Below are 121,896 nucleotides of genomic sequence, written 5' to 3' on the forward strand. Positions count from 1 at the left end.
CAGGAGGAGCAGTGTTGCCCCTCTTACAGTATTTGTGGGAGCTTTTATGCCTTTTTCTGTGCTTCTTCAGTGTTCTCATCCAGTGTGCAAACTTGAATTCAAATGTCGCCGTTGTGCCCACCTTTGTGTGGTTCTGTGTGCGAGTGCTCAGAAGTGGACTAGTGTCCCGTCCCCACTTGTACTTGTTGATGCTCGGACAGGCTATGGATCCCTAGATTTTTAAATTAGAAAAGTGGAATATAAAATGTTTGAATGGTAATTTGGTTATTTCTGGCTGGTTCTGTGCTATTTTTTTTTACCACCGTTGGCTTTTATTAATATTAATGTTAGCTTGTCCTTGTATATTGTATAAGTCATATTCTAAATATATAAATTGTACTTTATAAGTGGCTGAACAAAAAGGCACTTTGGGTATTAATTTGAGGCAGATATTGGCATATACCATATAACCTCAAGTTCAAGCTCACTTAAATTATTTTTTATATGAAATTAACAAGATTAAAAAAAACTCAGTATCTTCAGATTTGTTTGTGTTTTATAATACTAAAAAAGGACAATTAATTAGAAAAGCTACTGCTCACCTATTAATAATATTCACCTCCAATTAGCATTGCAACAGGAAGCCTTATGTAATTTTACAGCTGAAAGACTGTTAACATCAATAAGGTTAACAAGAAGGAAATGCAGGCGCTTAGGAGCATTGCCAGGTTTTGCCATCTCTGCATAAAAATATCAGGATGGCATAAAATATATGACAGTCCCTGTGAGCCACTGTACCATTCAAGTTGGTAAAGAATTAAGGTAGCGACAGGAGGGTGAATAAGCTTCTATCCATCACTTAACCTGCTTAAACCAGTTCAGAGCGGAAGAAGGTTGAAGTTTATCGCCGCAACGTTGGACACAAGGCCAGACAGGGTGCCAGTAATCTATAATGTAACATCACGCTAGTTCAGACAAATCAGTTCATCTTTTTATACAGTACACGTTGTACACTTTGAGCTCTCATGTCTGTACACGGTACAACAATGAGACAAAACCACAAAGTAAGGTAGGAGAATAACATTAAACACCACTACACATGTAATACACAAGACATCACCATGAAATCTTTAGATTGGTAGTGTAGTGTCATTCATCAAACATCAAAAACAAAATGAACGCAATCAAATATATAAGAAGGGAAGAGTATTAACCCTTCAAAACAGATGACTGGCTGGAAAATTAGAGCACTCTCACTACCAAGTCATTTTATGACGCATTAAATAGCTTACATTGAATTAACATGGCTAATTGGATGTTAGGTGATGTGCCATTTTATGGTAAGACATATGCCTTAATGCAAAAGGAATTTGTCACCTGATTGTTAAATTGAATGAGAAGGGTCGCAACGTATGGAAGAGAGATTTGCAAGGCTCGGGGCACTTATTTCTGCTATGGAACGTAAACCCAGGCTTCACAAAGATTGCAGGCGTACTTTTCCTTCTAAACAATTGCTATTTATTTCTTTCATCTTTAACTAAGCACTGTTTTGGAATGGAAAGGCCTAGAAACCCCAAGCCTCATTTGCACTGCAGTCAAAAACACTGCTTTTGGTGACAATATCTTTCAAATGAGGCTCCAAAAAACACAGGAAAATGAAATAAACATAACAAAATCAGGCAATTCAGTCCAACAAAGTCTATTTATCTAATTAGTCCAATTCTGAAGGTCCCTAAAATAAATCTTACTCTTCACCCCACTAAATTCCAAGTGTCTATGGTTCTCTGTGTGATGAAAAACTTTTTAACATTTGTGTGAAATCTACCATTAACAAGTGTCCAATTGTGTGCCAACTGTGTTAGTAACAGCTCGGATCCATTGTTGTAATTCCCTTCATAATTTTAAACATTTCAGTCACATCAATTCTTATTCTCTGTTCACTTAAATTGGCATGGCTTAACCTCCCTTGAGTTGTACTCTGCACACTGTGCCATATAACCTAACCTCTGCTAGCTTTCCTACAGGGTCACTCTGCTCACTGTCTGGATGTTGTGTAGATAGTGACAAACCCAGTATGACTCCTAGGGAGCGTAACCAGATGTCACGTTTTCATACATCATATCCCAGAATTGAATAAAATGTGCCATTTTTCACTGGCTTGTCATGTAATAACTGCACACGAAACTCAAAGGGGATACTTCATCCACAGCTCTTTGATTTTAATAAAAATTTTTGTAATGTGTGGGAAACATCCATCCCCCACGGAAATAATCTATGTCTACTATACTCATTGGATTAATGAGTTCCGGCTGGATTTGGGACTATGAAAATCTACTCAGCCTACTCCTGGGTCATTCTCATTAGAGATACTTTCAAGTTTGAAACCTGCCATTGTGTGTTCAAAAGTAATATTTCTTCTTCCTAGCTGTAATACCTTACATTTATTTGTAATAAATTTAGTCTGCCCAAGCCTGTCTCCATGTCACCTTATAATAATTCAGTTGATCCTTCATTATCTGCAATTCCACCATGTTTAGTATCATCTGCAAACATAGGCAATATGCGATGTATATCCTTACCAGGATTATTTAAACATATTAACAAGAGCAACGATCCTGACGTAGGTAAAATAAGCCTATCAAACTGATTACCAAGTGCAACTACTCTAACCAGAACCACAAAACAAAGACAACACTCCACGGGCAATGCAAGCAGAGGGCATGTTTAGTGAGGGATGGGGTTCCACTGTAACTCAACATTTGAATGCAATCATAAAATGCAAATGGAGCGAGGGAACCAATCAATGGTGAAGTCTTAAAAAGGTTGTGGCTGCTTTGTGATACATTGAGTTTGGCTGTTCCTTAGCGTTTCATAGGAAAATGGCAATTATAATGTGTGTCCCTTTGAGTCTGGGAAAAGTTTAATCTTTGTATCCTTGTCTTGGCTTGACTGTCAAGAAGGAAGCCTTAAAAGCCTTTATCTTCCTACCATATCCTTGGTGCAGTGTTTGGGCACTTGTAGGTGACGGGATCCCCTACTCCCTCATAATCTCCTTGTTAAAAGTCCGGAATTTCTTTCATTGTATGAGAGGTGCTGTACAGCATGTAACAAAACATTCTGAAACCAAATTCTGGGTCATGGGGGTCCAGAGAATATCCACGCTGTCAGGGGTGGGCTTCGTCTGAGCCTTCAACTCTCCCTTTTGTCCACACTTGTCCCTGGGGCCTCCTCTTTGTATCTTTTGCTATGTAATGTCAATCATGCTTCAATCACGTGATGGGAGGGTGCTATAAATAAAAGTGGGGGGGTACCTGGAGGACTTTGTATTGGTGTTGTACTCGTAGTGACTTTGCGAAACTCTTTAGTTTAGCTTCTTTGGATATTTTTGTATGTTTAAGTGATTTGGTTTGGTTTATGTTTTTATTTAATGTTTTTGATACCTTTACCAGTGTACCCATCACACGACTTCAGCATGATTAACATTGTATAGGAACTGGCCCTGACAAGAGGGGCTACTAGAATAATTCAGATAGGAGGTGGACTCCTGACAATGGCAAAAGTGGATGCAGTGCCGAAACCAACCCTGAATAAGGTGTCCACTCACACTCACAATTTAGAATGGTCAATTAACCTAAAACACATCTTGGGGATATGAGGTGAAAACTGTAGCATCCGGTGAAAAACCCATGCAGACATGGGAAGAATATTCAAACTTGAACCGTGGACACTAGATCCATGATTTCAATTATTGGAGGTATTTGGTGAAAACAGAATATTCACAAGCTGTTTGGTCTCGAATGCCTTGCTTAACTCATAGGCATTTCTTACATGATACCTACACTTAACAGCAGTACGTGAAAAAGACATGTGACTATCAGAACTCCAGTGTACTGCGGGGCTGACAAAAGGACATTTTAATGTGGACAGTTGAGAAAAAAATAAGATGTCCGAGAATCACTGTTCTTCAAGGAGTGATGTTTGTGCTTGTTAGTTTTAAACAAAGAAATAGCATATTCGGTGCGTCATCAAGCCAAACTGACCTTCCTCCTGGCTCGTTTGCATGAACTCACCGAATTCAGTAAAAGTTAAAGAACATGCACATTTTAAATGAATCACGGCATAAGTGAGTGGCTGGCACAGTTTCAGACTGCAGATTCAATGGTGTCTACCTAAGCCCATTTGGCCACCTCTGTTGTCCATTTGTGTCTTGTCAGACAATTCCCACTCTAACCTCACATCACCTCAAGAGGCCTGACTTGTGAACACATTTAGAGACAGAAGCATAAAAACACCTCTGTGTCCACCCTCCCCCATTTACACAGAGTTTTAGAGGAGGGAGTGAAAGGTGCCAATAGATTGTGAGTTATAATTAACAAGCTCTTGAACTGAGGTTAGATTAGGATGGAAGTGTTGAGGGGTGACGGCTCATACACACCTCATTTAAACAAGCAAATATGAATGGAAAAAAAAAACAGAGTTACAAACCCAGGGCCTGGGAGACAGGCCAGCCTCAGTGCTAGGATCAATGGTGGAATTGATCGGTTACTGTTGCGTGCGGAGAGCGTATCTGTTTATATGTGATGACTCTATAGCCATCATATGATAGCTGAGGGAGGTTTGGGCTGAAGGAGGGGGATTATGGCCACTTGCTTTCGAGCATCACAGGTCTGGATAAAGCCTGCTCAAATTTCGGAATGATCAATTGACCTGGGAAGCATGTTGGCACAATGGTAGTGCTGTAACTCCAGAGAATTAAATCATATCCCAGACTGTTAGCACGGACTCTGCAAGATTTCCCTATGTTCCTGATGGGTTTCTCCAGGTCCAAAGATGTACTTTATTCCAAACAACAACAACAACATTTATTTATATAGCACATTTTCATACAAAAAGTAGCTCAAAGTGCTTTACATAATGAAGAAAAGAAAAATAAAAGACAAAATACAAAATTAAAATAAGACAACATTAGTTAACATAGAAAGGAGTAAGGTCCGATGGCCAGAGTGGACAGAAAAAACAAAAAAAAACTCCAGACGGCTGGAGAAAAAAATAAAATCTGTAGGGGTTCCAGGCCACGAGACCGCCCAGTCCCCTCTGGGCATTCTACCTAACATAAATGAAATAGTCCTCTTTGTAGTTAGGGTTCTCATGGAGTCACTTGATGGTGAATGGTCATACAGACTTCTGGCAAAGTGATGGAGTATACCATGGGATGAACTTGCATCCTGTCTGGGTTTGATTGCAGTTCTGCTTGGTACAGCTGGAAAGAACCCCTACTCACCACAGCCCTGAATTAAAATAAGCCAATTCAGAAAATGAATCAAAACTGATAAATATCAGTTATATATTGTGGTATAATGCTGAACGTTACAAATTTGCCAGTCGTATCCTTACTCAGAACAAACTAATAAACCGAGGACAGTATTTCTAACAAACTGCCCTCAATAAGAGGCAAGGATATTTGATGGTTCAAAGTGGTAGCTAGCCCATGATTCAGTACAGGCCTAACCTTGCCAGGAGCTCATCAGCAAAGTCCGTGCTGGCACAGACCAAAGACTGCTGTTGTGTCCTGGAGTCAAATGACAGCTGTGCACTAGAGTCATAATCCTTCCACATGGACTAGAACAACGAGGACACTTTTTAATTTCAGAGTCAGCCCTCCCTCCTTCTGCCCGTCCCATTTTCTGCCTGTGTGCAGTCGTTACATAAGCCCTTTCCACCCACCCGCTCTTCTTGCATGTTTTGCTTTTCCTTCCAATTCTATTTCTACTCATTGAATTGTTCCCTTTAACCTGGGCCTACCGATTTCACATGATGGGCTTGGGATATTAAGATGTTATAAGAATGGATTAAGGATTTGTGGAGGTAAATATGATCTCAATGTCATCTGTAATCTCTAGATAAACCGGCCTCCTATCCCTAATGCATCCAAAACATGCGCTGGATTTCCTGTATCTTACTTTAACGCTGCTGCTTGGTGAGCAAGTCACGTTAGCTTAAGAAACATTCTGCTGCCTCCCATCTCTAACTGCTTCATTTTCTACTTTTCTGGCAATGACTGAGCTGAGCCTTGATGCCATCAGAGAGCTGCATTTTCACTCCTTACCCAAGTCTTAACGAATCAGAACTGAATGGCTTTGAAATAGAAACATAAAAAACCAAGAAATCAGCTCCACAACACTTGTGAATTATTGATCACCTAAGAACAAGTTTTTTGTCTCAATAAACATTTAATTAACACTCTAAGGAAACCTTCAAATGAGGGAATGGGGAAACTTTGATTTAATACAATTTGGATGATGGAATGGTGAAGGGCAATTATAAAAGGCTTCTGTTATTTTTCTGTCTGTGTGTTTTTTGCTTTGCGCCCTACACCAACCTAAACTATCATCTATTGTGGAGGAGTGAAAACTACAGATTTGTAAAAAATTTAAATCTCCGGTTCTTCAATGGATCTCAACTTTTTAGGGTCCCCAGATACCAAAAACATTGAAAACTTGTTGATGGATGTGTGTCTGTCTGTGTGTCACAGTTTCTTGAGGACTATCTAGAGGTAAAACGGATGAACTGAAAAAATACCAAACTTGAAACGTAAGCTTGTTATGAGATGACGATGGGCTGATTAATTTTTGAACCAAGTCATGCAAGAGAAAGAGGCACTCTCAAATACCGTAATTCTGCAATTAATTAGGAATTCTTCTTGTCCATTGCTATCGTAATGACCTATTTTATGATCAGGGAGATCAACATCAGAGTGGTAAACAATTGCTGAATTGTTATAGAATAGTTTGGGTAACTTGGTTCCTGGGGTGCAAAAGCCTACTGACGTCCACAAATTTTTCTTTTCATTTTTTAGATTATTATATGACATCCTTCCTTCTTTCTACTCTTGAAGTTTTAGGATGTAGGAAGAGTTAGACCTGGATGGCAGGAGATGCTGCAAACATTAAGTACGTTGCATTAAAAAAAAATCCTTCTTTTCGTTCTTCTCCATGATTAAATTATTTATCGGATTCCATCCTCTCTGAGAAGACTCCATCAATTAGGGTTTTGCTTTTATAAGAAACTTACTAAACATGAACTGCATTTGAGTGCTTTCATTCTTAGAATGATAACAAGTCTCTAAGACTGGCTGATAAAGAGAAGTCCTCTGTTGAAAGAACTCTGATGAGCTGCCTCTACACTGTCATGGTGCAGCTATGTAATGGAGGAAGCTGAGCATGCAGATCTCTATCAATAAGATATTTATTCAGAGAAATACAATGGTCAAAGCAAAATGGAGCACATTTTCAGTATTTCACACTACAGATCCATTTTGAAAGAAAACATTATGAATAATTAAGTTCAGTAGAGTTTAATATCTTTATATATACTGTAATACGCTACCATGGCTGTCCATTTGTCTGTCCAGGATTTTAAATCACCCATAGCTCGCAAACTGTTTGACCTGAAATTTGGTATACGTATACTACGTGACCTCTACTATCCACTTTCGGGGTGATGATTGACCTCCAAGGTTATTCCTCTTTTTATTTTTATTTTATTTTATTGTAGAATCAACTCTTGGCAGTGGGCAGCAGGGCAGCCATGCGGCGCGTATGTATGGGTGCCGTTCTCATCCCCACCACCTTCGCTGTCACTTCCCCTACCAATTCATATCTTAAATCATTCTTGAGGTAGATTGAACACTTAAGTGCCAGCTGAAGTGAAAAATTAAGGAAAATGTACTAAGTAATTGCAACACAAACACTGACTTAATCAGTTTTAACGCGAAAAGATGCCGACGAAAGAAGAGAAGAAGCGGACCGCTAGGGTGGAGAATAGAAGAGCTGTTCAGGAAGCAGCAAGCGCATAAACCTCTGAGCAAATGAGTGCTAAACATACAGAGAAATAGGATGAAAACTAGGAATGCTCAAGTCAAGTGTATTCACTGCAAGTTATCGTTCAGTGCCCCATTACTGGTTTCAGATTATTAGCTTAGCAAGAGCTAGCTTTATCAAAATTAAGACATTGAATGTTTTTGTCAGGTAAACACTAATAGTGCAGGCAGACAGAAAATGCAGCGCTTGTAGCACAGCCTCACATCACTGACCCTCCTGGAGGAAAACTCGAGCTGGGGGGGCTGGACCATGGTGCATCACTTCACACAACACAACCGGCAGCACAAATGCAGATCCCACAAATCCAACTGTGAGGCGGACATGCTTAAAAGTAAAATGTTTTATTTAAACAAGTCAGTAATCCAAAAAGAAAAAATCCAAAATACAGCCCAGAGGTGAAACACAGAAATGTGATGTGTTCCGTGGTTTTTCTTAGCTGAAGATTCCGTTTTGATTCATTTCTGTACAGATATATTTCACATTTACAGTAGCTCTGTACTTTTAATGTTATTCTGGCAATGCCATTTTGTATTCTGTTTGTTTGTATGAACGTCAAGAGATTAGGGACTCTCAAGGCACTCTGAGTTCACTCCAGAATCCGTAAGATCTAAAGTCCTACTTTGGGGTTACAGCTTGGCATTGGCTGGTCATTCATGCACTTTAAAAACCTATAAACTTATCAGAATATTTTTTATGGTGTCCATCTATATACTGTATGTGAGAGCATAAAGAACGCTGTTCTTGCTTGTGAAGTTTGCAGCAGGGCCCAGAATGTTACTGGGAATTCTTCTGGTTTGTTACATCAAATTCCTACACCTTCTAAACTAGAAGAAATAACTGTTTTCATTACTGATGTATAATCTTTGCATGGTTGCACTACAATTTTAGTCATAGTTGACTACTTTTCTAAAGCAACTCACTTTATTTAAAAAAAGGAGTTTCTTCTGCACAAGAATTGGTCAAAATGTTTATGAAGTATTGTTTCAGATGACATGGAATCTCCATATCCGTTATATCTGATTATGATCTACAATTTGTGTCTCAGCTTTGGAGATATTTTTGTAATAAGGTTAGAGAGAGAGAGAGAGAGGAGTTGGGAGCATGAACTGATCCAACGTGTTTCCGCAACCACCACATGACGATTAGGTTAGGGTTCTACCAAATCCTTCTTCACTCTACCACCTCCTAAGTCATGTTTAAACAGAAAGGGCGACCCTAAATTTAGGAAATTATTTAGGGTGTTATAGTATTTGGAAGAATCTTGTGCCCTTGAGCAAAATTCTCAAGATAAATTTTGATGCCTACTGCGTCTGGAGATGTCACCTTTTGAAACTGAACCTGGCATTAAACCTAACCTCCATTTATTAAGATCTGTCCACTCATCTACCTCAGGTGTAACAGAACATGAAAGGTTTTTGAGTATTGGCAACATTTGATTATCTTTTTTAGGCACATTCACGTATAATGCAGTAAACTCCTCTATTATTCTCATATCTATCTGTCCGCACCTTAGCTCATAGTGTAATTTGGTACACTTATTCTTTAAGGAAAGTTGTCAGAAAAGATTTAATGAGTTAACTCAAATACAGAGTGCTATACATATCTTCTTATATAATATGGAACCATGACTGTCTGTTTGTCTGTGCAGGATTTTAAATCGCTGGTAGCTCGCAAACTATTTGACCTGAAATTCGGTACACATATACTAAGTGATGTCTAATATCCACTTTCGGGATGATGATTTTTATTCCTCTTTTTATTATTTTATTTTATTGTAGACTCAACTCTCAGCAGAAAAAGAGAAGAAGCGGGCCGCTAGGGTAGAGAAAAGAAGAGCTGCTCAGGAAGCAGCAAGGGCATCTACCTCTGAGCAAATGAATGCTAAACGTACAGAGAAAGAGAAAACTGTAAGTCAAGCGTATTCACTGCACGTTATCGTGCAGTACGCCGTTACTGGTTTCTGATATTTCAAAATGTCTCATGGAAAAACATTGACGAATATGAGAACTTAACTTTCTTTAAACAGAGGACATTCTGTGCAACTTCAATCAGGAGTAGTTCACTGTTTCAAGTGTACCTTGAGGCAGGTCTCTTCAACTTGTGTATTTTCCTCTTTCACTCCTCTGACAGCCAATCCTGATGGCCAAACAGATCTCCGGTACAAGTTAGTCAAATGTCGGGAGAGGTGTTTGCATACGCATTCGGCTTCTTCCTTAGTCCAAAACAAACAAAAAAACACTTATCTAGAAATTAATATACAAGAAAGGGAATTACGTAAGTGTTGCTCTGTCAGCATTGAATGAAATAATATGTTACACTAACACAAATTCACAGCTGCATTATCTGCAGATTATAATAATTCAATATTTTCTGACGCTTTTCTTTCTCTGTATGTCTCCAGAACTGATCTGAGCAGCCAACAATCTTAGCTTGAACTTCAACAGAGATTTTATCATTCTATTGAGAAAACCTTACAAAAAGTTGTGGCTAAGAGATTTGAAGTACTGTACAACTAGTCTCAGACCTCCCACAACCAGCTATTAACAATAGGACATTAATCAATGGCATTTGAACATCTACTGAGCCACAAGAATCCTATTTGGCTTACATTATTAGCTACATGATATTGTAAACTACCGCTAAAAGGCACATATTTAATGTAGTCTACAAATGCATGATCATTGATGCAAAAGTAATTAATAAATGAAAATTTGATAACTTACTCTTTGATGAAGTAAATACAAGCATCTTGAAAGCTCCAACTTTCACATAAGTTAACATAGTTCATGAGCGCACCTGAATGTTGCACCATACCTACATTTTCTAGTTTACTTGGTTTTGTTTTGGCTTCATATTGCTAATTACTGACCTCAGTCCATTATTTGACAACATTTCAGCCTTCAATTTCATTCTTTCTGAGCTCCTTGCTGTTTTTAGTCTCTTTCCACCTTGTAGATATTTTCTCTTCTTAGACACTTGACTATAGTATCTCACCTTCCTTGCAAAGTGAATCTTAACAAGAAGTGGCAAAAGATGCAGTCAAACAGTTCTGACAATATCACGGCAAAAAGCAGAATCTATATACAGCCATCAAAGTAAAAAAATATATATATTTAAACACCGGCCTAATTGCTAGATAAAACTTAACTCAACTCAAAGTCCAAAATCAGACCATGGGCCAAGAATACCAAATCACTAGACCAAGAGGAAGACTAGGAAGTAGCTGCAGCAAATGGAAAAATACAAATGCTTGAGCTAAGCCACTAAGCCAGACTGCCATTTTACTGCCCAGAACCCCCTGATCATGTGAATGATGCCGAATAAACGTTGGCAGAGAACACACCCAGAAAGTTGGGGTCTGCAGAAAAAAGCAGGTAAATAGAGAGGCCCAAGATGGAGTTTCAGTTGATTAATCACAATGTGGATAGTGGGTTAGAAGAATTCAGTTTATTTGGGTTAGCTGCTTTATTATTGTACTCTGAGTTAGGCCCTGTCCACTGTAGTACATTTTCATTTAGAAGTGTGGATATTTTTTCTATTTTCATCTTTTGTCCACACTACCTGGTGTTTTCAACTAATGAAAACAAAACTTCTGTCCTGAGATGAAGACTTTTGAAATCATCTGCAAGGCATTTCAATGTGGATATGTGGAGAAAACAAAAATTTCTGAAAATACAGACTCCATCACACTCTGGTTAGTTTGTGCTTACTATGTGGCTCTTCCCTGATTGGATCCTGCTCATTACAACATCTCATTCCCTGACTAGTCATATTTTAGGAAAGGAAAGCATATTCCAGCATGGTGGGCACGGAAGAGTTGCTTTCTATGGAGCTTGTGTTGCTTACATGTATGCATCTAAATTGCGCTTGTGCGATATTTAGAAATTGTGATCAAGCGACTACTCACACTGCATGATCGATTTGCCAGTTTTATATGTTCGGTCCGATTGACAGGCCACAATATGGGTGCTCAGACTATACGTGTATGATGAACACTCAATGCAGTCGCTGCACGATTCATTTTGGGAAATTTGATGCCAACATCAGAGAATCGTCTCATGAGACTGCTCACACTACAAGATAGCCAGCTGAAACTTCTGACAGAACAGAAATTCATCTGATCATGTGACAGCCCAATCGTGACAGGCAATCGGGCATTCCAACCCCTCTTATACTGCACATGAAACAACAGCCGATGAAGCTGAAATTAACCGTGACCCAGAGAATCAGTAGATAGATAGATAGATAGATAGATAGATAGATAGATAGATAGATAGATAGATAGATAGATAGATAGATAGATAGATAGATAGATAGATAGATAGATAGATAGATAGATACTTTATTAATCCCAAGGGGAAATTCACAAATTACTTAAAATTGTGGCACAATCACACTGTGTAGGCCTAATCTAAGACAGCTCTGCTACGTCATAATTACGTCATAAATGTTTTAGGTTGTTTCAGTATGGATGAAAATGTATAGTATGGATGGAGATTGCTATTTTTACATGAAAACATAATATTATGGATGTTGCCTTAGTTATGATTTTTTATTTGCCTTATGCTACAAGAAGAAAGTAATTTTTACATGTTTATTTTTTCCTCTTTAAAGCAAGCAAACACATGTCATGTAATAGCTTATATTATATATACTGTACAATGATTGTTTAAAATATTAATCATATAAGATGTAATTGTTCTAAGGCTATACTTGATGAAGAGCACTATATAAAAATAAACTGAACTGAATATCCTGTATAACACTCGCTCCACCACAATAATTAACTACAGGATAAAATGTATGTTCCAGAGCACACTACCTATTTAGAAATATAATATAGTTAAATAACCTACAATGGACTGTCCAGGGTGTCTAGTGCTGCCAGGATAGACTACGACCCTGCATTGCATTAAATGAGTTTGAGAATGTTATGTTATTTTAAAAATAATAGCAAAAATATTAAATACTTATGGACAAATATACATAAACATGCATAATGACCAAAAGACAGATATGTATGTGTATTTCAACCAGCATGGAATAAGTCTATGAATATAATTCAGAATAAGAAAGAATCAGAACCTTAGCGTGTTGTGAAGCACAAAAGATATTATAAAATAAACCTCTCTGTGCCCAGCATGCACTCCATTTTTAATAAGCTCTTTTAGAGGCCCTCGGTCATATTGTTTCATAAAGAGCCCTCATATGGAATTTGTCTCATGGCCTGGTGGTACCAACGAATGACTCTGATAGATTCCAGCCCCAGGTTTGGGTGCACTTTTGATATCATGAAAAAAATTAAATTCCATTCTATTTCTGACTGAGCCAGAACACTTCTGAGAGCTGAAACAAGATTCCTGATGTCTTAAACTTGTAAAGCTCACCTACTGTAACGGCGTCTCCACTTCTGGTCAAAGACTTACATCACTCAGAAGACCCTCGGAACATTCACGCAGCTAACAGTACAGATATACTGCTTTTTACTCTTATCACATTCATTTTCTGGCATCTTTAGCCAGTGAGTCAAAGATACAGTCATTTTATAAGTGACGTCTGCTGAATGAACCCCTTATAATTTTTTAAATACTTTGCTATTATTTAGCTTTTGTTATGCAGTGTTTACAACAGCTGCTTCACAGTTCCAGGGTCCTGGGTTCAAAATCCTGCATGTTTTCTGTGTGGTGTCTGCAGTGTTTTCAGTGACTGCAAGAAGTTTAACCCGATCAAAGATGTACTGGTTAGGTTAACTGGGGATTCCAAAAATTATACTGTGTGGCTGGGTGGATGAGTGGGCCCGATGAGTTTATGGGTGCCTTGTCCAGAGCTGATTCCTGATTTGTGTACGGTGTTGATAAGATAGACGTTTATCCAGCAACACTGAAGCAGATTTGAGAATGTGGTGTTGTATTACAATTTATCCTAGGCTTTGGCCATCATCAACCACAAACTGGAATGACTGGTTTTGAAGATTGATGAATATAATAATACCGTCTGCTTTAAAATCAGAAATGATATTTTCTATATATACAGTACACAATTGTTCTGCAGTGGCCTTGGAACACAGACTAAAGAAGCAATTACAATATCACACCATAACATACCAATGTCAAACCTGCTTCATCCACTTCTTAGAATATTCCCTGTTCTGGGGATGGCTTATTGCTGCAGATAACTACAACAGCTAGAAACCTTTGCCTTGTCATCATTTCAGATTTTCTATCAGGTTCTGAATGTAGTAGTACGGCAATTTGTTGCAGTTATCCCAAAGTGATGTCTTCTCCACAAAGATATCTCTGTCTGTCTTATGGCAACCAGTGTGATGTGGCAAAAAGAAAAAGAGCAGCAGCTACATCTGTTGAGGTGAGGCCAACTGCAGAATCTGATACGTGATAGGAATGATAGCTCCAACCTCCATGAAGTTATCAGGGTCTGCATCTTTCTGATTGCAAACTGATTGAGAAGAAGACATAGCTGCAGAGCATGAAGCAAATTGCAGAAGGTGGTTACATGCTAGGAAGAGGAAGAAAAACAGCTCTGGAATCTTCTGCACGTCAAGCACATGCGGCGGAGTGATCTGCTTTTACTTGGGCACTACTGCTGCTTAAGCTTTCATCTTGGGAAAATGGAGATCCATGTGTTTTCCAGTTTAATATTTAAAAATGTATTACAAATTACTTAAGAAATCTGCTTTGTCTCCATGTATACACCAAATGTCTGAACCTGTGGTTCCTCTCGTACTGAGCAGGATTGCTATTATGACAACTATCGTCACGTTAAGGAGGGATTCTGACTTAGAGGTGTTCAGTCATAATCCCACAGATGGTAGCTTTGCACCATTGGCTCCTCGGCCAAGCACATAGGCTAGGGATCTGCGGCGGCAATCGGAAAGTTGCTGGTTTGAATCCCGTGAACACCAGAAGTGACTCTACTCCATTGGGCCCTTGAGCAAGGCCCTTAAACCGCAATTGCTTTGTCCTGGGTATGACGTTAATCTGCATCCAGCTCTGCAAGCAGGTCCTCTAATTTACAGGAACAACTTGAGGGTTGGTGGCAGGGTTGGCACCCCAGCCACCATAAAAAAAAACCTCACATTGTCCCAGTGTGGTGATGAGGTGTCACTGAGGGGCAGTTCAGGTCACCATTCCAGGAGGTTTGTCGTGTGGTGCTCCCAACCCCTCTCTCCCTCCGTATATAGTACTGAAGTAAAACAAATTAACTTGAGGTTTTGTCTGGAAATAAATGTTTAAAAACATTCAAGGTAAACGGTGCTCAAACATATGAGTGATAAGTCAAGATTCCATGTATAAAGACACCTTATTAGAAAACAGGCATACTCAGCTTACAAAAAGTATGCCCATCAATAATGCTTTTTTGTATATATAGGGGTACTAAATAGAATCTTAAGGCAATCGTTTTGCTTATCATTTGTCAATAAGAAACACATCAAAGTGAAAATAAAATGTGACATATTGACAATGATAAATTCTAGAGGACTGCACATCTAAACAGGCTCTGGTGCAGCAATTGTTTATGTATAATTTAGCACAACATTCTCCAACCTGCTTAATCCAACTGAAGGTGACAAGGACTGCATCCTATGACAGAGCAGCATCATGGCATCTTGGAGAGGGTACCACTTCATCATAAGGTCCACTCAAATCCACACTTACATTAGGAATCGACAGTCAGCCTTACCTGCATGTCACTGGGATGTGAAAGGGAAACTGGTGTATCTTCAGAAAATCACAGGTAGAAGTTGCAAACTCCACACAGAAACTGACAACACATGGGATGTGAACCCCCAATTGTCTTTTAACGTCTTGGGATGATTTAAGTGGAGTTCACCTGTAGAGCCTTCATGTATCTCTCATCTCTTTCTGGAAAATGCCACTAGTAAAGACGTTAACAAAGACTAAATCTAATGGAAAAAGACACTTCATCATTTACTTTCCACTCTTCCTGGTCAGGACCACAGTAGCAATATGAAAGAAAATCTGGAATAAGTTTAATTGAAAGCATTGACTACATGAAAACATGGAGGAAATGGAGAAAATGAAATGGAGAAAAGATGGCAAACCTGTGATGTATTGTAGGTCATTAGTCATGGAAGACAGAGTTCTTTAGGAACTCGGAAGGAATTATTCATCTATGGTTAAAATTCCATTTTTACATTTCCATTATAAGTTAATAAACCCACAGTATCAAAGGCTGAACAAGACAGATATGTCAATTCACACTTTCCATGATCTGCACTCATTTTGATGTTTTTCTGGTTGATTGCACTAATACAGAGATCTGTCCATGCAACACCAAATTTTTATATTCATGTGGACTCCATCCTCCTTGATTGGGCAAGTGCTACAAATGACAAGACACAAAACGAAAGGTGAATTCTCAAACAGAAATACGCACATGAAAACTACACAGCAATGCATTTTGTGTATACATGTGCAAAACTCACGCCCGCTGAAGGACATGGGATCCCTTTCTACCTATGCAAGTATTCCACATTCCCGCCTGATGCAAACCAAAAAAATAAAAATAAAATTGGAAAAATATATCTGACATCAGAAAAATAGTTGGGGTGTGAAAATTAACCATTCCCTTACCCCTCAGACAAACAGAAAAAGTCCAGTATTTTTGTCCTTGCTTTCGTTACTTTTACTTGCTGACTCCGGCTGTCTTTCTTTTTTATTTTCTCCTAGGATGAGGTGGCCGCTGGATTATAAAACTCCCTAAAAGCAGAAAGTGGTGGAGCAGAGCACACTTCAGTGATTTGAAGCTCACAAAAGCAATGTGAAAGTAAAAAAATGTCACCATCTGATAAGAAGGGTGAAGATGGAGCAATAATGTGATACGCTATATGGGAAAAAAGCTCTGCTTTCACTTCAGAATTTGTATCAGTTGAAAATATGAGCGATGCATAAATGATGCATGTTATAAGTAAGAACTAAAAAACACACACATACACAAATACATATATTAGATATAAAGAGACAGAAAGAGAAAGAGAGAACAATCCACATCTATCTGAACAAAAGGAAATCATTCGCCGAAGCAAAAAAACAAAAAAACAAAAACAAAAGGCCTGCCATGTCTAACTTTTGAATGAAATAAAATCATTCATCTGGATAGACTGTATCCTCATGGAAGAATGTCATTTACAGAGAATCAGTAACTTCACTCAATTTTAATTTTCAGAAAGGAGGATGTTCTTCCTCGACTGTTTTTTTTTTATCATTTTTGAACTACAATGCACTTTTACTTCTCGCTGGTTTGTTTTTGAGTTTGAAACAAGATGAGGATTTTATGTATTGAAAAATACCTTGTGAGAATAAACCAAAATATCTTCAGTGCTTTGTTGGTATGGTAAAAAGACATTAGTAATAAAAGGTGTCTCAAAGCTGCCATTGAAACACTTTCTGCGGAAAGAAGACTGAAGCAGAAGCAAAAATACGTAAGCTAAACTTGCACATTGTCATCAATTTGTCGTCTTTCTTTTCTAAACTCTACAGAATCCTCTCTCAGAATTTCATGTGGCGCCTTTCACAGATTCCATGTAATGGAAAAGACAGAGCCAGGCTACTTTGAGCAAAACCATAATCCATGTTTCAGTCAGTGGTCCCACTTTTTGAATTTTTTGTGGTCGCTGGAGGTTGGCAGAATACAAATAAACAAAATGGAAAAGAGTCAGGAAGTGGAGACTGGTAACTGAAAAAAATAAATTTTCATGTGACAAGAATAAAGACACAACAAAGGCAATAAAGAAGCTAAGTATAACAAAAATAAAGGTCGTGTGCATAACAGTAAGTGACCCATCCTGACATAATATCACATTTTCGGAAGTCTCCCAGCCATGGGTGCTGCCAGAGTCAAAAGACGTTTCAGTGCAGTAGTGGACACTCCGCTTGATGAAGAGGAGGTGATGAAGCTGGCACAGAGTGCAGCAGAAGCTGGGGGAGGGACTAGCACACCAAGCAGCCCGCCCCCTCACAATGGGAAAGCCATTTCACAAGAAAATGGGGGGCTACACAGCACAAGCAGTAGCCAAAGCAGTTCGGGCGGGGAACAGAAGCGCCAGCGCCGGAGGAACCGCTTCGTGGGGAAGGATGGGCGCTGCAATGTCACCTTTGTCAACATGAGTGAACGGAGCCAGCGTTACCTGACCGATCTGTTCACAACCTGTGTGGACATTCGTTGGCGGTGGATGTTTGTGGTCTTCTCATTGTCCTTCTTGCTCTCCTGGCTTTTATTTGGATTTACGTTCTGGCTTATAGCATCTACACATGGTGATCTTGCTCCCCCTGCTATTGGAGCACCTGAGCCATGCTTTCTCCAGGTCAACAGCTTTATGGCGGCCTTTCTCTTCTCACTGGAGACTCAGACGTCTATAGGTTATGGATTTCGAAGTGTGACAGAAGCCTGCCCCTTGGCAGTGCTTGCCGTTGTTCTTCAGTGCATTGTTGGTTGCATCATTGATGCCTTCATCATTGGAGCAGTAATGGCAAAAATTGCCAAGCCGAAGAAACGGAATGAGACACTGGTATTCTCAGAGAATGCTGTAGTGGCACTTCGGGATGGAAAACTGTGCATGATGTGGCGTGTTGGCAACCTACGCAAGAGCCACTTGGTGGAGGCCCATGTCCGAGCCCAGCTGCTCAAGGTAACGTGTCTCCCTCTCTTTCTCTTTCTCTTTCTCTCTGTTTCAGTCTGCCTACCTGTCTGTCTGTCCATTATCAGTAGATGTGCCCCACAGGAGACCAGCTCAGCTCAGTTAGAAGCCTCCCTACCAAGAGAGTTTCTATTGCTTAATGACAGCAAAAATAGCAAAAATCAAGATTGACAGTTGTGATTAAACACAGTTTCCCTTTTAAAGTAATGGAAAATTGATCCAAAGTATCCCACCATCTATCTAAGTAATAATAGCTATACTTTTATTCTTTGGCTTGTATCGTGACCTAGAAAGACACAACATTAGGTAAGCTTGTAAGGTAGAATTAATCCACCCAGAGATTGTGGGCGCCAACATGTGTCTGAGCGAAATGGAAGATTTCTTATGGACATCTGCTCAAATCGCACTCAACAAAGATCATCTTTAATCAGTCACTCCTCTGTGCTTTGAAATGCTTTACACTTATTGGGGATTAATTTGTGTTCAGCTTTGTGAGATGCAGATAAAAAACACCAAACTGAAAAATGAAAATAAACAGGGAGGAAAGATTCATCAGAAAAGAATCAGCTCTAAAATCACAGGAGAGTGACAATGATATGTGAAAATGATGGCATTAAATCAATAAACAGCAATGAGATTTCATCCATGTAAAAGAAAAATACAGTAATTCAATTCATGTTCTGCTGAACAGACTGCTAGTACTGTAATAAAACCCTTATAAATAGTTTATATGCTAAGATATTTGGCTCTAGAAAAGAACACTTTAGAGCACAGACTTGAAGGGCAACCTATAGAGCATCTATTAATTACTTACTAATATCAAATACAAATACAGTGTTTGCAGATTTTTTGTTTCACAGCAGTAGGTGACTAAAAGATACATCATGGACAGCCTGTTCTGTATGTTGTTGGTTCTTTGTAAGCCTTATTAGGATCAAACAAAGCCTTTGTCAAAGTCTTATTACAGAGCAGTAACTGGCCAACAGGTGTAGCCAGGTATCCCCTACTCAACAACAAAACATATCCTTATTTGATTACACATTTCAAATATCTTATAAATAGCCTTCCAAAATTTGGGGAATCCTTTAAAAGTTGGGAAATGCTGCTGAGTTATAAATTATAGCTACATAGTACATGTTGTTCCAATGTTGATTTTCACAAAAAATAAAATCAAGATGAATTACCATTTTCTTCAACAGATTCCTTATATAATGCCCAAACCCTGAGGTTGTGGGTTCAAATCCCATTACTGACGTTGTGTGACCCTAAGCAAGTCACTTGACCTGCCTGTGCTCCAATTGGAAAACCAAAAGAAATGTAATCAGCTGTTTCATAAATGTTGAAAGTCACCTTGGATAAAGGCGTCAGCCAAATAAGTAAATGTAATTAAATGTAACTGTAAGCCTGCTGCATGCCTAAGTGTTCAAGACTGGGTTCTAGTTTTCCTTAATGTGTTTAAATAAGAATACAATTCCCATCCCACTGGCATATGCCTGTGGAACCTTGAAGGTGCTGTCGTATTTCTGGGATCAAATTCCAGTCTGCTTAGGAATCATTGAAGAATAAACACTAAAGAGCATCCTGTGTCAAAGATCAAGTGAGCAAATGTAGTACAATCTGTACAAAATGACATCAAAGCACTGTTGGCTCAATAATGAAACAATAGAAACGTTATTCTAACACTGAGACGCCATGCTGACAGTCTTGTAAGAGTCATCCGTCACCATTACAGAGCTTAGTGGCTGAGTGTGAAGTAAAGAGTCATCAGTAAATGTGAATAAGAGGTTTGGCTGGAAGGATAACACAAAAGTGACCATCCATTCATCTTCATGTCCACTAAATCGAGTTCAGTGCCACAGATGCCATAGCCTATCTCAGCAGCATTAGGCACAAGGTAAGAATCAGTCCTGAATGGACTACTAGTATAAAAGGATATGCTACTCATAAAGAATGATCTTAAGTTCATCATAAAATACAAGAGAGGACCAGTTACGACACAAATCCTGGTGGTAAATAAATAAATATCTATATAATAAAAGAAAATCTTGAGACGAGACTATTGCTAAGAGATTTTTTCAAGTCCCTCAAGACGAGACTTTTGCCAAGAGATTTTGTCAAGTCCCGCCCTCCTCTCAACCATTTCCAGGTAACGGTCTATGCCCACGGTCCTCTCACCTCTCATTCGTGTGAATGCTTTTGTCAGACACAGTTCCTGTGCTATCAGTTCTTATAAATTTTTACGTTTTCCTCACTTTAAGTTCCCAATAAAAGAAGACTTATTATGTCCAAATCTTATTGAAGAATTTCATCCTGAAGGGTTATCAACAGAAGAAATGTGTACACAGGCAATCCTATCACAGAGAAACAATGAAGTCAAATGAATTAACGCGAACATAGTTATCGGTTACATGGCAAATTGGTTAAATGCTTATCAATAGACTTTACTGAAACAGTTGGTGGTGATGGTGTGGAAGATGAAAACATCAACTTACAATATCACATAGAATATCTACAATCGTTAACACCATCCGGTCTTCCACTTTACCCTAATTACTGTTGAAAGAAGGATGTATCGTAATGTTATTGTGTAATTTATGTCTGAGTGATGGGCTATACAATAGGACAAGATTAGTTGTATTCAAAATTTGTCAAACATTTCTGACATGCAAAATTTTAACAGGCGACAAGAAAGGTAATGTAGTACATCTTCACACCACAGGAGATCTTGATATGCCATTCGTATTAAAACGTTTACAGTTTCACATTAGAATAGCTTTTGCTATGACAATTAACAAATCACAGGGTCAAACATTCGAAAAAGTCGGTTTATTTATTAGAGAGAAAGAAAGGATACTCACTCATGGGCAGTTATACATTGCGTTGTCACGATGTAAGTCCAAACACTTAATCAAAATTCAAGACTATATTGATGAAAACTTAATTCAAAAAATTGTTTTTACTGAAGTTTTACAGTAAAAGTATAAGTTTAAAAAGTATTTGCGGGTTAATTTCAAAGCCAAACAGAACGAAAACGTATAACGCAACAAATACCTCTAACGCAACATGAAACATAATTTTCTTTGAATTTATTACGTTTTACTATTTTTAACTATGTTTAATTTCTCGCTGTAATGTAAAATAGTTAGTTCTATTATGCATATGTAACAATTCCCATGAAAATAACAAGCTGTTTAAATTGTACATCCGCTTCCCCACACGTGAGTGGCAGATCTGCGAAGTGGCTAGCACGTAGCGCTAACGGTTGGCAAGCGAAGCGAGCAGGGGGCAGAGCCCCCTAGTAAATAAATAAATAAACAAATAAATAAATGTTCTTGAGTAGGCCAGTCAAACTTCTAACTTGAATCACAATAAATCATCCTGTCCAATAAACTCAAATGCGCAGAAGCAGATCTGAAAAGAGAAATGGACAAATGTCACTCCAACCTAGTGAGTGAAGCTGGTAGACACCAACACTACAAGACCTAAAGCCATGAATCAACCAAATATAAATTAACGAGGGGGATTGAAAACTTCTGCATGCAGCATATTTTCTGACTTTAAGATCTCTCTTGACAATTAACTAATTTATTATTTAATATTTATTAGTATGCAAGTTTGAAATAAGAATACAGATTGAAAGCAGATTAGCTTGTACATTGTAGACAAGCAATATTTCAACACGTTTACAGGGTGTGAATAAATCACTGGATAGAAGATATATTTAAAAATTAATTAATTAATTCTAGTTAGAGCCTCACTTAATTTATATTAAATTCCATGTCTTTTAATTACTGTGTTCGACACAGTAAACGAAATACACTGGCAGTTACAACAACAACAGCATTTATTGTATAGCACGTTTTCATACAAATGATGTAGCTCAAAGTGATTTACAAGATGAAGAAAGAAAAAAAAATTAAAAATATATAAAAAGTAGGCAATAATAATTAACAAAGAATAAAATAAGGTCCATTGGCCAGGGAGGACAGAAAAAACAAAAACAAAAAAACTCCGGAGGGCTAGAGAAAAATAAACCAAAATCTGCAGGGGTTCTGAGGCCACGAGACCACCCAGCCACCACTGGGCATTCTACCTAACATCAATGATCTCAATCATTCGACATTCTACAACAATTGAATTACTGCATAATTGAAGTAATTGAAACAATTAACTATATAATTATGTATATTATGTAATAACACTGACAAATTCCACTAATTATACAATAAATATATTTCTATAAACTATTTTATTTAGTGTGGAATAATTGCTTCTTACTGTAAGTCTACCATCTTAAGTAGACATATACTCAAATGTTACAATGTGTTCAGCCTTTAATAACAATAAATGACATCTTTCTCTTCTCAATCTCAGCCACGAGTGACCCCAGAAGGAGAATATTTACCTCTGGACCATGTGGATATCAATGTGGGTTTTGATAATGGTACAGACCGTATATTCCTGGTGTCTCCTGTGACCATTGTCCACGAAATCAATGAGGACAGCCCCTTATACGAGATGAGTCGGCGGGAGTTGGAGCAAGAGTCCGATTTTGAAATCGTAGTCATTCTTGAGGGAATGGTGGAAGCCACAGCTATGACCACGCAGTGCAGGAGCTCGTATCTCAGCCATGAGATCCTCTGGGGACACCGATTTGAGCCTGTTTTGTTTGAAAAGAAAAACTATTATCAGGTGATCACGTTTTTTTAATTTATGTTTTACATATACTTGCTATAGTAGAAAAGGCTGCTTTAAAGGACGTTTTCATGTATTCTAGCATAACAGTCAGTTGAAGTCACTAATCACAGAAGCTGCTCTTTTTCTAGGTGGATTATTCCTACTTCCATCGCACATATGAGATTCCCAGCACACCTACCTGCAGCGCCAAGGACCTGGCTGAACAGAAGTACATCCTGACTGCACGTACCTCGTTTTGCTATGAAAATGATGTTGCCTTGATGAGCCACAGCGACCTTGACCTGCCAAGTGTGGCCCAAAATGCTGTAATGGGGAAACACCACAGCGAAACTTCAACAGCTGAGGCTTCACCAGAACTCGATCCCCGAGCCATCAAGAGCCGTTGAACAGAGGCAACCTGATTCTGAACCTGTACACTGTCAGTCTCTCGCTGGGTTGTCTCTATAGGCAATTCAGAGAAGCTGTTGCTTTCATTGATCACATTTTCTAACCAGCTGTTTGCAGTGGTCTCAGACAGCGATCTCATTCACTTCTAAAGTAAAGCGTACCGTCTCAAAGCACTCCCTGCCCATGTTTTTAAACTAAGCCATGATTTCTGTCGCTCATATTGTGCAGCTGATAGTAATAGCAGTAATCCTGTTTGTTTCTTTTTACTTAAAGTAGAGCTCCTGACTGTCTGTTGCTATTGCATATGCTGTAAAAATGTGTAAACTGGACAATTTCAGAATCTGCAATAACACGTTAGCCACAACACGTCCCATTTTAATAAAACATAGTTCATAAACTTTGCTTATCAAGGAATGCTCTTGCCAAATTTTAAGGCAAACACTTTGAAACTATAGCATAAAAATATTATCATCATCATCAAATTCTGCCAGTTCAAAGATCATAAATAGTATTTAAAAAGTAGAAGCTTCTATGTTTCCATTTAAAAAGTCACTGTATTCTGGTCTTGCATGTGTAAGACACTATAAAATAATTACTCATACTTGTGTGAAGGATGCTCATTGGCTTTAGAATAGCTGAGACCTTAGGCAAGCAATGCACTGAGCACCTCCTTAATTAATTCCAGTGAAATCTCCAGAGCAGCATAAGAAGTCAGCCATTCTACAATCGCTGCAGTGAGACTGCCAGACAGAAATCCTACCAGACGTTCAGACTGCATCGTCATTACATTAAAAGCATGCAGATCATTTATGTTTTTCAGTCTTTTCGGAAATTAGGAATTCTGTGGTCTTCTTTGGAGAGATCAGAGCTAAAAAGGGCCATTAATTAAATGGGGCATTTTATATTTATGCAACGTTTAGTTTTTACATTTTCAAACATGATGGGTTTGTTGACATCATCTAGACAAATACCACATCTCATTAACAACTGTTGCATCTTTTCTAATGGGCAAGCTAATGGGTTGCCAAAAGTCTATCTATGGCAAGAGTACCTTTTGCTAGTGGCTGTTGAAACATGAGCAATATAAATGTAATGCTTTTGGAACTATAGATTAAATGTTCTCCTAGGGTTACAAAAACATGGTATTTTTACAATTTGGGACCATTAACCTCCAGCCCCATAAAGGAACTTGTTTTACTTTGAGGCCTGTTTATTTGAACTTGCAGACAGAACATTGGCACAAGTGTGGGACTGCAGCTACATTGATGGCCTTGTTCATGAAAGAGGATTGTGAGATTGATGGGATTGTTGCAGTTCTGCAGATGTCATGAGAGACTATGGTGGTACAGTGGTAGGTACGTCCATTGACTTAAACACCCCTATCCTCCCCTATTACCCCAAACTCTGAGTGATGATTGAAAGCACCTGAAGCCAAAATGAGGCTCTTACACAAGGTTGCTGGGTCCTCTCTCCATGACAAAGTAATGAGACGAGCAATATGAGAGGACTTAGGAGTAGATACCTCTGGATCAAGTTGAGCTGGTTTGTGCAGATACCCAAGACATGCTAGGCAAAGACCACTGGTAGAAGACCTACAAAAGGACACAGGACACAATGGAGGGATCATATCTCTCAAATGGTCTGAGTCTTACTTGAAATTCCCAAAGAGGACCTGAGAATAGATTGTAGATTGGTCTGTCCTGCCACCATGACTCTCACTAGGAAATATGTGAATGAATGCTGGTGGAGTTCCATCACACATATGAGATTCCCAGCACACCGAGCTGCAGCGCCAAGGACCTGGCTGAACAGAAGTACATCCTCACGGCATGCGCCCCATTTTGCTATGAAAATGAGGTTGTCTGGGAATTTCACCAGCTAAGGTGTACTTTAGGAGGCTGTTAAGCAAACTCTGCCTGGACTATTTTAAAACTATAAACCAGCACTGATTGTCCAATTATTTTAAAATGTCATAATTTCTAGAATTAAATGTTTCTGCTGCATTTGAACTGATGCCAAATGTGCAGGTCATGGGATCCATTACATATATAATGTAAGTAAATAAAATGATTTTGTAGAATTGCTAATGAACATAATCCAAAAATGCATTCACTTCTGTTTAAAATATACACTATAAATCATTTAGCCCCTCAATTAATCTACATACTGTATATATATATATAGTTCATTTTCAGTCGAGGCCACTGATAATAACACATCACTTAAAAGACATCTCAGGAAGTAAGCAATGATGAACGCACCGTTTTTCTTTTTGTCTTATATCTCCACAGATCTAGCGGAATACAAATACAGACTGTTTTTTATCAGAACTCAAAATACCATCAAAAGTTAAGGAAACTGCTACATAGAGAAAGTTACTAATTTACATTTTACTCTGGTTAAGTATGTAAAAGAAAAAAGTTTTGCTGGTGTCATTACATTTTGGAAAATATAAGAAGTGATTACACAATAAAATATAAAGTGTGACATTTAATGGAGAACACTGTAAAGGGTGTCTAAATAAACATAATGATTTATCAGGTAGCTCATTTGGGTGCTATCTTTATTTACAATCAGTGAAACTCAATTGCGTATAGCATTTCAGGAAGGGTAAGAAGAAGAAGAAGAAGAAGAAGAAGAAGAAGAAGAAGAAGAAGAAGAAGAAGAAGAAGAAGAAGAAGATCTTAAATCCAAAAGTACCCACTGAATAATCAGGCCTACCAAACAATAATTTGATTCCCCCATTTGACTTTCGCTGGGGCATGGGCTTAAAGCTTTAAAAATTAACTTGTGGTGGATCTATACTCTGAATTGCTTGTTCTTTCTTATCCCATTCAAGCTCAGTTGGATGGATGATTGAAAGAGATCTGCGTTAATACTGTAACTCACTGTCATGTCCTTGAATCACTCTAGGACTTTCCTAGCGATGTGGTATGGCACATTATCCTGATGAAATAGTCCATTGTAGAAGCGTACCCAGTTATCATTAACAAATGCACTTGATTGCCAGTGATATTCAGATGGCCTGTGGTGCTCATCCTTTGGTCAGCTCATGTCAAGGGACTGGGTGTGTGCTATCAACCATATTTGTCAACACTACACCAACCACTTACCAGCCTACTCTGTCGACACCTATCAGGATGTCTCCATCTCAGCAGGGTGTTTGGATCATACTGAAGTCTTCTCATTCATATGTGAAAAAGTGGGTGATGTTTTTTCAGCCCTCCAGCATCCCTTAGCCAAGTGCGACCACACCTTCTTATTTTTCTCTAACAGGAGAAGACTTCTGCGAGACTTAGGTTGCCATACCCTATTAGTGACAAAACACAAGTTGTGAATTCTGATATGCCTCTTTCAGTGTCATTGTTGTAACTCATCTGTTTCCTCTGTAACTCGTCTCTTAGCCTGCACAAGTCTGGTCAGTTCCTTTAATAAACTATTCTTTAAAAAATCCACATTGCTTGGATGCTTTTTGGATAGTGGACCATTCTCAGTATGTCAATGACACTGCTGCACAGGGCTGCTGTTCCTAAAATATCCATGCTAGCACCTCCATAAAATATTGTAAATAGCTTAGAACTCATTCTCCATCAAAAGTGCATACATTCCCACAGTCCACTTGTTTTACACATTATAGTCTGCATTTATGCTTTCACAAACTGAGGGTCAGGAGGTCAGGGGCACGCACTGATACAGTGCATTGCCACACCCCCCACATGACAAACCACCTCAGGATCCCAGACTAGGACCCGAGTGCGGCCATGCAACGGGCAGTCAATTATATTGGATGTGCAGATGAACCTACTCAAATGGCAGCGCAATTCAAATATTGACTTTTTCAGTTGATACATCAACTACAGGAAATAATTCTGCTCTAATAGTAAAGAAAGTAAAGTAATACAGCAGATCACAAATGGAAATAGAAGAATGTATTTTTTTCAATTTTAGCATTATCTTCCCATGTGTATGAAAAAACAAATTTCCTTCTGTAGAAGCCAGTTCTGTAGAAATTGTTCTTAGTTAATGACTAAGCTTCAACAAGCAAAGTCCCCAAAGCCAAATGTACCTGGCCGCTGTGCCAATTCCTCTGAGAACCAATTAGAGCATTTTGAATAAAGAAAGAGAAGAAGCTGCCAAATCCTGAATGTTTCCCTTGTTAATGATCTTTTGAGCTTGTTGGACTCAGGCTGCCTTTAGAATTGGAGGGGCTGGAAATAGCCTGTGGTTCCAGTTCAAAGCTCATGAGCCTCCTCTGGGCTGATAACACTGCAGCTGCATTGCTCTTCCTAGAAGTGCTTTGCATTGGCCCTCCTGGGAGTCTAGAATGCCTGGCACAGGGTTGGGTTGACCATTAAATTAAGTCATTTGTGATTTAATATAATCGTTCAAAATGAGTATCTGCTATATAAAAGTCTTTACAGTATGTCTTGGTTAAATACTAATTTAAATTTTATGGCATCTTTCTAACTGGTTTAAAAAGTCATGAGTGTTAAATTTTCAAATACTAGTTTAGTAGTAAATATCAGTTAAAAGGACAATGAATACTGAAGGAGTAGATGAAAGTCAACGCCATAGAAGTAGAGGAGGGCCTAGAGAGAGAATCACATGCAATGGCAGTGAATGGAAGCAGAATTTCTCCAGACCTACTGTAAATAGCTGAAGCTTAAATGATTATGAATTATCCTTCTTCTTGAATCATCCTTATGGTAGAGCCTAATAAAGAAAATCAACTTTTGGAAATGTGCTGAAATAAAACAGAGGAAAAAGACCTAAAACCACATGCAACTTAATATTTTATAAACCACGTAAACATATATAAAGATCCACCAATGAATTACAATCCTGAACAATTATTATTATTATTATTCATCCATCCATTTTCCAACCCGCTGAATCCGAACACAGGGTCACGGGGGTCTGCTGGAGCCAATCCCAGCCAACACAGGGCACAAGGCAGGAACCAATTCCAGGCAGGGTGCCAACCCACCGCAGGACACACACAAACACACCCACACACCAAGCACACACTAGGGCCAGTTTAGAATCGCCAATCCACCTAACCTGCATGTCTTTGGACTATGGGAGGAAACCGGAGCGCCCGGGGGAAACCCACGCAGACATGGAGAGAACATGCAAACTCCACGCAGGGAGGACACGGGAAGCGAACCCAGGTCCCCAGGTCTCCCAACTGCGAGGCAGCAGCGCTACCCACTGCGCCACCTATTATTATTATTATTATTATTATTATTATTATTATTATTATACAACATAACACTCTCAAACCTATTTAATCAATTTCAGGATTGTGGGAGTCCAAACACTGTCTCAGCAGTACTGGCAATGAGTCAGGAACAACTCTTGACACAGTGCCAGTCCATCACAACGGATATAAAGTCACCGGCCACCGTATTAGGTACACCTCTTCAACTGAATGTTAACGTAAATATCTAATCACCCAATCACATGGCAGCAATTGAATGCCTTTCGGCAAGTACACATTGTCAGGACGACCTGCTGAATTTCAAACCAGCCATCAGAATGGGGAAGAAAGGTGATTGAAGTGAGTTTGAACGGGGCAGGGTTGTTGGTGCCAGATGGGCTGGTCTGAGTATTTCAGAAAGTGCTGATCTACTGGGACTTTCATGCACAACCATCTCTAGGGTTAATAGAGAATGGTCTGAAAAAGGGAAAATATCCAGTGAGCGTCACTTGTTTGGCGAAAAAGCCTTATTAATGCCAGAGGTCAGAGGAGAATGGCCAGACTGGTTCTTGTTGATAGAAAGGCAACAGTAACTCAAATAACCACTTGTTACAACCGAGGTATGCAGAAGAGCATCTCTAAATGCACAACACATCAAACCATGAAGCAGTTGTGCTACAGCAGCAGGAGACCACACCAGGTGCCAGTCCTGCCAGCTGAAAACAGGCGACTGAGGCTACAATTCACCAAAATTAGACAACAGAAGATTGGAAAAACGTTGCCTGGTCTGATGAGTCTCGATTTCTACTGCAACATTTGGATGGTAGGTCAGAATTTGGCATGAACAACATGAAAGCATGGATCCATCCTGCTTTGTATCAATGGTTCAGGCTGGTGGAGGTTGTGTAATGGTGTGGAGGATATATACTTGACACACTTTGGGCTCCTTAGTACCAACTGAACATCATCTAAATGCCACAGCCTACCTGAGTATTGTTGCTGACCATGTCCATCTCTTTATAGCCACAGTGTACTCATCTTCTGATGGCTACTTCCAGCAGAATAACGTGCCATGTCACAAAGCTCAAATCATCTTATCTGGTTTCTTGAACATGTCAATGAGTTCACTAGACTCAAATGGCCTCCACAGTCACCAGATCTCAATCCAATAGAGCACCTTTGGGATGCTGTAGAATGGGAGATTCGCATCATGGACGTGCAGCTTACAAATCTGCAGCAACTGTCAATACGGACCAAGATCCCTGAGGAATGTTTCCAGCACCTTGTTGAATCTGTGCTATGAAGAATTACAGCAGTTCTGAAGGCAAAAGGGGGTCCAAATCTGTACTATCAAGATTTATCTAATAAAGTGGCCATTGAGTGTAAATTTCAACACTGACACTCACATAGGACTCTTCTGGAGTCATCAATGAACCTAACTTGCACGTCTCTGTGGATATAGGAGGAAAACTGGAATGCAGACACGGGGGAAAATGTGAAAACTCCACACGGACAATGAGCAGGTGTGAAATTCAAACTCAAGATGCTGGATCCGTGAGGATTAAGTGCTATTCATTGCAACACCATATAATTATTAACTGTTATTTTTAAATTAACTGTTAACCATAATGTACTATTAATGAACTATTAACCATTAGAAATCTGGATCCTAAATAGATTTTAGGAAAGAAACAGAAAAAGACTTAAAACCGCATGCATTTTAATGCTTCATAAAAAGAGTGAGCAAGTGTAAAGAACTATCAAGGGTAATGCAGTGCTGCTTTTAAAGTGAAATAATACAAAATGTTTTGCTGCCCTTGAGGTTCAGTAATTTCCAGTTGTACCTGATATCTCCAGGGGACTGGACTTGAATTCCAGTCCAGCTACTGCCTTTCTAGATTTTTCATGTCTTTGCTGTGTCTACAGCTCTGAGTGGTCTTCCTCTATTCCAAAAATGCATACGTTGGATCTTTTGTCAAATTTAAATCGACTCAGTGTGAATGGAGGGGTTTGGTTCCTGCCTTGCATCTGTTGTTGCTAGGATGAGCTCTAGCTCCCTGCAACATGAAACTTGCATTAATCAGATTTAGAAAATCTATGCAGAGATGCTTTGGTGTTATTTTATGGTAGTGTGACAACTGTTTACGTTTTTAAACACCCTTTGTAACGTTTTATTGTTGATGGTTGACACTGTGGCATTGATTTGCAGCTTCTCTTCCTTAAGCACCAAAATTTGGAAAAACATTAAGAGTAACTTTGCAATTTGATGTATATGGCATGCTTATATAATACTTAGTTACTGAGTGAGACTTTTTAAAGTGTTGAATTATCTTTATATATACAGTAATACGCTACGGAGGCTGTTTATTTGCCTGTTCAGGATTTAAAATCACAGATAGCTTGCAAACTGTTTGAATTATTGACCTGAAATTTGGTACATATATACTACATGATGTCTACTATCCATTTTCGGGGTGATGATTGACCTCCAAGGTAATTCCTCTTTTTATTTTTATTGTATTTTATTGTAGAATCAACTCTCAGCAGCAGCCAGCAGGGAGGCCATGTGGCGCATGTGCAGGTGCTTTTCTCATCCCTACCACCTTCGCCATCACTCCCCCTACCTCTTCATATCTTAAATCATTCTTGAGGCAGATTGAAGACTTAAGTGCCAGCTTAAGTGAAAATTTAAAGAAAACGTACTAAGTAACTGCAACACAAACATGGACTTCATCAGTTTTAATGTGAAAAGATGCCGACGAAAGAAGAGAAGAAGCAGGTAGCTAGGATGGAGAACAGAACAGCTGCTCAGGAAGCCGCAAGCGCATCAACCTCTGAGCAAATGAATGGTAAAAGTACAGAGAAAGAGTATGAAAACTAGTAATGCTCAAGTCAACAACAACAACATTTATTTATATAGCATATTTTCATACAAATAATGTAGCTCCAAGTGCTTTACATGATGAAGAAAGAGAAAAAAGACAAAGTAAGAATTAAAATAAGAGAACACTAATTAACATAGAATAAAAGTCAGGTCCAATGGCCAGGGAGGAAAAAAAAAAAAACTCCAGATGGCTGGAGAATAAAATAAAATCTGCAGGGGGTCCAAGGCCACGAGACCACCCAGCCCCCTCTAGGCATTCTACCTAACATAAATGACATCAATCAGTCCTCATTGTATTCAGGGTTTTCATGGAAGGACCTGATGATGAGGTCATCATCATAAGGTCTTGTGGACTTCTGGCCTTTAATCCATCAATGTAGGGACATCATGGTGCTTTGATTAGGTGGTGGGGGCACAGGTTGCCACCACAGAAAACCAGAAAAAGTACAAAAGAGAAAGTTGGGGTTAGTACAGATTTTGGAGCCACCATGAATAGTAATGATAATTAATTGAATATGCAGAGCATCAGGATTAAATTAAAATGAAGTTATGAGAAGGCCATGTTAAAGAAATGTGTTTTTAGCAGTTTTTTAAAGTGCTCCACTGTATCAGCCTGGCGAATTCCTATTGGCAAGCTATTCCAGATTTTAGGAGCATAACAGCAGAAGGCTGCCTCACCACTTCTTTTCAGTTTAGCTCTTGGAATTCTAAGTAGACACCCATTTAAAGATCTAAGGTTACGATTTGGAATATAAGATGTCAGACATTCCGATATATAAGATGGAGTGAGATTATTTAAGGCTTTATAAACCATAAGAAGTATTTTAAAGTCAATTCTGAATGACACAGGTAACCAGTGTAGTGACATCAAAACTGGAAAAATGTGCTCGGATTTTCTTTTCCTAGTTAGGATTCTAGCAACTGCATTCTGTACTTGTTGCAATCGATTGATGTCTTTTTTGGGTAGTCCTGAGAGGAGTGCGTTACAGTAATCTAGTCGACTGAAAACAAATGCGTGAACTAATTTTTCAGCATCTTGCAATGATATAAGAGGTTTAACTTTTGCTATATCTCTTATGTGAAAAAATGCTGTCCTAGTGATCTGATTAATATGCGATTTAAAATTCAGGTCACAGTCAACAGTTACCCTTAAATTCTTTACCTCCATCTTGACTTTTAATCCTAATGCATCAAGTTTATTTCTAATAACCTCATTATATCCATTACTGCCTATCACTAAAATTTCAGTTTTCTCTTTATTTAGCTTGAGAAAATTACTATTCATCCACTCATTGTGTTAGTGAAACAACAGAGTCGGGGTCATCAGGTGCTATTGATAAATACAGCTGCGTGTCATCAGCATAGCTGTAGTATCTCATGTTATGCCTCGAGATAATCTGACCTAACGGAAGCATGTAGATCGAAAAGAGCAGCGGACCCAGGACAGAGCCTTGTGGAACACCATATAGAATATCATGTGTCTTTGAAGTATAATTAACACAACTAACAAAGAATTTTCTACCTGTCAGGTAGGATTCAAACCAACTTAAGACCCTGCCAGAGAGGCCCACCCACTGACTAAGGCAATTTCTAAGAATATTGTGATCAATGGTATCAAATGCGGCACTCAGATCTAAGAGGATGAGAACAGATAAATGGCCTCTGTCTGCATTTACCCATTTACTGCATTTAGTCATTTACTACTTTAATGAGTGCAGTTTCTGTGCTGTGATTTGTTCTAAAACCCGACTGAAACTTATCAAGAATAGCATGTTTATTGAGGTGGTCATTTATCTGCATAATGACTTCCTTCTCTAGAATTTTACTTAAGAAAGGCAGGCTAGAAATGGGTCTAAAATTTTCAAAAGCAGAGGAGTCGAGATTATTTTTCTTGAGTAGGGGTTTAACTACAGCAGTCTTAAGACAATCTGGGGAGACCTCCATATATAATGACAAGTTTACTATGTCAAGAATACTATCAATTATCACACTGGGCACTTCTTTGAAAGAACTTTTTGGTATTGGGTCAAGGACGCAGGTGTTACAGATCAAGGGTGTCAGCGAATATAAAGCGTACAAGGACAATACATTATAAATGAAACATCGACGACTAAGAGAAGAAGAAAGCAGTGTGGATAAAAGAGACTCAAAAGCGTTGGAGAGAAAAAAGAGCAAAAAAGAAAAAGAATAACCTAGGTGCAAATTCAGAAAATAAGGAAAGTAATTATCAGCCCGGAACAAGTGGAACTGAAAAAAGCACAGCCAATTGGGCTCAGAATTAAAAGACAGAGAAAAAGAGAAAGCAGAACTTCATAAAGACTTTAACAAACGTTGGCACTATACACATGCAGAGCAGGTTAGAGATTATGAAAGCAGTGGAATTCGAAAGGCTCAAAAAAAAAAAACATTGGCGCTATACCCATGTGGAGAAAGTTAAAGAATATGAAAGTAGGAAAATTAGAAAGTATAAACAAAAAAAGTAAAGATTGCAGTAGCGCAAACAAACAGCAATTATTACTCGAAAAAAGGAAAATAGTCACCACGGACCAGGTGTCACTGAAAAAAAGCAGGACAAAGCGAGGTCAGAAATAAAAAACAGAGTAGAAAACAAAGCAAAACGTCATAAAGAGGTTAAAAAACAAGAAGGCCAAACACATGCAGAGCAGGTTAGAGATAATGAAAACTGGAATTCAAAAGACTCAAAAAAAAACGTAGGAGCGAAACACATGCAGAGCAAAATACAGAATATGAAAGCAGAAAAAAATGACAGCGTCAAAACAAAGACAGTAAACATCACATTAGCGCAAAAAGAGAAATTATTTCTCGGAGAAATAATGAACAGGCGAATAGGGATTGAATATATGGACATAGGTGATATGTCAGAAGTATATAAATATTGTAAGGCTTTGAAGTTTAAGTCAGAGAATTTCGAAAACAGGGTTTACCTCACATGCATTTATTGGTCACTTTGCAAAAAAAATTATTAACTGCTGATGATTAGATCATTTTGTCTGTGCTAAAATTCCAAACGGAGAAACCTATCCTGAATTATGGTACAAAGTCATTAAACACATGTCTCACTGACCTCTTTAAAAAGATTCAGCTTATTGGGACTCCAAACATTCCTAATATTGTTTTTACAGAAGTTCTGAAATTAAAATGAAACTAATGAAATAGCAACAATTCAAAGAGAAAAAAATCTTAAAAGTGTGTATCCGGAAAACCAAACACGGGGTTTGGCAAGCGAAGCGAACAGGGGGTGAAGCCCCCTAGTAAATATCCATCCATCCATCCATCCATCCATCCATCCATCCATCCATCCATCCATCCATCTATCCATCCATTATCCAACACGCTATATCCTAACTACAGGGTCACGGGGGTCTGCTGGAGCCAATCCCAGCCAACACAGGGCGCAAGGCAGGAAAAAAACCCCGGGCAGGGTGCCAGCCCACCGCAGGGCGCACACACACACCAAGCACACACCAGGGACAATTTAGGATCTCCAATGCACCTAACCTGCATTTCTTTGGACTGTGGGAGGAAACCGGAACACCCGGAGGAAACCCACGCAGACTCGGGGAGAACATGCAAACTCCACGCAGGGAGGACCCGGGCGGCGAACCTGCGTCCCCTAACTGCGAAGCAGCTACTGCTGCACCACCGTGCCGCCCTCCTAGTAAATATAAAATATAGATATAGTTGCTTTATGTGTAATGCTTAAATGGCCAATTCAATTCACCAACTTGATTAACGTAAGGGTGTACTGTGAACCAGTTCACCACCCTGCAACAAACCTGTGTTGGAGCTCCAGTTAGTTTGGAGCACAGAAGGCAGATGTAAGTCATCTTAAGTGGAATGTGGGGTTCTCCTGCAATATGAATGCAGTCGGTATTAGAAATCTCTGTCACATTCTGCTACCCATTGTCACACTCTTCACTATCATGAAGATCATGTCATGCACTAAAGAGTTTTAATCTTTTGTTTTGTCTGAACGCCCACATTCTTGTGAGGCTTGTCAAAGGATGTGCTTCCCTCTCCTGCCAGAGAGTCTCCAGCTACTCAATCAAGCAATTCTGCCGAGCCTATTTAAAATGCACAGACCTGCTTATCCTGTTAGTGCTCTCACAAATTGTCCCTATTTTATCAGGTCATACTACTTGGGAAAGTGTCACATTTACTATAACAAAAGTCTTTTTTGTCAGAATGGGAGGTTTTATATTTGATATATAAAAAATAGAAAAAACGTTTTATTTTCATAAAGTCAAGTTTTGCCATGCATTTGTGTCATTGTGTGTTCTATAGTGTCACATATGTGCAGAAATTGAGAGACTTGACATTGAAAGCAAATTGTTTGGATGAGTAGGATGTAATATTACAACACTTGGCTGCTACAGTAAAGGGGCACAGTGTGATTTATAACGCCTCAAATTGGCTTTAAAATGTGTCTTCCAGTGTGCCCTGTCAAATATGACTTTCAGGCTTCAGGAATTAATTAGGGTGGTCCCAGACTCAGGGACACCTCACATTTCATATCTTGGATGTAGTCTGTCCCAAAATGAGCATATCATTTCTTCACCTGTTATCAAACCCATCTAATCCTGTTTTTGCGTTTTTGGGTCCCACTGTCCTAGTTGTATCTGGCAGAAGGTTCAAATGAGGAAATAAGGATCCAGGCTAGAAAAGAATTAAACCAAAGCACAATAATTACATGCTAAAAGATGACAGCTTTAACTGAATTCTGTATAAATGGTTCAAGATGCTCTAACATACTACAAGTGACACTCATAGCATTGTGTTGTCTATTTAAAGTTACTACTTGGTCTTAAAAGCCAAAGAAAGGTACCAAGCAACTGACCGCCACTGCCACCAACTCCTAAAGTTACACAGATGCTGCACTTGCTTCACCCTAATGGCACAGTCAGTTCTGATGAACATACAGTATATTGTGCTCTTTCCAGTAAATAAGATTAGACTGCAGCACGCATTTGAAATTATTGTATTGGGTTATGAACCTAGAAGTGGAGATGCATTTCGGTGTCATGTCAGATCAGGTCAGGTTGGAGAGCTTGTACTGATACAGAGTGTTGCCGCACCCATCATACAATGAAACAGCTTGGGATCCTGGCTGCAACCCCCCAGGCAGACACACGGTCCAGTCCCACCTCCTGGAAATGACCATCTATCTGTCACAGCCAAATGTTACGTGGGCCTCCCCTTGGCTTGGCCCAGCTACTCCGGTCCTCAGCAATGAAGATCCTGCAAGCCGGATCACCCTCGGGGAATCGCGCCAAATGGCCGTGGTGTTGTAACTGAGGCTCCCTCACAATGTAGGTAATGTGCCTCATTCGGGACTCCATGAGCAATCGCTCATTCAACACAAAGTCAAACCAGCAGTACCCAAGGATTTTCCGGAGAAACCCAGTACCAAAGGAGCCCAGTCTTAGTTTGAGGTCACTGGATAGGTCCATGTCTCGCAACCAAATAGCAAAAGAGGAAGCACCAGGACTTTAAAGACTTGGACCTTCGTCCTATTGCATAGATATTGGCAGCAGCACACACCCTTTTCCAGTGACCTCATGACTTCCCCCCCCCCCCCCATGCTCTTCCAATCCGTCTACTGACTTCATAGGAAAAGTTACCAGAGACATGAACGTCACTGCTGAGGTAAGTAAATGGAGTCAATGGAGGCTCTGACTGGGACTCTCAAGAGACTGAGCGAGGAGTCTGAGTGTCTGGGCTTGTGAGTCTCCTGGATAAAAAACCAAGATCCAGGCCTTTAATGACCTCTTGCGCACAGCAATCATTAATGTGTCCGTCTGCAGAGAGAGTGTCGACCTTGTTAAGAGGTTTACTGACCTTTACTTCTGTGTGCATAGGAGAATATTCACTTTTTGTTCATTTATTCTCAATTTATGGCTGCAAAAGGCTGGAACCAACCTAGGATAAAGTGACAGTCTATCACAGGGCCCACTCACACACAGACACACATTGACGCTTACAGAGGCCATGAGGTTTTAACCCAGAGTGCTGAAGCCATGGGGCAGAAGTGCTAATCACTTTTCATAAGACTAAATTGAAGTGATAAATTGATACGCTGAAAGCTAAAGGGAGGCCAGTTACATTTTCTAATGTGGCCTATACCTTTATCAAAGGCAACTTACAACATTTATGATGCAATTGGCTCCATTTCTTTTGGTTTTCCAATTGGAGTACAGGCAGGTCAAGTGACTCGCTCAGGGTCACACACTGTCAGCAGCAGGATTTGAACCCACAACCTCAGGGTTTGAAGCCCAAAGCCTTAACCACTACACCACACTGTGCCTGAAAGGAACTTCACAAAAGAAGGGTGCATTGAACATAATGGTGAATGCACTTGTATGCTGAATCAGTATAAAGAGCAAAGTGAATAAATAAAATAAAGCAAGAATTAATTTTATCTGTAAGATTTGTGTATAAACTGGAAAATACCAGACACCAAGCCTTCCTTTGTATCTACTGCACCATCCTTCTCAAGTCAATTTCCTCCAGCTTGCACTGAGACAGAATGCGATAATCTTTTCTGAAATCTGGATTTACTGAAACAAGAAGATTAAAGAAGAATTAGAAAACGTGCATTGTGTATTTTCATATTGACTCAGAAGACTGCGTGAGGGTGGGCATATAGAGAAAGTTAAAACAAGCTTTTACCCAGGGAGATTTTCAAAATCCTGGGCTTAATTTGGAGTTTTTTTTTCCCCCAACACCCTAAATGTTACACTGCCAAGGAAAGAGTAGAGCTGGGTAGGCTGATGATGTTCTCAAGGATCATTTTATGGAAGTCTTTTTTTTTGCAGAAAAATGTTCAGGATTGGTTATAAACATGTTTTTAGTGTCTTCACCTATACTAATTCAAATGTTAAAGGTTTATCATTAGAAGAGGGCAGAGTGTGCTCAGTGGTATGTTAGGACCACTAAGCGTGGTGTGGCATGACATAAGGATAGAATATGTCAACAGATTTAATAAGTTAATTAGAGAAGGCTGGCTTGTTCTGGGCACCAGCCTGAAAAGAGTAGCACACAAAAGTAATTTGACTGCTGATCTGTGGAGTCAGAGTTGGTAAAAATATACCAAATAAAATTAAATTGTAATATGTGTTAAAATTTCTAGTTTCACCTATACTCATTCAAATAAACTGTTTTTTCTAGTCTTTTGATAAAAACATATCCTCTTCTTTTAATTTTGTAAGTATTAGTATTGTCATTTAATGTTATTCAGTGTTTAAATAAATAAAATAAAAAGCCACAACAGCATTGCTACAGTCTTTAAACACAAACTTTAACAGGTTAAGCTGCTAAAAAGTAGCCTGACAATTCATGTTGGCAGTTGTCAGAGACGTGCGTTTAGGAGACAGCTAAAGGGCCTGGGGAACTGTAATACTACACCAGACCAGGGGGTGGCAGACTGTGCTGAATGTCTCTCTCAGTTTCTTGCAGACCATTCCCAGGAAATCTCATCAGGTTCCAGCACCTCTGATGACGTCACTTCCAGTTCCAAACTAGATGACATCATTTCCTTCCCCAGCCCTTAAAACCGCCATCTTACCTGTAAATGATCAGTTCTGTTTTGTACTCAGTCTTGTGAACATCTCTGTTCAAATATTTCAAAAACTTTTGCACATGGGAAATAATATACGGGTGTCTGCCCCAAACCTTTATGATGTCATTCTTATTACACAGTGATAAAAATGTTTTGTATCTTGTATGCTCTGTGCTTTCAGTCAACATAGTAAATACACTACCTCACCTAGAAATGTTTATATTTTTTATAGTAATTCAAACGGTTTTTACTTTTTTGTGTACACAGTATAGAGAAAGTATAGGAATTGTGAAAAAATTTGACCTGGAGATTTTGATGAATCTTGACGTTTTAGACTTTCCTGAGTCTGAAAATACCATTTTTGAAATTATGTCTGTCTGTGTGTCTGTCTGTCTGTATGTAAACACATTAATTCGAAAACGTTTTGACCTCGGTCAATGAGATTTTGTACACCTGCTTTATATCAAAAATAAGGAATCCTATCAACTTTTGGGCCACTTCCGGCAACCGGAAGTGCTACTTTAACTGAATGCTGTGAAATAAATTAGTCTCAGACACACAGAAAGGTTTGAGGCAGCCACCCATATATTATACCTGGCTGCAAAGGTTTTAAATAAGCACTGAAATGCACAAGTCGAGTTCTCAAGTTGAACTGATTCATTGAGTTAAAATGGCATCTTTATAGACCAGGTCCCGGAAATGATCTCATCTTGGATGCCGGGACCGGAAGTGATGTTTCATGGTGGTGTCTTTTGGGGTGTCGGAGCCGGAATTGACGTCTTTCGGGGTGCCGGAAGTGGCATCTTTTGGGGTGCAGGAAGTGATGTTTTTGCAGAGAAATCAGGCAGGTTTTCCCGTACCTGGTCTGCAGAGGAAACAGAGGATAGTTTAGTGCAACCCACCACCCCTTAGCCTGGCGTGGAGTTACCTTCTTTCGGTCCACTCAGCTTCCGCCTATTCGCACGTGTGTGACAATACTTTCGTGAATTTTCAAGTAAACTAAGGTTATAATTACAGATAGATGAGTCCAATTTTGTATAGATATTTATAATGATAAAAATCAAACAGATATGAAATTTGAGAAAAAGTACTCAAACGGAAGTAGTATTGTATTTAAATAACCATGCAAATTTTTTGTATCAAGGAAATATAAATGTGTACACGATATTGAAAACTGTATTCAATACAATTCTTTCAATAACTATTATTAATTTTATTTTAATTTATAGATCATCAGTTTAACAATAACGTGTAAACATTGAACATGCCATGTATATATAAAGATGTAATGGGAACAATAAGCTGCTGTGTCCCCGTTGTGTTCTTGGTAATACGCTTAATTTCATGATATTTGTTTTTTTATTTTCCCCATCATTATAATAATTAAATGTAGCTAAATGCAGTTTTAACTATAGCAATTTATTGCAACAAATATTATACAATACTAACTTTTTCTATGTTTTTAGGTGACTAAAACTCTTTTCATTTTGCACGTAATCTGGGCAATGCATATGTAATCATAAAAAAATTCCACCACTGTTTTTGACCTCCCTAAGTGCGAAAATATCATTTTAATATAAAGTTTGATTATAAATAGAGATAAATGATTGTGTTTTGATATTATCAATTAGTTATGATGAGAAACAATGAGATATGAAATTTCAGAAATATTGCACAACTGGAAGTTGTTTTGATGACCTTTTCCTTTTTCTCAGTATACGAGAAAGTTGAGGGGAGCACACTCCAAATTTTTTACCTAGATACCATTAAACTGACTTAAACATAAAGCCAAAGCATTACTAGTGTGTTTAGTAAAGTACTTGTCAGTTTCTTGGCAGTCACATGGAATAACCTTCATTCTGCAAAAAAAAAAACAGTAGACTTGATAAATTGTTTGAGAAATGTTAGTTCATTTTGGGTAATTTTTAAGGCAGAACTAAACTTTAGGAATGACAGGACCTTGCAACACAAGTGAAGAGGATAACAGATCAGTGCTAATTCAAGTACAAAGGTTTCTCTAATAAGCAATTAGCTTTAACACATGACTAATTGAGGAGAAGCCAAGGGTGTTTACCAATAGTACACTGAAAGAATTGCTGCTGGAAATGGGGCTTTGCTGTTATACGTTGTTTAATAAATTAAAAAATCAGCCATTTCAAGCTGGAATAGCCATTACACACTCTAGTAAGGCCTTGGCTGTGATTTTAAATCAGTTTAATGGTTAACTTGATAAAAAGCATCAATTTATATCTAAAACATGAACATTTCTGGGTGACTCCAAACTTTTGAACAGTACTGTATTATAAATACCAAAGTCAGAGATGGGGTGGTACCATAAATTGTGGAGTCACAGTTGGAGTAGGAGTGAAAGGTTTGTGTACTGAGTGACTCCACAGCACTGGTTGGCAGAGCTGCTGGCTATCATGGAAAATGCCTCAAACCCTCTCCGTCATCCTGGACAACCAGAGGGGCACAGTCACTACATATCGTTGAGTTAGAATGCAATTTTGATATTTATACTGTATTAAGGGGACATTAATTCAGTGAATAAACTGAGTAATTAATTGATTTATGTATAAATCAACTAATGTATTATTTATGCATATTCATTTTGAATGTATTCTCTGTCATTTTTTTGTACGTTAGATGCATTTTCTCTAATAATGCGTGTATCTGTCTACATATCATATACGGCTTTTCCTATTTATCAATCTACATTTTGATCTGCTATAGGTTATAGGTCATTATTCTCACAGCACCTTCTTATCTATCTAATATAGCATCATCCTATTATGTGGTGGTTCTCTTATCTACTGTATCAAACATAGTACCCTTCACATCTCTAACACAGCAGCTTTCTATTTATAATAAAGTGATTTTCCTATACGGTGGCGCAGTGATAGCGCTGCTGCCTCGCAGTAAGGAGACCCGGGTTCGCTTCCCAGGATCTCCCTGCATGGAGTTTTCATGTTCTCCCCGTGTCTGCGTGGGTTTCCTCCGGATGCTCCGGTTTCCTCCCACAGTCCAAAGACATGCAGGTTAGGTGGCTTGGCGATCCTAAATTGGCCCTGGTGTGTGTGTCCTGTGGTGGGCTGGTGCCCTGCCTGGGATTGGTTCCTGCCTTGTATGCTGGGATTGGCTCCAGCAGACCCCTGTGTTCGGATTCAGCGGGTTGGAAAATGGATGGATGATTTTCCTATTTGTCTATTATAGAATGAAAGAAAAACATTTTGCCTAAAGTTGTTTTCAATCCAACAACTCTTTCATGAATCCGTTTGTCCATCCAATATCAAAGCTGATCTTTGTGTACAGGCTATGTTAGCAGGCTGTTAGTATCGAAGGTCTTTCATATGAGATGCCTCAATATTTCAGTTCACAATGGTTGATTTCTTTGGCCTTTCTGCCACCTTGTGGTATGCAGTGGCATTGTACTATATATGAACAAATTCTAATTATAACATTCTACCGCCTTATTCATTGAGGTGTACCGACAGTTGCTGGGCAGTAGCTCAAAAAGGAAGAAGGACACTTCAAGGGATTTGTTACATTTTAATCCAGGATACAAATTGGCACCTACTTTTATTTCTATGTTTTCAATGTAACTGCAAATGTGGCTGTTCCTTCAAGTCTATTATAATATTCACAAACACAACAAAACAGTTGGACCTTCACAGCTAGAGTTAACATCACAGTGAAATTAAATTATAGGTAAGTGTTGTGGTAAAATATTCACAAAGTCACTGAAACTGATCACCATTATATTTTGGGCATTGGACTGTCAATAAGAAATTATTACAGCATCAAGATCTAGAACCCTGAAGTACAATGTCAAATGATTGTATTTATACTATATGTATTAACAAATCTCAATAACATAAAAAAATTAAAATAATAATATCTTTTTGTTTTGTAGGTGTATTTTCTAGGTGTTGCCAACTTTGGGTTTTTAGAGCAAAAAGAATTATTTTAGTTCTGGCTCCTTCCACCTTGTACTGGAAGAAATGGGTCAATATAAAACATAACAGAATCAAATGGAAAAATAATGACATGTTCTCTCTTTCAAAGAGAATCCTTAATATACAAAGTAATACTGACCGGAAATACTTCCTTCAGAAATTGATCCCTCCTTGATTGATTTTGTACTGTAAACCTGCTGATACAGCCTTGTATATTTAGCCAGAGTTCTGCCTCACTCTGCATTCTTTTGAAAATTTACACAACAAATACTGTATGCAATGGTTTTGTTGCATCACACCATTATTACATGTTCTGCTTACTCCATGAGACTCGTATACTTTGCCTTGCTTTTAAGTAAGTGTTTTTTTTTAAACTACAAAAAGGAAAAAAATCAGCCTACCTACTGCATTTTATCTCCCTAAGCCAGCAACAACACATGCAAAACAGAGCTCCACTCAGTGGGCCTGATCATTCGCATAACCCACAGCATTTCTAGAGTCACCTGTAAAGAATAGCATTTATGCTTTTGAATACTGAAACACTAGGGGAATATGCACTTATAGTAAAGAAATATACAAATTACTCATCTTAGAATATTAAGTATAGTTGTGCATAATAACTCGTGGGCGGCACGGTGGCGCAGTGGGTAGCGCTGCTGCCTCGTAGTTGGGAGACCTGGGGACCCGGGTTCGCTTCCCGGGTCCTCCCTGCGTGGAGTTTGCATGTTCTCCCCGTGTCTGCATGGGTTTCCTCCGGGCGCTCCGGTTTCCTCCCACAGTCCAAAGACATGCAGGTTAGGTGGATTGGCGATTCTAAATTGGCCCTAGTGTGTGCTTGTTGTGTGGGTGTGTTTGTGTGTGTCCTGCGGTGGGTTGGCTCCCTGCCCAGGATTGGTTCCCTGCCTTGTGCCCTGTGTTGGCTGGGATTGGCTCCAGCAGACCCCCGTGACCCTGTGTTCGGATTCAGCGGGTTGGATAATGGATGGATGGATGGATGGATAATAACTCGTGACTGAGCATGTTCTGAAATGTTTCAGTGAATGGATGGCTTCTTGGACTTTAAAAGCCCTCATTGTCAAGCAGACTGACTCAAGTTTACTATAAAGGCTTGCTTTTTGCAACCCCACATTGGGGAAATAGCAATGGCTACTATCGGATGTCACATTCTCTGAAGTGAGCATGTTTATGGCAGTCAAGCAACAATCCTATCAAAAAGAAATCTTCTCAGTGCTAATGTGAACTGGATTCAAATGAACTGTGCAGACTTGTCAGTGGAAGCTATATACAACAGAGTGCAAAGAACAGTATTTTAATTACGCAAAACATGTTATGAAATATATAAGTATCGTCTTAAATTGCCAGCCAGTGGCTGAACAATCAGGACATTTTAGTTTAGTTCAGTTGGCTGTCAAGGTTCAGTTTTTGCCTTTCCAGTTTTAGCCAGGGCCGCCTTAACAGCATCACAGGCCCCTGGGCAAAGTAGCACGCTGAGGCCCTTGTTTTGATAGCAGAACAGAAACATACATAGGCATCAGAAACACCAAGGGCCCCTATACTCCTGGGGCCCCCAGCCATTGCCCATTGTTACCATACGTTAAGGCAGCCCTGCTTTTAGGGCTCTTTTTCAAGTTCTGGTGGAGGTCTGCACTCGGCGCTTCTGCACAACAATAACAATGGAAGCCTTAGAGATACAATGAAGAATAAAAAAATTGTTCAATTATAATCAACTAGTCTTTAATTAAGCTGATATTGTGTTTAAATTAAAATAACACCTCATCTTGTTTTGCATTCTTGGCACATCTGTTTTTTTACCTTTGACTCCCTGGGTGTTATTTTACCAACAGTCCAAAGGGTGTTTTATGGCATCTGAAAAAAAATTTAGTTCAACTGGCGACTTGTAGGTGATACCATACCGCCATCATGATGCTGCCCTTTTTGTTTTGTTTTTGTTCTTTTTTTATTTTTTTGTGCATTTTTTAATCACAAAATTAATGATATTAGAAATAATATAGTACATCTCCCCAATACTGATCCTCTTAAACCCCGATACTCCATTTTAAACAAATTAAATTCTTTCACCAGGATAGATTTACCTGATTTATATAAAATAATTTCTCAACTGAGACCCTCCACCTGCGTCCTTGACCCAATACCAAAAAGTTCTTTCAAAGAAGTGCCCGGCGTGCTAATTGATAGTTTTCTTGACATAGTAAACTCGTCATTAGATATGGGGGTCTTCCCAGACTGTCTTAAGACTGCTGTAGTTAAACCCCTGTTCAAGAAAAATAATCTTGACTCCTCTGTTTTTTAAAAATTTAGACCTATTTCTAACCTGCCTTTCTTAAGTAAAACCCTAGAAAAGGCAGTCATTATGCAGCTAAATGACAACCTCAATAAACATGCTATTCTTGACAAGTCGGGTTTCAGAACAAATCACAGTACAGAAACTGCACTCGTTAAAGTAGTAAATGACTTGCGGGTAAATGCAGACAGAGGCCGTTTATGTTCTCATCCTCTTAGATCTGAGTGCCAAATTCGATGCCATTGATCACAATATTCTTAGAAATCGCCTTAGTCAATGGGTGGGCCTCTCTGGCAGGGTCTTAAATTGGTTTGAGTCCTACCTGGCAAGTAGAAAATTCTTTGTAAGTTGTGGTAATTATACTTCTACAAGGCTCTATCCTGGGTCCGCTGCTCTTTTTGATTTACATGCTTCCGTTAGGTCAGATTATCTCGGGGCATATTGTGAGCTACCACAGCTATGCTGCTGACACACAACTGTATTTATCAATAGCACCTGACGACCCCGACTCTCTTGATTCACTGACACAATGTCTTACTTGTGTTTCTGAATGGATGAGTACTAATTTTCTCAAACTAAATAAGGAGAAAACAGAAATCTTAGTGATTGGCAAAAATGAATATAATGAGGGTATTAGAAATAAACTTGATGCATTAGGTTTAAAAGTCAAGACAGAGGTAAAGAATTTAGGGGTAATTAATTGACTCCAACCTAAATTTTAAATCACATATTAATCAGATCACTACGACAGCATTTTTTCACTTAAGAAATGTAGCAAAAGTTAGACCCCTTATAACATTGCAAGATGAACAAAAATTAGTTCCCGCTTTTGTTTTCAGTCGACTAGTTTACTGTAACGCACTACTCTCACGACCGCCCAAAAAAGACATCAATTGATCGCAACAAGTGCAGAATACAGCTGGCAGAATCTTAACTCGGAAAAGAAAATCTGAGCACATGTTTTCAGTTCTGAAATTACTACACTGGTTACCTGTGCCATTTAGAATTGACTTTAAAATACTGCTTATGGTTTACAAAGCCTAAAATAATCTCGCTCCATCCTATATTTCAGAATGTCTTACACCTTACACTCCTAATCGTAACCTTAGATCTTCAAATGAGTGTCTGCTTAGAATTCCAAGATCTAAAGAAGTGGTGAGGCGGCCTTCTGCTGTTATGCACCTAAAATCTGGAATAGCTTACCAATAGAAATTCGCCAGGCTAATTATGGTGCAGCACTTTAAAAAACTGCTAAAAACACATTATTTTAACATGGCTTTCTCATAGCTTCATTTTACTTTAATCCTGATACTTTGTATATGCATTCAATTATTGTTATCATTCATGGTGACTCCAAAATCCATATTAACTTCTACTTTCTGTTCTGTTCTTTTTCAGGTTTTCTGTGGTGGAGATCTGCGCCACCACCACCTGATCAAAGCACCGTGATGTCCCTGCATTGATGGATTAAAGGCCAGAAGTCCACATCAAGTTCTTCCATGTGAACCCTGAATACCATGAAGACTGATTGAGATCATTGATGTTAGGTAGAATGCCTAGAGGGGGCTGGGTGGTCTTGTGGCCTCTGAACCCCTGCTGATTTTATTATTTTTTTCTCCAGCTGTCTGGAGCTTTTTTGTTTTTTCTGTCCTCCCTGACCATCAGACCTTACTTTTACTCTATGTTAATTAGCGTTGCCTGATTTTATTTTTTTTATATATTTTGTCTTTTTTCTCTTTCTTCATCTTGTAAAGCACTTTGAGCTCCATCATTTGTATGAAAATGTGCCATATAAATAAATGTTGTATGTTATATGACAAAATGAAGACAGCACTGTACATGGGTAAGTGTGCATGCAACACCTCTTTATTGACACAGTATTCCTGTTTTGAAAAAAAGCACACAAAAGACAAAAAACTGTCACAAGGCTCTGCAGATGTCACAATCATCCTCTTCCCTAATAAAAATTTTCTCCCCAACAAGAAATAATCTTAAAATTCAAAACAGGAACAAGAGAACTAGAACAGTTTGTTCTTTTTTGTTTTTTTATTGTTTTTACTAAAAGGGATTATTCTTAATTATGAAAAGTTAAAAGTCAGTGACAAAGTCCCTTGCATAGTCAGGACAAGATCGAGTTCTAAGAGGTCGAGGAAAGATGCAAGTGGTGGCTCTGGCTGGGGGTCTGGCAGAGCTGAAGGGGGCAAAGTAGACTTCCGTAGACAAAGCAGTTCAGGTCTAATTTGCTTTCAATTTCAGCATTGACTGGTGGGGACACTTTGCGAAGGAGACTTGCATGCCACTGCGGCTTGTGGTCAGAAACTTTGTGGTCACATAGTCACTGATTTTGGAATACTCATCCTATGCTTCTTATCAAAGTGTGACTTCATCTTTTCGGTGAGGCACTGAGGAAATGTGAACAGCCTGGGGGCTGTAAATGATTAATGGACTAACATAAGACATGCGGGAGAGCTGGATGTACTGGAGTGATGTACTAGTCTGGAATGGAAAAGAATATAGAGAAGTGCAGTTTGAGCCCCAATGCCATTTTGTAATGGTTCAGCCTTCCTACTCCCTCATTTCCCTGGAGATAGATGATACAGAGCTGTCTGAATGACGAATACCCCTGGTGGCTATGAAAGAAGACACCTCTGCTGACATGAACTTGGGCTTGTTGTCAGTGTTGATAGCAGAAGGCAGACCCCAGCATGCAAACAGAAAATCCAAGAACTCTGTTACTGTACCTGTTGTAACAGATCCTGTAGACAGCCACATGGAGTACAGATCATATATCACAATCAGAAAACGTTGGGGGTACAAAGCTCCAGTGAACGTCCCACTATTATCCACTTTGCTTCCAAGGCCAATATGGCCACACCATAGGCTGTATAGAGGGTGTAAAATGGGAACCAGTCTTCCAACTCAGAACATGCAGTACACTTGTAAACAAGTTGTTCAGTATACCTATTGTCATACATGTGTGCATGGGAGGCAGTTAAAGGGCCTAAATGAGGGTGATTCCATGCCAGACCAGGGGCTGGTAGAGTGTACTGACCCTTTCTCTTTCCACTGCAGACCAATTACGGGAAATTCTGCCTGGCTCTGAGGACACCACTTTCCGGTTCAGGCTCTAACAACATCACGTCCGGTTCCAGCCCTAATGACTTCACTTCTTGTCTTCTCCTTTAAAACCGCCATCTTTGCCTCATTAAGATAGTTCTGTTCTGGACTCAAAGGTACACAACAGTTCACTCTTTTGCAGCCAGGAAACAACATATGGCTGGCTGTCCCAACTCTTTTTGTGGCTCACTTGTCTCTTCTTAGACACTGTCTATCTCAGGCCACCAAACCAAATCCCAGCAGCACTGTTTAACTCCCACAATGGCCAAATGCCTTTCATGAGCCACAGTCAGGATGCCTGATCAAAGGAACCTATAGCAATAACTTGTAAGAGTCCCACGGGCTACACAAAATTATTCCAACAAGATACCTCAATCTGCATTCTGTAGTATGGAAGAAGCTTCGCTCCAAGATCTCGGGGGGCTGACGTGACCAGCTGGCAGTGGGTCATGTTTAGAGGCACGCTGGAGCTGATGTAATGAGCTAATGGCTTGCAGTGATGAGTGGAGCATTTGAATAAGTTCTGGTTCGCTGATGTCAGGTCCTGGGTCTGTGGTAGAGCAGAGGGAAGCATAGCAGATCTGCCACCACATGTTCTTGGCCAGAGGTGAACTATGCTGTGAAATTATACTGTTGCAGTAACTTCAACCAGTGGTAAATTCTAAGGGGCTTGTGCCTAGTACCTGATGTTGACAGTAGAACTGTGAGTGTCTGATGGTGAGTGCATAACATGAATGCCCACCCATAAAGAAACATGTAAACAAGCCCAGACACAAGCTAGAGCTTCACGTTCACCCACAGAGTACTTTAGTTCAGCATGATTTAGAGCCTGGGCGGCAAAGGCAATGGGTTATTCAGTACCATTCTGCAGCTGGGACACAGCTCCTAGTGCTACATCGGAAGCATCATACATAATAAAGGTTGGGCAAGAAACATCAAAATAAGGTTGGACAGGTGGAGCTGTGAGCTGTACCTTCAGGAGACAGCCAGCCTCTGAGCAGGTGGGAGTTCAGGATAAAGGAACGTCTTTCCTCAGTAGGTGATGTAGTTGGGCTGCGGTGGTAGAGTACTGTGGCAGAAATTAAAGATAGTATGCAGTCATTCCAGGAAATGAAACCGTCTGGGCTCAAGGATGCACATGATACTGGAGTGGGGAGAGGCCTCTGGCAGTCAGACAAAACAAACTCAATCGGAGAGAGTGAGTAAAGAGATTCAAAAGTTTTATTTGTCCCTCAGTCATACTGGTATATAATGCAGTGAAATAAAAAAGCTAGCCTACTCCAAGATTGTAAAAAACAAAAGCAAACACACAATAGAATAAATCATAAAATTAAGAAAAAGATAATACAATCAATTAAAATAAATAAAATTCATTAAATTAGACTACTTGAAACTAGAATGCAGTTAAGTTAAAATCTGAAATGTGAACAGTAAAAAGTATAAAATGACAGTGCAGTAAGTTAAAGTGAGTTTCAGGTTCAAATGTTTGTTGGCATGTCAGAGTTCAGGATCCTGATGGTGTGAGGGTAAAAGCCCCTCTTGAGCCTCTCAGTCTTTGCCATTAGGCTGCACAGCCGCTTGCCTGACTTGAGCAGCCTGAACAGTCTGGTGCTGGGGTGGGTACATTTATCGCAATTCAGTATGAGGTGATGAGAAGCTAATACTTTGAACACTCTGTGGAGGCTTTCCTAATGGGCTGCTGGGGTTGGGCCAGGCACAACTTGCCTGAAGAAGGGGTCCGAATTGCCTCGAAAGCTTGCATATTGTAATGTGTTCAGTTAGCCAATAAAAGGTGTCATTTTGCTTGACTTCTCATTACTTCCATAATGGCTAACACAGTACAACACTCTTCCATTACAGCTTATGCTGTTGCAATTATTTGTTAATGTTTACAGAAAATATGTTGCAGAGCCTTGTGCAAAGACCCAATAGCTCTAAAAACTGACTATAAATAAATGCAGCCATCCATTTTCTGTTTCCTAGGCTGTGTAGGAAAGTCGTATTCAAATGCAAAAGAAGAGGGATACAAGGCAAGAAACAACCCTGACCTTCATGGGCACACAGACCACAATAAGCCAGTTCAGATTTGCCATACAGTGTATCAAAGGACCGTGAAAAAAAACATGAAGAAAATCTGGGTCCCAAAGTGGTGACAAAAGGTTAAAAATGAAAAGGGGTTCAAAATCTGTGTAGGGACAAAGCAACCCATTGGTGAAATACCACACATACTGTAATCATCCTATATACTGTAAACAGGTTACCATTTCGACAGAAGCTTTTGGTGAAAGTAAACGTGGGCAGATTTCTGGTAAACAGGTTATCTAAAAGATGGCACTGTAAACAGGAGGTACAGTGTACACAAGTGGTTTTCAAGTTCAGTTCTGGAGTACCTGTGGTTGTCAATTTTTTTTCCAGCCAGTTTCACATATCAGTATGTCATTATTACTACTACTATTAGTGCTACTTTATCCAGCTGTTTGATTCGCAGACTTTTTTCTTCACTTATTCTGCATTCATTAAAATATTCTAGTATAATAATATACAAATAAAAGATTTCAAAAATATGTGTGTTTTGCCATAGCATTAAATGCTTAGCTTTCTTTTGCCATATTCTTCTTAATTCACCTGTCTCTGTGAAGTTTGCTTTCCTACGTTTATCCAAATACTGACACTTAGTAAGGAGCAGTGTAGACACAAGTGCCAATAACCTATTAAAAGGAGTTTCTAACCCCTCAAACACTTTACTTCTACATCATGTGCGTATGTCAGTAATAGCATACACCATTAAAACAGAAAGGCCAGTTTAATTTATAAATACTTTCAAAAGAGTCATGTTGCCACAAAAGTAACAGACTTGGAAAATGCTGTTTATGTTTTCTGTCATCTTACAAAGTAATACAAACTTCAGCAAACAAGAAAAGACCATACTGGCCATCAAGCTTGATGGGTTAGCTAATGGCTAAGAACTCATCCATATACAGTTTTCAAAGCCGTTAACTTTTTTTGGTGTCACTACATAATTCAGTACTTTGTTCCAGACTCTCTAACCTTTTTATGTTAAGATTTGCTTTCTATCTGATGTGTTGAATGAATTTTCCTTTGGTTTCCACTGGTGTACTCCAGAATGTAATTCAGTATTTAACTGTAAACCTTCCGGTGGATCAGCTTTGCCAATGTCTTTTAAAAATTCTGAAGACTTGTTCAGTAAATGGTAAGGCTCTTACTTTGCATTTCATGCTTCCCTAACCAGAATTTGCAGGGTAGGATGAAACTCTCTTAAAATGTCCATCCATCCATTTTCCAACCTGCTGAATCCGAACACAGGGTCACGGGGGTCTGCTGGAGCCAATCCCAGCCAACACAGGGCACAAGGCAGGGCACCAATCCTGGGCAGGGTGCCAACCCACCGCAGGACACACACAAACACACCCACACACCAAGCACACACTAGGGCCAATTTAGAATCACCAATCTACCTAACCTGCATGTCTTTGGACTGTGGGAGGAAACTGGAGCACCCGGAGGAAACCCACGCAGACACGGGGAGAACATGCAAACTCCACGCAGGGAGGACCCGGGAAGCGAATGTTTCTGTGAGAAATACACATTTACGAGTAATGTTGACCTCATCCTATAATTTATGTTGATGGGAACTGTAGTGGCAAATCTTACTGTATTCTGCATGTGGACTATAAACGTTTGTAAAACAGAACTAACTTTTGTCTCAGTAAATTTAACATTGTGATTGCACTACTATTATTTCGCGGTAGTTACTTAACACAATACAGATTAGAATTTAAATATGATCTGTAAACCAGATCACAGAGATAGCCGTTAATATGGTGCCCCTGGTACCTAAAGTTTTATTTATTCTACGTCTTCTTATGTGTATGGATGGTATTTATGACCCGCATTTAAAAGCTGTCAATTTCTAATCCCGCAGTATTCTGCTTTTAACACAAAACCTCATCAGCCGACTAGTATTGCCAAGATGGCGGAATACACACATTCCAAGACGAATTCCTAAACTTCCTGTTCCAGACGCCTTTAACTTTCCATCTCAACCGCTAATGTTCATTTGGCCACGTACTGCCGAAACTTTTGCATCAGAGCTGGGTAACACTGTCTGGCCTTAGCCGGATGCAATTTGACAGTTCCTTCGACCGATGAGTTCATCCCAAAAGAATTCCCTTTACCAAGATGTCTTCCTTTGAGCTTCAACTGGCAGCGCAGGGACTGCACACACGCGCGCATGCGTCTTCCCTTTACAAAGATGGCGGCACCTCCCATTTCCAAAGGGATGGGCGGTGTCGGATTCCCGCAGCTCTTTGTTTTGTCCGTGTCCGCCGTCAAACGGCGAATAAAGTTGTGTGGCTGTTGAATCCGCAGTGACTCCCGAATAGGAAACAGCAATGGAGGATTTAGATTATAGTAAGTACTGTTTTACTATTATTATTACTCTACACCCAATTAAGTGACAGTATCCTTAAGGAAACAAAAGAGGTATTTGGCTGTTCAGTTTGGTGAAACATTTGTGTAGAATGCGACGCTGAGAGATCACCGGTGATGAGAAATGGTTCCAGCGATGCTTGCCATTATCTTAATCATCAATGCAAATTTTGCCTCGTTTTTATTACTAAAAATAAAATATTTAGTCCTCTGGCGTTGATCATGTTAGTGAGCGTGAGACTCATTAGAGGAGAGCATTCGGGTTTTCGGCACCATTGGTGTGCCTTTTCGTTCCGGGTATTGATTATTGGTACTGTGTCTTTTTTTGTTGTTAAAACTATTGCAGTAAAATCCTATATTGTTTATTAAATTGTCAAAAGTGCACAGTTTCATAAAGTGTTTGCTGTGTATTATTTTCATTTGGATAATTACGCGACGAACATACCACTTTTATATTTACGCAGGTCGTGATATGTGAGAGCGCATCATTGTTAATAAGTGATGAGAACGGACATTATTCCGGCACGGTACTCGAGGAATATAAGGAAACAAAACGACACATCTCATATTTATGTTATTATCTGCGACAGTTTTCTCTAAAACTTCTAATGTTAATCAAAACAAGTAATCAATTTGTCATGCCGACTTGAATACAATTTGGATACATAGTGTGTTTTCACCGGTAACTCAGACACGTATCAGTTAGACATTACGGATTACAGTAGTTATGATAATACTGTATGTCAGGTCTTAGCATATATTAATAGAGATAGGAAAGTGAAATAAACTCAAAGTGAGTCGTTTATGCATGTTCTTCAATAATAGTTTTCATAAGATTTTAAAGGAAATTATACATCGTGGTGTAGGTTAAATGGTATACTGTAGATGTGTTTTCAACGGCAGTGTAAAATCGAATCATACGGAGGTAGTGTGGTGCAGTGGTTAGTTTCAGAGTTCTGGATTTGCGTGTCAGCCCTGCCTGCTAACATAACCCCATTGAAAGGTGTGTGGCAGCCCTATACTTGGCACGTGTATACAGTTGTGGTGAAATTGTGTCTTGCTACTGTTGTGTTGACTTGTAAATGTTCATTTATTGTGAAGGTACTTGTTATGAAAGGTGCTGTATAACATTGTTTAATTGAAGCTAATAAAATAATGTTCCTATCCTCCTTGATGCACTTGAAGTACAACAAACAGCATTTATAAACTATACAGTAAAGCCTCAATGAGTAGAGCTTACTCACCAACTAATGTGCAGTAGTTGTGTGAATTTGCGTATACCAACAATTTCACTTTCCTTCTGAATTTGGATAAATGAATGTTTTGGGTTTTTTTTTTTTTAGTTTTATGTTACTGAATAATATAGTCCAAACATCTTTTACTATTAAATTCACACAGTATATATTTTAGCATTTTAGCAAGTTAAATTGGTTTGGTTGGAAATCAGTACCTTGACTACTTGAATAATTTCAGCAGGTTAGAAGCCTCTGTTTATTGTATTTTTTTAAAAATATTGTTTTAAATGTAAAGTTATCGTACATTTAAAAAATATGTGGCTGAAAAAAGTTGGATAAGACTGGCACTGCATAAAAAAGATTTAAGTAGACATTTTATAATTTGTTTACAATTAAATCACCTCATAATTCTAAAATTATTTGCAACACAATTGTGTATTAATAAACATTTCTGCAAATATAAAACAAATGCACAGTTTATTTTATGCTACATCAATATTAACCCTTTGCAGTCGTATTTAATGTTCAACGTCACGCTACATTAGTCGTAATTAATTATTGAAAAAACGGCAATAATTACAGCAGTTATTTTTTTCAAGCACGTAGGAATAACACAGGCCACTTTTCTCGACCAGGCGACTGTGCAAATCGGTCAGAAACTTGCAGGGCCACCAGCGGTGGCCTGACGACCTATAGCGCACTTTTTACTAAGGCCAGTTTTCTGGCCTAACGACCGCAAAGGGTTAATGTTTTAGACGGTTTGACGCACACCAGTGTTTACTAATCAATGTGACCCTGCCTGTGTGCTGGTCATTTTGTGACTGTGTTAGGCTGAAGCTTGGGAGAGAAGTATAATGCATTTTTTTGCCTGTCAGAGTTGTATACATTGCTAGAAGTTATTCAGACTGACCGTTTGAAACAACTAGCTTGGCGAATAAAATTTTTCAGTCATATCAAGTTTAAATTGTTATTATGTAAGTGATAAGTTTTGCTTTATATTAGTCAGTCATTATCCAACCCGCTATATCTAACAACATTTTGAGAGTTTAAGAAAATAAAAACATGTTATCACATTTGATCAAACCACTATAATGTAAATGTTTTTAGTTGAATAAGCAACGTACAACTAAATCTATAATCAAACAAGGGCAATGTGTTTGATTTTTTTGAATGCTGGTTTTCTATAGTGTAAGACCTCCTAGACACATTTTCAGAGAAGTCCTTCTGCATTTTGCTTAGGCTGGAGAGATTTCATTAGTAAGTTTTTAAATCCAAATGGTTGCAAAGACATAATTAAAATTGCATTATGCGGTCTAGTGTTGGATACAATTTTCTGTGTTAATAAGCATGGCTTGTCTAAAATGTGTGTTGTACTGTACTTGTCATGGGCATTCTGACCAAATGCAGCTTTAAGGCTACTAGCATACAAATCTTTTGTATTTGTACTGTTTCAGGTAATTGTGTTTCTGTTCTCAGATCCATGAGAAAAACCTTTTTTTTTTTTTTTATATATATAAACAACATTGCTGTCCACTACTGCATCTCTCTGAGACAGAAACAAATCCTTCATACAAGAAGAATGATCTGCATTGACCAGATATAACAGGTCACCATGACAAATGTTTATGTTCAGTGCATTCTGGAATCCTGTGCAGCAGTTTCCAAAGCCACAATTTTCATTTGGATGTTAATGTATAGTGTTATGCTACAGATTAAAAATGGCCCAAATGAACACTTGATCACACATACCAGAAATGTATTGATTTAATGAAGCAATATGATTGTTGCTCCAAATATTCATGAATCAGCAAGGTTTGTAAATGTAATTCCCACAAGTTCTAAATTTATAATGCTTTCTTACTTGTTGCAATAATAGTCAGTCTATATCTATTTTTAAATCGCTATTTTATAGTTTTGGCAAATTTATTACTTTGGAATAGATTTATTTTTTTAATGGTTTATGGTTGTATGCATAGGTTGTCACCTTCCTGTTGCAGTTGCTCTTGATTGGAACATATAGCTGTGGAATACAGCATTTGGCTGTTTGGTGGCGTTTTACAAGTGTGTGTCAGAAGTCGAGGACATAGGGTTGTAAACTTCCCTATATACCTTGGACCATCCAATGGGATTAGTTTTATACCTGGAGGTGGTATAACGTCAGTGCTTGAAATGGGGTAGTGTCATACCTGGTACTCTGCACAGGAATTTCTTTTAGTTCAGACCACCTTAACAACTCCCACCAACGACTCAGACAGGACTTAAATTAGGACACAAATTAAGGGATAGTGAAGTCACATTCAGGTTTTTATTTGACATACCGACAACTACCAGTTAGTGTCTGTGTTGAAAAATTTAAAGAAATGTGCAATCATCAACTCTTTAAAATGTTTATTGTGGGCTGATTGCTTTTAAACCTGTACCTGAAAAATAAAAATCGGTGACACACATAAACAGATTACAAACAATGTTTAAAGATAACTTGAACATTATGAAAATTGTCTGTAGAACGTTTCTCTGTAACACGGACAAGAAGGACAATCCAACAGAAAAATCAGGATCTTGTAGGACTCCTTATTCTATGATGCCACAATTCTGTTTTACCTTCTCTTCTGGACTTCCAAAATGTTTGGTTTTGGCAACAGTTAATGGTGATTTCAAAGCAAACATGTTTACTGGCAAACTACTAATAGCTATTATCATTCTTAAACCCGCTTACTCTAATACAGAAAAAAGGAGAACATTCAAACTCCACATAGATAATCAAGTGCTGGATTTGAATCTATTATGCTGGAGCAGTAAAACGGCAGTGATAGTGAGTTTGCACTACTGTGCTGCTTAGACTACAAATGTGTTAATTGTATTTTAACTAAATATCTCAAATTTCTTAACCACTTTCATACTTATAGCCTTTTTTTGATTGCTCAACTCTCTTAGAGCCGTAAAAAATTAGACATTTAACAGGAAAAACAGTAGGGTATGGATTAACAAATAAAAAAACTTATTTTTCTCAGCATATTTTATACTCTAGATTTTTTTAATCATTGTACCAATGCAATGTTTCCTGAATAAGTCTATGTTTTTAAGCCATAGCATGAATGTAAATCTCTACATGCAGAAGCAAAGAATTATTTAAAGTTAAAATGGCAGAAATAACAAGAGATATAACAAGATATAACAAGTTACTTGAATGGCTGGTTGAAAACTTTATCTACTCTGCTTTATTACCTATTTTATAAACTACTGACCTACCTACAACCACACGCTCATTCAGGAAGTGGTCCCCTGAGGCAGAGCAGGCTCTGAGAGACTGCTTTGAAATTACGGACTGGGATATCCTGCAGGGATCACATAGTGAGAACATTGAGGAGGTTGTTGACTGCACTACTGACTACATCAACTTCTGTATGGACATTGTAGTTCCAGTAAGAACAGTATGCTGCTATGCTAACAAGCAGCCAAGGATTACAAGTGACATTAAGGGCCTTTTGAACCAGAAGAAAAGGGCTTTTAAAGATGGTGATCAGCATGAGCTCAAGCGTGTGCAGAAGGAACTCCGAGTCTAGCTCAGGGCGGCTAATGAGCAGTACAGGAGAAAGCTGGAGCAGAAATTGCAGAATAACAGCATGAAGGAAGTGTGGGATGGGATGAAGATCATCACTGGCTGCAGCTCAAAGCGGGGTGCCACCATAGAGAGAGATGTGAAGAGAGCAAACCAGATGAACAACTTCTTTACCAGGTTTGACCACCCTAACCCACTCTCACCTTGGAGTACTGCACTCTCCACCCATCCTTCTGCTGATAGCAGCATAGGAGAGAGTTTCCTCCCACCCACAATTACAGCAGCCCAGGTAAGCAGAGAGCTGAGGAGACTTTGTGCCAGCAGAGCAGTGGGTCCAGATGGAGTATTGCCATGACTGCTGAAGGTCTGTTCATCAGAGCTGGGGGGTCCTCTACAGCGCATCTTCAACCTGAGCCTGGAACAGGGGAGAGTCCCGAGGCTTTGGAAAACATCTTGCATCACCCCAGTCCCAAAGGTATCACGTCCTAGTGAGCTGAATGACTTCCGGCCTGTCGCTCTGACGTCACATGTGATGAAGACCATGGACCAGCTGCTGCTTCACCACCTGAGGCCACAGGTCTGCCACGCCCTCGACCCTCTGCAGTTCGCATACCAGGAGAAGGTTGGAGCAGAGGATGCCATCATCTATATGCTACACCGATCCCTATCCCACTTGGACAGAGTCAGTGGTGCTGTAAGAATTATGTTTCTGGACTTCTCTAGCGCCTTCAACACCATCCAACCTCTGCTCCTTAGGGACAAACTGACAGAGATGGGAGTAGATTCATACATGGTGGCATGGATTGTGGACTATCTTACAGACAGACCTCAGTATGTGCATCTCGGGAACTGCACGTCTGACATTGTGGTCAGCAACAGGAGCGCCGCAGGGGACTGTGCTTTCTCCGCTCCTGTTCAGCCTATATACATCGGACTTCCAGTACAACTCGGAGTCCTGCCATGTGCAAAAGATGGCTGACAACACTGCTATCATGGGCTGCATCAGGGGTGGGCAGGAGGACGAGTATAGGAACCTAATCAAGGACTTTGTTAAATGGTGCGACTCAAACCACCTACAACTGAACACCAGCAAAACCAAGGAGCTGGTGGTGGATTTTAGGAGGACCAGGCCCCTCATGGACCCCATGATCATCAGAGGTGACTGTGTGCAGAGGGTGCAGACCTATAAATACCTGGGAGTGCAGCTGGATGAAAATTGGACTGGACTGCCAATACTGATGCTCTGTGCAAGAGAGGACACAGCCGAGTATATTTCCTTAGAAGGCTGGCATCTTTCAACATCTGCAGTAAGATGCTGTAGATGTTCTATCAGACGGTTGTGGCGAGCGCCCTTTACTACGCAGTGGTGTGCTGGGGAGGCAGCATAAAGAAGAGGGATGCCTCACGCCTGGACAAATTGGTGAGGAAGGCAGGCTGTATTGTAGACACGGAGCTGGACATCCGTGGCAGAACGACAGGCGCTCAGCAGTCTCCTGTCAATCATGGAGAATCCACTACATCCACTAAACAGTGTCATCTCCAGACAGAGGAACAGCTTCAGCGTTAAACGTTAACATTATACAAAATTATATAAAATTATAAGTTATTGTCTGTTATACCTGCATTTTTATCACTCTTTAATATTGTTTTTTATCAGTATGCTGCTGCTGGAGTATGTGAATTTCCCCTTGTGATTAATAAAGTATCTCTATCTATCTATCTATCTATCTATCTATCTATCTATCTATCTATCTATCTACTGTAAATATCAGAAAGAATAAGTTGTCACATTAAAGTATGAAGTTCAAAATATGAAAGTCAATTTTTTTTTTTTTTATAAGCAGTAGGACTTTTCACCCAAACCACACACTTTCACTTTGTGTTACATTTAAGGGGAGAACCCTTCCCCCCCCCATTTCAAAAGTGAATTTTAAGCCCTGCTCAGTACATCTACAGCGAGATTCCAACTCATTTCTGATACATAGTTCAGTCCATTTCTGCTAACAGCCTTTAACAGCCATCCTAAACATTCAACGGCTGTACTTTGTATAATGTTAAATGTTAACGTTTACCCCCCACCCGGGTGGAATTGAAGAGTCGCATAGTTTGGGGGAGGAGCGATCTCCTCAATCTGTCAGTGGAGCAGGACAGTGACAGCAGTCTGTCGCTGAAGCTGCTCCTCTGTCTGGAGATGATACTATTCAGTGGATGCAGTGGATTCTCCATAATTGATAGGAGCCTGCTGAGCACCCGTCGCTCTGCCACAGATGTTAAACTGTCCAGCTCTATGCCAACAATAGAGCCTGCCTTCCTCACCAGTTTGTCCAGGCGTGAGGCGTCTTTCTTCTTAATGCTGCCTACCCAGCACACCACCGCGTAGAAGAGGGCGCTCGCCACAACCGTCTGATAGAACATCTGCAGCATCTTATTGCAGATGTTGAAGGACGCCAGCCTTCTAAGGAAGTATAGTCGGCTCTGTCCTTTCTTACACAGAGCATCAGTATTGGCAGTCCAGTCTAATTTATCATCCAGCTGCACTCCCAGGTATTTATAGGTCTGCACTATCTGCACACAGTCACCTTTGATGATCACAGGGTCCATGAGGGGTCTGGGCCTTCTAAAATCCACCACCAGCTCCTTGGTTTTGCTGGTGTTCAGGCGTAGGTGGTTTGAGTCGCACCATTTAACAAAGTCATTGATTAGGTCCCATACTCCTCCTCCTGCCCACTCCTGATGCAGCCCAGGATAGCAGTGTCATCAGCAAACTTTTGCACGTGGCAGGACTCCGAGTTGTATTGGAAGTCCGATGTATATAGGCTGAACAGGACCGGAGAAAGTACAGTCTCCTGTGGCGCTCCTGTGTTGCTGACCACAATGTCAGACGTGCAGTTCCCAAGACGCACATACTGAGGTCTGTCTTTAAGATAGTCCACGATCCATGCCACCAGGTATGAATCAACTCCCATCTCTGTCAGCTTGTCCCTAAGGAGCAGAGGTTGGATTGTGTTGAAGGCGCTAGAGAAGTCCAGAAACATAATTCTTACAGCACCACTGCCTCTGTCCAAGTGGGAGAGGGATTGATGTAGCATGTAGATGATGGCATCCTCCGCTCCCACCTTCTCCTGATATGCAAACTGCAGAGGGTGTGTTGAACCTGTGGCCTAAGGTGGTGAAGCAGCAGCCTCTCCATGGTCTTCATCACATGTGATGTCAGAGCAACAGGCCGGAAGTCATTCAGCTCACTAGGACGTGATACCTTTGGGACTGGGGTGATGCAAGATGTTTTCCAAAGCCTCGGGACTCTCCCCTGTTTCAGGCTCAGGTTGAAGATGCGCTGTAGAGGACCCCCCAGCTCCGATGAACAGACCTTCAGCAGTCGTGGCAATACTCCATCTGGACCCGCTGCTTTGCTGGTATGAAGTCTCCTCAGCTCTCTGCTCACCTGCGCTGTTGTAATTGTGGGTGGGGATGTCTTTCCTATGCTGGTATCAGCAGAAGGATGTGTGGAGGGTGCAGTACTCCGAGGTGAGAGTGAGAGTGGGTTAGGGTGGTCAAACCTGTTACAGAAGTTGTTCATTTGGTTTGCTCTCTTCACGTCTCTCTCGATGGTGGCACCCCGCTTCGAGCTGCAGCCAGTGATGATCTTCATCCCATCCCACATTTCCTTCATGCTGTTATTCTGCAACTTCTGCTCCAGCTTTCTCCTGTACTGCTCCTTCGCCACCCTGAGCTGGACTCGGAGTTCCTTCTGCATGCGCTTGAGCTCATGCTGATCACCGCTTTTAAAAGCCCTTTTCTTCTGGTTCAAAAGGCCCTTGATGTCACTTGTAATCCATGGCTTGTTGTTAGCATAGCAGCGTACAGTTCTTACTGGAACTACAATGTCCATACAGAAGTTGATGTAGTCAGTAGTGCAGTCAACAACTTCCTCAATGTTCTCACTATGTGATCCCTGCAGGATATCCCAGTCTGTAGTTCCAAAGCATTCTCTCTGAGCCTTCTCTGCCTCAGGGGACCACTTTCTGAATGAGTGTGTGGTTGTAGGTAGGACCCTCACTCTTGGTTTGTAGTGAGGCTGAAGCAGAACCAGGTTATGATCTGCTTTCCCAAGCGCAGGCAGCGGGGTGGCGCTGTATGCGTCTTTAACGTTTGCACACGGTAAATCAATAGTCTTATTTCCCCAGGTCATTGTATAACTTTATTGTCTTGGTAACTACAGGTTTTCACTAAGATGACAGTAAAATAAATTTGTCTGAGGGTAAAAATGTTTCATTTTGGGATAGGTGAAACTGATATTGCTTATGGACTTTATCATAGACTGTGCATGTGTTTTAGATTTGTTTAGCTGTCAGGAACTTGGGTATTGCTAATGTAAAGTTTAACGGAGATATTATGAAATAAACGTTTGTGTGTGTGTGTATATATATATATATATATATATATATATATATATATATATATAATATGTTAGTTTGTTTGTGTGTGTGTGTGTTTTTTTAAAGTTCTGTTCCGGCTTAATCAGTGCTAGGAAAGGAAGCCTATGTACCCCTCTTTGAATTGCAATGAGTATTGCAGCCTAACATTTCTCCGGATATTGCACATATACATGCACATAAAGTTAAAGGATAAGTTTGGTATTTTTTTTTTAAGTCAGGGTTTTCTTCACAATCATGGTACATATTAATTTGCCACATAAAATTCTGTTCTAAATTTAATTGTTGTTTATAAATTTTAAAAGTACTTTCTTTGTTCTTGCATCCTCCAATGGAGCTGTATGAAACCCCACATTCATACGTAATAGAAAAATTCTTAAAATTTACCAAAATGTGCACTTTGACATGGCAAAGGATTATATTTAAGAAAATGTTCCTTTCCGTGTTTGAGGCATAACTACAAAAAGAAATAATTATTTTATCACAGATTCTTGATCGTGTATTCTTCAGGTAAGGATATGTTACTTTGTTTGTTTGTTTGTTTGTTTGTGTGCTTCCAGTAGTTGTGGAGTTATGACAACGCAATGCCCCAATCTCTGTCCCATTACATTCTGTGTTATTTTTACAAACATACAAAGTGAGATGCAAGGTAGTGTAGTGAAAACAGCGCCTGTGAGTTTCATTGTATTTTGTATACATAACAATAAATGTGAACTGAACTGGATTACACTGCATTATACTTTTAATAAAAGCCTTAGAGTCTTTTTAAAGAGCCAAGCCACTTTTGCTGTGTTGTGTCTTGCGCATGCCTGATCCAAATAAAAAACCCTCTAAAAAAGGCAGTGTATGAGTGAGTGTAGAGCAGATTGAAGCACTCTAAAGAAATTGCAATTTTTTCTTACATTTAGGGTTTATCTTGCTGCTGATATGTAATAAAAAAACTGAGCCTAATGTTTTTGAGGGAGTAAATTCATTGATCCTTATTTCAGGCAATCTGTAAACTCATGCAGACTCTGTGTAGGACATGATGCATGTGGGGGAAGTAATGTCAGCCCACTATGTGTATGTCAAAACATCTGTACTTACTAAATTTCATCCTGTTTAAACTAAAACTTTAAAATAATCATTGATTAATTGACCCTTACAATATAACTGTGTGTGCTTGCCCTGCGATGGACTGACACCTCATCTAGGGATTATTTCAGCCTTGGGTTTGATGCTTGCTTGGAAAGACTCAAGTTAGACTGCAACCTAGCCCTGGATAAGTGGGTTAGGGCTTGAAGTGGGGCAGTATGCACCGATACCTTGTATTGACTTTCTCCTCATCAGGCACTGGATGTATGCCTATAATGGCTGTTGTCACTTCATTCCCTTCTGTATGAGTTCTCTCTCACTAAAGGTCTTGTATGTTTTATCAATTCAACTGGAGCAGGCAGTATTTTTCCTATAGTAAAGAATATATGTGATCATAAGCATGTGTGTGTGTGTATTTTTTTTTTTCTTTCCCCATTATTGTCTCGATGTTTACAGAGTAGAGAGAGAAAGATGAACAGGGAAGTTGGTGAAGATGTGAGGCACATAGCCAGTCTCCTTTTAAATTTCTGAATCTCACAACAATGGTTTGCTTTTTGTTTTTTACATTCTTAAAATAACATGTATACAGTAATCCCTCACTTATCGCGGGAGATAGGTTCCAAGGCTGACCGCGATAACTGAATTTCCGCGAAGTAGGGACACCATATTTATTTAATTATTTCACGTTTATTTGGACGTTTTTAAACCCTCCCTGTATTGTTTACAACCCACCCTTTACTCTATTAATAACAGGGACAACTGCTAAGCAATATGAAATCGGTAGATAAGTTTACACTTACTGTATAGTGAAGTACACGTAGCTATATATGACGTGATGAATATGCTGCGCAGTAAAAATGATGACGATGAAAGTGATGATCCCCTGAATGCATTATAAAGAGCACGTTAATATTGAATGAGTGAGATGAGATGAGACTTCCTGGTTAATGCAGCACTGCGTCGCTGAGCCAATCAGCAGCACACAGGAACTTAACTGCGTGCTCTGATTGGGTAGCTTCTCAGCCATCCGCCAATAGCATCTCTTGTATGAAATCAACTGGGCAAACCAACTGAGGAAGCAACTATCAGAAGTAAAAAGACTAATTGTCCGCAGAAACCCGCGAAGAAGCGAAAAATCTGCGTTATATATTTAGATATGCTTACATATAAAATCCGCGAAGTCGTGAATCCGCGAAAAGTGAACCGCGAAGTGGTGAGGGATTACTGTATACTGTTTTGCAATATATGTACAACTAGCTGTGTGGTCTTCGGGACAGTAACAACCTGAGGACTCCCTAGCAGTTTTACTATGTTTGTGAACTTGGAGAGATGTCGGCTAAACTGTTAAGAATTACCCAGCACAGAAGCCGTGGACCCACCTTGTGTTTGCTTCCCTACTGGCTTTCATAAGAAGATACTGGGGATTCCATATCATGGCTGTATTGCTGGCATATGAGTCCTATTAATCTTTGTCTTGAGAAAATACCTCTAGATAAACCATGTTTTTATTGAAGGCTTCAAGCCTTGACCTTCATTGCTGAGGTGTTTCACTTGCACGTTGTTGAGCTTCAGCATTTACTTCCTTTCAACGTTGTTTTTGATCCATGTCATTAGCATGATGTTGTTGTTGCATGGCAGCGTTTGCTGTACACAAGTCTTTCGTATTGGGTACATGCATATGCTATCTAGTGGCTGTGGTTGAGCGTAAGCAGAGCAGACTGCTCCATACACACACACACACACACACACCTTTCGTTTATACATGTCTAATGTCAAGGTGGAGATCAATACCTAATCACATTGTTGGCTTGAAAAAATTGACATATTTGGTAAGTTTTAAGGTTTTTTCTATCACATATGGACACAGGATTCCACAGAGCCGTTTTTAAAATTGGGGGGAATCCCTATTAAATTTAAAAACAAGGGGTGGATTTCAGACTTTGGGGGAGTGGTTGTAGAAGAAATCAAGCATTAATTAAAGAAAGAAACTTATCCTCTACTAGGACAGGTTTGATAAAACCCCTTTGAGCCAGTAATCATGCAGGAAGAAATCTCTTCAATGCGTCTTTATCTGTTCAGCAAATGCCGAAAAGGGAGCATTCATCACAGTTGTCTGTTACAGAATGATCAAAAAAGTAAGGGCAGAGGTCAGTTTTATAAACAACTGAATATGCATAACAGTACTGTATTAATGCTTGCATATCCTACTCTGTTTGGTTAAAAGACATGAGGTGCTTTAGCACAGAGCACAACCAGCCTAAAATAAGTCTTTTTCCATTATATCGTTACTAGTCATTTAGCCCGTTACAATAACAGGCGCTAGAACAGTAGTGCATAAACATTAGTAAGAACAGTCTCTATTAAATGGCAAAGGACCGTCTATTTTCTGTTACAGTAATACTGGCTTGTATGTAGCTGTAATATGCATCACTGTATTGTGTGCCTTTAATTTTCTCTCACAGTAATACGTCTCTCCAGCAAGTATTTTAATCTGTGCTGGCGTGCAGCTGATTATTGTATGTATGGCGTCTCCCCAGCAGCGGATTTTATGTGCGCGAAAATAAATCTACTTTTAAAAGTCATCCTATTGTAATATCATGAAAATTCGGATATTTAGGAAAACACTTTACCGGGCCAAGTTTGTTAATCGCAAATCTGATATCCTCAGAGTGAACACTTACACAACAACAAACACTAATACCACCTCTTTGGGGAAGCTGGTCTCAGTAGCCGATTGAATTTTTCGTGCGTTATGTTTTAGGTCTTACCTCATTTACCGAAATCCGATTGGATCGGCCGCGCGATTTTTTATAAGTCCCGCCCTCTCTGTCTTGTGTGACGTGTCAGGCGGCCTTTGAAGCATCGCACCGTGCCCCGCGCATGCGCACTTCACCAGAAGACACACACACGGACACGTGGACGCTGACAGGGATTTTATTAAAGAGGATTCTTCAATACGTCTTGAATTCAGCTCTTATTCTGTTAAGAAAACTTTAGAAGTGCCCAGTAGCAAATCTTACTAGGTGCATGAAAGAACATTACACCTCCCAGTTTCTTGAACCATCCACGTGGAACATTCTTGTTTACTTGACCATTTTAGCAGTTTCTTCATGACATTTCTAAAACAAATGAAATATTTCATTGTGCACTGCAAACCAAAATGCTGTTACCTCCAAGTTATTCTCTCACAGAGTAGGTGTCAAGAACTCACAGTTTAGAAAGCACTTTAATATTTATAATTTAGGCACTTTTCAAATGTCATAACTTATTCTTTCTAGTGTTTACAGTAGTTTTTTGTAAAATTTTGAGTAGTTATTATCCAGTTTTTCAGATAATTTACTTCTGCTATTTTAACTTTAAATACTTGTTTCATTTTGCATGTAGAGATTTCCTCACATATTTAGCCAAAAATCAAGACTTACCTTGGAAAAATTCCATCTGTAGAGTAAAACAAAATAATCTTCAGAATGTAAACTAAAATATGCTAAGCAAAACAGTCTCCTCCAAAGTATTGGAACAGCAAGATCAATTAGTTTGTTTTTTGCTGTGCACTGTAGACATTTGTGTGTGTGAGATCAAACAATGAATACAAGAGAACAAGAGTTTTAGCTTTTTTTTTTTTTTTTTTTTTTGGATCACTGAATTAATCCCATAGGGGAAATGTATTGCCTGATATTTACAGTGGTGTGAAAAACTATTTGCCCCCTTCCTGATTTCTTATTCTTTTGCATGTTTGTCACACAAAATGTTTCTGATCATCAAACACATTTAACCATTAGTCAAATATAACACAAGTAAACACAAAATGCAGTTTGTAAATGGTGGTTTTTATTATTTAGGGAGAAAAAAAAATCCAAACCTACATGGCCCTGTGTGAAAAAGCAATTGCCCCCTGAACCTAATAACTGGTTGGGCCACCCTTAGCAGCAATAACTGCAATCAAGCGTTTGCGATAACTTGCAATGAGTCTTTTACAGCGCTCTGGAGGAATTTTGGCCCACTCATCTTTGCAAAATTGTTGTAATGCAGCTTTATTTGAGGGTTTTCTAGCATGAACCGCCTTTTTAAGGTCATGCCATAGCATCTCAATTGGATTCAGGTCAGGACTTTGACTAGGCCACTCCAAAGTCTTCATTTTGTTTTTCTTCAGCCATTCAGAGGTGGATTTGCTGGTGTGTTTTGGGTCATTGTTCTGTTGCAGCACCCAAGATCGCTTCAGCTTGAGTTGACGAACAGATGGCCGGACATTCTCCTTCAGGATTTTTTGGTAGACAGTAGAATTCATGGTTCCATCTATCACAGCAAGCCTTCCAGGTCCTGAAGCAGCAAAACAACCCCAGACCATCACACTACCACCACCATATTTTACTGTTGGTATGATGTTCTTTTTCTGAAATGCTGTGTTCCTTTTACGCCAGATGTAACGGGACATTTGCCTTCCAAAAAGTTCAACTTTTGACTCATCAGTCCACAAGGTATTTTCCCAAAAGTCTTGGCAATCATTGAGATGTTTCTTAGCAAAATTGAGACGAGCCCTAATGTTCTTTTTGCTTAACAGTGGTTTGCGTCTTGGAAATCTGCCATGCAGGCCGTTTTTGCCCAGTCTCTTTCTTATGGTGGAGTCGTGAACACTGACCTTAATTGAGGCAAGTGAGGCCTGCAGTTCTTTAGACGTTGTCCTGGGGTCTTTTGTGACCTCTCGGATGAGTCGTCTCTGCGCTCTTGGGGTAATTTTGGTCGGCCGGCCACTCCTGGGAAGGTTCACCACTGTTCCATGTTTTTGCCATTTGTGGATAATGGCTCTCACTGTGGTTCGCTGGAGTCCCAAAGCTTTAGAAATGGCTTTATAACCTTTACCAGACTGATAGATCTCAATTACTTCTGTTCTCATTTGTTCCTGAATTTCTTTGGATCTTGGCATGATGTCTAGCTTTTGAGGTGCTTTTGGTCTACTTCTCTGTGTCAGGCAGCTCCTATTTAAGTGATTTCTTGATTGAAACAGGTGTGGCAGTAATCAGGCCTGGGGGTGGCTACGGAAATTGAACTCAGGTGTGATACACCACAGTTAGGTTATTTTTTAACAAGGGGGCAATTACTTTTTCACACAGGGCCATGTAGGTTTGGATTTTTTTTCTCCCTAAATAATAAACACCATCATTTAAAAACTGCATTTTGTGTTTACTTGTGTTATATTTGACTAATGGTTAAATGTGTTTGTCACACAAAATGTTTCTGATCATCAAACATGCAAAAGAATAAGAAATCAGGAAGGGGGCAAATAGTTTTTCACACCACTGTACATCTAGATACGTATTTTAAACATAGAACATAGCACATTTTACATCACATCACCCGTTTTTTAAACTACGCAAAAAAAAGTATTGCAACGGAATGTTTTCGACTAAATTAAAGTCAAAAATACAATAACTGCGTCAAGCCTACGACACATAGACTCCACCAGATTTCTTGTTTCTTCATTGGTTATGCCTTTCCAGGCTTTTACTACAGGGTTTCTTCCTTTAGCCTTCTGTTCAGGATGTGAAATGCATGTTCAATTGGGTTAAGCAGTAGTGATCGACTTGACTAGTCCAAAACCTTCCATTTTCTTCCCCGAATGAAGTCCTTTGTTGAAGTGGCAGTGTTGTTTGGATTATTTCTGCATAATAAAGTTACTCCAAATCAATTTGGATGCATTTCTCCATAGATGGACAGACAGTATGTTTCTGTAGACTGAGTGCATTCTGCTACTACCATCATGAGTTACATCTCTATATATAATCTTCATTTGGATCTTGATCTTTGTCCGCGAATGAATTAGAAGAAGCAGCACTAGATGGCAGTAGAGAGACAGCTAAAACATAGGCATTGCATTAAGAATCTCCTCCAGGCTTATACTACTGAAGACTGTAGTACTCCAGTCACACCTCAAAACACAGACATTCAAACTAAACAAATTGTTGTGCTTTAAATTAACTAATCTTTATATATAATCTTCATTTGGATCTTGATCTTTGTTTGTCCGCGAATTCCACGCATGCGTAGACCACCTTCCAGTTTAGTACGTTGTTGTTACTCACGGATGTCAACAATGTGCCGGAATAACAAAAGGGGTGGTGGACAGTGTTACGCTGGTTAGCTCCTGAGGCCTGGTTAGAGAATGAGATTGCCAAAGATAAAAGGTACGTGCCTACGTAACATATGAATGAAAGAAAGACAGTGGGTAAAATGAATGACAACGTAACAGCACGTTCCGGAAATTATTATTGTTACGTTGTAGCCGACGAGTCCTGTGCGTCTCACAGTTGTACCGTGGCTTGATCACATCTCAGTGAAGTGATCCCTATTTATGCTTTAAAGAGCCTGGATACCTATGTGTCCCCCTTTTATAACCATTGCTCCGTGTATATTGCCTTACTCTTTGGATTGCCATAAAGCAACCTGCGAGATTGGAGAAAGGTTAAGAAGAGATCATGAGAGGAAACGACAGTGTCGTGAAAACGAGACGGACTGTGAACGGAGAGAAGCAGAAATGCTCCTACACCACCACATAATTACTATTCGGACAGTGATTCCGAGTAGGCCGTTCCTATCGAATCAATGTCCAAGGGTTTTTTTTTTTGTAATTTTGTTTCCCTTATAAAAAATCATAATGCTGTGCAACGAAGGGCCCAGTTCACGACTGGCAGCCGCATTTAAACAGGGAGCCCTTCACAGACAACTTTAACACGCGTGACGTAGTTGGGCGCACATGGCTAGTCATCAATAAAAATGACCATGTCTGTTTCAGAAGATGCCATGCAAGCCTAAGCCATGACGCAACCATGCTTCACAGATGATCTTGAATGTTTAGAATCACGAACAGATCCTTTCTCATACTTTTGAATTCCATCACTTTGTAAGAGGTTAATCTCTGTTTCATCAGTCCTTAAAACTTTGTTCCAAAACTGTACATTTTTGCAAATTCCAATCTGGTTTTTCGATTTTTACTGCTAAGTGGTTTGCGTCTTGCAGTATGACCTTTTATATTGTTGTTCTCCAAGTCTTCTTCAAACAGTGTACTGTGATATTTCCACTCCTGCTTTTTAGAGCTTGTTCATAATGTTTGTGACTGTTGTTTTAGGGTTTTGCTTTACTGTTCTCACCAGTTGTCTGTCATCAGTTCTTATTGTTTTCTTTGGATAACCGGTTTGACGCCTCTTGCTCAGTGCACCAGTGGTTTCCTTTTTTTTCAGGACATTCCAAATTATGGTACTGGCTATGCCCAATGTTTTTGAAATACCTCTGATGGACTTTCCTCCTTTACTCAGTTTCAGAATGACATGCTTTTTTGCCTTAGACATAAGAACGGTAGACCAACATGACGTTTTAAGTACAAATGCAGTCTTAACAGGTGAAAGCCAACTGAGAGTTGATTTTCCGGGATACTTTGTGAATGAACAATCAATCATGTATAACATACCTGGGCAACAAGAAACACCTGTCAGCTCATGATGTTCCAATACTTTTGGTTACTTGAAAAAAAAAAACTGGATGGTTTAATACAAAATGTGCTGTTTTTATGTTGTTTAACATATCTAGATGTAAATACCAGGAAATAAAAGCTGAAACTCTGATCTCTCTTCTCATATTAATCTTTTGATCTCACACACAAATGTCTTCAGTGCACAGCAAAAACAAATTAATTGGCCTTACTGTTTCAATACTTTTGGAGGGGGCTGTATATATTTTTTTGAATTTTTTTTCTTCAATACTGTATTGTTTTTCCTGTCCGAGTATGATTTTTGTGCAGCTTCAAGACAGTTGAGCAGTAATACGGTAGTAAATGTGAATGTAGTTAATTTAAGATATTAGTATAGAGTTAACATATTCACAGCCTAGGGGGCACTGTGGTGCACAGTGATTTGCATTGCCACATTACAGATCCAGCATGCTAGGTTAATTTCCAGTACCTAATATTCTGCATGGAGTCTGCAGGTTCTCCTAGTGCCTCTGTGCTGTTTTTCTGGGTACTCCAGTTATCATCCTACATTCTCCAAGCTGTGCAGGTTTGGTTAAATGGTCCCAATGCAGGTGTGAGTATATGCATGTGTGCACCCTGTGATAAACTGGTACCCTGTCCACGTCCTTTTCCTACTTTGTGCCTAGTGCTGCCAGAGTAGGCTCTTGTTCCCTGCTCCTCTGAATTGGACTAAGCGGGTTTGAGAATGACTAGGACTATTTTTGCCGGTGGACATAACACATTTGTTTTTGAGATTGCTATGAATGGTTGAAATACCATAAGAGAAAACAAAAGTGCATTGTGTTACATTTTTGGATGCCTTTCCCTATCGTATGTGCCTTTCTGTTGGAATGTCTTTCTATTTAGAGTTGGGTGGCTGCCTTAGCAGTGGGTATATCTACTGCCAATTTTTTTTGAAAGTTATCCTTGAGCATGGCTCTGGGAACAGATTTTTGGTAAGGGATGCTGCCGTATACAAAGACTAGAGTACATGCATGAGAAATTAGTTTCTACGCCTTGCCCCACTGCAGCAACGGCCACTTTTAAATTTATTTAATATAATTAATTAAAAATACAAACACAGCAGGCTTAGATTTTGCCAGTTTGTAAAATCTTTTGTCAAACCTCTAATAAACTGGCAATTTCTGGATTTTTTCTTTAGATTTTAGCAGAAGAATATACAGTACTTCAACCTATTTGTAGCCTTCAATTTAAAAACATTTAATTAAGTTTCTTCTAAAGTGCAGTTTAAACAACGGGCATTGCTTTCTATCATTGGCTCTTGCCGCACAGTTGCACAGCTCCACTGAACAGATTAATTCCTCAGCTCCACACTCTAGTCAAGAGCAACTGCACCATGTAGCTAACATCATATATATTAAGCAAAACGCACACAATGAAAAAATGTATTAATTCATAATTGATAAATTGGGCAAATCATAACATAGGAATTTTAAAAAGATGTTAGAGTCCTGTCCTGCGGTGGGTTGGCACCCTGCCCGGAATGGGTTCCCTGCCTTGCGCCCTGTGTTGGCTGGGATTGGCTCCAGCAGACCCCCGTGACCCTGTGTTCGGATTCAGCGGGTTGGAAAATGGATGGATGTTAGAGTCCTGCAACAACTTAGAAAGATTGGCTTAACAAATAAATGTGTGTGGGAAATATGTGCCTAAAAACGATCATTTGTAGCTGTTACGTAGTTTGTGTGGGATACCTGCAATCCCAAGCTGAATTTCAAGGCTGAGCCTTATTGTAAAATACAAGAACAAAGTGCTTTTATAAGTTATTGAAAGAAAAAAAAACTTCATCTGAGCATAGTTTCATGTGATCAATTAATGTATACCAAGATTGTGGAGAGGTAACTAGACTTGAAACATATCAAACTGTAATTAGGACTGTAAATTATGTGTGTGAAGGTACTTTAGTGTATTCTGTCAACCCAAGTGTCTCTTGAATGGTTAGTTACTGCCTTGAGCCTAATGCTCTCAGGATACACTAAAGTTGCCCCATTTCTCTTTTTTGGAATAAACACTTTTTGTAAAATGGATGAGTAAATGAAATTGCATTATATATATTTTCTGGAATACCTGGAAAATGTTTCACAGTGCTGAAAGTGATAATAATAATGGCATGTTGCAGGCACTTGTCTACATAAAGAAGTTAGTCATGTCAGGGTACAGTTAGGTCCATAAATATTTGAACAGAGACAACTTTTTTCTATATTTTGGTTCTGTGCATTACCACAATGAATTTTAAATGAAACAACTCAGATGCAGTTGAAGTGCAGACTTTCAGCTTTAATTCAGTGGGGTGAACAAAACGATTGCATAAAAATGTGAGGCAACTAAAGCATTTTTTAACGCAATCCCTTCATTTCAGGGGCTCAAAAGTAATTGGACAATTGACTCAGAGGCTATTTCATAGGCAGGTGTAGGCAAGTCTGTCGTTATGTCATTATCAATTAAGCAGATAAAAGGCCTGGAGTTGATTTGAGGTGTGGTGCTTGCATGTGGAAGATTTTGCTGTGAACAGACAACATGCGGTCAAAGAAGCTCTCCATGCAGGTGAAAGAAGCCATCCTTAAGCTGCAAAAACAGAAAAATCCCATCCGAGAAATTGCTACAATATTACGAGTGGCAAAATCTACAGTTTGCTACATCCTGAGAAAGAAAGCAAGCACTGGTGAACTCAGCAGTGCAAAAAGACTTGGACATCCACGGAAGACAACAGTGGTGGATGATCGCAGAATCATTTCCATGGTGAAGAGAAACCTCTTCACAACAGCAAACCAAGTGAACAACACTCTCCAGGGGGTAGACGTATCGATATCCAAGTCTACCATAAAGAGAAGACTGCATGAAAGTAAATACAGAGGGTGCACTGCAAGGTGCAAGCCACTCATAAGCCTCAAGAATAGAAAGGCTAGATTAGACTTTGCTAAAGAACATCTAAAAAAGCCAGCACAGTTCTGGAAAAATATTCTTTGGACAGATGAAACCAAGATCAACCTCTACCAGAATGATGGCAAGAAAAAAGTATGGAGAAGGTGTGGAACAGCTCATTATTCAAAGCATACCACGTCCTCTGTAAAACACGGTGGAGGCAGTGTGATGGCTTGGGCGTGCATGGCTAGTGTTTATTGATGATGTGACACAGGACAGAAGCAGCCGAATGAATTCTGAGGTGTTCAGAGACATACTGTCTGCTCAAATCCAGCTAAATGCAGTCAAATTGATTGGGTGGCGTTTCATGATACAGATGGACAATGACCCAAAACATACAGCCAAAGCAACCCAGGAGTTTATTAAAGCAAAGAAGTGGAAAATTCTTGAATAGCCAAGTCAGTCACCTGATCTTAACCCAATTGAGCATGCATTTCACTTGTTGAAGACTAAACTTCAGACAGAAAGGCCCACAAACAAACAGCAACTAAAAGCCGCTGCAGTAAAGGCCTGGCAGAGCATTAAAAAGGAGGAAACCCAGCATCTGGTGATGTCCATGAGTTCAAGACTTCAGGCTGTCATTGCCAGCAAAGGATTTTCAACCAAGTATTAGAAATTAGCATTTTATTTCCATGTTATTTAATTTGTCCAATTACTTTTGAGCCCTGAAATGAAGGGATTGTGTTTTTTGTTTTTTTTTTTTTAAATGATTTAGCTGCCTCACATTTTTATGCAATCATTTTGTTCACCTCACTGAATTAAAGCTGAAAGTCTGCACTTCAACTGCATCTGAGTTGTTTCATTTAAAATTCATTGTGGTAATGTGTCTCTGTCCAAATATTTATGGACCTAACTGTATTTGAACTTTTTCACTTTTTTTGTTTGTGTGTGAAATAAATGACTTGGGCAGACATTAAGACACAAAGTGATACCAGTGACCAGTGGTATATTCAGTGGAATCTGTTGGAATACTTTGAGATTTAACATAACTAGTTTCTGCAATTCCTGATGTATACCAAGAGAGATTTTAGCTTGAGTGTGTCCAGAATATAATGAGAAGCCCTTCTAGGAACCCAAGTATGAAAAAATTAACAGTAGTACTGATGATATTATTTGTAGAGGGTGTAATTGATATTGATGCTGCCTTAGACCTTCAGAAGCCTTATAAGTAGTTCTGCTTGAATCGGTAAGCACATAAATCAAGATACTTTCATTTACAATGACACTCAATTGATTTTGTAACAAAACTTATAAAATCAAGTTTTCCTACAAATCTTTGTCAGTTGTCCAACATTTACAGCTGTGGAATTTATTTACATTTGCACCTTCAGGAAATGTAACTGATTAATAACTTTCACTGCATAATGGTCTCTGCTGCCTTTTTTTCACATACAGCTTGTAAGAACAGTCTTTGTTGCTTTTTGTTTTCCAGTTATCTTGTGTAATAGATTGTGTGCTGGCTATTACCTGTCTGTTAACCCACCCAGAGTTAGTTCTAGAACAGTTACGGCCTTAACTCCATCAAGAACTGCAGTCTCAATCACTTCCATTCTCCTCAAATATGTGCCATATCCCTTTACTGCTTTTGCTCATTTTTTTTTTGTTTGTAAGGGGTACCCCATTGTCTTCAGCACTAAACAAGTGCTACAACTGTAGTTCAGAAATTGGATAAAAATATTGTATAAAAAGAAGGATACAAAATATTGCAGGGCTCTATCGATCCCTTTGTGGATGGGGAAAGAATTGTGTGTGTTTTGTTTATGCCACGAACATGTCAATAGATAAAATACCTTTTTTTTTTTTTTTCCTCACTCTTGTGATCATGATACAGTGACTTTAGCGGTGTGATACAGTGACATTCAATCATATTGGTGGTCTTCACATCAAATGTCGAGAGGCATAAGTAATGCTTAACAGTACTTGCAGGTATGCTAAGAAACACTGCCTGTACTCCAAGTTGAAATTAAAAGATTACTGCTCAGTAAACTGAACATAAGGAGAATGCGCAGCAGACAGACTGGGTATGGTAATTGAATCCATGATGCTTAGTACTCGGGCTTTCTGCTAACAATGTAGATTAATTTCCTATCTTTTACGCATAGCCGTGTCAGGTAACATAAATGACCAGTCATTAGAATGTCATTAATATCATTAGAATGGCATGAAACTCAGCTATCCAATAGTAATGAACCTTTAATTGAATGTGGCTTGAAGTAGGTGAGATCTTGGATAAAAGCAGATTAACTCAGTTTTGATGCACTGCTCACTTTGGGATATATGTGTGCAAATCGTATATTTTAATAATGAAATAGACATTATTATTCTTTATTTGAAAGAAGACACCCTTGGGTATGTACAAATACCATTATTGCTTTTGATTGATTTTGTGGGTTTACTGCAGTGTACACAAACAACTTTGAAATATTGCTGTTCTGCTGGCAAGATCTCTCGCAGCTTAAGTGGCTACTGTGGAGTGGCAGAAATAAAACATAAGAGATTGATTTCATATTAAAAAAAATGAATTAAATCTTAAGTATTCAGTGGCAGTTTGTAAATCATATTTGGTTATTTACTGGAGAAAAAAATTGTGCCATGTTTAAAATTTGTTAATGTGCTTGGGCAGAAGGTACATCATTTTCAGTACAAGATGATAAGTATAAACATACAAGGATAAGTGAAAACGTTTCAGTAATATATTTAGAAAATTAAAGCGGGATGAGACTTTTTATATATATATATATATATATATATAATATACTAGCAAAATACCCGCACTTCGCAGCGGAGAAGTAGTGTGTTAAGGAGGTTATGTAAACATATATATATATATATATACATATATACATATATCTACATATACATACATACATAGTGCGTTGTAACACGGGCTGTGATTGTTACATGGGAGGGAGACGACAAATCATAGCTTCCCGCTTTCTAATCGGGCCTGTGATTGCTGCTTTGACTGATGCCCAGATCCCACAGTATGTCCCCTTAGGAGAGGCGTTAGGCGAGTGTAATTGAATAGCGGTGCTGCAAGTTTAGCTTTACACCTGTTTTTAAGGCTTATTGACTGAAAGGGGCTTTCATGAAAAAAGTTAGGGCTTTGCTACAGGATACACCCTCCACAAGTTAAGGAAGTAAAAATAAAGGTATATATTTCTGTTTTATTTAAACCTTTTAAGTTTGTATGCGGGCGGTATGGTGGCGCAGTGAAAGGTGCTAGTTAGGAGACCCGGGTTTGCTTCCCTGCGTGGAGTTTGAATGTTCTCCCCGTGTCTGTCTGGGTTTCCTCCGGGTACTCCGGTTTCCTCCCACAGTCCAAAGACATGCAGGTTAGGTGCATCGGCGATTCTAAATTGTCCCTGGTGTGTGTGGGTTTGTGCGCCCTGCGGTGGGCTGGCACCTTGCCCGGGGTTTGTTTCCTGCCTTGTGCCCTGTGTTGGCAGGGATTGGCTCCTGTATTTAGGATATAGCGGGTTGGATAATGGATGGATGGACATTTGTATGCATAGCCCCATTTGCCCGTTTTCGTTTTTTTTCTTTCTTCAGTAATATTTCAGCAAACCCGGAGCTTGTCAGTTCAAATCCTGGTACTGACACCACTGTGTGACCCTGAGGAAGTCACTTCACCTGCCTGTGCTGCAAAAAACAAAAGTAATGTTACAAATTGTACCTCAGATGTTGCAAGTTGCTGAAATAAAGGCATAAGTCAAATAGATAAATATGTATTATACACATAGGAGCTATTCATTTATTTTCAGTTAAGTCATCTGCAGCAAACCTTTATAAATGAGGGTTTCTCCTTTTTAGATAGTGCAAACTGTTTCTTCTTCATTGACGTTTTCTCTTGGAGAGCTTTTTTCATTTCATTGAAAATTAAAGCAGCAGCTGCCAAAATATGTAGCTTTCTTATTAATTTTTCAACATTGTGTAAAATAACTTTATAAAGTAACATAAAAGGTTTAAATACTGGTTATCCTTTTACACTAAAACATTACTAAAGAGATACAAAAAAAGTAAAATGCATATGTTGTTTTTCTTTAAGGAGATTAAATATTACTGAAGAAAGAAAAAAAAACTAAAACAGCTAAATGGGGCTATGCATATGAACTTAAAAGGTTTAAATAAAACAGAAATATGTACCTTTATTTTTACTTCTTTAACTTTTGGAGGGTGTATCCTGTAGCAAAGCCCTAACTTTTTTCGTGCAAGCCCGTTTCAGTCAATAAGTCTTAAAAACAGGTGTATAGATATTGACAATAAGCTACGCAAACCCACCAAGATATGGAATCATTTAAATCAAGGTGCGAGTCGAAAAACACCATCCCGTACTATTAGTCAACGATTAACACATTTGTATATGTATTGTAAGCATACAATACAACTGATAATATGTTGTGCATATTTATCTGGTGTACCGACATTTTTGCGTGTTTAACGGCTGAAATCCAACGTGGTTTGTGCCCTTCAGAATAAAAACAGTTTCTTTTAACTTTTTAATAAAAGGCGAGCTTTTAAGCCTGAGAAATCATCCCGTAAATGCACAAGTTTAATTGCACATGTGTTATTATGTATGCTTACACACTGTTTCTTCTTCATTTAGGTTTTCTCTAGCATGTAGATTGGGGTAATTACATTCACTGCATTCGTAGTGTGAATCACAATCTGATTGTATGGGTGGTTACCTATGAGGTAACGCTTATGGTTGGCCAGCAAGTCCGCTAACATCAGCCACGGTGCCTTCAGTTGTGAGAAGCATATCATAGAATGGTTGAAAATAGTTTACTGTCAAATAATGCAAAGAGTACGCGACACGTGTTTCGCCCTAATTCTTGGCTCATCAGGCATAAGGCAAGTGTAATTGAATAGCGGCACGTCATTGAATAGCGGCACTGCAAGTTTAGTTTCTTTTCAATAAAGTCAGGCGTTAGGCAAGTGTCATTGAATAGCGGCGTCAGGCGTTAGGAAAGTGTCATAGAATAGCGGCGGCTCTCGGCGCTGCAAGTTTAGTTTCTTTTCAATAAAGTCAGGCGTTAGGCAAGTGTCATAGAATAGCGGCGGCGCTGCAAGTTTAGTTTCTTTTCAATAAAGTCAGGCGTTAGGCAAGTGTCATAGAATAGCGGCGGCGCTGAAAGTTTAGTTTCTTTTCAATAAAGTCAGGCGCGCTTTGCAGCTGCGAAGTTCTGCTTTTAAATTTCTATTAAGAAAAGAAAACCTTTTAAAATTGAGGTAAAATATACCAATAACAGTTTGTTAAGGATCAGTTTTTCTGTGAAGCTGCCTTCACTCGAGTGATCACTTCGAGCTGTAAGCCTGAGAAATCACCCCGTAAATGCAGACGTTTAATTGCACATCTGTTAATATGTATGTTTACACAGTATTAAAAGACACTCAACAATTATATGTGCCTGGCCGGGCACATATATATATATATATATATATATATATATATATATAATACCTCTTTAGCATTTTTCTGTTGTGAATAGATTTTTTTAACAATATATAGAGCATAGGTTTAGTGTGTCTTTTTTTTGTGCATTTCAGTTCCTGGTGATCTTAGTCCAGAGGAGAGACTGGAATTGGAGGAAATTCGTAGGAGAAAGGGAGTCCTGCTTCTGGAGATCCAGAGACTCCGAGATGAGTTGAGAGAGGCTATGATGGAAGTTGAAGGCCTGGAAAACAACACAGAGGGCAGGTGAGCAAGGCTTCATCTACAGCAGTAAATGAGGATGTTTTAGATGTCTGCATTACAAGAAAGCTCACTTTTTGTTTGGGTTGGCTGTATAGCTTTCCCCCCACACATGGCCTCTCTGCTCTCAATTGGCAAAAAGAAGGAGCAGTGATTCACTTTTAAAGGGGTGAAGGTGTACTAAGTGCTGATATCCACAGATGGTTTTCTGCACAATATGGAGACAGTGTTTTACCATGTTCTGATAAACCAGTGCGGATTTTAGTCCCGGTACACCTTCATCCAATAAAAGCGGATCATTGCATGTTGCTCTTCTTTGGTGCAAACAGAGAGTGTAGCACCCATGTTTACTGTGCAGACAACATGATTATTACATCAGAATGCCTTGAAGGTCTGGCAGTGGAGTTGGGTTCATTGGAGACCTGATGTCTACATCTAGACTGATGCTACTTACTAATATCTTCAGGGATCTCCTTAGTTTCCATTAGCACTGCCTTTGGAAGTCTGTCTGTTTCTGCTGAAAGGGTCATTTGTGCCAAGGCCAGTTTTCTTACTAATGATTGGCTTGAAGCCATGATACTCTACAACCAACTCGTCTGGCTAGGCTACTGAATCTAGAATGCTAGACTCCCAGACAATTACTGCATGTCAAGCTGAGCCAATCCCAAAGAACCTGTGCTAGGCCAGAGGAAGTGGTTCTAAGAAACTCAATGTCTAGCTCACAAAAGCTGACATTATCATTGTTAGCTAAGAGATCCTAGTCCTAAAGCATCATCTTCAATAGTTCATGATTCATAAAGTGGTTCATCTTGGGTCCATCAGATTTTCTAAAGCAGACAAGGAATGGTAAGAGTGTGTTTTATAGTTTAGATGGGGAAAATACAACTTTAAACTGTGCTGCATGCACCCGCTTAATCACTTTGTAATGCATCCCCTGCTAAAGCGATATAAAATTTGATTAAGTAAAATCATACATTTATTTATAAAGCACATTTTCATTCAAATGATGTAGCTCAAAATGCTTTAAAGGATGAAGAAAGAGAAAAAAGATAAAATTAGGCAATATTAATTAACATAGAATAAAAGTAAGGTCCGATGGCCAGGGAGGACAGAAAAAACAAAAACAAAAAAATCTGCGGCCACTAGACTGCCCAGCCCCCTCTAGGCATTCTACCTAATATAAATGATCTCAATCAGTCCTCATGGTATTCAGGGATCACATGGAAGAACTTGATGATGATGGTCATGTGGACTTCTGGCCTTTAATCCATCAATGTAGGGACATCACGGTGCTTTGATCGGGTGGTGGTGGCACAGATTGCCACCACAGAAAACTGGAAAAAGAACAGCAGAGAAAGTAGGGGTTAGTATGGATTTTGGAGCCATCATGAATGATAATGATAATTAAATGCATATACAGAGTATCAGGATTAAGCTAAAATGAAGCTATGAGATGTGTTTTTTGGGTGGTCCTGAGAGGAGTGCATTACAGTAATCTAGCCGACTGAAAACAAAACCGTAAACTAATTTTTTAGCATTTTTCAATGTTACAAGAGGTCTAACTTTTGCTATATTTCTTAAGTGAAAAAATACTGTCCTAGTAATCTGATTAATATGTGATTTAAAATTCAGGTCAGAGTCAATAGTTACCCCTAAGTTCTTTACCTCTGTCTTGACTTTTAATCCTAATGGATCAAGTTTATTTCTAATATCCTCATTATATCCATTTTTGCCAATCAGTAAAATCTCTGTATTCTCCTTATTTAGTTTAAAAAAAATTACTACTCATCCATTCAGAAACACAAGTGAGACATTGTGTCAGTGAATCAAGAGAGTCGGGCACTATTGATAAATACAGTTCTGTGTCATCAGCATAGCACCATACACCATGGTGACCGTTTATTTCATTTTGCTTTTAAAAGCTGATGTGTTTGTAAAAATTGGTAAAAGTAGGCTTTTTGACATTTTAGTCTTTAAAATAATAAAACCTAATAGTCATTTTCTTTTTTTTTTTAGTAAAACTTTACAAAAAAGTCGCCATGTAGCAATGGGCCGCAAGAAGTTCAACATGGACCCCAAAAAGGTATAACCCTTTATATTTTTAACATAAAACTGTAAAGTGTAATATTTGAAATACAGTAGATTTCTTCATGCCATATGGCTTTTAAATATCATGTTTCAATTTTTAACTTTATTTCAGACAAGCTATGTTGCTTACCAAACACTGGTAATACATAAAAAAAAAATTTGATATCTCTTGTCTTACATTCACCCTTAGTGTTCGCACTACACCTTTCCTCTGTGTCCTCGTGTGTCTCATCCTGTCTTGACCAGTGCCTCCTCTCTCAATCACATTCCTTCTTCTCTGACTCCTGTCATTTTATTGCGTATTACTTGCCATCTGTCTGCTTTTTGTATTTTACCAATAGTAGACAGGGACCCATTACCCGCTGTGAAAACATCATTCATATTCTTGAAAATACTTCCATTGTTTGAAGGTAAATCTGATCGTTCCTGTGCCTTTTCTCTGTATTTTTGTGTTTGTCAACCTCCTTTGCCTGGTGCCATCTATCTTGATCATGTTTGACTGAGCAACCACAACAAAACTAACCAATTGAACAAAAGCCAAACTGACTGATCAAATTTGTTGGAGGGATCGCACACACACACACACACGCACACACACGCACACACACACACACGCACACACACACACACACACACACATTAGCATTTTATTATATGGATTATTCCCAGAATGTGTATTTCTTAGTATGCTATGGTAATTAAAATACAATGCAGAATTATAATGTTATTATATCCATATGTATAATAAAATTAGATTTCTTAAAATTTGTAAAGTATTATAGTTCTGGCTTTTAATTGTCCTAATCCAGCCATACCATGAATCAGACCACAGCATAAGCTAATATGATAACATCAGGATGGCTACAAAAGTCTCACAGTGCATCATTTATGTTGACACATCCACTAAACGGTACATTGTTTGTGAACATAGAATACTTGAAAAAATTCTACTGTGTGTGTGTGTGTGTGTGTATGTATGCATTTCAGGGTTTGGGGGACCTATAGGAACAGACTTTGCCTCCTTAAGTAGTTTTATTTATTCTTGAAGTTTTAAGTAGGCCCAGAGCACAAGCAACTGGGAAATTCACTATACTCTTCACACGTGACAGTATTAACCCTGTGAACATGCCTCACAATCAGAAATGTAGGTATTAAGTAGGTTTAACCTGTTTACATCATTGATTGTCAAAAGAAGATTTTAAAATATCTTGATAACTTAACTGGATGGCACTATTGTGATTTAAGAGACAGTTATGTTGTCAGATAATCTTTGCTGCAGCTTTGAATTAATGGAGAATAGTAACCTGTGTTGTCAGTTAGGCCTTAGTAAAAAATATTCTCTAATTAATAGATGTTTTTCATTTAAACAATTTTAGATCGATTCTTAAAGTTTCAAGATTGATCTTGTGAATCTCTTTCTAATTCAATTACCATATGTAGATTTTTGCTAATCTTCGTTTTTGGTGACCAATAGATTTCGCTAAAGCGCCTTTTAAAATTTTCAACAGAAAAAGCACTTTACTACTTCTCATAAAATTGTGTCCTCCTTAGCTGAAATCAGATGTGTGTACTTATTGCAGATTCAAACAGTGTATCTGTAAAGAACAACTGGATAAAAGCAAAGCCATATGTAAGCTGTGCAGCTCAGAAGTTAAGTATTGTTGTAACACAACAAATTTGAGAAAACATTTATCCTGATGTCACCTATAAACAGTCTTTTTCAACATCCAAATGAGTAGAGCCTAGACTGCGTTTAGCACTAAACTTCCATTTATTTCGCCCTGTGCCCAAAAAAATAACAGAATTTGTAGCAGTTTTTATCTGTAAATATAAGATCCCCTATACTGTTGTTGAAAACAAGGTCTTTCAACAAATGATATGGATTTTGGAACTGTGGTATGCAGTACCAACCAGAAAGCAAATGAGTGAAGTTATTGAACCTCGGCTTTATGAAGTTATTAAGCAAAGGATTGCCATATCTCTAAGGTCAGTAGAGAGAGCAGTCTTAATTTGCAACAGTAGGACATCTAGGGCAGCACATTCCTACATGACAATCACATCACTACGTTAAAAGCAACTGGGCACCTGTGGCGAATGTGTTCCAAGTAAGAGTGCTGCACGCCAGCCATACCTGGAGAAACCTTGCTGCCCATATGCAGAGTTTCTGAGATGGCTGCCTGTTGTTCCAAAAACCTTTCTAACATCTCCAATGTGCTTTTTTATCATGTAACTGCATCAATGTCAAGTTTGTGTATTAGCAAGTCCAATAAATGTTGCTTTCTATTTAAGCACATGGCTAGCTGTACTGCTACAGTGGAAAAAGTTTTCAGCATGCGTCACCCAGATAAGCAAGTGGGCAGAAGCTGAAAGTTTCATAGCAGCCTGCAATACCAAATTTAAGGTGTATATTTCCATAAGCTGTACAGTGTCATTGTCAGTCACAATGGCTGGTTCTGTGTCTATTATGTTCCATTAATCCGACACAATGGTCAACAAGCATCACCTCTAAATCCTTGTTTTAAAAATACTTCCTTTTTGTCTGAGGAGGAAATGTGAGGACAAATTTTCGAGACGAATTGACGTGACTGCTACACGTGAGCAACTTTAGATATGTGTAACAATTATACAAAGACACAAGTCTTCCCGCTGTAACTTTCATTTTGACTAATTAAAGATTATTTTAAGTGTCCAATGGAGGAGTAAATGTGGCAAACAGTTTAGTTGAAAAGTGTCTACAAGGAGATTCATTAACAGATTAAAATATGTTACTGAATAATATAATTATTATTTAAGAAGTAACATTTGATTATTTTATAATATTATTCACAAGATGATATAAATGTTTTATAAAGTATATGCCATTGCATTGTATTAAAACAAGTAGTCCCCCATAATATTTGTGGACTCTGATTTGGCAATACATAGTTGAATTTTGGTGAATTTTGAACGAGTGCAGTGTTGTGAAAAAGGCCGTTTTTTTTTTTTTAACGAGCAATGATATTTTGTTACACATCTTACAAATATTGGTGATAACTGTTCATTAGTAATCAAGTATTACTTCTTAAATGTCATTCCATGCTTATGCATATGTTATGAAGTCACTATGAAAACATCCTTCAAATAAAGTGCTACTAAAATTTGTCGCACTATATTAATGTTCTCTGTGTATGATTAAGTAATCTCTAAAAAAAAAAAACTCAGCACTTCAAATATATCAGTGCGTGCTAATTCTATCAGATAAAATTGATATTGAATTGAATCAGGACATTGTGAATAAAAAATGAAGTGAATCGGAGCTTCAGTGCAAATACTTAGCTGATATTGTTGATTAACATAATACTAGAGCATTGCATATTTTTACAGTGTCTTTAAGCTGTGAAAATTAATTTTATATCATATGAATGCATAATGAGTTACTCAAATTACCAGTTAAAATATTTAGATTTTACACCCAGCATCAGAATTTTTCACAAGTCATTGCCTTCATGCAGCAAGCCACGTAGGTTGCTAAAGAAAATATTTCTGCGCTAGTTAGACCAACTTTACGCACTATAGGAAACAAAAATCCATTCAAAAGCAAAGAATAAGTACTGCTCTTTTTAAAATTTTGTTGAAAATGTGTATTATGTGTACAGATACACAGAGACTGAAAGTACAGAAAGTACGCAAATACAGTGATCCCTCGCTATATCGCGCTTTGCCTTTCGCGGCTTCACTCCATCGCGGATTTTATATGTAAGCATATTTAAATATATATCGCGGATTTTTCGCTGCTTCGCGGGTTTCTGCGGACAATAGGTCTTTTAATTTCTGGTACATGCTTCCTCAGTTGGTTTGCCCAGTTGATTTCATTGGCAGATGGCTGAGAAGCTATCCAGCTTACTTTCTCTCTTCCTCTCTCTCTCTCTCTCTCTTGCGCTGACGTAGGGGGGTGTGAGCAGGGGGGCTGTGTGCAGCTGCTTCCTGAAGGACAGGCTGCACGGAGCTTCGCATACTTAAAAGCTCAAAGGGCACGTATTGATTTTCTGTGGCTCTCTCTCTCTCTCTCTTCCTGCTCCTGACAGAGGGGGTGTGAGCTGCCGCCTTCAACAGCTTTGTACCGGCGGTGCTTCGCATACTTAAAAGCCAAAAAGCCCTATTGATTTTTTTTTTGACTGCTTGCTTTGCACTCCTTTGAAAAGGAAGATATGTTTGCATTCTTTTAATTGTGAGACAGAACTGTCATCTCTGTCTTGTCAAGGAGCACAGTTTAAACTTTTTGAAAAAGAGACAAATGTTTGTTTGCAGTGTTTGAATAACGTTCCTGTCTCTCTACAACCTCCTGTGTTTCTGCGCAAATCTGTGACCCAAGCATGACAATATAAAAATAACCATATAAACATATGGTTTCTACTTCGCGGATTTTCCTATTTCGCGGGTGGCTCTGGAACGCAACCCCCGCGATGGAGGAGGGATTACTGTAAAACAGTTTATGCAATACAAACTAGTAAAAAAATTCAAAACATAATTAATAAAGTCTTACAGTTTTCTTCCAGACACTGTCCCATCAAACAAACATTTTCAGTGCTTAACTCTTTCAGGGCTGATGTCAACTTTTGTCAAAAGGAGGAGTTGACAATAGCAATCAACTGCCAACTGTGACAAAACCAACTATTATGTTTTAGTTGGAGTCTTGTTGCTAGACAGAAAGTTAGCGTTTTTGGTTTTGACCGAGATTTCCTGCAATCCCATGAGTAGTAAAAATGGCCCTGATACCTGGCGAGAAATCCAAGTGGATGTGTAAAGCAGAATACTCCGGGGACGACGTGTTGCCTGTTCTCCCTGAACTGGACAATGACTTGTCAGACTCTGATTTTGATACAAGTGATCGAAGATGATTGTGAGGTTCTGGCTTCAGCTGATTGGTCCCCAGCTATTCGTGGTGTTGAACAGGTTCAAGTAGTTGATACGCCTATGGCACTGTTTACCTGGGAGGACTACCACTTAACAATGATAAGAGGTAGAAACCAGATTGCAATGCACTGTGACAGTGACCGCTGCTGCTGCACTAGCCATGAAAAGACTGCCTGGCAGCAAGTCTGATGCACATTCTTGGCAAACTGGCAGCCACAGCATGCAACAACAGATGTTTTATGTTGATGTCTGTGTGACGCCATTGCTTTTCAGAAAACTATGTTTTTTGGAAAAAATATTCAGCCCTCAAAGAGTTAAAGTCTATATTCTAATAAATGAACAAAAGTGTTTCCCAGGAGACCAGTTAAATATAATCCTACCTAATGATGACTAAAGACAAACCTGTTGCAAGGTCTCTTTCAAAGTGTTTGGAATATGAATTCCTCCCAAAAATGATTTGAATAGTTTTGATTTAATTATACACTCCATGATCAACTTGCCAGCTACTGGAGAAGGCAATGGATTCCTCCAAATGTCTGACATCAAACCAGAATAACTCACTCTCCATCTGCTCATGCCCGACTGCAATATATGCAAACCTCAGACCTCTTCCATAATCAATCTGTTTAAAAGTGTAGGTTTCTTTAACCCTTGCTGTAATTGTGTATTTGTTTACTAGCCTGTCTCTTAAAGGCACCCTTCACCTAACCCTCATAATACTATTAAGTCCAGAGAGGCAGCACAGGCATTATTACATCATAATACATTGAGAGAATAGTACAGATTAAGATGGATATGGCACTTGTTAAAACCAGTAAAGCCTTTACTTGTGTTCAGAATTGCCTTATAATTTTTCTGTATTTATTCCCACTAAAACAGCTTCATTTTTTGTTCTATTGTTCTAATGTTCATTCTTGCACTTTATCTAACAAAGTTCATTTTTCAGTTGAAATTAATTTGTCCTAGTAAATTGAGAGACGTTTGTTGTTAGTCTACTGTTATAGAAATATAAAAAAATACAGTAAAGTACGTGCTATAACATCAATGCATCAAACTTAATGATCTAACAGAAAAAAATACCAATAAAATCAACAAATATGCAACATTTTCAAATTAAATATGAATATTTTTCATTTTTATTTTGCTATTTACAAGAGTGCAGTAGCATTTCAGAATGATAAAGTTCTTTTTTTATATATTGGCATTAAACAATTAAACTTGAACCCTTGAATTTAACTTTTTGTATTTTTACTTTATTCTTTGGTTAAACTATCTGTAGGGTATACAGTTCCTTGTGGAAAATGAATTACTACAAAACACGGCTGATGACATTGCACAGTTCTTATATAAGGGAGAAGGCCTCAATAAGACTGCAATTGGAGATTATCTGGGTGAAAGGTGAGCAGTCCATCAGTATACCATAAATATATTCCACCTGCATGATATTTATACATGTAAAGTTAAGTAATCTGTTGAACTTTCATTTATTCTTGACAAGGGCTTACCAAATTCAACCATGATGAGACTCCTGAAATTGTATATTTTTGTTTGAAAATAACATAGTACAGGTTGAGTATAACCTGTGCATATACTCGAATTCCTGTACATGCATGCATTCATCAGTATGAACTAGTGCTGGGTGGTATACCGGTTCATACCGAAAACCGTTTTTTATTTTTGTTATGATATGGATTTTTCTTATACCACAACACTGATTTAAATTGCCTAAACGACATTTGAAACATGGCGCAGCAGGAAACTGTTCAAGTGGGGACCTTTTTCATTGCTACACCGCTGATCACAGAGGTGTTGCGCAGTGGCTCTTTTTCACTGCTACACTGCTAAATAGGTAGTGGTAGTGTAGTTATTGCATGGTGAAAATGGACAGAGAACATTCCGAAACTGAAGCTGTAGCTGACGATAAAGTTGAACATGATGACACAGAAGAACTTTTGCCGAAAAAAAGGAGTCACGGCCGTTGCCTGAAGATACTTTGGTTTTAAAAGATTGGATGTGGACCATTATGTTCAAATTTGTAAATACTGTTTCTATACTACTGGATAATACTGCAAGCCAAGTTGTACTTGTTTTATTTCTTTTCCAATACAGTATAATGTACCTGGGTATTGCGTAATAATGTGACGCCATGTTGACTTTATTCTCGACATTTCCACTTTAATCTCGAAGTTTATGACGAGAATAAAGTCGACATGTTGACTTTTTATTCTCGACATTTCTACTTTATTCTCGCCGTTTATGTCAAGATTAAAGTCGATATGTTGACTTTATTCTCATAATTTGTCATTAAAGTAGAACATTGTAAACTAAACTTCATCCCCCCCGTATAAGTTAAACCCCGTCATAAGTTATGTAGCACATTAAATGCTTTGTGTTCCTCTTGTACTGAGGTGGTACCCGCAGCGATCGCTGCACAGAATACATTCACTCCATGATATTCCTGCTCTCTGAACATTTAGTGCAGAGGAAGTCAGTTTAAGAAGCGTAGTGATTAACAACTGGGTCGTGGGACACTTAACACAAAGCATTTAAATGTGCTACATAACTTATGATGGGTTTTGAGAAAATCTAGTAAACTAAATATTAATTTTAAGATGAAGTTTAGTTTACGATTCTCTACTTTAATAACAAATTACGAGAATAAAGTCAACATGTCAACTTTATTCTCGTCATAAGCGTCAAGATTGAAGTGTAAATGTCGAGAATAAAGTCAACAAGCCGTCACACTATTACACAGTACCCAGGTACATTACACAGTATTGAAAAAAATAAAACAAGTACAACTTGGCTTGCAGTATTATCCAGTAGTATAGAAACAGTATTCACGCATTTGAACATAATGGTCCACATCCAACCTTTTAAATCCAAAGTATCTCCAGACAACAGACATGACTTCTTTCCAGCAAAAGTTCTTCTGTTCCATCATTTTCAACTTTATCGTCTGCTACACCTTTAGTTTCAGAATGTTCTCTGTCCATTTTAACTGCACAATACCTCCACTACCGCATGTACTCCATTGCACGCCTGTTTAGCGGTGTAGCAGTGAAAAAGAGCCCCTGCGCAACACCGATGTAGCAGTGGAAAAAGGTCCCCCTTAAACAGTTTCCCGCAGCGCCACATTCCAAATGTTGTTTAGGCAATTTAAACTGGTGTTGCGGTATAAGAAAAATCCATATCATAACAAAAATAAAAAACGGTTTTCGGTATGAACCGGTATACTGTCCAGCACTAATTTAAAGTACACTTTCTTCAAAAAAATGTCATACAGGGTGAGTAAAAATGAAGTACCACATTTCTCAAGGTCATTGTGTGAGGTAGAGGCAGCTGAGTGGATTGGGGTGGGGAGTCCTTTGATAGTCCCTTGTAGTTTTCAGTCAGCAGCATGCCTTGCTCTGGTGCACACCGTACTTTTGCTGTCAAAGCATTCTTCAAAAACGATTAAATCATCATCACTACCCCAATGCCTTCCGATCGCACTTCAGCATTCCTCCTAATGGTGATGTCCCAAAATGGAAAACAATTCTTCAGTGGGTGGCTAAATTTAGACAGACAGGTACAACATTGAACATAAAATCTCCAGGCCGTCATCGGACTGTACGAACACCTGAAAATATCCCAGCTGTAAGGGCATCAGTTTTGCATCTCCTAGACCCGTGTTCTTTAACTGGGATTTCCTGCTGGCCCGTGAAATATTTTGCCTGAACCATGTAACGGTTACAGGATTAAGGCACTACATTGTTGCCGGGCGAGCGGGACATTGCATGCAACTATGAGTATAGGCGAAATGGGCAGCTGCTGAATGCCAGTATTGATTCAGCTCGCATGTTGACAACATGTCGCAAAAATCTTATTTTATCGTGCTCATCGTATTATTTTCTAATATTGTGTTGTGGTATTTTGAAAAGGGGTGTGTGGTGCTTCCGATATCTATGCAAAAGGACGAAGGTCCAAGTCTTTTTAGAGTCCTGGTGCTTCCTGTCTTGCTGTATGGTTGCGAGACATGGGTGCTATCCAGTGACCCGAGACAAAGACTGGACTCCTTTGGTACTGTGTCTCTCCGGAAAATTCTTGGGTACCATTGGTTTGACTTTGTGTCAAATGAGCAGTTGCTCATGGAGTCCCGAATGAGGCACAGTGCCTACATTGTGAGGGAGCATCAGTTAAGGCACTATGGCCATGTGGTGCATTTCCCTGAAGGTGATCCAGCTCATAGGATCTTCATTGTTGGGGACCCGAGTGGATGGACCAGTGTCGTCCACCTAACACCTGGCTGCAACAGATAGAGAGTCATTTCCGGAGGGTGGGACTGGACCGCGTGTCTGCCTGGGGGGGTTGCCAACCGGAATCCCGAGCTGTTTCGTCGTGTGGTGGGTGCGGCAACGCTTTGTGCCAGTGCATGCTCCCCAACTTGACTTGACTTCACTTGACTTGAATTGTATTTTGGAAAACAAGTTACTTATTTAGTAAAATTTGAAACTCTACAAAATGGAGACAAAAAAAAGCAAAAAGCAAAACCTTTTAACCTTCTTTACTAGAGGCAAGGAAAATATTCAGGAGAAAAGTAGTGATGATACCGAAAGTATACCAAGTACTAATGCTTTAAGTTTAGAAGAAACAAAGAAAAAGAAATATGCTGATACTTTGGAATGTGCAATACAAACCAAAAAGAGAAAAGTAAATTTTGTTAGGCATTATGATAAGGAGTATTTAAAGCTTGATTTTCATTGTAGCCCCTGGCAGTGATCTATCACCACGGCCTTTGTGTGTAGTATGTTCCGAAATTCTGTCAAATGACATAATTGAGAAATAAAATGGATGTGTTCAAAATGAAACTGGCTCTTTGGGATAGTAGGATACAAAAGGAAGATACAGAAATGTTCCACTTTTGGGAGAATTTTTGATTGCAGCTGATGTCAACCAGAAAGTCATATTCAACATAATAAGTTAACATTTAAGGACATTACCTGAAAACATTAATAATTATTCCACTGAAAATGAGGATCCTCATAAAGGTAACCTCCGGATTAATAATCCCTTCTTGGAAGATATAAAATCATGTGCACTTGATCCTCGTGAAAAAGAAAAGCTGATCGAGTGGTCTTCTGATGTCACTCTGGTGTCCAGACATAAAATACAATCATTGTCTCAATTTTGAATATCACCTGAAGAAGAATATCCATCTCTTGAGTTTTAAAGCTATCAAATTGTTGGTCGTTTTTTCAACTTCTTATTTGTATGTGAAGACTTTTTCAGCCTGGTCAGTAATAAAAACCAAACGGAGAAATCAAATAGATGTTAATGCAGAGCTTTGTCTCTCAGAAACGACGCTGCAGCCACGTATATCAAATTTTCTAACAAAGAAGCAGCAGCAGATGTCACACTAACTAAAAATTTTAATTTTATAACATTAGATTTAATAAATAAAATTCCATCTACTTTAGTTTTTATTTATGTCTTAGCTTCAGCAGTTCCGCAAAATATTTCTTCTTCTTTCGCTGGTCTGCTTGTGTAAAAAGGTTAAACACTGTCCCAGACGTTCAGCGTGCAAAATCACTGAGAGAAACTGGGAAGGCCGTAGAGAGTTGTGTTCAAACATGCTGCAAGCCGTTCATCGAGATGCCATCATCATGTGCAGCGATGAGGCACATTTCCATTTGAATGGTTGTGCAAATAAGCAAAACTTTCGCTACTGGGCTGGGCTATCTCAAAACCTTAAAACCTTGAAGCCCTCAAGGATGTTATTAGCCACAAAATTGCTGCTGTTCCCCTTGAAATGGCCAAACAAGTCATGTGAGCATTCAAAAATCGTCTCAATATATTGCTAATGATGGCCACCACCATGAAGACCTCATTTTTAAAACACCGGGGGGGAATCTATTTTGTACACCCTTTCTTGTGTTGTAATGAAATTTTATTTTGTCTTGTAGTATTTTTGTAGAATAAATGTTTGAAATATGGTACTTCTTTTTGGCTCACCCTGTATTTCCTTGAAAAAAGAAATGTCAATAAAGGTTAAATCCATTGCACTAGTACTACTAACTTTGTTTTAGTATGTTTCAAAGAGAAGAAACCTGTCTGGCATTATAATAAAATCTGTGCCATATTAATTTAAGATGAAGGATGTAAAGGCATGTGTCATCCAACAGTGCAGTGACTCCAGACTGGGTGTATCTGTGCTATTTAATGCAATGTACTAGATCAGAGGTGGGCAAAAGTAATGTTTGTGGAGCACTTTAATGTGTCCTATCAGCCAGGTTGAATGTTCATTAAACAATTTGGCCAGCCACAAACTTCATATGAAATCATCCATACAGTACTTCCATGTACAACCCCAAATCAGAAAAGGTTGGGACAGTATACTAAATGCAGTGATTCTTAAATGGACTTTTATTTCATTACAGACAGTGCCATTTTTGTCTGGTCAACTTCATTTCTTTTGTTAATATACTTCCGTTCCTATATTTCAGGCCTGTAACACATTCCAAAAAAAGTTGGTATGTGGGCAAATTAGGGCCAGTAATGAGGCAAAATTATTAATTAATTTAATAAAGGGTGCTGATCCCTCAGACGGCACTGCATCAAGAACTGTCATTCGTCAGTAGCTGATGGAACCGTATTGGTAAGGGATTACTTTGGGAAACCTTTGTCAAGCGCCACAATATGGAGTTACATTCACAAATGCCACTTAAATCTTCTACTGTGCCAAAAGAAAAAGGAATGTTAACCATGTCCAGAAGCGTCATCGACTTCTCTGGGCTCAGAGGCATCACACAATGGAAATGTGTATTGTGGTCAGGCGAATCAGTATTCCGGGTCTTTTTTGGAAGAAATACATGCCATGTTCTCTGGACCAAAGACAAAAAGGACCATCCACACTGTTACCAGCAACAAGTCCAAAAGCCAGGGTCTGCCATGGTATAGAATTGAGTCAGTGCCCTTGGTAAAGGTAATTCATACTTCTATGATGGCCGCATTAATGCAGAAAAGTACATTGATATTTTAGAGCAACATATACTGCCTTTACAACGACATCTTTTCCAGGGATGTCCATTTATTTTTCAACAAGACAATGCAAAACCACATTCTACACACGTTACAAAGGCATAACTGTGGAAGAACAGGGAACGGGTATTGGACTGGCCTATCTGCAGTTCTTACCTGTCACCAGTAGAGAATGTGTGGAAAATTTTGAAACAAAAATGCGACATCAACAACCCCATACTGTTGCCCACCTTAAAACGTGTTCAGGAAGAATGGGTCAAAATAACACTTGAAATGCTTCATAACTTGGTATCCTTAGTGCCAAAATGTATTTTAAAGTGTTGTAAGAAAGAATAGCAACATTACTAAGTGGTGAATGGTTTATCATCCCAACTCTTTCTTTTTGGAATGTGTTTCAGGCTTGAAATGCAGGAATGGATGTATATTTTGAAATCAAGTTGACCAGACAAAATATTGAAATGTCTTGGTTTTATACTGTAAGAATCACTGCAGTTTTTTTTTTTTTTTTTTTTTTTTTTTTTTTGCATTTTCCATGGCATCCCAACATTTTCTGATTTAGACCACAGAAAATCCCTTGGCAGAAGATTTTACAATGTAATACAATCAATTGTACTGTATAGTAATAAACAATTAAGTACATTAATGTATAAGCATTGTGTACAGATATAAATATAGCGTAAAATGAACAGAAAATTGAATGGAGTGAACAACTTGATTAATATTTAATTTTAAACTAAACACATTGGGTCAAATGAAGTAAATAAGTTTTTAAGATAGATTGCTACAGGAGTGGCTTAATGCCACTCAGATCTAAATATGTGTATTCATTTCGGTCTCTTCATCATCTAGAATGTGTTTTGGTAGAGCAAATGAGCTGTCGACGATCTTCAAGTTCATTTATAAATTTCTTTTAGTGTGTGAGTATGTGTGCATACATCAATAACTATCATGCAAAAATTTGCAAATCAGTAGGCCTTATTCCATGACTAAACGACACAGACTGGAAATATCCCTGTTAAACTGTTCTCATTGGACATAGCATACATAGAGACGCCATGCTAATATCAACTTTTGTCATCTTTTTGAACATCGTAGAATCAGAGTCTGAACTTAACTCAATAGCAGATTTTAACCCCATCATCAAACTTCCATTTAAGTGGAACAAGATGCCAGTTCATGAGTACTAAACTTTATCTCAATAACAATACAAAGTGCTATAACTGTAATTGTACATCTCCCTGCTTACCCAATGACTGGTAGTTGTCTTCAATTCATTATGGTTGCCGTATTTATATTGTACTTTGCTTTCCACACAGGGATGAACTGAACATTAAGGTTCTACATGCATTTGTCAATCTGCATGAATTCACAGACCTCAATCTTGTTCAGGCACTTAGGTAAGCTATAGTTTAGTTTCTCTGTTTTTGTTCCTTTTTCTTTTGATTATATTATATTTGAATGACTTTGCTAACGAGAATGAAAGGGGTCTTGTCATACTTCCCATTTGCCCCCATATCCAGTTATGCTCAACTTATGTTCCAGCTTGTTAATAACTCTGAGCCTTTTTTTTTTTTTTATATTTAGGCAGTTCCTGTGGAGTTTCCGATTGCCTGGTGAGGCTCAGAAAATTGATCGCATGATGGAAGCCTTTGCACAGCGATACTGCCACTGTAATCCAGGGGTGTTCCAAAGTACAGGTACTTTGTATAATTCCAGTACTTTATATTAAATCTGATGCTTTTAATGAGTCATTAGTTTTAAAATAAGCCATTAACGGTCAGCAGTAGATATGTAAGTTGACGTCAACTAAGACTAGGTAGTTTGTATTTAAAAATTGTGTTACCAAACCAATAATAATTGGTGACATGTCAGATTGACCTTGAAGTAAGAATGGTTTTCATCTCAAGTCATTTGCATTACTCTGTCTTGATCTTGGAGGTGTAACTGAAGAAATTTTCTTTTTATTTGAAAATGCTATACTCTGGGAAAGAGTTATCTGTTTGTGTTCATGTTGACTGGTAATTTTGCAGGACATTACATCCTCAGATGTTATTGCTGTAAATGTTATGGTACCGTTTAGTTAGTGGTTTCTGCTTTTCCATTACCTTAAATCCATTGTCCTACTCTGAGTGTTTGAAAGTGATTTTCTATATTAAAAGGTAGTTGTTTTGTTTTCAGTATTGATTATAAGCTGTACTTGGAGATAAACACTTCAAAAGGATGGTGATTGAACTGCTGTATTTTCATTTTCTGCTTAATAAATATGCAATATATTTTGAACCAATTACAGTTACAGTATATGCAAATCATTAGAGTTGCATGAATCATATAGACTTGTGTTTCCACTCGCCTATGTGATTAAAGCATCTTGCTGAGAACCCCACAGAAACAGGAAAAAACGTGGATAGCATATCTCTCATACCCAGTGCCCAGAAAGCGTCCTAGTTAATTATACTAGCAATTAACTGACATTTGCTGTTTGATGCATGTCTGGATGACCCAGTAATTTCATGGACTTACAATATTCACTTATCTAGTTGCAAGTAACTATATAAATATAATATTATATAAATATATTATATATATATATATATTTATATATATATATATATATATATATATATATATATTTATATATATATATATATATTATAGTTACTTGCGTAGTATATTGGGAGAAGGATGCTAAGGGTAGAGCTGCCAAGCAAGAGGAAGGCCTAAGAGAAGGTTTATGGATGTGGTGAGAGAGGACATGCAGGTGATGGGTGTAACAGAACAAGATGCAGAGGACAGAAAGATATGGAAAAAGATGATCCGCTGTGGCAACCCCTAATGGGAGCAGCCGAAAGAAGAAGAAGATAATATAGTAACTTGCAAGTATAAAACAGTAAGAATCTGAAGAGAGAGAGAAATTAGTGGCTATAGGTTTCAAAAAACAAACAAAAAAAGAATAAAAGAAAGCTAAGCAAATTAAGCAGTCAGAGATGCCACAATAACTAGACAGCTTGCACAGATTCATGTGGTGAAGTTTGGGATTACTTTAAAAAATAAAATTTGTTAATGGTATTGACAAAGGCTGTCATATACTACAAAGTTGACTTAAAGCTAATTAAACAAACTAAACTTTTTTAAAAACAATTTTAATAATGTGTATCATCATTTTCCCATTAAACTTTAGCAGGCAGGTTATTTAAAGGGGGGTTAATTAAGAGAGCCAATGCAGTTTTGACATATACTGATGTGGATAAAGGAGGGGAGGTTAGGCAATATTTTCATTTGCAAATGGGAGAAATAAGTCATGCATTAATGAGACATTGAATGCATTATTTTTAATTGCATTGCGTTTAAAAACGGAATTGACAGGACATGTTCAGTTTTGATTTCAACTAAACAAGGGAAACCGCAAGCTAGGTGGCTTTTTTTGTATTGCCCATTAAAAAATAAAACCTGTCCTAAGCACAATTTTTATAATTTTTTATATTGTCATTGATGGAACTCTGGTTTCACTAATGTTTTGACTACTTTTGTGTAACAATAACAATGTCACACACAGTTGCTTCGCACTGTATATGTTCAGAAAAAAGAACGCACAACTTAATGCTATTTTTAAATGTGTATAAGTAAAAAACAACATTTATTTCTATATAGTACATTTTCATGCAGGATGTAGCTCAAAGTGCTTTACAAGATTCTAAAGAAATAGTCACATGAAAAGAAAAAGTAGAAAATTATGTAAGAATAATAAGTGCTAAAAATAAATCAATATGAACTTCCATAACACAGATATAAAATTAGAAGAAAAGTGTCCTTATATATAATATCATATTGCAAGTCTCTAAAGATGAATCTGATAAGGTCATATGGCTGGGAGGACAGAAAAAAGGGTAAATCTACAGAAATTCCAAGGCTAAAAGACAACCCAGACCCCAATTTGCATTCCACATAACGTAAATGTTCTTGATTTGTTCCTCATTGGTTTCTGGCTTTGTCCCAGAAGGTTCAAAGCAGTCATTCTTGTGGACAGCAAGGACACTTGTCTTCATTTGAGAAAAGAAACCCGAAAAAAAGTAGAGATTAAAGATTTCAAGCCCTGAAGAATATAATAATTCTATTCATGTATAGTGCACTAGGAGTACAACTAAAATGTAGCTACAAAAAGCCAAATTAAAAAAAAAACTTCTATGATGAAAGTACAAAGTTTTGAGTCAGAATATAAATCATGTGACATGTATTATCTGTCTTAAAACTAAAATACAAACATTAATTAATTAGTTATGTAATATTACTTAATGTATAGTTTATGAATGTTTTATATCTATATGTTCTTTTATTTAGTAAATGCTTTCCAAAGATTCACACAGCAATTTATATTACAGTAAATCCTTGCTATCTGCAGATTCCACTCTCAAGGATGTGTTAATCTGCTATTATTAAAATATAACCCTTTTGGTGACACCCACAGTCTAATTGTGGTCCTCGGTGCGTGCCGTGGGATTGGGTGGCGACAGACATCAGGGAGTTGTTCAGCAGGTAGTTTTTTCTCTGATGCACATTGTCAGCTGGAGGACCTTGAATAATACAATACAATACAATACAATTTATTTTTGTTTAGCCCAAAATCACACAGGAAGTGCCGCAATGGGCTTTAACAGGCCCTGCCTCTTGACAGCCCCCCAGACTTGACTCTCTATGAAGACAAGGAAAAACGCCCAAATAAAAACCTTGTAGGGAAAAAATGGAAGAAACCTTGGGAAAGGCAGTTCAAAGGGAGACCCCTTTCCAGGTAGGTTGGGCGTGCAGTGGATGTCAAAAGAAGGGGGTCAATACAATACAATATAATACACAGAACAGAACAAATCCTCAATACAGTATAAAAATAAAAATTTTAGAAGTACGGAGCACAATTTAACAGTAGATGATATCACATAATAAGATTTGGGTATGTTTAGAGTCCTGGAGACCTCATCCATCAAGCTGCCGCCCCCATTTGGCCATTCCATGGCTGAAACAGTGCTGTGACAGCCAATCCGATGAAAGGACCCTTCTTTCCCACGATTCCTGTGATCCTACATCAGGGATGACTTTACCTTAGGCAGGCAAAACAACTTGGCAGGTGGGCCGTGGCACCAAGTGCCACATTTGAGTACTGAGAAGAGAAACAGAATAGGTGAAGGTTAGAATCCAATTATAACTATCATGTTACTTATGTTTTAGTGCTAATGACTAACAACAGAGATGCAGTATGTACAGTTAATCAGCAGCTCTAGTCAGGATATGCTAAACTGAATAGACAGGTTTAAGCTTTTCCTACTCGTATGCAATCGTTTGAATTGACTACAGCTGGAATCCAAACAAGGTGTAGAAACATCTTTACAATGATTAATAGAATGAGATGAATCTGAGCCAGATTTCCAGTTTTTTTTTTATCTGATAAATTTGCAAAAATTTCCAAAATCCTGTTTTTACTTTTTCATTTTGGGATATTATGTGTTATATAATAAGAGAAAAAATTTTTGCATAAGGCATATGACCTCAGATCAAGTTACATATGACTTCAAGTCAAAAAAAAGAGGAAAATAACTCAAAAGTCAATTAGATGTCTGTCTGTCTGTTTATCTGCCTATCTATCGATCTGTCTATCTATCTACTTGTGAAAGTTGTGATAATTGTGAAAGTTGAGTGTCTTTATGTTTTGTAGGCTCATCATTATCAATGGCAGATTCCAGTTTTGGTAACTTTAACCATAGTTATGCTTCTAGGTTCAGTCTATACCTTTATTTACTTTTAGAACAAGGATGAAATTTACCAAACATTGGCAGTTCTGTCGGAAACAATAGCTTTTGTCTGTTAATTAATATCAATAACACTAACATAAAATGTTCGATTACATGTATTTTATTATTAAGCATTGTTAAAATTCATATTCATTGTATATTATTTTTCCTTAGTCTAACAATTTCTAAAACTGTTTAAAAAGTGATGGCACAGAAAACAAGTTCACCAAAAATAATTTTTAATATTTGTGAACCAGACCTGAGATAGAGAGAGAGACTGAGACAGACATGCTGTGTACACGCTCATGTTGGAGGTTGCTTTAGAAGGAACATTAACTTTCACAGAAATCTTTTGGTCTTGGTACAAAGTGCAGAAACGAGGGGAGCGATTTTTCTCTGGGTTGATAATGAGCATTGAAAGACTTCGATTTGAAAAGACAGAAGTAGAGTGTCATAGCAGGAGCACTGTGAGACTGAGAAGTAGAATTGAACCACACCTAAGCATAGAGATTTGTGTTCGGTCTCTGGGTGACTAGTGGTCCTTTTACATCCCACTTTTTGCCCTTTGTGTGTTTATACAATGATATACAAGTACTTTTATGTAACAGTTGAACAACATTTTCAGTCACTTGTCGGTTTATTTAAAAACTAGGCAGTTTAAAGACAATTTTTAAAATTGTAATAGATTTTTTAATAATGTTAATTTTAAAAACATTGACTTAGATTAAAAGGGTTCTGATTAATGTGATTAGGGAAAAATAACATGTTATACCTTCAGAATTAATTGCATTTATTACTGTGTTAAGGTTGACAGCTCTGATATTATACAGATACAGGAAAAAAAAATATTTACAAATAGAAATAAAAAAAAGGAAAAAGTTTGCATATTATCTTTCATATCTTATTGGTTAGGTTCTGGCTTTTTTGTTTTGAGTACATTTATGATGTAACAAAATATCTTGCTTTATAAGTACAGGAAGAGCCTCCCTAATTTGAAATCCTTAGGACTGGAAGTATTTTGGAATACTTGCATATATATAATGAGATAATTTGGGGATGGGACCCAAGTCTAAATGCCAAATTTATGTTTCATATATACCTTGTACACATAGCCAGAAGGTAGTTTTATAAATAATTTTGTGCATGTAACAGTTTAGGCTCTGTAGCATCCGCAGAATAAATGTATCAGCTGTTAAACAACAGTAGGCGTTCAGTTTCCACCTATGATGCTGTGCTTTCATTAAATAGATTTCAGGGTTTCCACTTACCCTTCTGCACGCCAGCGGTTCCTGAAACCCCTCCTTTTGCTGTTCATTTCTTGGTGCTTCGTAATCCTCTGTACTTTGGGTGCTGGGGTTGCCTCAACCCTGCTCATTGTTGGTGTGTTGGTACCAAATGGGAGCACTAAATAAATTGGTCATAAACAGTAATTACCTGCTTGTGTGGTAATAACATCTGCTCATCACTACAAAAAATAAAAGGGAACATTGCTCAGAGTTCCACATGGGCAAGGGAGTTCAGGTGTGGAATTTTCCACTTGTGGAAACCTCTTAGTACTTAAAACGTTTTAGACTTGGGAACATTTTGGATTTTGGAATTTTGGATTAAGGGTGCCCATCCCGCACTTGTTTTTTGTGTGAAACTGTGTCTTTTTAGATTCAGAAAATAAAGCATTACTCAGCTTCTCTTTTTTATTTTTTCAGATACCTGTTATGTTCTATCATTTGCCATCATCATGCTAAATACAAGTCTTCATAATCCCAATGTGAGGGACAAGCCCGGTGTTGAACGCTTCATCTCCATGAACAGGGGAATCAATGAAGGTGGTGACCTGCCAGAAGAACTTTTGAGGGTAAGAGAAAAGTGGCTTTCATTGTTCTAGAATCTGTAATTAGTTGTGGCTTATAGATTGTCCTGCTTTACGAGTGAATTTAAACATGTGCATTACTGTCAAATTTATAGATCTAATATTGCTGAATATTTACCATATTGTGACTTAATATCCTTCAGAACCTGTACGACAGTATCAAGAGTGAACCGTTTAAAATCCCAGAAGATGATGGAAATGACCTTACCCACACATTCTTCAACCCTGATCGTGAGGGCTGGTTGCTCAAGCTAGGTGAGGATGAGTTTGAGGCACTGTTTACAATGTGTAAAGAAAAAAATCAATGAAGAGTCTTTGAAAAGTGTCTGTAATGAATAATATGCAGCATTCACTTCAAAGGTCTTTTCTGGAATTAATGATTTTTAAAAACCACAGTACTGGGCAAGCAGGTTGTTCCCTTTCTTTGTTTTGATTGCAATTTTTCAGTCTGCATCAGGTATTAGTTGGATAAACATTTAACCTTTCACCAGAAACTATTCAGAGTAAATTCAAGTGTTCTGAGGTTTTGTGTCTTTCATATCCACACTAACTTCAATCAGTTATACAGGCACAAATTGCAGTATGCATACTCTGGGTCTGTGGTTCATATTCTGGTTGAGGGAAAAGGCGGGGCAGATTTTGCATGTTCTTGACTAGATTAACTAATTTCTGTTTCTCTCTTTCTCATTCTTCTTTCTAACTTCTGCTCCAACCATCCTCCTGCTTTATTCAACTGCCTGCTTCTTCTTCTTGACAGGAGGTATGTACTGATCTCACTTCAGTAATGCAGTTATAGGCCATAGACTGGGATGGGATCACAGACTTTCTCCCTATTTCCTAAATTAAATTAAAAGCAAAAAAAGTGATTAAATGCTTTGAGTCTAGGATGTTATATTATGTGTCACATCTAACTCATCCATTATGTGGGTGCTAAAATACACTTTTTCCCCATATCATTAACAGGGGGTCGAGTGAAGACGTGGAAACGCCGTTGGTTTATCTTGACTGATAACTGCTTGTACTACTTTGAATATACCACAGTGAGTCTGATGTGTCCTGTCATTTATGTGCTCTGCTTTTAACTAATTATATCTATCTATCTATCTATCTATCTATCTATCTATCTATCTATCTATCTATCTATCTATCTATCTATCTATCTATCTATCTATCTATCTATCTATCTATCTATCTATCTATCTATCTATCTATCTATCTATCTATCTATCTATCTATCTATCTATCTATCTATCTATCTATCTATCTATCTATCTATCTATTTTGGATTTTATTTCTACCAGTTCAGTTAGACACATGTTCTCTTTATGAGTGTGTGTATGTGAGTGGACCCATTTGTGAACTGGCACCCTGTTCAGGGCTGTTTCCTTGTCTAATCGTCAAAGCTGCTGGAATAAACTCTGGCAACTCACCCCCAAACTCCTTATGATCTTAAATTGGTTTTAGCAGGTTTGAGAATGATACTTTTATATTTTATTTGTCCACTTACATTTCCATTTTAGGATCTTATCCTGAATGGTATGCCTGTCCACACTAATGTAAGCCATCTGACACTTTTCAATTCTTACATTATGTTGAGGGAACAGATGAATTACATTTTTTCTTGGTTACTGATACTAGATGTCATTACAAAATTATACCAGAAAAGATTCTTTTTATTAATCTCTTCTCAAGAAACATAAATCTGATTTAACTTGAAATCATTGTAAAGCAGACTACTAAATGTGTGGTTTTAATTTGTACTATTTTGGTAATGTGTATTTTTTTGTGTTTCTCAAAAAATATGCAATAACACCAAGTAGAGGTTTTAATTGTACTGAAAATGTGTTTTTTTTCCAATTATAAATATAACCATTCTAAATGATCTGTGGTTTATATAATAGAGGTTTACAAAAGAAGATGTGTACTAGGGACACATTTTAGCTGTGCCATGACAAATGTAGGACTAGGTTAACAGGCCATTGAGGACAAACCAATTACTTAGAACTGCCGCATTTAAAATGTGCCTTTTGAAATGAAAGGTCTGACTGATTGTAAACCTCCTTGGCTCTAATCCAGAGCATGACTCGGGCTTGGAATTCTATGCAATTATGGTTAAACCCAAGTCAGGCTTAGGGAAGAGCTCAATAACACAAGGTAACTGAAGCTTAATAATTCATTTTTACATTGTAACGAGCGCTGCAACAAAGGAGATTAGTCAGACACACACACTGAGATTACTGCACCATACTTCTGTCTGCTACAATATCTTTCTGTAATTTGGACTATTGCATTATTATATGGCATAATAGAGGAAATCTAGTTTAGATAAGCATTGTGGTCTAAAATGCCTTGTGTTAAAATGCCATGATTATATTCTGGCATGGTATGTTTGCATTTCCAATTAAACCGACATATTAACTTACTTTAGGTACTCCTTAATGTGTACAGTCAAAAGGTGGGTGCTGTAGTGTCTTGTCCATACTTTACTGGTATAGTTAGGCAGATTTATTGAATTGGGTATTTTGAGTACTGAACTCTGCATTTCCTGTGGCCCTTCATTATCAGCTTTCTTAACGGCATCCCTTTTGATGGGGTGTGACACATTGTTTACTTCAAATACATATTTTGCTGTTCATTTTTCATGAATATACTGTACCTGCCAATTCTTTCAAACATTTATCATTGTAACTGACCATCAGAGAGCGCACACAGTACCTGTGACAATGTATCATTCCTGTGACAATGTATCATTCGCATTTACCAATTGTCCATTTATGTCATCAAATGCCAATGTATAACCTGATGCTCCGGAAAAGTTTTTCCCTCACAACTGGTTATGTTTATTTTTAAAATGTGCAATGTGCTCTCTGCACAACCAACACAAATTTATGTCTAATAGTGTTCTTTAGGAGACTTTTCGACTGTATCGGTTTATTGTAATCCGAACCTTGCTCTCTGTCAGACCAGGTTAACAAAAGCACCACTGCTCTTTGCATTTTAAAATTACCAGCACTACTTTGAGCGTAGCTTTCATGAGGAGTTGGATTGGTTTAGAAATATGACATTCAATGAGCTGTCTAATTGTTCCCACTCAGTTTTAAGGAAAATTCACTCATGGTTGACTCCATGAGTCTAGGCTTGGGGTGACGTGTAATGGTAACGCTCTGGATAGTATTTTACTGCCATCTAATGAATGATATAACATCATGCTACAAAAAAAAAAATAAACATAAATATTTCCACTTTATGATAACTCTAAGGTCTCTCATCAATATTAATGAGTGGGGCGGAGCTTCCAATGGAAAATGCAATTGCAAAGCAGAAGCCATTAAGACCGTTCTAGAGTGAACTGAAACTGAACCATTGTTTGAATTGAGCAATAGTTATGATGATGTGAATTGGTCCTCAGTTGTTGACATGGAGGGTGTCATGCATGACACGGCACTGATCGGAATTGGTTGTGTGAAGTGTAACAAACTGGCAAAATATGATCAAGTGCAAGGAGAAAAGCAAGATGTTGAAAATCCCCCGAACCCCCCAAGCACTGTTCACAGTGCAGCAACTGTCAAGGTTGGTGTGAGGAGAAATGTTAAAATCATTAAGCCACGTGCTGTGGTAGCCTGCTTTAGCATAAGGTGTGCGTTGATCATGCTGGTCCGGCAATGATATTCTACCCTCCCATATGGCAATCTACAGAAAAAAATATAAGAAAAGTGCACAAAGAAAACTGTTTGTACAGTCTCAATTGCAACACTGGGCTGTACATTAGTGACTGTTTCAAAACATTTCACACAAAGAATGTGTAGTAAATCTGCATCAGTGCAGCAGTGAACACTAGACTTACCTTTTCTATTGTGTTTATTTTGACATTTTAGTACACATAGTAACATTCAATAACAGTGATTTGGGTTTTCATAACACAACTATGTGTTTGCTTCAGTGTTATTTTTTTCTGTTTAGTTGTATGCGCAACTTGATGACAATCCATTTGTACAAGAATGTAAGCAGCTATACATAATTAATCAGTTTAATTCAGATTGATTTACTTAAAAACCATTTTCCTTTTCAGTCTTGCTGTGTACAGTCTAATTTTTTAGCAAACTCAGCTTAGTTGTCATATTTTAAAGTTTTCCGTGATTTGTTCTTAGTTTCTTACCTAGAAAATATTTCTTTTTGGAGTATGTGAAATTTTTAGCTAGGCCCTTGGACCCTATGGTATTCTCAAAATATCTTGGATCATATATGCACATGTGCAGCCTTGAATTTTCAGCTCAGTTTTTTTTTTTTTTTTGTATAGCCCAAAATCACACAAGGACTTATGCAGTGGGCTTTAACAGGCCTTGTTTTTTCAAAGACCCCCTACGTTGCGTCCTTAGGAAGACAAAAAAAAACAATTGTAGGGGAAACCAATTCTTTGGTGGAAACCTTAGGAAAGGCAATTCAGAGAGACTTGTTTCTAGGTAGGTTGGGCGTACAGTAGGTGTCAAAAAATCCGGTAAATACAATGCACAGAACAGAACACAAGTAATCGTATTCACAGATCTAGAAAGTCAATATATCATTGCCTCTTCAGGAATACAAAACAGTAGTACAACAGTAATAGTACAGGTATAGAGCAAAATTCAAGAATTGATTATATCACATAAGAGGATTCAAAGTTGTTTAGAGTCCTAGAGACCTCAGTCAACAAGCTGCTTCCCTCCTGCTGGCCATTTCACAACGGAGTCAGTGCTGGACCGACCATTTTGATGAAAGGACCTTTGTATCCAATTACTCCAGTGCTCCTTTATCAGAGAAGATTTTTCCATAGGCAGACAAACAACTTGGCATTAGAGCAGTGGCACTAAGTGCCACTTGTGAGTACATAGAAGAGAAACAGAGTAGGTGAGTGTTAGCAACAAATTATAAATATACAGTCATATGAAAAAGTTTGGGAACCCCTCTTAATTGTTTGGATTTTTGTTTATCATTGGCATGCTTTCAAAGTAGCAACTTCCTTTTAATATACAGCCATATGAAAAAGTTTGGGAACCCCTCTTAATTCTTTGGATTTTTGTTTATTATTGGCTGAGCTTTCAAAGTAGCAACTTCCTTTTAATATATGACATGCCTTATGGAAACAGTAGTATTTCAGCAGTGACATTAAGATTATTGGATTAACAGAAAATATGCACTATGCATCATAACAAAATTAGATGCATAAATTTGGGCACCCCAACAGAGATATTACATCAATACTTAGTTGAGCCTTCTTTTGTAAATGAAACAACCTCTAGATGCCTCTTATAGCCTTTGACGAGTGCCTGGAGTCTGGATGGAGGTATTTCTGACCATTCTTCCATACAGAATCTCTCCAGTTCAGTTAAATTTGATGGCTGCTGAGCATGGACAGCCTGCTTCAATTCATCCCATAGATATTCGATGATATTCAAGTCAGGGGACTGTGATGGCCGTACCAGAACATTGTTCTTCTCCCTCTGCATGAATGCCTTTGTAGATTTCGAACTGTATTTTGGGTCATTGTCTTGTTGGAATATCCAACCACTGCATAACTTCAACTTTGTGAGTGATGCTTGAACATTATCCTGAAGAATTTGTTAATATTGGGTTGAATTCATCTGACCCTCGACTTTAACAAGGTTCCAGTCCCTGAACTAGCTACACAGCCACACAGCATGATGGAACCTCTACCAAATTTGACAGTAGGTAGCAGGTGTTTTTCTTGGAATGCAGTGTTGGTCTTCTGCCATGCAAATCGCTTTTTGTTATGACCAAATAACTCCATTTTTGTCTCATCAGTCCAAAGCGCTTTGTTCCAAAATTAATCTGGCTTGTCTAAATGAGCATTTGCATACAACAAGCGACTCTGTCTGTGGTGTGAGTGCAGAAAGAGCTTCTTTCTCATCACCCTGCCATTCAGATGTTCTTTGTGCAAATTGCGCTGAATTGTAGAACAATGTACAGATACACCATCTGCAGCAAGATATTCTTCCAGGTCTTTGGAGGTGATCTGTGGGTTGTCTATAACCATTTTCACAATCCTGTGCATATGCTGCTCCTGGATTTTTCTTGGCCTGCCAGACCTGCTGGGTTTAACAGCAACTGTGCCTGTGGTCTTCCATTTCCTGATTCCATTCCTTACAGTTGAAACTGACAGTTTAAACCTCTGAGATGGCTTTTTGTAGCCTTCCCGTAAACCATGAGACTGAACAATCTTTGTTTTTAGATCTTTTGAGAGTTGCTTTGAGGATCCCATGCTGTCACTCTTCAGAGGAGAGTCAAAGGGAAGCACAACTTGCAATTGACTACCTTAAATACCTTTTCTCATGATTGGACACACCTGTCTATGAAGTTCAAGGCTTAACAAGCTAATCCAACCAATTTGGTGTTGCAAGTAATCAGCATTGAGCAGTTAATTTAACACCACTGTTATCTTTTTTGTTGAAAGTAGAGTTAATTATTATGCAGGCTGAGATGGGTTCCCAAACTTTTTCATATGACTGTATTACTTATGTTCTAGTACAAATGACTAACAGCAGAGATGTAGTATGCACAGTTAATCAGCAGCTCTAGTCTGGATATGCTAAACTGAAGTAGTGAGTCTTCCGCCGGGATTTAAAAGCTGAGACTGAAGGGGGCACCTCTTAAGGTTTAAGATTCCTTTATTGTCATTGCATAACACATACAGTGAGATTCAGCTACACTACTTGAAATGCTTAAAACTATACTGTTAAAAACCACACATCTAATATTCTAACGTATACAACTCACACATTACACAATTGTCAGCATATGACAAAAAAGTATTTTTAATAATTGCCCAAATTAAGATAATAAATAATAACGATGCATATGATATTTCACAATTCCGTCTATAAGCTGTGCGATTTCAGTACAGAATTTAATATAGTAATCACTTTGGGTTAGAAACTGATCATCAGTCTTGTGGTGTGTGCTGTAATAGACCTATATCTCTTCCCTGAGGAAGAAGTTCAGACAGTTCATGTGCTGGGTGATACAAGTTTATGATGCTGGATGTCTTCTGTAGACATCAAGAGGTTTAGATGTCTTTCAAGGTAGGCAAAGGTGTGTTGGTAATTTTCTCTGCTGTTATGATTCTCTGTAGAGCCTTTTTTTCATCTGTTAAGCTGTTTGCATACCACACGAGTATCCCATGAGTTAGGACACTCTCCATGGAACAAAGATAAAAATGCACCAGAATCTTTTGTGCCAGATCAACTTTCCTGAAGTTGAAGTTTCTTAGAAAGTAAAGTCACTTTTTATTGTCCTTGTGAGATCTTCTAAGATGTAGGTACCCAAGATCCTAAAACTAGAGACTCTCTCCATTTTGTCACTGTTTACATTCAGGGGCTGATGATCATCCTGCTTCTTCTTGAAAACGATGATCAGTTTTGTAGTTTTTTTTCGTGTTAAGTATCAAGTTATTCAGTCTGTCAGTCATACTTCCTCCCTGTAGGCAGTCTCGTGTCCATCACTGATCAGCTGCACTATTATTGTATCATCTACAAATTTAATAATGGCATTGGTGTTGTGGGCTAGTATGCAGTCATATGTATACAGAGAGTAAAGGAAAGGGCTCAACACACAGCCTTGTGGTGTTCCTATGAGAAGTGACAATGTTTGTTAAAAAGTCCTGTATCCACAGGCAGATGTTACGTTGGAGGCTTAGGTTGGACATCTCGGAAAACAGTCTGCTGGTTATGATAGTAAAGAAGAACTGTAATCCACAAACAGCAGTTGTGCATATGTTCCACGCTGTTATAGGTGAAGCAGTACAGTGTGGAGGACAGTGGAAATGACGTCATCTGTTGACCTGTTGGGTCTATATGTGTATTGGTAAGGGTCTAGAGTGGGTGGGAGAGCACTCTTATTTTATTAATCCTTGCAATCATAAGCAGACCAGCATCTTGAGATCTTAATGTGCACTCTGTTTTGTAAGTAATGATAAGTTCAGATAAGTAGGCAGGATCTTGGCCATTTCAGAATTTATATGTTAAAAGGAGGATTTTAAAATAACTAACAGAGAGCCAGTGTAAGAATTTAACAACTGGCGTTATGTGTTTGTATTTTCTTGTTCTTGCAAAAATACTTACAGCAGTACATCTAATTAAGGATAACGTTAGAGAAATGTAATTTGGCCTAAAGGAAAGGCATGACTGGGTGTCATCTGTGTACGAGTTTTCAATAATAAATCCCAGTGGAAGCATGTAAAGTGAAAACAGTACAGGTCCAAGTTCTGAGTCCTGTGGAACACCATATCTCACTTCTGTGTATAATGATGGAGTACTGTCAGCACATTTCTGTACATACTGGAATCAATTTGATAAATAAGAACTAAATTAGACAAGAGCATTGTTTGTATGCCCAATATCATTTTCAGCCTGTGTAGTAAAATAGAATGGTCAATGATGTCAAACAGTGCAATGAAGTCTAAGAACATAATTACAGTGGAATTTCCTTCATCAGAGGATATCAGAATGTCGTTTATAGCATGCTAGGTCTGACTTCTCAAGTAATGGTTGAATGACTGATAGTTTTAGTGCATCAGGTACTGTGCCATGCAATAGTGAGCTTTTGATAATACTAAGAATAGGTGCTACAAGAACATCCATTGTGCTTTTTACAGTTTTGTTGGCACCGGATCTAGGGAACAAGTAGTAGGTTTTGTTTTAGAAATTAAAAGTTGAGACTTCCTGTTCTGTTACAGGATTAAAATTTCTTAAGTGTTAAATGCAAGGTGAGACAGGTTTTACCAAGATAGTATGACATTTCCATTGTGATGCTGAGATCTAGGGTCTTTTATTTTTGATTTTCTCAATAGAGAAGTTAATGAAGTTTGTACTGCTAATGTCTCTGCAGTGTAGTTCTTAATTCCATTTGTTAAATTAGCCACTGTTCTATCAACTCAATAGGTTTGTGCCTTTTGTAAAGGATACAGCCCTTTTAAGTACTTATTATAGTTTTTTTGTGATTTTAATTATTAAGGTGAGAACTTGTACTCTTATGTAGTAGCTGTCATAATTATCATGAATCATGTTGGTTACTTATGTATAATACAATTTAGCTGTTTCCCCATTTAACATAAATTGGGCTCGAGCCAATCTAATCTGAGATCACTCAGAGATCGCAGGTGTTCACATTCCAAAGCCAATGAGCTTAAGCAGAAGAGCCGCTCTTGTAAGTTTAGCGCTTGACAATCTCTCCCTCTCTCTCACATACATACATACCCTCCATACAGCTTCTCAGAATGGAGCTGTCCCTTCTGACATTATCTCTCTCTGTCTCTCTGCCTGGTCTGTGCAGACCCACTCAAATTTTCATGCCAAAAATTGCTATTATTTGTACCAGTATGTGAATGTGTAAAACATATGCAACTTGTTTGAATAACATGTTTCATTTAATGTTGTTGTCTCCACCCCCAACCTCCGGTTTAGAAATAAAAATGTATTTGTTTTTAAATCCTTTTCCTCTGTTTTGCCAGCATACCTGGAAAACTTAATATACCTGTAATGGTCATGAGATATTATTTACAATCAGAGCATAAGAATGGGAAATGAATGCTAAAACATTATTCTGTGCTAGGAAACTGTTTAATTGAGCCATATTAAATTTTTTTGCTTTTAGTGTAATTGTTCTATTTCTGTATGTTGCAGAACCAATATAATTCTTTGCTAACTCTCAATCTCATTAAGTCAAGACATTTTTATTATAAAAAATAAATAACCCAACATACATTTCATACAAAATACAATCAAAAGTGACTCATTATGGTAATTAATAAATTGTTCATCATTCCAAAGTCCTTCATTATTTTATTTGATGTTACTGTCAGGCAAAATCCATGAGTAGGACATGGGCTCAAATGTAGCAGCTTATGTAATCGGAGAGTTTAAAACCAGTTTTCTGTTTTTTCAAGAAGATATATTAAGTGTGCTAGGTAGGTATCAATTTGATATGAGCAATAGGGCAATTTTTTATTATAGTTCATCTTTTCACGGTCTTCATCTCTTAGCTCCCCCCCCCCCCCCATCTCTCCCTCCTGCCCTCTCTCTCTCTGTAAAGAGCATTTTGTTTATTGATCGTGTTTAATTTCTGGGCAAGGCTTAGACACTGCTTTCTCCTTAGTTATGGGCATGTTTGTTTGCAAATCAAATACTCCTATTAATGTTTTGTTAATATCCCTGATGCACTTTCTTCTTTTGCTTTCTCTGTAACTAGAATTGTCTGGCAAGTTAACAATTATATAAAAAATTTTGCTCTGTACCATTTTAAAGTGCGTCTGTAGGTTTTTATATTTCTAAAGGGCTTTGTCTTACAATTTATATAACATCTACTTTCCGAGTACAAGCTAAAACACTCTGTGTATGAATGCAAGCTACAATCTATGTGTAAATATATAAATACAGCACAATCACAGAGACATAATGATTATTATACTCACTGCACACTACCATAGCATTCAGTAAAATTATAACGCTCTGTACGATAAAGCATCAAAAAAAGCAACGACAAGAGAAAAAAAGAGTATATTCATGGAAATTTACATATAGACAACTGACCAAAAGAAGTGCCCAAGTAAATGAGTTGTATGAGTGATAATCAAAGCACATAATTAAATGCATTTTAGGTGTAAAGTGCTACACAGAACACAACTGGTGGTCTACCAAGTTGTTCTAAAATGTCATTTGTTCAAATAAATCAACCTTTACCTTGTCCTTGGCAAATAGAAGAGTTATGTGTGTGGTACATGTCAAAATACATCTGCAGGTTCAAATCTTGCTTTAAAACCATAACCATGAACCGTTCTAGTGGTTGTGTTGTGGTATACAGTGCATTTTCTTGGTACAGTTTAGTTTCTTTTAATAGCTTATAAGACGAGATAAATGCCTTTTAAATATAAAACAGTTCTTTGTTAAGTTTAAGGAAAATACTTTGGTTTAGCAGCAATTGGAATGGTCTGGTTTCTTGTGTACTGTAGGATATGCCCAATCATATACACTGTTTCTATCCAGTTTGAAGAACTGTTACTTTAGCATACCTTTGAAAAGCAGCTAATGTGGATGTTTGTGCAGTAAAAATGTATGCTCTCTACTGTTTCAGTTGAGTTGTTGGCCATTAAGCATTTCTCATCCTCAATTTCCTCTTTGTGTCCTCCTATGAAAGCTGCTGAAGTGGACTTTGGTTTTAATTATTTTATTGCAGTATGTATGTATGAATGAATGCTTATGTGTCTAAATATTGCACAATTTAGTATTTTCATATTACTAATGGGGCAGCACGGTGGCGCAGTGGTAGTGCTGCTGCCTCGCAGTTAGGAGACCCAGGTTCGATTCCCGGGTCCTCCCTGCGTGGAGTTTGCATGTTCTCCCCGTGTCTGCGTGGGTTTCCTCCGGGCGCTCCGGTTTCCTCCCACAGTCCAAAAACATGCAGGTTAGGTGGATTGGTGATTCTAAATTGCCCTAGTGTGTGCTTGGTGTGTGGATGTGTTAGTGTGTGTCCTGCAGTGAGTTGGCACCCTGCCCGGGATTGGTTCCTGCCTTGTGCCCTGTGTTGGCTGGGATTGGCTCCAGCAGACCCCCGTGACCCTGTGTTCGGATTCAGCGTTGGAAAATGGATGGATGGATGGATATTGCTAATGTAACAGTGGTAGCACTAGTGCCTTGCAACAAGGAGACCAAGGTTTACCTCTTGGTGCTTCCTGTATGGAGTTTACATGTTCTCCTCATGTCTGTGTGAGTTGGGTTTTTTTTTTCGCTCTGGTTTCTCCTCACATTCTGAAGACGTGCAGGTTAGGTCGGTCAGTGTTGTTAAATTGGCCCTTGTGTGTGCATGCAAGTGTATGTGTGCACCCTGCAATGGTCTTGGCACCCTATCCAGGGATTGTTCCTGCCTTGCGCTTGATGTTTGTTGGGATAGGCTTCAGTTTCATCACAACCCTGCTCTGGATAAATGGGTTAAGAAAATAGATGGATGAATGGATGGATTTTACTGTTTTACAGTTTAATTTCCGTGTATGTGCTCTGCAAATATAATTGGGAAAAAAATAGTATTTACAGTTGTCTTAAATAGAATGACAGATATAGTAACTGGAATTTAATAAATGCAATTATAGATAATTTAATAATCCTTCATTGTTTAATTTGCTGTCTGATGAGCCTTTCCAAGTAAAAGCTTTAAACATTTTCACAGTGTTGATCAAACGAGTAAAGTCAAATACTGATGGGTTTTTGTTATAATGATCTATTTGACAGTAAATACTTTTCCTTGAACGGAGTAATTAATTTTTATAAGTCATCGTTCCTCTTTATTTACAAAGTAATTCTGAAAGAATTTAAAATCTAAGTTTTAAGAGTGCATTTTACTCGATTTAAGCCTATGGTGAAAGTAATTGTATGTACATACAATTAACAGCATTTTTCTCGTCGTTCATGCATTTTTGAATATTATTAAATAAGGAGAACATAAATCTAAAAGATCGTGCCTTTGACATGATATAACTTTGATGGTATAAGTGTTTATCATGTTACAAGTATTTACCATGGTTTGCTTCAATAATAAACCAGAGAGTTTTAAGGCCATATTGTAACAGGATGCACTGAGCTGTCAGCGTCAGATTATGTTTGTGGTTGTTATTATTAGGCATATGTGGATGTATTGATGGACCTTTTTATTTTTTATTTTATTTTGAATTACAGGACAAAGAGCCAAGAGGAATTATTCCATTGGAAAATCTAAGCATACGGGAAGTAGAAGATCCTAGAAAGCCAGTAAGAATTAATAATCTTTTGTCTTACTTAAACCTCAGTTTTTATGTGGATGTAATGGTGACCCACTAAGTAGTACATGCTGCATGTTTAAGAAATACATAGCAGCTAGCTTTAACAAGAAATTAAAGAACGTTCATTCTTGTAGGCTGCCACAAAATTCATCAGATTTATAAATAGTACAAAATTAACTTTTATTTATTAGTAGTTATTAAGTGGCATCAAGTAAAACATTATTAATAAAGTACATAATGAAGAACCTTATTTATATTGATATGCAGCTACATGAGTCAAGTTATGCCCCATCCAGAGACTTACCCCCCCCTATCTTTCTTCTGGCTTGCCTTCAGTTAATATTTATTCCTTTTTCAGTGGTGAGACAGCAACAAGAATAATTTACACAGATATATCTTAATGTTCAAATATTGTTCTGTTCATTCCTATATGTCCACCTGTCTTTTTAATCTGAAAGGGAGACAAAGTTGTAAGAGTAAATGATTGTCTAGGCACAAAAACCAAATTGTAGTCATCTTGAATATTCTTGTAATCAGATTATGATGATTAATAGAACTGGAACCGGTTGCACTTGCCCATCTCATTTGCTGCAAAGTTCCTTTCCTTACCAAAAGTTTTTACATGCTGCTTTTTTATTTTAGAACTGCTTTGAGTTGTACATCCCCAATAACCGAGGTCAGTTGATTAAAGCCTGCAAGACAGAGGCAGATGGGCGAGTAGTGGAGGGCAATCACATGGTGTATCGAATTTCTGCTCCCACCCCAGAGGAAAAGGATGAATGGATCAAGAGTATAAAGTAAGTTTTTATTTCTAGTTTTGGTTTTTTTTTTCATATGATGACATCTCATCTTACTGTGTTTTTGTCTTTCAAGGCTGGTTTATGTAGTCAGTTAAATTATTTACTCACATAATACCTGTGTTCAAAATTAAGTAAATTTTATAAAATTATTTGTCTAAACCAGATTTTTTTTGTCCTCTGAATCTTTTGACAATGAATGTTTATCTTGCTGAACAGTTTTTCTGTGTTTGTTCATCTCAAAAGTCTCATCTGTCTTTTCCCACTCTTAAAGTTTTCCCACCTTTCCACCAGTCTCCATTCCCAGTTAACATCAGTGACACTGGAAGATGAGCTTTGCCGTGCTAATTTGTTTCTCTTGTTTAGAGTGGTCACTACTATCTATTTTCTATTAATAATTCCACACACGCCACCCCTACAGTAATAAGCTGTGCTACCTCATTTTCTGTGACTTGGTGAGGGCTATATTAGTAGCACAAACACAAGTGGTTTGACAGACTAGACTACATTTTCCCTAACAGCATTTTGACGGTTCTTCTGGGGGAATTACCATGTACTTCAGTACAGCTGAGGGGGATAATCCATCCAGCCTGTTCTGGATTTGCCGTGAGGTGGTCTTCCAGTGAGCTATGCTTGGTACACCACCTTTACAAAGTAGCAACCTAGAAAGTGGGACGCTGTATTTATAAATGAAAGAATGAGATCACTACCAAGAACTCCTCGCTATAAGGATGGATGAAAATGTAGGTTGACCCGTAAATTGAAAGCTTTTTCTGAGGACTTCACTGCAACTTTAACATCATAATTCTACAATGTTTCTGAAACTTCCATAGCTGCCTCGGATTCATTGGTTTGTCATGCAGTTATATCTAACCTCACCTGTGAACAAAATTTCCTGAAACTGATTGAATTGGTTCCATCATTAGGGTTTTAGCTAAAGTGTTACAGCCAGATGCCCTTCCGGACACTAACCCTCTCTGTTTGTCCTGGCTTGGGACCAGCACCAAGTTGGTCTGGTTTGCACCCCAGTGCCTCAATCAAAGTAAATGTAAGGTTTTTAAGACAATGGTAAGACCAAAAATGATGTTCTGAGCGGAGACATGGGCAGTTAAGGGAGCACAAGAGAAGAAGTTAGATGTGTCAGAAAAGAGAAGAATGAGAATGTTGAGATGGATGTGAGGAGTTAAAAAAAAAAAAAAATAATAAGAAATGAGAAATTCGGAGGTATAAGAAAAGTGGGAGAGATACCTAAGAAAGTACAGGAAAATAGATTGAAGAGGTATGGACATGTGATGAGGAAAGACAATGAACATGTGGGCAGAATAATGATGGGAATGGAAGTACAGGGGAGGCCAAAGTGGAGGTGGTTGGATAAAGTAAAAGACAATGTGTAGGAAAAGGGATTGACTGGCGAGGGGGTGCATGATAGAGTTGTTTGGAGAAGGTTGATCAAGTACATCGACCCCACATAGAAGTGGGAAACGATGAAGAGCAAGAAGAAGAAGGTGAAGTTACAAAATGCTGTCAAGCCTATTGTGTTGCTTTTTTATGTAAACAGACTTACAACTACAGATATATTCATTCATTCTAGGGGAGAAATAGACAGGGGTATTGCCATGATGTGGACAAGCTTTAGGGCAACACATTTAGCAAACTGCATTTATGTTCATCTTGAATCATTAATGGGACAATAGTGTGTACATACAAAATTGAAGAACAAAAAATGTTGGAAAACAAACCCCGAAATACACGTAGACCCCTACAATCTATGCACATACAACATTGGATATTTGTGGTATGAGTTGCTAATGGTGTTGCTGTGCATTATTTATAAAGACAGTTATCACACAGTAATTGCAATTGTCCAATTCACTAAAGTGCCAAGTGAAAAATACTGTTTATTTAATATTAAAAAAAACAAACTATAATATACATCTCAAAACTAATGTGTCTTGATTACATTGTAGTCTTCATTACACAGAGATTACCTGTTGCAGTTGCTCAATTATTTGTTTGAGTGCACAGTTGAAGCTAGCAGTGTGTTAATGATTTTACAAGTGTAGTGGTAAAAGATGCAACAGTTACCGTTTGGCATTTCACTTAAAGGCAACAGCCATTTTGTAGTTTATGTCTTTAATTAGAACATGCTAGCTGTGTCATTTTGGTCATTTTTGAACCCAGAAACTGAAATTTAAGAATACCAGTGCCTTGCAACACAACTGAGCAGGATAATAGGTTTCGGCATTGTTAATGCAATTAGAAATGTTTCTCTAATAATCAGTTAGTTCTAACACATGACTAGTTAAGGAAGGAAAAATTGAATTTACCATTGGTGTATTGAAATAATCACTGCTAAAAATGGGGCTTTGCAGCCTAATGTGAAAAATAAATTAAAACTCAGTCATTTCAAGTGTTAATAGCTATTATACACACTAGTATAATTTATTATTTATTAAAGAAGTTACAAACATTGAGTAAGATTAAACAAAAGATAAAGGTTATATTTTTATCAGAAAACTAGAAGACAAATCATTTATTTGAATTAGTATATATGAAATTAGAAATTTTAAAAATTATGTTACAATTTACATATGGTCTGAGTTGGTAAAAATGTATTGACTTTGACTCCACTCCACTTTGACTCCTGATCAGCCCACTGTTTTATCAGTATTTTTACATTTTTCTCTGCTCTTCCACACACAGAAAGCTTTACCTGCTCCCTAAATGTACGCAATTTTTGACTTTTATAAAAAAAAATATATAAATACAGTGCATCCGGAAAGTATTCACAGCGCATCACTTTTTCCACATTTTGTTATGTTATAGCCTTATTCCAAAATGGATTAAATTCATTTTTTTCCCTCAGAATTCTACACACAACACCCCATAATGACAACGTGAAAAAAGTTTACTTGAGGTTTTTGCAAATTTATTAAAAATAAAAAAAGAGAAATCACATGTACATAAGTATTCACAGCCTTTGCTCAATACTTTGTCGATGCACTTTTGGTAGCAATTACAGCCTCAAGTCTTTTTGAATATGATGCCACAAGCTTGGCATACCTATCCTTGGCCAGTTTCGCCCATTCCTCTTTGCAGCACCTCTCAAGCTCCATCAGGTTGGATGGGAAGCGTTGGTGCACAGCCATTTTAAGATCTCTCCAGAGATGTTGAATCGGATTCAAGTCTGGGCTCTGGCTGGGCCACTCAAGGACATTCACAGAGTTGTCCTGAAGCCACTCCTTTGATATCTTGGCTGTGTGCTTAGGGTCGTTGTCCTGCTGAAAGATGAACCGTCGCCCCAGTCTGAGGTCAAGAGCGCTCTGGAGCAGGTTTTCATCCAGGATGTCTCTGTACATTGCTGCAGTCATCTTTCCCTTTATCCTGACTATTCTCCCAGTCCCTGCCACTGAAAAACATCCCCATAGCATGAATGCTGCCACCACCGTGCTTTACTGTAGGGATGGTATTGGCCTGGTGATGAGCGGTGCCTGGTTTCCTCCAAATGTGACTCCTGGCATTCACACCAAAGAGTTCAATCTTTGTCTCATCAGACCAGAGAATTTTCTTTCTCATGGTCTGAGAGTCTTTCAGGTGCCTTTTGGCAAACTCCAGGCGGGCTGCCATGTGCCTTTTACTAAGGAGTGGCTTCCGTCTAGCTACTCTACCATACAGGCCTGATTGGTGGATTGCTGCAGAGATGGTTGTCCTTCTGGAAGTTTCTCCTCTCTCTACAGTGGACCTCTGGAGCTCTGACAGAGTGACCATCAGGTTCTTGGTCACCTCCCTGACTGAGACCCTTCTCCCCCGATCGTTCAGTTTAGGTGGCCGGCCAGCTCTAGGAAGAGTCCTGGTGGTTTCGAACTTCATCCACTTACGGATGATGGAGGCCACTGTGCTCATTGGGACCTTCAAAGCAGCAGAAATTTTTCTGTAACCTTCCCCAGATTTGTGCCTCGAGACAATCCTGTCTCGGAGGTCTACAGACAATTCCTTTGACTTCATGCGTGGTTTGTGCTCTGACATGAACTGTCAACTGTGGGACCTTATATAGACAGGTGTGTGCCTTTCCAAATCCTGTCCAATCAACTGAATTTACCACAAGTGGACTCCAATGAAGCTGCAGAAACATCTCAAGGATGATCAGGGGAAACAGGATGCACCTGAGCTCAATTTTGAGCTTCTTGGCAAAGGCTCTGAATACTTATGTACATGTGATTTCTCAGTTTTTTTATTTTTAATAAATTTGCAAAAATCTCAAGTAAACTTTTTTCCCGTTGTCATTAATGGGGTGTTGTGTGTAGAATTCTGAGGAAAAAATGAATTTAATCCATTTTGGAATAAGGCTGTAACATAACAAAATGTGGAAAAAGTGATGCGCTGTGAATACTTTCTGGATGCACTGTATATATATCTAGTATGCACAGTCTAGCTTCAGAGACTACGTGATCTAGTTTGTGGCCCCCATTCTCTTATTTCTCACCAATTGACTTAAATAAATAATAGGTGTTTAAATAATGAAAAATGCAACCTTATCCACAGATAAACCATTATGGATGCATTCCAATAATTATTTTAGATGTATGTTGCACTGGTATAATTTATCTATAGGTGTAAGAATTATGGTAAATTATATAAAGTAGTGCTGTTTTTGCATCCATAACATGACTTCAACCTCCAAAACCAGAATTATTTTGATGCAGATTTACCCCATGTTCATGTGTTGTTTAGTTATTTGAAGTAATGGTTATTTGAATATTCATTGAAATGTACCAGTATTGGCTGATCTTGTGAAGTGTTACTAAGCTTTATAACATTTAGTGGTTTGAGTTTTATTCTGAAAGAGTCTCACCTTGAGATGTAATAGTAGCAACACTGATCTTTGTTTAATGGACTTATCTGTTCATGTATCTATCTTTGCTTGTCCATCTGTCTTTTTCATAATTTTTTTTCAATGCAGAAACAAAAATGCCACTTTTGTACTTTCGCCAACAGGTCTGCTGTTAGTGTCGACCCATTCTATGAAATGCTGGCAGCAAGGAAGAAGCGTATCTCTTTGAAAAAGAAGGAGGAGCAGGCATGAGGATAACTGATGAATGGATTAGCACTGTTTGCTTAGGGAAAAAAAAAATCGCTGATATCCTTCCCTCTGTTTTTCAATGGCTTGTATGCCCCAAATTCTTGGCCCTTCTGGTTACTTGGATATTGGACATAGAGCCCTGAAGTCCTGTTGGGATTACTTATCGCTTCCCTTTGGGGTTTGACACTCCAGAACAGAACACTACTGGGACTGTGGTTTTATGGTTTACTGCAGATGGCAACTAGGAGGATTTTTAGGTAACATGCACAATGTTGGCCACAGAAATGAGCTTAGTGGACTTGGCAATGAGTAACATAGCCTCATGTCGGGAACTGAAGCCTAAGGAAGTGCTTTTTTTCTTGAACGTGGCAGAGTCACTGTCTGCACTAGAATGCTGCAGGTGAATGATTTCAGTGACCTATGGAAAAAGTGTTAGGGTTAAGTGATGAACTCTAAATAAAACACAAAGCAGCTCTTTTATAAGACTCATCTTCTCCAAGGAAGGCGGTAGGAAGTGCTAGATGATGTTGTAGAGGCAGTTTTGCATGTTTTTTTAAATATATTTCTTTATCTTTTTTACATATGTGTATATAGATATATATATAATGTGTTTTGAATGAAGTATGTTTTTTTCTTTTTTCAAAAGTGAATTTAAATGAAGATTGTACAGTTTTATTCTTTTTCATTTATGTTTTAATTTAAATTGCACTGTTAAACTTTTGTATTGAGCCTAGTGCCTCCAGTTTTTGTTAGACTATTTGTTTCTTTTTTTGATGTCTGTTGTCATGGTATGTCAGCCTCCCCCATTCAGTATGTATATTTAGTATACTGTTGTGTTTTTCTTTCTTTTTTTTTCTTTGCTGGTAGATTATCCTGATGGATTTCCTCACTTTGTTTCCTCATTGTGGACCACACTAATTTAATTTAAATAGATTCTTTATTTTTTGTTTCTTAAACATGACCAACTGTGCACATTTTTCTAAGAAATAAGATTAGATTTTTAGTATTGCTCTCCCTGCAAGTATTCCCCAGACTCCATTGTATGTGTGTGCAGGCAGATGTGAGAGTGAAACATGAATGTGTGTATACCTGCAAGAATGGAACTGTGTTGGGGGGTGGGGGGCATGTGATGGTTTGGAATTCTGAATCGAAGTCTAAACACTGTCATGGATACATGCATTGTGCCAAATGAATAATAATAAATGGCATCTTATGGCCTGTACAGTCTTTTTGTTAATTAAATCAAACAAGCAGTTTTAATATAAGTAACTGGACAAACAAATGGCTTTTGTATACTGCATGAATCACATTTTCTCCTAATGTAGCTGATGTTTTAGCTGCTCTTTATAACAATTGATGATATGGTCTAAGAACATAAGGAAAAGGTTTGATTATAAAAGGGACATAAGAGTCACAAAACATCTTAGCCCAGTTCAGACTAATTTCAAATCTTGTTTTCTTGAATCTCAGCAAAACTGCTTGCACATGGAAGCAATCTTACTTTAATTGTAGCTGCTGTACAGACATAATTTGACATATAATAAATAGAAGGATGAGGAGGGTGAGAACCTCAAAGAACAAACTAAACGAAAACAATTGGTAACCTGTAAAAAGATTCACAGAAATACAAAGACAAGTACGAACTCAACAGAAAATCTGAATGCACACAATTTCTATAGCAGTTCAAAGTATAAAGATGTTGACTATGAATTCAATAACTACATTAAAACAACTACTGTTTTAGGCATTGGCTCCACAACAAGGCTAATATATCTTAACATAGTCTGGAGTACTAGGGTGTTGTACCGTGTTAGCCATTGTGAATGTAGAGAAAAGCCAAGCAAAATGACACCTTTTATTGGCTAACTAAAAAGATTACAATATGCAAGCTTTCGAGGCAACTGGGGAATTTAATTAATTGACATAGAATAGCATTAATTAATTTCTGGAGAGGGAAACAGGTGGGACCGGAAGTGCAAGGCTTTTCAGCATGGAAGGTAGACTTCAGAATTTTCAGATTTAGGCTATACACCAGTGT

The 121,896-nt window shown here is 38.3% G+C and overlaps 2 protein-coding genes across 3 annotated transcripts; both read left to right on the forward strand.

Moving 5' to 3' along the window:
* Window positions 1-16,872: 16,872 nt before the first annotated feature.
* Window positions 16,873-26,163, forward strand: kcnj14 (potassium inwardly rectifying channel subfamily J member 14). Of its 2 annotated transcripts, XR_007933702.1 has the most exons (4): window positions 16,873-18,525; window positions 22,909-23,226; window positions 23,361-23,776; window positions 23,861-26,163. XR_007933702.1 is itself a non-coding variant. In XM_051920174.1 (3 exons), exons 1-3 carry the CDS (start codon window positions 17,719-17,721, stop codon window positions 23,616-23,618), a joined length of 1,383 nt encoding a protein of 460 aa, XP_051776134.1. In that variant the 5' UTR covers window positions 16,873-17,718; the 3' UTR covers window positions 23,619-26,163. The 2 variants fall into 2 exon arrangements, 1 of the variants encoding a protein (XP_051776134.1); XM_051920174.1 differs by having other exon boundaries at window positions 23,361-26,163.
* A 26,760-nt stretch (window positions 26,164-52,923) lies between these two features.
* cyth2 (cytohesin 2) lies at window positions 52,924-121,085 on the forward strand. Its single transcript, XM_028821756.2, has 12 exons — window positions 52,924-53,088; window positions 79,396-79,546; window positions 81,557-81,623; window positions 87,801-87,919; window positions 94,858-94,938; window positions 95,126-95,238; window positions 101,019-101,167; window positions 101,326-101,437; window positions 102,146-102,222; window positions 113,899-113,970; window positions 114,624-114,778; window positions 119,774-121,085. The coding sequence occupies exons 1-12, from the start codon at window positions 53,070-53,072 to the stop codon at window positions 119,859-119,861; spliced, it is 1,203 nt and encodes a 400-aa protein (XP_028677589.1). The 5' UTR covers window positions 52,924-53,069; the 3' UTR covers window positions 119,862-121,085.
* The last annotated feature ends 811 nt before the right edge of the window (window positions 121,086-121,896 follow it).

This window comes from Erpetoichthys calabaricus, chromosome 16 (genome assembly GCF_900747795.2).
Source record: "Erpetoichthys calabaricus chromosome 16, fErpCal1.3, whole genome shotgun sequence".
NCBI classification, from domain to species: Eukaryota; Metazoa; Chordata; class Cladistia; order Polypteriformes; family Polypteridae; genus Erpetoichthys; species Erpetoichthys calabaricus.

Coding starts and splice junctions, on each gene's coding strand:
- kcnj14 (XM_051920174.1), top strand. CDS start 17,719: ATGGGTGCTGCCAGAGTCAAAAGACGTTTCAGTGCAGTAGTGGACACT. Junction 18,526..22,908: donor TCCGAGCCCAGCTGCTCAAG/GTAACGTGTCTC, acceptor TCTCAATCTCAG/CCACGAGTGACCCCAGAAGG. Junction 23,227..23,360: donor AAAAGAAAAACTATTATCAG/GTGATCACGTTT, acceptor CTCTTTTTCTAG/GTGGATTATTCCTACTTCCA.
- cyth2 (XM_028821756.2), top strand. Junction 87,920..94,857: donor GGAGATTATCTGGGTGAAAG/GTGAGCAGTCCA, acceptor CTTTCCACACAG/GGATGAACTGAACATTAAGG. Junction 101,438..102,145: donor GGGCTGGTTGCTCAAGCTAG/GTGAGGATGAGT, acceptor TATCATTAACAG/GGGGTCGAGTGAAGACGTGG.